The sequence below is a fragment of the Barbus barbus genome (genome assembly GCF_936440315.1).
Source record: "Barbus barbus genome assembly, chromosome: 37".
Classification (NCBI taxonomy): Eukaryota; Metazoa; Chordata; class Actinopteri; order Cypriniformes; family Cyprinidae; genus Barbus; species Barbus barbus.
This window is the reverse complement of record NC_136715.1, coordinates 13,351,261-13,472,954: the sequence shown is the minus strand read 5'-3', so window position 1 is coordinate 13,472,954 and position 121,694 is coordinate 13,351,261. Positions and strand designations below refer to the sequence as shown.

Below are 121,694 nucleotides of genomic sequence, written 5' to 3'. Positions count from 1 at the left end.
TTGGATAAATACCTCACAGATTTCAGATTATGACAAACTCTCACAAAAATATAGGATCAGAGACTTGTGGTAACCCTGATAGCACACGTACATCTCCGAGACGTCTATTTGATGTCTGCATTTACATCTGCAAGACGTATTATTTAGGGTGTTTGCTCATCTGCAATATGTCTATAGGACGTTTCCTTTTAGATGTCAAATAGACGTCTATTAGATATCTTTAAGATGTTTATGATTTAGAATGTATGTAAAACTGACATCTGAAAGACGTCTGCCAGACGTTTGTAGACAGCAGATGCTTTCCAGATCAAGAGATCTTTAACAGACATCTTGCAGACGTACGTGTGCTATCTAAAGAGCAGACACAAATTAGTAACCAGTAGATACTAGAAGATAACGGATTATGTGAACACTACACAATAAGTGAGGTTAGAGAGAACAAGAAAAAACAAATGTAATGTTTTCTTTGGCAAGCATGTAATGGTGTACTAGTTTTCTCAACTTAATCTGTGGCGCCATCTTTTAGTATCAGCCCTCTGCTAACACCAACCCTGCATCCCAATGTGCATACTATTCACCCTATCTGCCCCAAGTAGTATTGAAAATGACTAATATCACATAGAATTTAGGATGGATAGTGTGCACATTGGTACGCAGGCCAAGAGATCTTTGATCAGTTTTATCTAGTCTAGCAGTATTGTTATTGTTAACTAAAACTAGAAAAATCATTTTTGTTAATTGAAATAAAGCTGAACAGTTAAAGAAAATAAATACTTAAATAAATACTCAAATTACTCAGTCAAAAATTTAAATCAAATTAATTCAATCTTAATATAAATAATAATAAAAAACGTAATGAAACTTACAAAAAGCGCACAACATATTGATAACTACACTTACTAAAGTAAACTGACAGTCAAAGATATAATATATATTTTTTCCCCAAAGTGCTGTGGTGGGGGTGTCATATTAACATAGCCCTCTACTATAGATACTGAATAATTACAATATGTATGTTATGTATTTATTTATTTTCCCATATAGCACTGGTGCTATAGAGATTGAAAGGATTGTAGCACACGAATAAAACAAGCTACCATCTAAAAACAACCACAGGTAGTGCAGTTTATCACTTAAACAGGACATTACGACAAGGTTTTATGATAAAATATTAAATTATTATGATAGAAAAATCTGTTACAGTATGAAAACCCACTGAGAGAAAAAAAATAACTCTTGTACACTTCTCTACACTGGAGAAAATCGTATGTGGATGATTACTTCCAGTTTCTTTAGAGAAAAGCGTTATTGTTCTTATTACTACCCAAAATATGGCTGAGCATTAGTGAGTACACATTAATGTCTGTTTCATTCATACTTGTAGCCAGAGGGCACCCTCGCGCAGAAACTCCACAAGTGGGACTCAAAGAGCTTATGATGTTTCAGGAAATCCCTTATAAGGACAAAGGCAAGGCTTCCAGCTATTGCTGTAGCTGAATAAAATGCAAATATAGAGACATTTTACCTGATGAATCATCAACACAGTAAACAATTGCAACAATATATGGTTTACCTGTGTTCTTCAAGCCATCTCAGATATTTTTTATAAGAAAAAAAGTATATTTATAATGCAATGTTAATCGACTTACAACAGTGCATAGAATACTATAAATAGTTTGATTTCTCCCTTATTCTGTGATATGAAACCAGCATGTCAGATCACAAAAGGAAGATATTTCAAACACTTGACTGATGTTATTAAGTGAATTTTGACTAAAACATGTAATTAAATGTTCTCATTGTTGGACAGCATGGTGTTATCATGGTATCATGGTACATGTTCTAAAGACCATGTATAATAACATGATGCAAGGTACTATTAAGCAAATTAAGCATGATGTAGTCAGTTTTAGGCTTACTTTAATGCTCTTTGTGACCAGTAGAGGCAGCATATGTGTGCGTGCACACACACCAGTAACTGCAGGCAAGTTTGACCTGTACATTGGGTGACCTTGCTTAGCATAAACTGTTAAAACCTTGAAAGCGGGGCACTGAGCAGTTTGAATGAATGAATGAATGATGCATTTATATAGCGCTTTTATTGTGTATTGCCGTACACCCAAAGCGCTTTACAATTATGTGGGGGTCTCTCCTCAACCACCACCAGTGTGCAGCATGCACTTGGATGATGCGACGGCAGCCACAGTACAACGGCGCCAGTACACTCACCACACACCAGCTACAGGTGGAGAGGAGAGAGTGATAGAGCCAATCAAGTGGATTGGGATTACTAGGAGGCCATGACTGATAAGGGCCAGTGGAGGGAGTTTGGCCAGGACACCGGGGTTACACCCCTACTCTTTACGAGAAGTGCCATGGGATTTTTAGTGACCACAGAGAGTCAGGACCTCGGTTTAACGTCTCACCCGAAAGACGGTGCTTTTTACAGTACAGTGTCCCCGTCACTATACTGGGGTGTTAGGACCCACACAGACCACAGGGTGAGCACCCCCTGCTGGCCTCACTAACACCTCTTCCAACAGCAACCTAGTTTTCCCAGGAGGTCTCCCATCCAGGTACTGACCAGGCTCAACCCTGCTTAGCTTCAGTGGGCAACCAGTCTTGGGCTGCAGGGTGATATGGCCGTGGCAGCTTCACTTTGTATTCCAAACATCACAGTAAATTCTGTCAGTGCCTGGCAAATCTGTATATAATGTGGGAATAGCAGTGCAGGCCTTTATCTTCAAGGTTTAGTATGCAGGATTGACTTTTGCAAGCTGAGGAGAAAGGAACAAACTGCAGGCTGCATACAAGATTAGATTTTCCATCTGCTTTCGGTATATTATTCCATAGGTAAACTCCTCAGATACATTTTTCTGCATATTTGTTTTAAATAATATTGGTCTGTAAGCTGTGTGCATATTTTTTTTTTTCAGTTGTATGGCCTCTGGAATATAATTTAGAGCAAATGGTATTATTTTAAATAACCATATTCCTGCCACAGAGTTTCTTCTCATCTTATAGCTGCATCTTTACATTTAATACTGCCTGCAGTTTTAAAATTGAAAGTCGCTTTTTATAATCATTTCTGTAGCTACAAAGTGTTTATTTGTAAAACTCCATTAGCAGATAATGTCTATGAGTTGTCATACTGTGTCTGTTTGTTTATGTTTGTGCATTTCTGATGCTTAATACTCTTAAATGGATAAATGTGTTCAAGGGCATAGTCTGTATGGCTCTGTTCATGTAGGCTACGTGTGTGATGTTAAAATGGGCCAGTGTGTCACTATATTGTAATGGATGATGTAAAGTTCTCTATCAAAGAGCGCTGTATGTTTGGAACAGAAAGCCATTGATAAAGTAAGAGTATATCTCAGCCTATCATTATAAAGATATTGTTTTGCATAATCCAGTGCAGTCTGTTACCTTCATTAAATGACAACTTACGCTATATATAAGTTTGGGGTCAGCAATAATTAGTCTCTTATGCTCACCAAGGCTGCATTTATCTGATCAAAAAAATAATAATAATAAAATTATATATATATATGTGTGTGTGTGTGTGAGAGAGAGAGAGAGAGAGAGAGAGAGAGAGAAACTACCCTAATGACTGGTTTTGTGGTCCAGGGTCACAAATGTTCAGGAGCCATTTCTTATTAATCAGTGTTGAAAAAACCCCCAAAAAATGGCTGTGCAGTTCAGTATTTGTGTGGTAATTTCTTCAGAATTTTTATTAAATGAAGAAAAAAAAAAAAAAAAAAAAAAAAAAAAAACTATATATATATATATATATATATATATATATATATATAAAACAGCATTTATGTTCTTTTGTTTGTTTAGTTTTTTTTGTAACAATGTAAAGTATTTACAGTCACTTTTGAACAATTCAAAGGGGTTCTATAATGCTTTTTCACTTTTTGAATTTTAGTCAGTGTGTAGTGTGTATGTTTGGGCATAAAAAGATCTACAAAGTTACAAATCTTAAAGTCCACTCCAAAGGGAGTTATTTAGTTTAAAAAAAAAGAAATCCCTTTTCAAGAACTACAACAAACGGCTCGTTTGGACTACAAAGTTGTTTTCCTGTATTTGTGACATCACAAAAGTAAATCCCGCCTAGGAATGGTTGGTGGGTGGGGAGAAGGATTGGTCGAGTTCTGCACGTTTCAAAATCGAAACCCAGTGCGGGTGTTTTTATATCACTGTATTTCTGATCCGAAGGCGGACTTTCATCAAACCCGGAACTAATCGAGCTGTTTGTGCCAGGCTTGGGGAGAAAGTAGCTGAAGGTCTGGAATAGAAGGCCGTTTTCATTGGCCAAGGCCCACCCATGAGGCCATTTGACCGACATGTCAAACAACCAATCATAGTTCGTTTCGTTTAGCGTCATGTTTCGGGGAGTGGAAATGTCGCCACAATAACAGACCGGTGTGTGAAACCATAGACATAATATACGTTTAAAATCCAGCGTTTAGTTGACCTGATAAGTGTTCGTCGTCACATTTGTAAACACGACGGCTTTCTTCTTTCGTGAGGGGGTTTGGCGCCACAGCATCTTTGTTTTCCGGCGGACCGAAAATAAAGGGAAATAATCTTCCGGACATCCGGTTTAATTCGACCAATCAGATGACGACTTCGACATTCCTGAAGTGTTTCCAGAAAAGTGTGCTATATGCATCAGACGTTTAGCCAACGGTCCGTGGGCTTGACATCTGAGACTGAGACTAGGGAGAAAGTTTTAGTAATAATGTAAATTATGTGAAAAATAATGCGATTTTCGAACCACCAAGCATGAGAGCATGTTCTAGTACACCAAAACATAATCAAGACTTTGTACAAGAGCATAATAGGATCCCGTTAATGCAATTATTTACTGAATAAAAAGTCACTTTCTTTAAAAAAACAAAAACAAACTTTGAACGATAGTTTTATTTGTTTGTTTGTTTGTTTGTTTACAATTTTGTTTAAGTGCCAAATTAATAATTAATTTGTGTCATTTGTAATCACAAACCACGTTGCCTTTCAGAAGTAGCCTAATCTATAACCAACCTGGTGCATTTGTGTTTACATGAAATGCACATGTAAGATTTGAAGTCCTATTTGAATAATTCTGTCAAAATATTGTTGTAATATTAACAGCAGCCCATAGCCTAATCCTTTTTTATGGCTTTACGTTAAATTTGTTTTTAGCATTCAGTGTGTTTTAGCATAACGTTAAAGGCGATTTTCTCAATATTTGCACCCTCAGATTCCAGATTTTCAAATAGTTGCATCTCAGTCAAATATCATATCCTAACAAACCATACATCAATGGAAAGCTTATTTATTCAGCTTTCAGATGATGTACAACTCCCAATTTTTAAAAAAAAAAAATAAATAAAAATTACCCTTATGACTGTTTTTTTTTTTGGTCCAGGGTCACATTTATGTATTGTTAATATATGCATTAACCACGTGGTATAAAACTGACGCTTCGTGTGACGTTGCTGAAGTGCAGCTCGAATGCAGATGATGGGAACACCTGTCCTGCTGGACTCGGAGGCGCGCACACAGGAGCGAGCGTGGGAAGCGAGCGCGCGCGCTCTAAGGGGCGCACAGACGGAGCGAAGCAAGGGAGGATATTACCGCCTTTACCGCATTACAGAATCACACTGCATCATATGTGGCCAAACCAACAGCGACACAGGTAAGAGAGCGATGCTATCACAGCGCTGTCAGGGTTAACGCATTACAAGCAGTTGGCCTTGTTCCACAGGAGATAAAAGCAGGCTAGATTTGTGTTTCTTTAATACGGCCGCTGCTGCTTCAGTAATCCTCGCGCATCCCGCGTGCTTCAGCCTCTCTGCGCATCTCTGAGTGATGCGGTCTTCATTCTGCTGCTCTGCGCAAAGAATCACAGCCTAGAGATGCCGGCAATATCTCACGAAACGGTAGAGAAATATAAACGCAGCCTCATTGAAAATCACAAGCCATGTTTAGGGGAATAAACTCGGGCGTTTCGAGGCTGTCAAGTTAGTTGTTTTTGAGGCCGAATGTTGGCCAAGGATGCTGTAGGAAGTGAAAGTGTCATCGCCCCTATCCAGGGCGCTTCTTGTAGCTCAAGGATATATTGTGAGAACAGGACAAACATTTGCTGCTGCATTTTATTACACGAGGAACCGTCAGGCCACGTTTGAGGGTAAATATTGCGTTCTAATAAGAAGGTCAGTTTTGCCTGTGTGGATAAAATAAGTTTGACATGTAGGGGACAGATGGCAAATCATCTGAATATTGTCAATAAACTATTCGCTACATATTATTTAAAAATGTGATTTATACAGGGTTTAATGGCAGGATGAAAAATTGTAGGCCTTAAATTACAATATCTATCTATCGCTCTGACATTCTGTTCGATCTATCTATCTATCTATCTATCTATCTATCTATCTATCTATCTATCTATCTATCTATCTATCTATCTATCAAATGTTTTATCATCATCATACTTAAAATAAAACCTATCCAAAATAAGTATAAAGTATTATAATATATCTGGGTATCAATCTGGGACTCCTCTTGCATAGATTTGATTATGTACAATTCTGTTTGATCTTTGATTTATCTTTGTTTATGCATATCTGTGGATCTACAGGGACAAGGTTTCCATTTATAATCTTTGACTGCAGCTTTGGGAAACTCAGAGCAGCTGAATTAGTCCACTAACTGAACTCTTTTTTTTTTTTTTCCATCATGAATTAAAGATGCAAAACTGCCCACATCAGATGGTATCTGTGGCCATGTGACCTGGCCTGGGCCCATATTCCCACTGAGTTGGACCCATGCTCTGAATGATCCAGAGATGTACATGTCATCCCCCCATTCAGCAGTCTTTATCATATTGTGTTGCAATCATTCATGGAGGTATTTCATAGAGCTTAGCTGTTAGTGAAATTTGATAACCACTGGCAACCCAACAAAAGTTTTTCTATCCTGATTAGGAATGTCTAAAGAGTAATTTGAGAACAGTGACAGATTAAATCTTGGATTAATCAGAGCAAACAGCACAGCTTGCATTTTAACTGGTAACGTGATCTAGTAGCCTACATCTAAAAAAGTGAATAGAGGTTGACGTTACAAATATAATCAAGTCACCTTTATTTGTATAATGCTTTACACAATAGAGTTTCAAACCACATACAGTATAAAATATAAAATACAAATATAATAGAAGTGCATGTAATTTTAAGTTATAAATTTTGGAAAATATTATAAATGGTTGTATGTATAAAGCTCAACTGCATCAAACCCAGTTCTTCTCCTTATTCAGTGTCCATTCTCTGTAAATTGCAGTGATCTCTTTACACCACTAGATGCTGATATTCCACTCGTTTTCTATTGCTAGCTTTGATTGTTGCAATTTAATCTCCAGGAAACATTTATATATCATTTTTTTCTAAATTTAAAATATAACTTTTTAGTGTTTAATAGGCTGTTTTTTAAACAAAATGTATTCTATATTTTGTGTAAAAATTAAAATTATAAAAATATATTTGACCACAAATGACATGACCACATGATTTTACCTGCACACCCCCCTCACCACCTATAGAGGTATTTTCTGCCATATGGCAAATTTTGAGAAATCCTTTTACTTGGCAACATGTTAGTTGTGGATCAACCCTGTGGATACTCCTACTGAGCCTACAATTAAAACAGCATTAGAGAAACCTGCGATTCTCTCTTAGCTCCTTCTGCCACTTAACGGAAATTTAAATGAGGAGAAGCTCACAGTTTTGGTCAGATTTATGTAAATAACTCCACTTTGCTGTCAAATATTAATTAAAGATGCATACACAGAAGATTAATGAAGTTATTTAGGAAGATTGAGTGACTTGCTGCATAAATTACGATGCGTCTTTAATGACTGCAATGAAATAAGCTCAAGAGATGATATACAGCACGTAATTTCATTTCATCCACTAGCATTCCCATTTTTCCCCTTCTCCACAGGTCAGATTCCCCTACTCTCATGTTTCCTACTCCGCAATGCGATGCTCACCTTTTACTTCTCAGGGTTTTGTTTCCAGAGGTGCTATTTTTAGCTGTGCAACAGCAGCTTTCTCCACAGGGGGGTGAGAGGTGCGTCTGGAAGTTGAGTCTGGCCCGGTGCCGATTAGAACTGTTGCGCGCTGGAGGGAAAGGAGAGACTGAAAGAAGATGGAGTCAGGCTGGGGCCTCATTCTAGTTTTCAATCTCTGCCTGGCTCTGTTTCTTCCTCAGAGAGGACAAGAAAAATGAGAAAGACCGAAACAATGGGGTCAGCTGAAACATTTACTTGTATTTTAGAGCAATATGTTTTAGGAGACCTCTCCAGGGCCTTGGGTCTGTTTGCTTGAATGGACCGCTAATGGAAGATTGTTATAGCCCCTAATGTGCTCTTCGTCTGGATTCAGCTGAGTCAAGGCAGTTGATAGTTATGGATTTCAGACTGGCCTAAAACAAAGGACACATTACTAGCTGCATCTACATTGATTTTTTGTTTTGTTTTCAGAGACGCAACTTTATCCCAGCAATGAGTAAAGAGGCCTTGCTCAGCACATTTACACAAATTAAGGTTACTAATTGATTGTTGTAAATTATGAGTTATATATTAAGGTTAAAAATGACGTATATCAGTATTTGCTAGGCCCCCAAATTAAGATAATTTAAGACATAGCATTATTTTGCCAAGTGAAATCATTGCACTTTATATGGCAGTGGCTTTTGAAGTCAATATATTATTTCAGTGTCATTGAACTTACGGTCCACAACAATTAATTCTGTGGTCAATTGCACCAAGGTAGACTGAAATGGGGTTTTTGTATGATTGTTTGTCTATATGGAAAATTTAATGTATATTTTAATATATTATCTTACATATAATTTAAATTGGAGTATTTTTTACATATTTTATAAATAATTATTTTAATTGTTATACATGTCAAATCTTTAATGTTCAGTAGAATATTTAAAAATATTTTATATAATATGTGAGCCTGGACCACAAAACCAGTCATAAAGGTCATTTTTTAAAACTGAGATTTATATATGTAAATCTGTCCAAATGAAGTTCTTAGCAATGCATATTACTGATCAAATATATTTGCAGTAGGAAATTTACAAAATATCGTCATGGAACATGATCTTTACTTAATGTCCTAATGATTTTTGGCATAAAAGAAAAATAGATAATTTTGGCCCATACAATGTATTTTTGGCAATTGCTACAAATATACCCTTGCTACTTAAGACTATATATATATATATATATATATATATATATATATCTTTTAAAATCACTTTAAATTGAATATGTATTAAATGTAATAAATATTATAAGTATAAATATATTTGTATAAATAAAAAGTGCAGCTGGTAGACAGACTGATATATTGTTCCTAGCCTGCTCCCTACCACCATCACTCATAATTCGCATGCGACAGCAGAGATTCTCTGTTAATATCATTATAGAGAACATGAAGTTACCCATGCATCTCACTGCATGACTCACTCCTGTTTCCTTATTAAGCCCTTCCTGTCTGATGCACTCTGAATATTTTATCATGGCCCAGTAGCTAACTATCCAACAAAATCATTGAATAAGAGAGATTTTTCATAATTGTCACACCCTTAACTTTAAGTGCTGTTTCAGACGTTCTGTTTGATCTATAGTAGAGCTCACCTCTGCTTTTGCAATGATGACCTCTGTGACTTACGACACAGTTTTTGATGTGCAACATCAAAGCGTTTGCAGTGCATTGTATATTTACATCCTTATTCTTCTTGTTTAAAAGCATTCAAGCATTATAGGCACTATGGGAACTGTCTGTAACAGTCCTCGCTGGCCTTTTCTTCTTTTTGTGTCTGTGCTGTCTCTCTCGGTGACTTTTAGCAGGGCGCACATGGTGCCCTGCACCCACAGGGAGGCCACTGGCTCTGTGAAGCCAGCAGCCCTGCACCTGCACAGGCTTCTGAAGCAGTGGGTCATTCGTATTCATCAGGGACAGAGTTTTACCAAAGGAAATGCTACTAATAGATTAAGTACATAAATTAAGCATGGAAAGTACAGAAAATATTGTCCAAGGCAATTAGTGATGAGACTAATGATGGAGCGTGTGTGTGTGGCTCATATGATGTAATCAGAAGATTTGTTTCACATTTTTACACACACACACACACACACACACACACACACGTTTGTTTTTGTGAAAAGTGGGGACATCCCATAGGCGTAATGGTTTTCATGCTGTACAAACTGTATGTACTATTGCCCTACACCTAACCGTAGCCCTCACAGGAGACTGTGCATTTCTAGTTTCCCCCCAAAAAACTTACTCTGTATGATTTATAAGGGTTTTGAAAAGTGGGGACATGGGGCAATGTCCTCATAAGTCACCTTCACCTTGTAATACCCATGTCATTATCCTCATTTGTCACAAAAGTACACACACACACACACACACACATACATACACATACATACACTTTGGTTGACTTTAACTAAAGTGGTTAGACCAGCTCGGCAAAGTCTCCATTCATTACAAATATCGAAACTGGACAAAGAACCATAACCACTTACTATCAACGATACTATCAAAAGTCAAATGTAAACAATGCAATCAAACCTTTTATCAACATTAAATAGAAGCCGAGTTAAATATAGTTCAAATGAACAATTTGAATAATTTGAAAAGTTGTGAATGAATACAAAAAGAAAAAAGCCTTCCTTTGACTATCACTGTGAGTCATTTTAAAGAGTTGAATGCTTCTTTCTTTAGCTATCAAACAAAGCATAGACATCAGAGAAGCTCCTTCAATCACGTGTTGACACAGGTTTTACATTGTACATAATAAATATGATGTTGAAAAGGGTTAGAATATACCTTTAATGTGGCTTCTTGTTTGATTTACAGTATTGTTTATGGCTGAAAGGAGGAACTACAACAGAGGATGACTTTTCTTTAGTGCAGAACCATTGAACTCCTTGGGGATTTGTTTTGTTAAAACTCATTTAATGACAGATGTTTGAGGTACCAGAGTCACAGAACGATGGAGACTGGATGGTGCACATTAGCTAAAAAAGCTAACCATTAACTAGACAATGAGAGCATTAAGAGTATTTGCGAACCTTTGTTGAAGGCACACTTACATTGAAGTAAAGCTGTATTGTGCCTGATTGCTGGTAATTTTTGCGATAGGTTAGTTAATTTGACTGATTTCATTAGATCCGTGTATCCCTCGGGATCACAGAAGGCCAGCAAGCCCTGGAATTTCCCCATCAAAATCTGCTCAGGTGGAAACACCTGTCGCCATAAACAATGAGGAAAACATGACGCAAGTCTTGTCTTGTTCTCTTGTGTGAATGGAAATAAATGGACAATTATGAGCCATCTTTATGGACGGTGAATGGATTGGAGGTCAAGGTGTGAGGTTTTGTTGTTACTTCCAGGTGCACTCAATGTTATTAGAAATGGAAAACCACATTTAGCCTGCCATAGAACTGCCTGACAGGTTCAAATTGGGCTCTTTATTCTTATTAGTGTGGTTTCGCATGTGTTAAGACTGACGTTGAGTCACTTGGGACATATAGCTGAGGGATATTACAGAAGATTCTTTGTCAGCGGTCTTGTACTATGCAATTACTGAGATATTCTGCTTTCTGTACTTGTGTCATGCAGTCAGAACAGGATGATGTGAAAAAATAAAGACTCATTCCTGTTGGGAAACCTGAGCCTCGGGGCTTGAGGGGAGGGAGGTTTCGAGAAAGAGAAGAGACTGTTTGTGTTCTCATACTGTGTCGTTTCTGTAAGATTTCTAACAGACACATAATGTGTTTAAGTAATGCATTATGCCACCTCAAGCTACAGTAAATAAATACATTTTAATATATTTTGATATTGCTATTTTAATTATACACTACCATTCAATAGTTAGTAATAGTGTTATGCTCCCAAAGGCTTTTGTAAAATACTATTTAAATTAATAGTTTTCTATTGTAATGCATTTTAAAAGGTAATTAATTCTTGTGATGATTTGGTGCTCAAGAAACCTTTCTTATTATTATCAGTTGTTATTTTAAAAATGTAATTATAATATCATATAAAAAAAAAAAAACAGCTGAGCTGCTTAATATATTTTGTGGCAAGCAAATTGACAGTTTCATTCCAAAATCCAGGTGTTAATCCAGGTGCGAGAGAAAGTAGTACGAGTAATTTTCACTGTATTTTATGTATTGATTAACTAAAAAAGTTTTTTTTACTGAATACGCATTAAAGACTGAAATGGAAGAGAATAAAATTGTTGAATAAAGCAATTATTTTTTTCTTTGCACACAAAAAGTATGTTTGTAGCTTCATAAAACTAAGCTTAAACCTCTGGTGTCACATTAACCCTTTAAGATTGTCCTACCAACAAATGTAATGAAACATAAAATAATGTGGTAATAATGTCCATATTAACAAAATGTAAAATCGCACATTGGCTATTCTTCATTAAAGTAATTTTTTTCCACATATGAGGGACACATGATTTGACAGCTGACTGGGAGAATCACGACGGAGTTGTTCAAAACAATGAGAAAAAGGCGAGAAAGGAGTGAGAGATGAAAGTCTGTCACTGTGGCTCCTTTCTCTCTAGTTATCTTTCTTCCCTCATTTCTCCTGTTATAAGCAGATGGACAGTGGGGGCCAGGAAAAGGAGCTCCTTGGAGTCTAACATGGTGTCCATTGTGGGCTTTTGATATTTAAACTCGCCCTCATCTACCCTCAAGGGACGCCCGATTGTCTCCATTGTTCAATAAAAAGTGGGCCAAGAAAGAGAGAAATAAAGAGGGGGGATCAGATTGACATAAAAGGGGAGGGAATGATTGGTAAGATAAAAAAAACCCAGAAGAAAACAATCTTTGACTGACAGTTTTTACTGGTTCGACCAGATTTGTACCGAAGTGTGTTTTGTGGAGTGCACAAACTATGAGTGTGATGGACAGGAGCACAGAGAGACCGCAGCAAGGGAATTTTCCCCCATCGTGAGACGATTTTAATGCCAGCAAATAAAGATGAAAGAAAAAAAAGTGTGTGTGTGGTGAGGGGGCTGTCAGGTACTGAAAAGCCACTACAAAAGACAAGCTGCTAGACAATAAATAAATAAATATACTTTGAAAGAATCCTTTATTATATATGAAATAACATTCATTTCTCAGTACTCTCTTAATTTGTGTTTACAGTTCCGAGGTTATAAATGCTCATTTTGTGCAAATCATTTTGTGTCTCACCTCACCTCAGTGCTCCGTGACATGAACAGACAGCACCGATGCATGGGAGAGAGAACGATTTTCGGTGCCAGATGTATGCTGTGGGGTTTTTAGGGAAAGACCAGCCAAATTGCACACGCTCCCATCTGTACCTCTTGCTGCACACAAACTGAGAACACAGGCCACACAAAGGAGTGTCAAGTATGATATTAGCCTCTGAGACAAAAGGCCCTACTAAATTGGAGTCTAAATTGCCAATAAATATGCGGAACGTGTATTTGTTATTAAATTAATCAAATGAAACGGCCCATTTTTTGTTTGAAAGAGTCAAAATGAGATTATGATGAATGGAAAATCTTATCTGAAAATGAATCCGCGCTTTAGGAAATTATAATATATAGGCCTCTGGGTTTTATGAGATATTGAGGACTAGAATGGAGCAACCAAGAAATTTTTTTTTGCTTTTAATTTTTAATCAACCAGGGATTTGTTGCCATACACATTTAAACATGACACTTGATAATCCGTTAGCATGTAACATGAACTGAGCTAAATGAAAACAGTACGTCTTTAATTATTCATTTGTACATTTGCTGAATGAAATCATGGACCCGTTAGCTTACAATGAGTAGCTGATTGTCTTAGAATATGGCCTCAAAAAATACCTGACATCACCAGATGAATTTATTGTATTTAATATGAGTGTGTCTATAGCCTATAGATACAGTAAAATGTAGACTATATATGTTATTTGTTTCTCTACTACTATGTTTTTAATTTATATTATTTATAAAAAATAATTAGTTCTATGTTTCCAGCTCAAAATAATAATGGTTGTTTGAATGAATGAAGAAGTGCTCAAGAATTTACTACTTTAGGTTTTGGCAATGATTCAAATATTTCATCATTCATAGCTTGTTTTGTTGTTAGAATAGCGCTAACTGTTGTGCCCCACAAAATACAGGTCATTTTGACCTCAGGTCAAATGAGGGCTCTTTAATCCTGCCATTTAAGTTGTTTAGACTTCTAGTTACATGCTGCAGCTTCTCATTTATGATGTTTTAATTGGGTCACCATGGGCTAGTGGCTAATGTGTTGAGACAGTCCTATCCTGAGCGCAATGCTAAATGGCTAATCTCAGCAAAGGTCAGGAAATAATGGTTTGTTAATGTCGGGATCTCTATCAACCATCAGTCTCAGTTTCTTCTCCATTGTATCACTCTTGCTCATCTCATTGCGTCACTGTTAATTAGACTAGCATATCCTTTTAAGGCATTTGAATTGATCTGTTTGTCATTGTGATGGCTTTCAGAGGACACATTGCTCTTTATCTCGGTGAGGTTACGACATGGAGTTTACTTTTCCTTCTCCAGGGCCATAACCCAAAGGTCAGTCTCACCATGGCTGTTTTGAAGGTCATTATGTGTAGAAGTGTCACACTGCTTTGCCTCTTGGCTTTCATGTGGGTGAGTCACCCAGAAGGTGATTGTGTTTATAACCTAATTCACCGTCTCAGGTCAGCTTGAAATGTCAGGGTTTCATTTAGGTTTGAGAACATTAAATTAAGATTGGTTTCAATAACACAATTGCTTGCTGGGATATAACAACCAAAGATGAAGGTTGTGGGTGAGGGTGAACTAACATGGGGACGCCATAAAAATTTTGACATTTAATTTATGTGTGTCAAATGGAGAGTAATTTCTCATTGATGGTGTTTTTATAGGGTTCTATTTAATATCTCAGTTCTGCATGTCACTCTCCATCAACCTTATTATAATGTCATTGAGATATAGTTCCTAATAATATTTTAATTAGTATTTATTTTTAATTAGAATTTTTTTTTTTTTAATATGTTAACTTTTATTAATGAATGAATTAATTTATCTTTATATTGTTAATTATTTATAATAAATTAATTATTTTAGTACATAAGTTTAAATTAAATGTAAATGAGAAATATTGGCTTGACAACTTGTCAGTCCTCTGTCGTGTGTCTCGTGATCCCGCCTCTTGTGTCCATATTTGGTTTGCTTCCTGTCCTTGTTTAGTGTGATCATTAGTTAATTCTTGTCCAGCTGTGTTTGTCTCATTATCTATGATTATCCTATGTATTTATAGTCCTGCCTGTTCAGTTTCGTGTCGTCTGGTCTACTCGTTACTCCCCAGTGTTCCTGTCTGTGTCTACCTTGCCTTGCCTTGCCTTGCCTTGTCTTGCCCTGCCTTGTTTGGAGTCATTAAAGACTTAATTGAGTTTACATCCTCGTCTCCGTGTTCCTGTATCATCCTTGCTGTCTGCACCGTGACACAACTAGAATATAAAATGTACATTTTTAAATATTTTATTTCAGTTAACATTCATTTTATTTCAAATACCAAAAATGTTTGTAGTTTTAGTAAACTATAATAACTCTGACTGTATCTGATGCTGAATGTGACGCAGTAAGAGAAAAGAAAATTGCATGTTCTCTAGAGTTTAGACTTTTTGTTTCTTTGTTTTTTTTTGCAAACTATCCCTTTAAGCGCTGATTCTAGAAGGAATCCTCTCTGCCTGCTACATATACAGTAGGTCAGATTAAGGGCTTCACTTGATGTTCACAGAAACACACGACCTGCTTGTGTTACAACCCGAATTCCGGAAATATTGTGATGTTTTTTTAAATATGAATAAAATGAAAACTAAACTTTCAAATCACATGAGCCAATATTCTATTCACAATAGAACTTAGAGAACATAACAAATGTTTAAAAGGAGAAATTTGACACTTTTATCCACTAAATGAGCTCATTTCAAATTTGATGCCTACAGGTCTCAAAAAAGTTGGCACGGGGGCAACAAAGAGCTGAAAAAAGCAAGACATTTTTAAAAGATTTAGCTGGGAGAACATCTAGCAACTAAGTTAACTGACATAAGGTCTGTAACATGATTGGCTATAAAAGGGATTAGGGTTGGGCAGTGTCTACACAATTGGCATCGGACGATGTCTACAGTGAAACATCGCGATGGACGATGACATCGGGGGCTGGGGAGGGGCGCCCGAAGTGTGAATCCGTATTCAGAAAGGCACGGAAAACAAATAACGAATGCTAACGGCTGCCTGTTACATTACAGTACATAAAATTTCACTTACGACATAAACAGATTAAGGAGAGATGACTGAGGATGGTGACGAATGATTTGTAGATCCTGAGCACCACTGACAAACATCTAATCTTGTCAAATGTGTGGTAAGTACTGCCATATAGTATAAGCAGAGTATGTGCGATCATGAATCACAAAAGTGAAAGTTAAACTAAAAAGCGATCGTGCATTCAAAAGCAGTTTCAATGCCAGGCATGATAACAGCTCCCTGATGTCCACAATTTATATACAGCACCCAATTATATAACTAAGAGAGAAAGTAGGCTATTGATATATATGTTTTCCTCCCATCTCGTATTTATTCCCTTTGGGGGATCCGTAGTACACAAGGTACTGGGATGCAGCCGCTTTGCTTGGAGGAGGGGGGTCACGATGCGGCTCAACATCGTGATGTCTATCAGCCATCGGCGATGGACGATGGCATCGTCTATCGGCTCAACCCTAAAAGGGATGTCTCAGACAGGCAGAGTCTCTCACAAGTAAAGATGGGCAGAGGCTCTCCAATCTGTGAATGAATGTGTGAAACATTCCTCAACGTAAAATTGCAAAGGCTTTGCAAATCTCATCATCTACAGTGCATAACATTGCATACAGTGCATAACAAGATTCAGAGAAACTGGAGAAATCTCTGTGTGTAAGGGACAAGGTTGAAGACCTTTGTTGGATTCCCGTGGTCTTCGGGCCCTCAGGCGACACTGCATAACTCATCGGCATGATTCTGTCATTGACTTACTAAATGGGCCCAGGAATACTTCCAGAAACCACTGTCGGTAAACACAATCCGCTGTGCCATCTGCAGATGCCAACTAAAGCTCTATCATGTAAAAAGGATGCCATATATGAACATGGTTCAGAAGTGCTGTCGTGTCCTGTGGGCCAAGGTTCATTTAAAATGGAGTGTTTCAAAGTTGAAAAGTGTTCTATGGTCAGATGAGTCCAAATTTGACATTCTTGTTGGAAATTACAGACGCTGTGTCCTCCGGGCTAAAGAGGAGGGAGACCTTACAGCATGTCATCAGCGTTCAGTTCAAAAGCCAGCATCTCTGATGGTATGGGGGTGCATAAGTGCATACGTATGGACAGCTTGCATGTTTTGGAAGGCGCTATGAATGTTGAAAGGTATATAAAGGTTTTAGAGCAACATATGCTCCCCTCCAGATGACATCTATTTCAGGAAAGGCCTTGTGTATTTCAGCAGGACAGTGCAAAACCACATAGTGCAGCTATTACAACAGCATGGCTTCGTAGTAGAAGAGTCCAGGTGTTGAATTGGCCTGCCTGCAGTCCAGATCTTTCACCTATAGAGAACATTTGCCGCATCATTAAACACAAAATACGTCAAAGACGACCACGAACTCTTCAGCAGCTTGAAACCTATATCAGGCAAGAATAGGACCAAATTCCACCACCAAAACTCCAGAAACTCATAACCTCGATGCCCAGACGTCTTCAAACTGTTTTGAAAAGAAGAGGAGGTGCTACACCATGGTGAACATGCCCCCGTCCCAACTATTTTGAGACCTGTAGCAGGCATCAAATTTGAAATGAGCTCATTTTGTGCATAAAATTGTAAAATTTCTCAGTTTAAACATTTGTTATCTACAGTATGTTCTATTGTGAATAAAATATTGGCTCATGTGATTTTAAATTCTTTTAGTTTTCATTTCATTCACATCTAAAAAAAACATCCCAAAATGTCCGGAATTCGGGTTGTTGGTAACAACTCCCTTTATCACATTTCATCATTTTAATTTAATTCCTGCTTCTTTAAATTAACCTAAAATGTCTGCTTAAAAGTGTTATGCTGATATGTTTAAGATTCGTGGGTAATTTTGGCCATATTTGTTCCATTTAATTAGCTGAGATGTGATAACCTTGGTTTGGCACAAGCGTTTTGTCCCTAGAAATAATAACCATGCCTGCAGGTGTTTCTCAGAGGGGGGTGTCTGTAATTTGACACATCTAAAATAACCTTATGGTTAGCAGTGACACTTTTATCCTTGTCTTTTCCCACAGCTCTCAAGAGGATGAGACTGCAGTCGTGATGACACTCTTTCTGTCTTTTTTGTTGTCTGGGAATATTTTTTTAAAATATTTGTAGGCATTTAAAGCTAATAGACGCATGAAAATGAATGCTAAAAAAATTGTCTCTGTTTCATATTGTTTATGCTCAAAGTGCAAACTTTCATATCAAAAGTGACATTTATAACACAAAAGATTTATATTTCAAATAAATGCTGTGCATTTCAACTTTGTTCTTCACAGAATTCTGAAAAAGTATCAGTTTCTACAAAATTATTAAGCATCATTAATAATAAGAAATGTTTCTTAAGTACCATCATATGACACTGAAGACTAATAACGGTTTAATAATATTTCACAATATTACTGTATTCACTGTAGTTTTGATCAAATAAATGTAGCCTTTGTAAGCATGTATGGTTTTTAAAAATTATATTAGATCATTTGAACTGTTCTTTCTTTATCTTTGTCTGAAAGATAATGCTGTAAGTTAATTTCCTATAATTAGTGGCATGGGTCTGTATAATATCCAGAGACACACATGGCCTTGGAGTTGTATTATCCTTCCTTCATTCCTCATAGATACTGTCTTTGTTTTGCAAGTCTGAATAAACCCATGTACATTTATTTAGTCTTTTTGAAGGGCCCTTAGCAGCCCCTCTGAGACCTGTATAGGGTTACAAGTCGCTATCAGTGTTTTCATACAGAACAGGTGTCTGTTGAGTCCCAATGGGAGGTTACATCATTATCAAAGGCCCCTCATATTAGTTCCTAGGCTTAAACTGCACGCTATGTCATACTGTAAAAAGGAAGCTTTGAATTGATGATCTTTTGAATTAAAAAAAAATCCACTTTCTTTATTTGTGAATGTTATTGATCTGAAGCAGATGTTATTATGTCCATGGCACAGATGGCTTGTCTTAGTTTCATAATTACGTATGCAGGACTGTCTTGTGGTTCTGCAGTCCAGCTGCTTTCCTCATTGTATTCTTAGACGTTGGTGTGTGTGTACGTGTTTGGGGGGATGCACACGCGCCCTGGCGGGAGAACAAAGCTTTCCCTCCCTTGTCCAGACTTCTTGAGGGCAGATCGGGGCTCTGCCAGCAATTAACTGAAGAAATGACAACACCTCCTGTTGATAGAGGCTCCTGAAGAGCCGAGGGGGTAGGTTCAGTGGGCCTGCGCACAACAGCCGCCGCTTGACCAACGTGTAGGGAAGAGCTTTTTGTTAACACTTACTCTGATTTAGCCTTCTGTCAGTATAGATGTAAAGTAGGTCTGGAGACTAAACTGAACTGCGACCCCAGGGCTTAACACACTGGATGTCAGACCCACGGTTGACTCTTCAACTGACACAGTTAAATGCTCAGAGACCTGATCTGTGGCGCTTTTCATCCTAATCCATATGTTTCCGATGTCTGGCCCACAAAAGTTTGCTTTATAGGTCACAGGTGTGAGTGTGTGTGTGTGTGTGTGTGTGTGTGTGTGTGTGTGTGTGTGTGTGTATCTGTGTGTGCGCATGTGCTTTTTCTCAAAATGTTTTACTTTATTGACACAGATCAGGAATCTCACATCAGTTTACACCCTGGTTATCATCGAAGTCTTGTGTTTAAGAGGAGTCTATGTGGTAAATCTAGCATTTTATTTTCACCAACGGGAGAAATTTTGTGGAAATCGTTGATATTTGTGTGGTTCACTTGTATCATGTGAGAGAATTCCTATATTTATTCTAATGTCATTTATTGAGTTTGTGCTGATTATTGTGGTGTCATTTAGAGTTTTGTCTCATTGGGAAAAAAAACAAAAACGCATGATATTGTGTAGTGTGAGAGATATATTGCAAGCATTACAAATCATTTAAAAAAAATTATTTAATGTGAAGTGTTTCTGGCTGAACAAATGTAAAGTACTTTGAAATATTTAATTCATTAATTTAATATAATATAATATTGTCTTGGCGAGTATTCACATAAACACAGTCTGTTATAACTTCAGTTGATGTAAACAACTGAGAAAGAAAGCGCATGTGTACAGTATATTAGATCCGTGCAGTCAGTCTTAAAGAGACAGCAGTCTATTAAACTGGAAGGTATCTGTGTTGTTGATATTAATCAAACAACAAAAGACAACGAGAAAATCACTCACTGCTCTTATGAAAATCACCCATGCGAATGCTCCACTTGTGTAGCGCTCATGCTCACCGGCTTAGCAAAGTCTGTTCAAATAACACGTCAACAGGACATTTCTATGTAGTATACTTGTTCCTGTGTGCAATCGCAGTACTGTGCTGTAATGTGGTGTAGTGCAGGTGTACAGGGCAACACTGGTAAAATGACGCTGCCCTCTCGTGACGCTATGCTCTGCTTAAGTGCTCTGATAATAATAATAGCTTTGTAAAACTATCCATTATTTGGATAATTAATAAAAACATTCTGTTAAATTTACTTCTGTTGCATAGAACAGATTAAAAATAATATATTGATATTTAATATTAGTGCTGTCAAACAATTAATCGCAATTAATCGCATCCGAAATAAAAGTTTTTGTTTACATAATATATGTTTGTGTACTGTTTATATTTATGTATATATAAATGCACATACATGTATATATTTAAGGCGGTCTTTGTTGTTTATGACCCTGACAAGGATGGCACATTGGCTAATCAGCATTCAGGACCGTTTTCATAAATATGGATATAGATATAGCATCATTTATAGTGATTTCATTTCCTTTTTTGACCAGCTGCTTCCTTAGTTGTTTCCTCTCTCATTCTCTGTAATTCTTTGTCTCTGTCTTTATGCGATCTGTTAAGTAGTTCAGAGAAACCGTTTACATCACCTAGAACATTCTGATCCAAACACTCTGACATTTTACACTGCTAATACTGTTCAGGGTCTTCATTGAATTACAGAGTCTACCCATGTTCCTGCTTAAGCTAAACCGCAAGCCAGCGCCTTATTGAGGGGAAACTCAGACAGCCAGATACCCTGCTGTTAGAGTTATTGTGTTTGAGGCTGTGGCCTACCTGACATCTGCTCTGTGGTTGGACAAGGGACAGGAGCTTAACCTATGACCCTTCAACTATTTAATGGTTTACATAACTGATGATGTCATGACCCATGTTCATGAGACACTTTCTATTTATGAATCCACTGAATCCATTTGTATCGTAAGTGTTTTAATCTTTTTATTTTGTGTTAATGATATATGAATATGAGCTAAAGCAAGAAACGAGGAACTGAGGGAGTGATTTTCACTTTAAAGTGCCCAAAAGAAGAGCTTCAGGATATATATGAAAGTGAATCAATATCATTGATCCAGATAGAATTTATGTTGTTTCGGGTCATAAAAAAAAAAAAATTATTTCTTTGATCCCCCCCCCCCTTTTATGTGGCTGTTAAATATATGTAAGAAGAGAGTGAATTGGATCATGGAAGAAAGGAAAGACAGTCTCAAGAGTCGCATGACTAATGTGGATGTATCTGCTTGGCTTTCGGCAGCAGCTGTTCTGAATGGCCGCCAATACTTTGACTCTCTGATCGGCCCTGTAAACAGCAGGATAAGTGGAAAGGGGTCTTTGGATCAATGGAGGGTGGGACAGACCAGGACAGAATGTGTATGGAGAGGTATAGACCTGATAAACGAAAGGCCAGCTGTCCCCAAGAGCTGCCAGACCTCATCAGCAGGATCAGAGAGAACTTTTCAACGGTTTTTGTCCTCTTTACATGTCTTTTAGAATGCACCCCAGGTCTTTGGGACATGCACCCCAGAATAGTGAACATCTATTATAGGTTCAGTAGATATCGAAGGTGTCAAATTTGATTTCTGTGGTGTCCATGTAGGGAAAAGCAGCATATTTGTGATGTATAACGCCTCCTATTGACTAAGGAAGTGATATATCACATAAACAGATGGGAGCCTGGGAACTAGCATGTGCACCTAAATACTGCTTCATCTAGATGACTTTAACACTTTGTTGACCTGACCAACCATTGAGAATAGGATCGTTGCCAAGTGCTATTAGCTAACGTGCAGCATGCATCTTCCTTACGCGTGCTGTCTTTAAAGGAATAGTTCATCTAAAAATGAATAACTTCATTTTATTCACCAAGGATGTTGTAAATTGAAAATAAAGACATTTACAAAATATTTAGATTTCAAATGAATACTGTTCTTTTGACTGTTTTAAATGGTAATATTTAAACTTTTTTGCAGTATTTTTAAGCAAATAAATGCAGCCTTGTTGAGCTTTTTCTTTCTTTCTTACTGACCTCAAAGTGTAGCGTATGTCTAGCATAAACTATTTCTTTAACTGGTAATACCAGTAACCCTGCAATTATGTTGATCTGGCTATACACAATGTTTTATCTCTTGACCATTTATACACAAACAAATGTTCAAAAGCCGCTGGGTTACACGAACGAACATGTCAGAGTGGGATGCACTCCAGTGAGACTCTCATGGACCCGTTTCAACTCATTACTGACAGCTTTTGTACATGGCCTCTCTTCCCAAGTGTGCTCTTCAGACCTCTCGTTAGTCTCTAATGAGCTGCCCCGTTGATTGCAGAAAAAGAAGAAAAAAACAAACAAAAAAACAGGAACATCCAGTTTGTCTCATTCCATCATTCATTTCCCCCTGACACAGAAAAAGGAGGGCTTACTTTGTTCAAACAGCCATGATGCTCCACTGTTGCGTCTCTTTGTTTTACTCATGTTTTGTCCTGGAGTTCCACAAACAACAAGAGCCTTTCTATCTTTCTCATACATTCATATTCCTCTATTCTTTCTTCTCCTGTCATCTCTTTCTCTTCTTCCGCCCCTCTCCAGCTCTTGCTCTTTTTAGCCCATGCCCCTCCCTATCCCTCTGCCTTTGTGTCCCTCAAGCTGGTTTAAATATTTAAACAATGCAATTAGCGTTACACCTGATGCAATTGAAAGACGGGCCCTTTGTGACCTTATGCTATGGCATGGCAACACAGCAGGAATGTCTTTGCTCATAGCCTTTTAATGTCTGCATGACATGAATACATGTTTCATTACCTCAGAACTTATTGAATTAAAATCTCTGAATGTCACTATTGAAAATCTATTATGTAGCGAATGTTTTTTTTTTTTTTTTATCACCCAGTTTAATCTGTGATAGAATAGAATAGATCAATGATACAATGATGATTTAATGATGCACTGAAATACATTTTTATTTATTTTTTTACCAAACAAGAAACCGAAATAAAATGGATAGTTCACCCAAAATTGGAAATTACTCCATGATTTACTAACCCTCAAGCCATCCTAGGTGTATGTGACTTTCTTCTTTCAGACGAATACAATGGAAGTTACATGAAAAAATGTCCTGGCTCTTCCCAGTTTTATAATGGCAGTGAATGGGTTTTAAGATTTTGAAGGCCAAAAATCTGCATCCATACATCATAAAAAGTGCTCCGCACAGCTCTGGGGGGTTAATAAAGGCCCTCTGATGTGAATTATGTTTTTATGTATGAAAATATCATTATTTAAAATAAAAAAAACTGTAAATTTATTCAGTACTGGTTAAATATCATAACCAAATGATTTGCATTGTGTTAATGGTTCTCAAACATGCATTTATCACCAGCGGCACCACCATTTCTAAAGTATGTGAAAAGTTTATGAAAGAATTGTATTGATTTATTTTCCTGATCTATTGAAATCTGAAGTGATTTCTTCATTTGGCAACAGATTGCTAATGACATAAATTTAAATTAGGGGAGAAAATGGTACTAAAAGAATCATTAACAGAACCATTAAGGAACCAAATCATTAATAGTAGCTGGAAGTAGACCCAGAATCATTCAATTCTTTATTATTCCCATCTCTATCAGATGCATAAAGTTGTGTCAGGGAGTTTCAGTCCTGTTTCTAATGTCTTTTCTGTTTCTCACTGCTTCCCCAGAGTGATTTAGATCTTACAGCTCCTTGTAATTTCTGTGCCAATCATGAAGAACTGAAACAAACCTTTTATTTAGGCTTACTCCCTCTGTTTTGCATCTGCCAACACAGGAGCCCCCACAAAAGACGTCAGTGGAAAGGAAAAAATGTGAAACATTTCTCATAATAAGGGAAACCCATTCTGCCTTTCACTGTGCTTGGACTGTACATATTTGAGGTCACAAGCAAATACACTACAGCAACAAACACTGTTTAATCTCCAAATTCCTTGATCTGCATAGCAAACTGGGGAATAGACAAATTGCTGCAGTGTTTAATCTCACTTTGCATTGAAATTAGGTTTTGAGCTGTTATCTTTGTATTCAAGCTTGCTGTTAATCTCCTGAAGATAGATTATGCAGTCACAGAGGCCCCTTATCGTAATTTAATGTGCTTACCTTTGGAAACTAAATAACTTCAAATTGCAAAGCCACCTTGGAGACACAAGATCAAGGGTCCTGCTTAGAGTTAAGCTGTCAATCACCTGCAGTCCTTGGCTTTTAGATGGTTTAAGGTATGAAGCTATAGTAATTTGGCTTGACCTGTGCACTTCATTTAGACATTGAGATGTGAGTTTGTTGAAAACATTCTGATTTTAATTTGTTCCATACATATGTGTAAAATTATCATAAAAAATGTCATGGGAATGTTACCCCAGACACTGACAAGCTAAGCTTAATAAGGTTTTTATGCTTAATTTATGTCCCGGATACCGTAAATTTAAGCATTGGTCCTGTATGAGGGTACTAGATGGTACAAAGCTGGTACTTTGACACATATAAGATGGTACTGCACAATTACCATATTCATATACCATGGTTTATGAATTAATATTTCAGCAAGGTTGCATCAATTTGATTAAAAGTGACAGTAAAGATATCAATGTTGCAGAAATATTTCAATTAAATGCTGTTTTTTTTAACTTTGTATTCATGAAAGAATCCTGGAAAAATGTATCAAGGTTGTCACAGAAAATATTAAGCAGTACAACTATTTTCAACACTGACAATAATAAGAAATGTTTCTTGAGCACCAAATCTTCATATTAGAATGATTTCAGAAGGATCATGTGACCCTGAAGACTGTCACATGATCACACAAGATTGTTGATTGCAATATGATAAGCCACTACATCAGAATAACAATAACATGCAATTACTGCTGCATATTGTCAGACTGTCCAACAGCTCATTTTAATTAGAATAATCTCAGAAGGTGTTTACATTATTAGATTACTCCTAATGATGTTGCTATGAAAGTGTTTGATCTTGCTAGTATGTCACATTCTGCTATATATCAACATGCGCTGAGCAATTGCTGTCTTGAATGTGGAATTAAGTACTACTTTAATGAACTTTTTTTGTTTGTTTTGACTAGAAGCAAGAGGTTAAATATCTTTATCATTTAACTCTAACTCTCTGGCACTGGCATCTATCGGTCTCTATTAGCCTTCTCTAATCATATATAGTGAGCATTCGCATGTTGTTGACATCGTATTGATTTGTCAGTAGGTGACATGAGGCGAGCAGGGAGTGAAAAGGGGTCCAGACGTACACGAGATTGAGACGCGGGTCGAAATGGAGAGGTCAAGCTCAGAGGGAAAGCCTGGAGGAGGGGAGAGTCTTCCAGCCCAGCCTGAGAAACACTAAATCCCCCCCCAGCTGGGAGAGGGGGAGGACAGCACACCCGACCGCCTCGGTTTTATATATATGTCATGCGTTTGTGTTTTTCCTTGATGTGTGTATGTGTTTTTTGTTCTGTGTAGCACGTGTGTGTAGATCTTTTTCTAAGGGGGGAGGGGTCTGCCCACATGGTGATTAATTATTCATAAGGTGGGTGGGGAGAAGTCAAAGTAGGAGGTGGCAGACCGGGGAATCTGTGTTTGCTGTGTGTGAGGGAGGCAGAAAGAGAGAGGGAACATCAAAGACAGTTAGTAAGGGCTTGAGGTAAGGATGCACAGAGGCATAACAGTCCCCAGAAGACACGTCATTAAGGAACTACACACAATGCTTTGCTTCTTGATGGCACAGGCTGTAAGCCACAGTGACCTACTCCTCTAGTCAAAGGATTTTAAAGCAAGCAAACAGCCAGCACAAATGAATGAGGAATCTACTCTAATAGAGATGACAGGCCAGCTCGCTCTTACCAGTTACGGAGACCTTCTTGCCTAAGAGGTAAATTGGATTTGTTTTCTTATGTATTTCATTGGTGTGTCTCTGCCTGGATTCAAAAGCAGACTACAGAGGGCTGATAATTACCTTTTTTGTTTCTGGAAGGAGAGCGAGGGCTTGCCAGCATGTGTCTTTTTCCTTTCATTTATTCTTGTATGTTTCATCCCACATGCTGACCGCGTTACACCGGGCTTTGTTGGTCTGACACGTTTAGACTTGTGGATCTTATTCTGTTATTTTAGTTAGCCATGTTAAGCTTTTAATAAACATTAAAAATATTTAAATAAACATAAATATGAAATGTAAAGCCTTTATAAAGAAACTGAATACTTTTAAATTTGACATGAAAGGTTACAGGTTACATTCAATATTTGAGAGATTACATTGAATATTTGCAAGATTGGCAAATTGTATTTAGTGTTATTGTCTCTGACAATAATTGTTTGCCTTTGAGCTGTGATTTTGGTCGGTCACAGTGGCTGCTCACTATTCTAATAAAGGGCCTTTGAGACTTTGTTTTTTTTAATGGGCTTCCACTTGTAGTTGGTATGAGGAGTAATAGATTATTTGCCAAATAACATGAAAGGGGCATTTTGCATGTAAATTTATGAGTTAGTCATTTTCTAAATTAGTCGGACATTTATTGATGAGTGGTTGAGCTGTGGATGAGTACATATTGATGTCTGAGTTGGACGCTGGGATACATGTTGCGGCCGTGACCTTTTGTGAACTCTTGCACTCGTTCTAAAGTCTTCTGTCTGTTTGCATATCTCGTTGCTACCACATCACTGAATGTCATCTTCGGTCAGACTGAGGAGTAGTCTTTGTTTTACTGTAAAAAAAAAACCTAGAGCTGTCCGTCAGATGCATTAAGTGTCTAGCTAGCATGTGACTTACATTCAGAAGAAAACGGTCATTTACTGAAGAACATATACCAACACAAGCCAGCTGTGCTTGACAACCTCAAGCACAACCTATGAGCTGTCATAGTCTGATCTGTGTAGATTTATACTCTGCAGTGTTGTGTTTCTGTCTTTGTCTCAGTGTGGTAAAGGTCTAAATGAATGATTGTAACTGTTCAACCAGATCTGATTAGAATACTCGCTATTTATTTCAACACATAATTAAACCGCAGTTAGACTACACTAATGAAAGTGTTTATGGTGGTTTTTTTTTGTTCTCATTCTCAACATTTCTTTGTTAGTATTTTCCCCCTTTCTCTTCATCTCTGCTTACACAGTTATTTGTAAGTTTTGCATTTTAACACAGCTTAAAGTATAATGAACTATTACTGTATTTAGTGTTTACTATAAAGAGATCAGTTTATTGTGATAATATAATTTTAAAACAGATCCATACACATCCTTCATAACAGATAAGATTGAACAGTTCTTTCCATTTAGTGCAACAGTATAGCAATAGCAAAGAAAGAGAAATGAGTTCTGCATTGTTTGTATTGACAGGTCCCGCCTCCAAACTCTTAAGATTGGTTAAGCCAGAATTTGCCAGATGTTGGACCTTTCAGATACTGTATTTTTAATATTTTAAAAGGGTCACAGTGTTTATTCACTCTTAAAAATAAAGGTGCTTCACGATGTCATAGAGCAGTGCTTCTCAAAGTCCGGACATTTTCATTTTTTCTTTCCTGTAATGCCTGAGAAAGTAACGTTTGAGCGCTGCACTTATTTAATTCCAGCCGTTACCGTGGAAACCGATATATCTCCTGCTCCAGCAGCGCCTCCTGCTGGCAGATAATTAATTTGCATTTGCAAATCTGTGGGAAACGGTGTCTGTTGGCAAACACAAACAAAAAGCATGCTTCAGGGGGGTTGTTCATTAAACACGCTTGCCAAACAAGCCAGACTTATTTCAGTTAGTCTGACTTATTTTGAACCAAATCAATTGCCAATAAGTCAGACTAACTTAAATAAACCTGGCTTATTTGGTAAATCTGTGAAACAGGCCCCAGAACTGTTTTGAGAAGGTGCTTAAGTTTTGAGCCATGTATTATTACAATGAATTAGGCTACTACTACTACTATTATCATATTGTGCCCTGCAATTATCATTTACTCAAACTGTCTTTTTTGAGATAAAGGGGGAAAAAAAAGTAAATCGGTCAAACATAGGTTAACGGCCAAAAAATCAGCATCATATATTGACCATCGGCTGCCCTGATTTCTAAATCTCGGCATCAGCTAGAGAAAACCCTTCTCAGTCAATCTCTATTGCTGACACTTAAATTAATTGTTTTGCCACTTTTGCACTTGTTATTAATGTATTTTTAATGCAAAGGGCACTTTTTATTTATTTATTTATTTATTTTTCAAAAAAGTAGTGTTTATTTGTGATGCATGTTTGTATGTTTATTAAAAACAAGGTTTGTAATAACCTATTGTCCAGACCTTTGACTCTGATCAAAATTCAGATTTGGACCTTTGAATGTGCACTTTGAGAACCACTGCCATAGAGGAACCTTTTTGTCTAAATGGTTCCATAAAGAACCTTTAACATCTGAAGAACCTTTCTGTTTCACAAAAGGTTCTTTGTGGTGAAAGAAGGTTCTTCAGGTTTTAAAACAGTAAGAAAGAGATGGTTCTTTAAAGAACCTTTGACTGAATGGTTCTTTGTGGAACCAAAAAAGGTTCTTCTATGGCATCGCTTGAAGAACCTTTTGAAGCATCTTTATTTTTAAGAGTGTTTCTTTAGATAAGTCAAATGTCTTACTTATAGTTGTCTGTTCTCATTAATGCTGAAATAATTACACATTTTCCTTTGAAGAATTGAAATATTTGCAGTGGTGAAAGCAGCTGTTTCATATTTACAACATAGCAGTCATGCGTAGTCAGAAAAAGACGAAAAAAGCTGTCCAGACTTTGATGTTTTCTTGGAAACTCCTGGAACTGATATGCAACATTCTGATTCATGTGGCTGATGGCGTCATGTCAGGATTTGTTCTGCCATGTGTATCTCTGCAAAACACATGGGAATAAATGCTAGTGTCTTTTTGTTTTGCGCCTTAATGTAAATATTGTTAGTGGCCTAGACTGGAACCATGTAGAGTGAAGTTCTGGATGAATGCACCTGAAAAAATGCATCTTAGACTTGTGACAATGACATTATGAGTTTGCGTAATATCATGAGCGCTGTTGAATCAGCCATACAACCAGACATGCAATACAAGGGGCTGATTGTGTAGATCTATGCGTTTCTGTGTATGGGGGGCTGGAAAGCCCATCGCTTTGTGCGGGCTGAACAGGAGGAGGTTAATGTACGCACAGATAATGCACAGAGATGCTCTTTCACTGTAAAGTGCTGTCAAACGATTAATCGTGATTAATCGCATCCAAAATAAAAGTTTTTGTTTACATAATGTGTGTGTGTGTACTGTGCATATTTGCTATGCATATATAAAGAGACAAACATACAATATATATAAAAAATATATATATATATACCACAAAAATAGTAAGCTTATGCGATACCTGATGATTTACCAATGAAATGTGCACTGATTGCACAAAAAGGATGAATTACTCAGTAATATACTTTCATATAATTTACGTTGCCTTTCAGAGTGAATAAATGCCCTGTTATAGAATAAAAGTGGTCTGGTACAGCTCATTTACGTCCTGAGATCGGGCCAGACGTGGATGGATTGTTCCAGAACGTCTCCAATTAGTTCAGGTCTGTGTGGTTTAAAAAGCCTTCTGCTTTCCATAATGAGAGATTTAGCACTGGTGACACTGGCAATGCTCTTTTGGAGTATTAATCGTTCGTGTCAAGCCTAGCTAAGCTCTTCTTCCGCCCATGTGGTGCTGAGTGAATCTACATAGTCTGTTGTGGCAAAATTACCCTCATATGCAGAATAATTGCTCTCACAGCTGTTAGTCGGCACTTCCAGACCTATGCTTCTGTTTTATACTAGCGTAATAGTCTTACAGGTAGGCTACAGTAAGATCATACTGTAAGAACTGACATTTTGAAGAGAACACGGAGCCAGATGCTCAAATCCCAGATGGGGAACAGTTGTTGGACCCTTGAGCATTGCGCTTGAATTGCGTGATTTTTCCTGCTGATAGTGTGTGACTGAAAGATTAACGTGCAGTAATGTGATGTAATTTAATATTACACACATTCATTCAGAAACATATTGAGGATCACAAAAACGCTATAAACGTTCCTGAATTGCCAAGATCACCAGAAGACAGACTAATATAAGAAACTACAATATTAGCACCCAATCAAAAGCTTGAGTACATTTCTTCTTTCCTGCAATTTTCATCCATTTGTGGCTATTATTGTATCTCAAAGCTGTCAGAGCATATTTTATGGATGTTGCATGACGGCGATGACAGAAACGTGTTAGCATGCAGAAATAATCCACACACATTTCCTGTGACTAAAAGGGATAAGATGTATTACATGCCTAAAATCTACCAAAAAATGTGAGGTATGATTTGTGTCTCTAAAAAGCATTGACCTGAATTATGACCTTGTGTTGCCTCATGCGCACAATCACAGCGCCTGAGGGCAACAGTACGAGCTGAAGCAAACATGAAGTTCAACAGAGCCTGGCGTGATATACACAAGAGTCTGACTCATCAGATGTCAGTCCGCTGCTATTTGCTGGTGTCTTCAGATCTGAGAGAAGGGTGAATCTTGAGGCTTTAGGTTTTAGCATAAACTACAGAATTAAGAAAGCATTGTAAATAGCATGCGCATATATTATCTCCAATGCCTGAATCCACCAAATTCATTGACCCTGTGGCATTTGGAACAGGTTTAATCGGAATGGTTTAAGGACAGAGGTGGTCTCCCACAAAGCTGGTCCTCTCTCTGCTTCAGGGGCTTGAAAAACAGCTCATGAACCCTTTGGATCCTCTGAGGCGAAGCACAAAGTAATTAGCAGTATTTCTTAGGAATTTTAGGGATTCTCTTTGTTTGAATATGATCATGCTTGTGTGAAACGTGTTTCAAGTGTGTTTATGGGTTTCTTAGCAGCATGTTTGTCATGTTTCGAAGCGGTGTTGTCTTTTGAGGAGCTTTTGTTGAAGAGTTTGTATACCACAAATTTTCCAGTGACACTAAAACAGAAATGGGCTCATTTTTTATTATTTATCATATAGTTTAATTGAAATATTTGAGATTGTTTTACTCCTTTGACAGCCCCCATTATTTACAAATGTTAATATGTTAATTAACTAGCGTTAATACTTAAATGTATATTAAATATAGATACAGATGTTAAAATGAGTTAATTTATTAATAAAAACTTTTAAATTACTATTAAAATTGGTTAGAATTGTGTGAAAATTATATATATATATATATATATATATATATATATATATATATATACATATATATATATATATATATATATATATATATATATATATATATATTTATTTATACATATACAAAACATATTACAAAACATATGTGTGTGTGTGTATATATATATATATATATATATATATATATATATATATATATATATATATATATATAATATTATTATTATTATTATTATTATTATATATATATTTTTTTTTTAATTTACCACACACAGACTCAAACACACATGCAAATTCAATCAAACTCAGACATAAGCATGCACAAACATTCTAACGCACGTTTCTTGTCATTCGGCAGTATATATATATATATATTCACACCCTTCACACAATCCACCAATCCCTCCTTATGATAAGTGCGAATGAAGGAGGAGCAAAACACAGGGAGGAGCAGGGAAGCCGTGTCCCAGGAGGTGGGATGGCACAGCTACGACCATTAAGAGAGCCAGAATGTATTTAATCACCAAGGTAACCCCAGGCAGATGGACACATCCAGGAAATGAGTCCCAGCAGCTATTTTTGTGAACCATCACTCCTGCTAACCACATTGAAAAAAAAACAAGCAGACTTAAAATAAGGTTTCCTTGAGAAGCAAAATTACATTGTGTATTCCAGCTAATCTCACTCAAACTGCAGTTGGGTTATTTTGATTAGGTTAAAAAAATAACTAAAAAAACAGCTAACTAACACAAATAAACACATAACTTAAGTTATCTGTTTTTGCAAATAAACTTCATATATACATATTAGATTATATGTATGTATATATATATATATAACAGAGGAAGTTAGATTTTTTTTATACTTTATGATTTCTGATTTTTATGATACATCAGTCACTTCATCATCTGAAAAAAAATCTACATTTCTAAACCTGTCAGTAGGGTTTTTCATGAGCTTCACAGGAATCAGCATTCATTAAATATTCATAACTGGCCTATATGTGACCTCTCAATCTATATTTAGGCTATAAAACATACGGAAAACTGTTTATTTTGATTTCCTTAAAACTGTCTTAAAATGCTTAAGGGAAAAAAAGGAAATTTTTCAGAAATATAGTGTGTGGTATATTTTTTAGCAGAGTTTTTTTTGTTGTTGAATCCTGTTTTGTGCAGTAACACACAGCTGCTGCATCTCTAATGAACCCTTATTAGTATCCAAGCAACAGCACACATGTGCGGTTTACACCATTTTAATTTTATTTGCCATTTTTATGTCTTTGAAAGCCTGTCGTTTGAGTCTGATTTAACAATGTGGTGCATAACAGACCTGATAATGTAAATAAAAAGGTTGTACATTTTGTACCTTCTCTCTTGACTTTAAAAACAACACATTGCCACACCATAACGGATACGCACCCGCTGGCTTGGTAATGGGCGTTGCACACTTCTCCTCTGGGATGAGTGTTATTCTCAAAAACAAAACAAAAAACACACACCCCTCACCCGATGTTGTTGCTATGGAGCCCTAGTGACCAGGTCATCTACGGCGGCAACTCTGGCGAGAAGAGTTTGGATTATAAGCAGCTGGGTTGCATTTCTTTTCAGATGTGGTCAGGAAGAAAATTAGAAGATTAAAAAAACAATGAAGTGACTTAAAAGCATATATTAGTATGTATGAATTGGGCCATTAGCAGGAGAGCTAGGTTTAGGTGTGTGTGCTGTAGGATTGGTTCCTGTTGTCTGCCCACCTATCACTGTCTCTCCCGAGGCACAAACTCATCTCATCTTATTGAGTTACAGGATATCCACACGGCAAAACAGATTTTTATAATCCACTAAAATGGAATAAATAGGATTAAAAAAAAAATCAATACAAGAACACATCAAAGAAGGTTTTCCATTGGTCTGTTTACTCCAAAGTGTGACCTTTCTGTGATTGCATAAATAAATACTGAATTAAACAGTGCAGGAGGAAATGAGAGGAAACCGAATGTGCTGGCGGAGATTAGGCAGAATCCAATTTTACTTTAGAACGGAAGAGACTAAAGCTGTGCTGAAAGGATGTAGGAGGGTGGTCATCTTTAAGGGTATAGGAGAAGAAGGGGGTCTTAAATATTTCAGTTGTGGCACAGCATGCTTTAGACATGCAGTAGACCGATAAAACCCACTGCTAGGTTAGGATGTGATGAATAGTGAACAAAAACTCCCTTTAGATATCGGATTCAGAAATAAATATTATTGTCAGAGTTGAAAACTGTTTGTTTTTTTTGTTTTTTGAAACCATGATGCATTTTTTCAGAGGTCTTTCATTAACAAAGTTCAAAATCATTTGTTTGAAATTTTATTATATTATATTATATTAAAATATCAAACAAATGATTTTGAACTTTGTTATAATATAATATAGAACATTTATTATGATGTCTTTTCTGTCACTTTTGATCACACGTACGCATCCTTGTTTTCACCATATAATTGACACATTCAGGATTTCATCCTACGCTACTCTCAGCATGTTGTGTCTTTATAATTTATCCCCTTCAAAGCTTTCTAAAAAAAATTAAGTACATTCATTAATTTATTTTAAATGTCAACCTAAATAATCAACCATCATTTGAAGTCTTCACCATCAGGTAATTTAAAACCAATGATGTCAAAAATGTGTTATAAATTTGTTTATTTGTCACTACAAGACTATCAGAGCATCATGACCCAGATCTTGTCCTTGCCGCAAGGATCCACCTCATCCCACCTTCAGTAGAGTAGGTCAGCATCTGGCAGCTTCCGGTAAAACATCCAGACAGCTCTTGCCTCTTCTGGTTGCATATTACTAGATCTGCTTTGAATCCACACCAGAGAGAACTTCAGACTAACTTTTATGCTTAAATGTCTCAACGGTGTCATTTTCCAGGTTTTTGCAGGTGTGGTTATACATCAGGTAATATTTGGCAGCAGTGAGTGGGAGGAGGAGGAAGAGTTTTGGCTCTAATCAGGAAGAGGCGGGATTGATTTATCGTTCCCCTTAGGGCTGGAGATACGCCTCTTTGACTCCATTGCTTTTCCACCATCTTCCTCCCTCCCCCGTCTTCCTCTCACTTTCCACCAAACTACTTTTCATTCTGCTCCTCCAAGGTCCCCCTTTTCTGCGTCCCCTCCCTTTCTGCTCCCTGCCGCCCCCTCCCCACATCTATTCTCTCCATCCTCTCCTGGTATAACTAGGTCATTCTGCAACATTGAACCAGCTCTGCACACTCGTCTGTCTTACCTTCACTGAAGTCTTAGTTTATTTGTCCAGCACCTTTAGTGCAAGTTAAAGCATAAGTATGTCCACAACCAAGCTTTAGTTGGATGACACTGCATATTGGACCGTTTTGCCCATCTGTGTGGACCGTTATTACTGTGGTCACTTTCTGATCTGTAAAGGCTAATAAGATCCGGTAATGGACCGTGTCAGAGGTCACACAGGAAGTGTATTCTGTGAGGAGCAGATGTTACTGGACAATATGAGATATTTGGGTGACAAACAGACAATAGACGTAAAACTAAAGGAGCATGTAAACACATCCTTGATTTGTATTTTGTAGAGTAACTGGCAAAATACCGTAAGTGGCGCATTCCACGTAGAATCTACGGAACGCATTATTAGACAGTTTTCCAAGGCTGCATGTATATTAAACCCATTTAAAAATTATAATAAAGCATAATGCTGTTGGCGCCAAGTGTGTTGACATACAGTGCAACTGTGCTCACGGTGGCCCGAATTCAATTCCTGTCTCGAGGTTCTTTGTCAATCCCACTCCCCTCTCTCCACCCCATGCTTTCCTGTCATCTCTGTGCTGTTTTATCTCAATAAAAGGCATAAAAAGCCCATAAAAATATAAAAAAGGCACAATGCTATTGTAAATTCAGAAACGCTATAATTCAATTAAATAAATGTATGCAATGCAAGTTTAATATATGTGCTTTAAATATATACATGCCTGTAGGTTACGTACCTGCGTCTCAGAGCGGCTCCATTCACAGTAAATCCTGCTCCACACAAACAGTTATCATTTAAATGCGTGGAGCAACTTAACCTCCATCTCTACATCTTGCTGTGAGTTTGGTTTTATTACGTTCATCTGGGAATGCACAGTGCTCCATTTGATCAGATCTGAAAGGTAAATAATTTATAAACCTAGGCAAACACAGGATAATCAATATCTTTCTAAATATGCTAGCTGTTCATTGTGATTGCAAAATAAAAGCTCAAACCCTTACTCTGAGTTTACACATTTTGATGTCCACATATTCAAGAAATTACAGTGGCTGTAGCATTTATGTCGTAAAGAAGTGGCCAAATATTAAAGATTAAGTGGACATTTGAATTAAATGTTTAGTCAATATTAAACAAGGATTAGATCGTGCAGTAAAATTTAAAAACAGTCGTCAGGCCGTTGGCCCCCTCTGCAGGCATTTTTCAATGCGTAATGTACATTAGTTCTGTTTATAATAATTTATGTATTTTAAGAATTTTGTTATATTTTGTTTATAATAAAACTATATGATTACTTTTGATAGTTTATTTGAACTAAATATTATTGCCTCATTGCTATATGTATTTTAAGTCATTTTAAAGTCTATTGTTTGCTTAGGTCTATTTTTATTACTACAAAAAATGAACTATAATTTTCCGATTACTTGATTAATCATCAGAATAATTGACCAATTACTCAATTACTAAAATCGTTAGTGACAAACCTACACAAAGCTGCACATCTGTTATCTTCATTTCAGATCTAATTATCCTGAAATACCAGTTCAAGATTTTCCTTGCAATGCACAGTGTGATTGCTTTATCATGTATGGTGTTCTTAGTGGTTGCTAGGGTGTTCTGACTGTTTTCGGTTGTTATGCAGTTGCTAGGGAAATATGAGAGCTGTTTGGTTGTTGCTAGGGTGTTTTGATCATGTTGCAATATAGTTGAATGATGTTCTGCATGGTTGCTAAGGTATTCTGAGTGTTTTTGATTGTTATGCAGTTGCTAGGGTATTATGGGGGCTGCTTGGTGGTTGCTCGGTTGTTTTTTGTAGCCTCTATGTTAGGGCCCTATGAAATCGGCTTTATTTTTTTCCAAATTCTGTTTTAATTTTTCTAGATTCCATTTTTTTTCTGTTTTCATTCTTCTAGACTCTTTTAAAGGTTTAAAAAAAATTGTATTAATCAAAAAGCATGTCTAGCCTAATTAATTGAAATCATGAAACTTACAATATTAAACAGTTTATTAAAAGTTCAACATTAAATTTTTAAGGGCCTATGAAATGTTTTTTTCTCAAATTCGGTTTTATTTTTTTACCAAGTTCTGTTTTCCATTCATTTTCTAGATTTCATTTTAATAGTGTCATTTAAATATTAATAATCAAAAACATAGCTTTTAATAACATTTTATTTTTATTTTATTTTTTTCCAGAAATACCATGTTGTGTATTTACTTTTTTTTTTTCTTTTTTTTTGCGCAAAAAAACGTCTGGTAAATATTCCTTTTAAAATTGTTTTAATAATAATTTTATTAGTAACAGTAGTACAATCAGTAATATTTCGGTCACAGTTTCTTCAAGTTAAACCAAACTTTTAATTTGATGGGTTGCTGTGAAGACCTTTAGGTCTCTGGTTGTATGATAGTTTTACTCAAAAGAAACTGTAAAATGCTCTTGAAGTGACTCTGAGCAATTCTAGAAATTATGTTTATGTGTTCATGTACTAATATATTGAGGCAGCAGAGCCTGAAAACACCACAAGCATGGACTTGCAGGATTCATGTTTAAATTCTAAATGACAAAAGTAAAAAGTAAAGAGTGTAAAGACCATCAACTCTACCGTACGACTCCACCGGGCAGGGACACCGGCAAGGGATAGAAGTATCGCTTTTTATTTTAGTTTTTTCATTTATATGTTTAGTATTGAAATGTTGTTATATGCATGTGTCAATTTTATTTAATTTCTTTATTTTCTTAAATATGTGGGTATATAGTATTTATAGAGTTGAAACTTTTAGTTTTAGTTACTTTTTCTTATTTGTAAGTCGCTTTGGACAAAAGCGTCTGCTAAATGACATAAGTAAATGGTATTTTTGTGGCTTTATATCCACAGAAACTAGTCCATATCACATTTTGATCTAAGTGTACTGACCTAATTTTTATTTACTCATCCAAAATATGGCAAATTTAGTGATTCCGCGTTACAGTAAATTCAGTTTTTATGACTGGATTTCAAGATTCCGCTCAAGTTTTCCACATCGCTGAAATCATAGGGCCCCTCCACTGTGTGGTTGCTAGGGTGATCTGAGTTTTTTTTTTGAGTATTTTGCAATGCAGTTGGTAGAGTTTTCTGGGGGTTACTAAGTGGTTTCTATAGTGTTTTTTACTGTTTTTAAGCATGTTTAAATTCATTCAGTATCTATGGTGCACTGCAGTGTTGCTATTGTTTTACTTTGTAGTTGGAAGAGTGGTTGGTTGTGTGATCTGTGGGTTTACTAGGTGTTTGCTAGGATGTTCTGAGGGTTTTCAGTGTTTTAGTATACAGTTAGTAGTGTGTTACTAGGAGGTTGCAAGGATTTATGAGCAAGTTGCTACGCATGGATTGCTACAGTAGGTAGTTGATAATGTTCTAGGTGGTTTATAGTTGGTCACTGTTTCTGAGCATGTTGCTTTGTTACTATAGTGTTCTGGATGGATTGCTTGTTAGCTCAATATTTTGGCCATTTGGAATGGCTTGAGTCCTTCCGTCAGTATAAGGCTACTGTATGTTAACAGACTGTTAGTTTTTGGGACTGACGATCGCATTTACTTATAGGTGAAAGTCTCAATGTCCTGTTCACATAGTAATTTACAGTAGCATCTAAAATATTGTCTGTATGAATATGCAATAGGACTCAAGCCGGTATTCCTTACCAATAACCATAAATTACTCTACTGTGTTTGAACGTAACCATTTTAAAGATGCGTTTTCTAGCATGTCTTGAGCATGCTCTCATCCACACAGTGTATTGGCAGCAGGTATTTCCTGTATGTTCTCCTACTCTGCATCTTTCATGTCCATAGAGATCAGTCTGTGCTGTGTGCACAGGAGAACAAGACGTCAGCAGGATTCACTCTACCCTTCTATCAGCACTTCATCCATCTCTCTATATTAGTCACATCTCTCTCACTCCCTGATTTCTTTTTCACTGTTCTTTCTCCTTCACTTCCTTTTTCAATATAATGTCAAGTCAGGCAAGGCCTTGTAGTCCCTTCGTTTGACAGAAGTCAAGCTCCCATGTCTCAGAGGTCAAGATTACACCGCTCCTGTCCTAGCCTACATTTACATTTATGCATTTAGCAGACGCTTTTATCCAAAGCGATTTACATTCCATTCAAGTTACAGTTTTTACATTTTATCAGCTCTTGCTTTCCCTGGGAATTGAACCCATGACCTTGGCATTGCTAGCGCCATGCTCTACTATTTGAGCTACAGGAAGCCTACTCAGTAATCTCATCTGTCTTCAGGGCCACAGATGTTTATGTGAAGTGTAATGCCTCATCTTATCCACCCTTTTTTTCCATAAGCGTTGGCACGGCCATTTGCAATGTAAAATTTTATGTGTCTGGCTTCCAGTGTCCTTCGCTTGCAGCTATTTTTAGCTGTACAAAACAGCTTGTTTTGCTGTTTGATATTGCAAACTGGTGTCTTACCGTATTATCTTAATTATGAACACACTGGTTTGTAGTGCAGACAGTTTTACCATTTACTGCACTTTGTTATTCTTCTCGTTATTTCCCTACTGCGGCTAATGAACCGGAAGTCTCGCACATTCACAGACAATGGCTTTCTTTGAAAAATAGGGTGGATACTAAAGCCTCTCATGTCTGCAGGTAGAGGATGGAAAACTAAAAGAGAGAGTTAATAAGTTTTCTTTCTATGTGACATTCTCTATTAAAAACCATCCGTATGTAGGTGCAAGCTAAAATTAGAGCAATAATAATAAATGAATACTGGTGAATCAACACATGTCTGGAAATGATCATAAAACCCTGTTTTTTGTCTTTACAGGTGCTAGAAGTCTCTGCCATCATCAACCTTGAAATTGGCAAAATTTCCAACCATTTTGTGTAAGTACATATTATATACAAATCTTGATTGCACTGCAGCTGTTACCGGGCTGACGAGACGTGAGACGTGCGGATCCATTTGCGAAGCTTTATTATAAAACGTGGTCAGAAACAGGCAAGGTCAGACAGTGACAAACAGGTATGGCAAGGGCAAGACACAGCAATCCGTGGAGCAAGCGTGGGTCGACGATCAGCGAACAGTATCCAAAGGGGCAAGGCAGAGAGATAATCCAGAGACGAGAGCAATAATCCAAACGGGGAGCGAACAGAGTCCAAACGGCAGAGGCGAAGGGTAAATCCAGGAAACACAGGCAGGGTCAGACACGGCAGGAAAACAAGGCAAGACTAAGGCTAAGACTAATGGCTCTGTAAAGTGCTATCGCTAGGTGAGTGATAAATGCAAACAATACTCGTCCTCGATGCTGAGGAAGTCCATGGCTTATATAGTGTGTGTTTGGGTGATGGTGATTGCGAGATGGTTCTCAGGTGTGGGCGTGATCATTGTGAACAGCTGTGTATGAGTCCGTGTGGTGAACGAGTGACCTCTGGTGGCTAGTGAACGGAAGTGCATGGTCAGGATTCGTGACACAGCCCCCCCCAAGGAGCGGCTTCCAGATGCTCCTATATAGTCCAGGAGGGCGGTGGAGCGGAGGCGGAACAGGGGGAGGGACGGAGGGCCAGGTCCGTGAGGAAGTGGGAAGACCGGGGACTGAGGCAGAACCGGCAGAGCAGGACACCCAGGCGGAACCGGAGACCAGGACAGAGCAAGAGCCCACCAGGGCGGAGCAGACGGACCAGGAGCCCACCAGGGCGGAGTAGATGACCACCAGACCGGAGTAGAAGACCACCACGGCGGAGCAGACGACCACCAGACCCAAGCAGAAGACCACCATGGCGGGGCAGACAACCACCAGGCCCGAGCAGAAGACCAGCACGGCGGAGCAGACGACCACCAGTCCGGAGTAGAAGACCACCACGGCGGGGCAGACGACCACCAGACCAGAGCAGACAGACAATACAGGGAGAGCATTCATGATCACAGAGGGTGTGGCAGGGCAGGACGAGGATTCATAGACTGTGTTTTTAGCCGTGACAGGACAGGGCGAGAGCTCACAGACGGCCTCTTTAGCCATGACAGGACAGGGCGAGGGTTCACAGACGGCCTCTTTAGCCGTGACAGGACAGGGCGTGAGCTCACAGACGGCCTCTTTAGCCGTGACAGGACAAGGCGTGAGTACAGGAACGGCCTCCATGGCCGTGACAGGGCAGACAGGGAGTTCAGGAACAGCCTCCGTGGCCGTAACAGGGCAGACAGTGAGTTCAGGGACGGCCTCCGTGGCCGTGACAGGGCAGACCATGAGTTCAGGAACGACCTCCATGGCCGTGACTGGGCAGGACGAGGATTCGCAGACGGCCTCCTTGGCCGTGACTGGAGAACAGGATTCTCGGGGATCTGGATCGGTACTTCCGGCCGTGACTGGAGAACTGGATTCTCGGGATTTGGGATCGGCACTCCTGGCCGTAGTTTGAGAACTGGATTCGGGATCGGCACTCCTGGCCGTGACATGAGAACTGGATTCTCAGGATTCGGGATCGGCACTCCTGGCCGTGACATGAGAACTGGATTCTCGGGATGCGGGATCGGCACTCCTGGCCATGACTTGAGAACTGGATTCTCAGGGTTCGGGATCGGCACTCCTGGCCGTGACTTGAGAACTGGATTCTCGGGATACGGGAGTAGGTGCCACCACTTCGGGAGGTTCTGCAGCGGAAGCCGCCACCTCTGGAGGCACTGGAGCAGACTCGTGAACAGGAGAGACCTCAGGAACAGACTCGTGGACAGGAGAGGCCTCAGGAGCACAGTGTGCAGCCCACACACTCAAAATGGCAACCGCCATAACGGGAAGCACTGAGGTCAGGGGAACAGTCTCAGTAACAGCCAGGGTTGAGGCCCTGGGAATGCCAGCTACTCGCACCGATGTCAGTGGTGGGTCCATCACACTGGATATCAGAACTCGAAGGACTGACCTTGAATCTGTGGTAACAGCCTCTGGCAGTTCGGCGGAGGCGTGAAGAGACTCTGGCTGAAGCGCTGAGACGTGGCGTGGCTCTGGCTGGAGCGCTACGGCGTGCTGTGACTCTGGCTGGGGCACTGAGACGTGAGCAGACTCTGGCTTGGCAGGCATGACGTGAGCAGACTCTGGCTTGGCAGGCATGACGTGAGCAGACTCTGGCTTGGCAGGCATGACGTGAGCAGACTCTGGCTTGGCAGGCATGACGTGAGCAGACTCTGGCTTGGCAGGCATGACGTGAGCAGACTCTGGCTTGACGTGAGCAGACTCTGGCTTGACGTGAGCAGACTCTGGCTTGACGTGAGCAGACTCTGGCTTGACGTGAGCAGACTCTGGCTTGGCAGCAATGACCTGAAGGGGTGTTGTTGTTGCCGCCATTTTGCGAGTGAGTGCGGTGTTTGGTTCCTCCGCGACACCCACAATGAATGAAGAGTCCACACACCGCAAAGCATAGTCCATATACTGAGCGAGTGACGTACGGGGACCCTCACGGATTAAACGTGACTTGAGAGGCTGACTAATGCACTCACAGAAGAAGTCTATGAGTGCACAGTCCGGCAGATCAGAAAAATAGGCGAGGTCTAAGTACTCTTGTACATATACCTCGAGCGGTCGCGAGCCCTGCTCGAGGGTTAATAGCATCCGTGCAATGTCCTTACCTGGCCAATATCCACAAGTAAAGCTGCTGGATCCTTTGTTGGCCGAGTATTCTGTTACCGGGCTGACGAGACGTGAGACGTGCGGATCCATTTGCGAAGCTTTATTATAAAACGTGGTCAGAAACAGGCAAGGTCAGACAGTGGCAAACAGGTATGGCAAGGGCAAGACACAGCAATCCGTGGAGCAAGCGTGGGTCGACGATCAGCGAACAGTATCCAAAGGGGCAAGGCAGAGAGATAATCCAGAGACGAGAGCAATAATCCAAACGGGGAGCGAACAGAGTCCAAACAGCAGAGGCGAAGGGTAAATCCAGGAAACACAGGCAGGGTCAGACACGGCAGGAAAACAAGGCAAGACTAAGGCTAAGACTAATGGCTCTGTAAAGTGCTATCGCTAGGTGAGTGATAAATGCAAACAATACTCGGCCTCGATGCTGAGGAAGTCCATGGCTTATATAGTGTGTGTTTGGGTGATGGTGATTGCGAGATGGTTCTCAGGTGTGGGCGTGATCATTGTGAACCGCTGTGTATGAGTCCGTGTGGTGAACGAGTGACCTCTGGTGGCTAGTGAACAGAAGTGCATGGTCAGGATTCGTGACAGCAGCTGTCATATTTTAATTTTATTTTGACTGTAGAATTATCAATCAGGTATTCCAGAGAGTAATTTTATAAGCTAATTCATTACAACTTTTATTCAATTTTATTTTATTAGTCAAACACCTTTTGACATTCATTGGTCACTATACAGAAATATCTAACCACTGTTTGCTGTCATTGAGCATTCATAATTCTAGAAAGCCGTTTTATAATATATTATCCACTACATTTATTCATTTAAATATTGGATACATTTTTTTGGTATCAGATGGCCTTATGATGTCATTGTGAACGATGTATGTTATCATATATAAATACTCTCATGCCCTCAGGTAAAACGAGTGTAAAGTTTATCACGTCTATTGATAAAATAGAGTGTTAAAACGTGCATATGGTGTGTGTAAGTGACAGCTGTAGGGGGCATCTAGTCCAGCATCCTCAGAATCTGTCTCGGCGAAGAACAGTGATGAAGGGGGCCCGAGGAGGAGTGAGTTGGGCGTCTGGGGCAGAGACGCGTGGCTCCACTGAGGGTAATTGGCTGTGATGGCCATGTGAGTATTTATAGAGTGGGAGTATGGGTAATGTGTGTGCGTGTATTTGGATGAGAAGACTGCCCGGGGTTGTACTACCATCAGCACACTAGGGACATGGAGAGAGAGAGACAGAGAGATGAATCCCCAGACTGCTAGACCTTCACCCTACAGTGGCACCAAGGACATTTGACCTCCCAATGCCATTTAGTTCAATTTAGTTGTTTATTTTAGAGATATGCATCATTAAATTATTGTAATGGTCATTTAGGCGGCATTTACACTGAAAGGCTTGGATGTGGTGTAGATGTACACATAAAATTGCCATTTTTTGTTCTGGGAAAATTTGTGTGTATACAGTATACACACACACACACACACACACATATATATGTATATATTTCTGTACAATATATGGTATTACAATGTATTACAAATGCATTGATTCTCCAGAGTCCATTCTCTTTTTCAGAATACTAGATGTCTTTGTACAATTTTACTGCACCCATTAAGTGTCTCAAAATTATTTCAAAATGTGTCACAGTGGGTGCTGCTGTCATCATGCATTAATAAGCTGTGTTAGCAGTGACCGATTGCGATTGAAGAGTGCAAAACTATGCCCACTCACCTGCTCTGATGGCGCTCAAGTGGGTTTCAGGACTATTATGTTGTAAATGACTGTTTTAGTCGCACAGTGAAGCCCACCTCACTCCCTTTAGCCCAGATCTAACAAGCCATTTGGGTAAAAACAGAAGGTTTCTGTTTTTCTGCAGTAATTTTTTTCTGGTTGTTAATGAAAAAAAAAAAACATCCCACAATGGTCTGTGTATTAATGGAGAGGAGGTAGAGCGAGTCTCAAGTTTTAAGTTTCTGGGAGTGTATATTACTGAGGACCTGACCTGGAGCTTGAACACCACCTGCATCATTAAGAGAGCCCAGCAGAGACTGTTCTTCCTGAGGACCCTGAGACACAACAAGCTTCCCCGGAAGCTGCTGACCAGCTTCTACCGCTGCACAATAGAAAGTGTTCTAACATACTGCTGTACTGTATGGTAGTCTAGTTGCACTGCTGCGGACAAAAAGGACTTACAGCGGGTTACATGCAGCTGTCTTCAATCCTGAAGACAGCTGAAAGGATTGTCGGCTCCCCACTTCCAAACTTGTGTGAGATCCACTCAAATCGTCTACACACACAGGCCACAGCAACGAGGTGATAAAATCGCTGTTTTTGAAGTAATTGTTTGTAGAGAGAGACACGCAGACGCAGCAATTAGGTACACACAACTATCATCTCTCTCTCTCTCTCGGCAATTAATTGAAATACATGTTATAATTATTTCAAATAAATGTAGTCTTACCGCACTATTTAATCTCTGTGTCTGATTTGAAGCTGGCAGAATGCTAGCGCTAACAAGCCGTAACTGACGAAAATAACCGTAATTTTTACCCTTCCGGTCAAATATTAATATTTTAAAATCCTTTAATGCACGGCTAACCGTTGATTATCTCATACATATTATATATTGTATACACTAATGAAATGCTACTACTCAGTGAGTAACTAACCCACGGGGCTTGTCTGGCCTTTGGCAAGAAGCGAACCCTGTTCCACCCTGTCTAGGATGTGTGCCATGAATCCTGTCTTCACATTGCTAGGGTCAGAAGAAGGAGACTTTGACACATGCTATTAGCCCACATGCTTCTCTGTAATCTCAATATACTACAGTTCACCAAGCACAAAGCACTAATCAGATGTGTCTAAACTTCAGTTCGCTCGAACTGAAAAGCCTCAGAACCATGGGGGATGAGACTGGCAATGCTGTTGATTTCCTCAAGTCATTTTCAGTATTTGGGTTAGATCATTTCTGTACTGACATTCAACATATTGTGAGTTTCTCAGACAGCTGAGCCTGCCAGAGAACTCCTGCCGGAGGAGTTTCATCCTGGAGGCATGCCTGCTATATAAATGTGTGGATTTGCTTGTATGCATATGTATCAGACTTAATATGGCAAGTTTTTACCTTGACACAAAAGTGGTAAAATAATTTAACAGGATCCTGTAATTGTGCTTATGGGATTCCTGCCTAAAGAGATTCTGGCTCTTTGAAAGAGTTTGAATAAGAAATAAAAGGATGCCGGGGTTCCTGGGCTGACAGTGACCTCTCTGGCAGATTGTTTCTGGCTTAAGCCCATCTTCTCTCCAGGCCTCAGACTGTCTCTCTTTCTAACCACCTGGACTCTGTTATGACGAGTATGATGGTCAGGTTGAAGGGCGTTTTTATGTCTCTCTTGTTTTTTGTGTACTCTCCTCCTTTGTGTCTTTACATTCACATACAGTAAGTGTTGAATAACTATTTACCTAACTGCATTTTTAAATAATGCTCTAGTATTTCAGCGGTGTTCAATACAAAGTAGCTTTTCCTATAATAATCTGCTTTATCCGACGAGTAGCAGTGTAGCTACTTGTTAAATTTCTTTATGCCATATTCATATAGCAAGCATTATATAGCAAGTTGTTTTTATAATAAGTTCATTAAGTAATATATTCAGTGCATTGCTTTTTCACATCAGATATATCTTTTATTGGGTTTTCAAGCTTTATTGGTGGTATTTAGTGTACATTTATGTTCAAATGCTGTTGAAACGCTTTGAATTGTTGTTTTGTCAGAAAATACTATTCTGAATGGAGCTAAATACTGTTTATTGTTGTATATGTGACCCTGGACCATAAAACCAGTCATAAGGGTCACTTTTTCGAAAGCTGAATAAATAATTTTCCAACATTTTTATCAGAAAACAGTTGTCAAATATTCAATGTTTAGCTATGTCTTACCTTACTCTCTTTTACAGTTAAAACTGAAACTTTGTGTTGTAATTCATGGTTAGCTTTTGTGAACAGTAAAGCCTGCCTTCTTTGATTTGATTGGCTACCCCATTCATTTTGACATTGACAAGTAAAGCCTCGTTGTCCAGCATATTTCATGTTACAATCAGTTTTAGCCCTTATTGACTGAATGACATGAAGAGGTGGCATGTATTGTCTTCCCCTAGGGAAGATGAGGTACTTTAAACCCATGCAGCAGATGGTTTGTGTTCAGATAATGATCACATCAGTGTGATGGAAGAATTTCGCACTTGATCCAACTCTCATTTTTCCATCTGTTTAGTACATTTCACACTGACAGAGAACATACAGTTTGTAATATCTGATTAATCAAACAACAAACCATAAGAGTAGAATGCTGGAAAACCATTATTTCAGACTCATTGTGTTCAGTAGAGCGGAGAGAGCAAGGCTCCAACCAATGATTCTAAAATTGTAATTTTTCCATATAATAAAGGATCCTGCTACCCAGACCACCTGAGGCATATGAATTACAGTGCCATGGCTGCTCATTTACATAATGACTCTAAGATCAACTATTCCAACTTGATGGTATCTGAAGGGAAGAGTTTGTCACTGACCTCCAGTCAGTTTGGAGAGACTGTCAGTTTCATGAAAGCAGGATTTGATAGATGTACCGGAGGAGTTAACGTCTACTATAAGACCTCAGTGGTTTGTATAACAGCCCTGTCCTCCGTTTTGGGGTTCGGTGCCCCTTCGAGGGAGCAGATTGTCTTTTTCTTCCTGGTTTGGAGGTTTGCATGGTGTTGTGTAGGTGTGGTGATGCACTGATGCCGCATTCTTCTGTAAGAGGGCCATTGGCTCCAGGGAATGCTCATATCAACTGTAAATGTAGGCCAGCTGAAAACCTCCACGCATGCACAGCCCCCGCCTGCATTACTCGTGAACACAGCAGGCACATAGTACACACTCAAAAGTGCGTAATTTAGCAATAAAGAGTCTCCCTGCAAATTGTGGATGAGTGGGACTCTATGAGGAGTGCTTTTTGGAAGGCCAGTGCCGCCTCCTAAATGTCACAGTAATGTTGAATAAGTTCCTTAATAAGCTTTTTTTTTTGTCTTTTCACAGGTCATACAGCGCATCTAAAAGTGTGTAAGTAAATCAGTAGGGACCTGGGACAGGAGGGGTCAGCCAGTTGGAGGAGAGAGATGTGGACGCAGGAGCGGTGGGCGGCACTGGCAGTGTTGTCAATAATCTTGCTGCTGTCAAAGGTGGTGGCTCCAATCGAAGTCCCACTGGACCGTAAGTCATCATTGAAATTATAAATTGTAATATGTCATATTATATATATATATATATATATGAAATTTGAATATTTCAAATAAAATGTTATATATATATAAATAAAAAAATATTAAAATATTACATTTGTGTTGAAAGGAAAATCTTTTTATAATGTATACAAGGGGACAGAGAATTACAATCCCATCCCCCATCACACATATTCAGACCTCCATAGTGTGCCACTTCAACTCGCAACATAAATTATATACTCCGCACTAATGCGTGTTTTTGATGAGGTTTTTTCAAACACTCTTTGAGGCTTTAATGGGGTTATTGTTCTGCCTTTTTGCATTAAATCATAGGCTTGATATCAATATACAACTTTGACATATATTTTCATGTAAGTTTTTAAACAAGCTTTAATAAACAGGCATCAGATTGTCCAGCAGAATTGTACCAAAATAATTGATTGCACAGAATATAATCTCAGTGATCTCATGATCATTTAGCAGTCAATAATTCCAATTAGACCAATTAGTAAACTAAGCAAATTTAAAAATATCTAGTTTTGCTCATTCCTACTGTCCTGTTATAAGCTATGCTCACTATTACGGTCTTACTATTTATACAACATAATAAATGAGAAAAATCCATTCTATCTGAACTGCAATTTAAACAAAGAAACCAAAAAATCCACTCCGCCTTGTATGACTGTATTTGTTTTACTCCTCCATTTTTTCAATTTTCTTCTAATAATAGCCATCCAGGTTTGGCTTACACTCTTGTGAAAAATGATTTGAAAGCTCATACAGAGCGAGACACCCCAGCGGCGCTCAGTGCTCACCAGCTTCAACAATAGAAAGAGATTCAGCCTGACCAGGGGCTGTCAGCACCTCCCCAGCTCCCCTTCTCTGCCTGTATTCCCAAGACGCCATCATTCGCTTTTCCTTTCTCTTTTTCTTATTTTCCCTTATTCTGGCATTCCGTCTTTTGCTTCATCTCTCCCCCCTTTTTCTCCAGCTTTCACTATAGGCCCGTCTGTGTGAATCGCTATTGATCTGTGTAGATAGAGAAGATTGGAGCACTGATCCTGTCCCTGAGCACTTCATAATACCCCTCTGACCTCTTGACCTCTCTGAATGTATTCAGCAGCAGGGGCTACTGGGAAATGACAAGCATTTGATCACACTATTATTATTACTGTGTTGTGTCTTCTTTTGTACGCTTATACTCCATATTACACGCACCATCAAAAGACCAAGGACCCCTGTTTGGATAGAGAGAGACAGAGCAGTTACATACATTTATATACATATAGTATAAAATTTAATTTATTATAAAAGATTAATGATTTATTTACTTTATGATGTTTAGAATACAGTACATATATGCTACAGTTCAAATGTTTGGCGTCAGTAAAAGTATTTCATCTTTTTGAAAGTCACAAAGCCTGCATTTATTTAGTATTATAATTAAAAATGCAGTAAAACAGTAATATCTTTTCATTTTTTAAATGATTTATTCATATATATATATATATATATATATATATATATATATATATATATATATATATATATATATATATATATATATATATACAGAAAAAAAACCCTAATATTATGAAATATTATTTCAAATTACTATTGGTTGGTAAATGTTTTACTATTTTAATATACTTTAAATTATTGCTTTAATTTAATAATATATCTTGTAATATCTTGTAATAATATACACTACTGTTCAAATTTGTTTTGGAAAGAAATTTTTTCAGCAAGGATGTGTTATATTAATAAAAATTGATGGTAAAGACTTATATTATTATACTCATATTATATTATAATATAATTATATATTATAATTATACTTTTTATTCATCAAAGAATTCTGAAAAAAAGTATCACAGGTTCCAAAAAAATATTAAGCAGCAAAAATGTGAAGTGTTTCCAACACTGATAATAAATCTGCATATTATATATTTCTGAAGGATCATGTGATTCTGAGGACTGGAGTAATGGATGATGAAAATTCAGATTTGCATCACATTAAATAAATAATATTTTATAGTATATTAAAATAGAAAACCGTTACTTTACATTTTAATAATAGTTAGTTTTTTCCTGTATTTTTGATCAAATAAAAGCATGTGTGTGTGTGTGTGTGTGTGTGTGTGTTTTTAACAGTATTTTATGTGAGTAGGTGGGACAATTAAGCATTTACGGTAACTTAACTTTAGATTTGGTTTAAGCTAATATGAACAAATGTCATCATGTATGAACAATAATCGTCAGACCCCCTGCAGAGGACCCTTGATCTAAAAGATGAATTGAACTAGACATGTGAATCTTAGCATCTCTCCATTATCTCCCTAATGATCCTTTACTCCCAATATCACCCCATCCCCAAATGTGATTTCTATTGACGAGGGTTGTCATCGGCTACCAGCTGACCTAACACATGCGCTCACACACACTAACACATATGTTGCTCATGACATCCCGTCCCCATGTGACCTTGCTTATGTGCTATGATTGATGTCAGATGATGAATGGCACAAAGCCAGAGATGCAAAGCACAACAGACACATGGGTGTTTTCTACTATAACCTGAAGATGAAGGTCATATTCCTTTAATTAGCAAAGCACAATCACAAACGCTTTTTTTGACTCTTCTGAGAGCATGCATCACATTGATTGCGGTTATTATCGAATGTGAGAAACCCCCCGCAAGGCCTGTCACTTTAACAAACTGACAAAGACAGTCGAAGATTAAATATGCTGCCATATGGGGAAGATAAATGCACCGATTAGGATTTGCATGTGACAGTGATGTGTTTGTGATATGATGTTTTTTTCTATCTTAAAATTGATCTCCCCTTCCCCTGTTTTTGTCATTTTCTCTCTGCTTCATTCATCTGGTGTCCCATTAACAGGTAAGTGTATTTGTTTGATTGCTATATTTGGTGTTAATATGTTAAAGTAGACTTCGTGTTTATAACAACTGTAGCAATCATATTTCAGAGTTTAGCAGCCATTAACTAAAATATTTTTTTGTCTTGTCTCATAACAGTAGTATAGTAGCAATTTTAATATATGAATGTAAATGTTTTAATTATTGTCATCGTAGCCATGTTTCCTCACTCTCTGTTAACTATTCACACAATTGAACTCTTTTTCTCTTCATCCGTCCCTCTTGGAACTAACAGCAAAGATCCAGCAAGAGCGTAAGTGCTTCATTAACATGGATTAACTTGTTCATTAAATCAGCGGCTGGTTTTAATAGGGCTTACAACAAAACTTATCACATCTGAAATCTAAAGAACAGAGTTAGTTCTGCATTGATGTTACACTTCAGGCCAGAAAAAAACATTGAAAAGACCCTCAAATGCAGTCTCAAGAGAGCTCACAAAAGTTCACTGTGCTACTCTAGATACATTATAAAGTCTATAATTTATTAAAGCTGATTAATATTCTAATGTAAGCCCAAGAGCATGTATTTTTGGCAGGCCATGTCTTTGAAGGGAAGGATTACTTCAGGGGTTTGTTAGCCATGCCAGAATACAATTCTGAGCCAGCTAGAAGTAGAGTAGAGCAGTCAGGACTCTTGTGGCTAAAAAGCCATGAACCAAACCAAGCAGCTACAAGGTGAAGCACAGCACTGCAAACTTTGATTTAAAGTTAAAAAAAATTATATTAATAAAAATTACTTGGAAATCAGCAAAAAAAAGACAAAGTTCCCAGAATATGTAGTTAACTGCTTTGATTAGAGAAATACCTAGAATCCCACGAAGCACTATGAATTACATAATCGATTTAAAACATATTAATGAATGAATAAATAATAAAATTATCGATTGTGTATATAGAAAGGCTTTCAGTGTAAAACCTGTGGCTCTGCAGCGACCCCTAAAGGTCATTGCACACTGAGTCCGAAATGTTCGCATGCGTTTTTCCGTTTTTTCGTATTCCCCGTCCTTTCCTATCAAAGTGCTTGCTACGGATGCGAAAACGCAGAAAATCAAACCTGATCTGAATTTTTTTTGACGGACTCAGTTTGCAGTGACCTTAATAAGCAACCGAAAAAGAGAGAGACATTTTTTGTACAGAAACAATATATTTTATATTTATTGCAAAATATGCATATCATAAAAATGTAAGTTGTTTGAGAATTTAGGGAAACTGACATTCGCAGTGCTTCATGGGAGTGGGTGAGCACTAAAACTACTTTGTTGTGACACAATTTTCTGATTGGTGGACATTTCTCTACAGAACCATGGGTAATGTATTTTTCAACAGAAATTCCACTGTTTAACATGATTATTTAAAAAGTTGATATGATGCTTCAACAAAAGCATATACCAGCAATGTAGCTCACAGTATAAGTAAAAACTTTCAGTTGCACTTTATTTTACAGTGCGTGCACTTACATGTACTTAGTGTACCTACCTAAGAAAGTAATGGTATTATAAGGTAAGTACACGGGGTAGGGGTAGGTTCAGGGTTAGTACCTAGTTATTATTGTAATTACTACAATAAGTACATAGTATGTACATGAGGAACAGGACTGTAAAATTAAGTGATACCAAACTCTTTAAAGGTTCATAACTTATTCTGAAAAATCAATTCCCTATGAAAATTATTGGTATCTTTACTTCCAGAACTCAACTGTTACACTAAATTTATATTATATAATGGATAGTCCTAGATGCTATTTTAGCTTGCCTGCTGAAATATAAGCAATAATAGCTATATATAGCTTTTTTGTGAATGTTGAATGTTGTTTCAACATTCTGTACATCCTCCAATCTTAAAATAACTTTCTGCCTGGCCCAGACTGAATATGCACAAATCGTAGCACTTTTTGCATTTATTTTGGGGGAAAATTGGTTTAAACACAGCACCATTGAATGAATGACGCTACGGAGACAACAAACTTATTGCTAATTTATATTTAGTAAACAAACACACAAGGAGCAAATAAAATTTATCATGTACATATGCAAATAACAAAGAATAAGTGATTTGATGTCTGTCAGTCAAAACTTTGTCTGTCTGTGCTTATTGTGTGTGTATTTTTATGTTACCACGAAAGTGAATTGAACAGCCATTTTTCAAGAAATGCAGAGCTGGCATATGTATACATAGCATTGAGAACAGTGTTCCTTCTCAGTGCTGGTGAGATAAGACTGTCTCTTTGTCCCTCCCTCCACAGTCAAACAGCCCCCCACCATTGTGAAGCAGTCACTAAAGTACTACATTGTGGACCCCAGAGATAACATCATCATTGAATGCGAGGCCAAGGGGACTCCAGTGCCAACGTGAGAATGGATGAAACCTTTTTGTCTTTGTGCCATCTCGTCCTGCTCGTCCTTTTTGTCATCTCTCACCACCTTTACATTTCCAGTTTGTCAGCAACCTCCTACTGTATACGTCCACTTTCACGTCACTTCTCTGTCTCTCATTCTTCCTCTTCTGTCGCTGTCTAATTAAACCTGACATCCATTAGTCTCTGCATGACAAAGACCAGCACATTTTTGTGAGAGTGACACCCAATGCCCCAACCTGACAGTGGGACTGCCAGCTTTGTCCACCCTCCCTCCCTCTGTACCCTTCTCATGCCATCCGATATGCAGGGGCGCTCACTCTGGCTCCGGTCCCTTGTTCTTGTTTGTGAAAAGCAGGCCTGACCAGCTCAACACAGTGTGGCCATTCAGAGTGCCTGTTTTTGTTTGGTGGTCTTTTGGGCTTTACAAAACCTTCCACTCAGGCCGTTCCGCAAAAACCATTGTGGTGTAATAATACGCTTAGTTTAATGTTCACGCTCGCAGAATATTCAGTAGGTTAGTAGATGGCACCTGGTCATCTCCAAGCACGCAATCCTGCAAGTTTTTAGTCACAATCAGACAGACGTAGCAAAAGATCTTTTCTTTAAATTCTGACATCCAAATTAATCGGATTATTGAAAACAATCAGGATGAGGACTTTGTTTTTAAAGAGAAAGGACAGGCTTGTTAGCACAAAATGATTGGAGAAGTCAACCATACGTAATTTCGACGGAAGATCGAAAGTCAACACGCTTTTTAAAAAATGATTTGTATACACTGATAAATTGTTCAAAATCAGATCAGTAACATGCATTTAGAAAATAGCTGAATTTCCATCTCATGCCATCTTTGGTTTGGTATTCATGTCTTTGTTGTTATCAGTTTGATATGTGTGTAAATCCCCTTATTAAAAAGCTCCAACAATGGACCTATTACATAAACAGCATCAAGTTGGCTCAAGTCCTATTTGTAACTGGTCTGTGTAGGTTTCAGTGGCGGAGGAATGGGAAGTTCTTTAACGTGGGGAAGGACCCGCGGGTGACCATGCGGAGTCGTTCCGGAACACTGGAGATCAGAAGCAGCGGGAAACCGGAAGATTATGAAGGAGAGTACCAGTGCTTCGCCTCCAATGACTTTGGCACAGCGATTTCCAACAGAATCCTACTACGAGTGTCAAGTGAGGGCTGGTTTACTGTAATGTCAAAGCAAGACATACACACAACATGCTAATTGTCTGTAAAGAAATAGTTTACTCAATGTAAATTCTTTCATCGTTTACTCAACATCATGTTATGTTACTCATATGTTATGTATGACTATATAACTTTCGTTCTTCTGTGGAAATTTGATTTTATCATTAAAACAGACAAAAGTATCATAAAAGAAGTTCATGTGACTTACACTACAGAATATTTTAAGACTTCTGAAGTCATACGATATTACAAAGGTTTTTTAGTGCCACATAAAAAATAATAGTCACAATATTTTTGAAAGTAGAGTCAAAAGTATGAGAATAAAGTCATAGCATTGAGAGAATAAAGTTGTAATTTTTTACAAAGTTGTAGCAATACGAGAATAAAGTCATTGTGAAATGAGATTAAAGTTGTAATATTTTGAATATTATATTTTTTATGTGGTACTAAAACGCTGTCAGACTGAAAAGTAAAGCTATAGTTGACCCTAAAATAAAAATAATTTCATTTATTCATTGTTGTTGTTTTAAACCCATATGACTTTCATTCTTTCATGGTGCACAAAATAAATTGTTGTCCATAACTTTCACTATATTTCAAGTCTTCGGAACAGACCCATAATCTTCCTCTCAACCTTAGCTCTCATATTTCATCTGTTTCATCATTTTTTAATTTAAAAAAAAAGTTGGTTACCAAAACGTATGACAGTGTAATCTTCAGTCTGAAATTTAGGCTTGTTTTAGAAAACTTGTGAGATAGTGTCATATGGACCACTTTGATATATTTATGGAGTTTTATTATAGTTTTGGTTCCAAAAAAGAAAAGGAAGAAAGTCATCCAGGTTTGAAACAATAGCAAAGTGACATTTTTGAGTGACCCATCCCTTTAAAAGTAAAATGCATACGGAAAGCATTATAAAAACAACATTATCTCTCATAAATATGTTATATTCCCTAATCTGGTAAACTCGTCTCCATTGCTCAGAGTCTCCGCTGTGGCCGAAGGAGGTTCTGGAGCCGGTGTTTGTGCGTGAGGGGGAATCACTCGTCCTGCCCTGCAACCCTCCTCCTGGTCTCCCCCCTCCTGAAACCTTCTGGATGGACAGCTGTGAGTATTGCTCATCACTTCCTGTGATTGATTGCATCTCATAACCTTATAACCCTCCTCTCCATTGCTTTTTCATTTAGTCATCACCTACATGCTCTCTTTTACCTCTCCCCTCTCACTTCCCCTTACTTTCTGTCTCTCTCTCAGTCATGCAGTCTGTGTCCTCTTCACAGCAGTGTCCGTTACTGCATTAGTGCTGAGCTAGTGCATGCATGCAAATCTGCACTACCTGACAAAAAGCTGAGAGAGCAGAAACAAACACAGCACTGAGACATTTCAAAAGAGCCGGAATCACGCAGCATAGACACGCTACAAAGCACTGATCAAACATCTTGACTCTGTTTGTCATCAGCACAGTCACAAACGGCTCTTTTGTAATGTGTCAGTGATAGTGAGAAGGCTTAAACATACAGTGGATCTTAAAGGTGAAGTGATTTCTAGCTTGAATTCCCACTACTTTAATAATATGTACACATTTCGATGAAGAACACATTTGAACTTACTTGAACACTCCCTTCCATGTTCATTGGTCAGAAATGAACATTGTTGTAAAAAACATGTTTTATAAATCATAAAATAGACATAAAAAGCAATGATTATGACTTTTTATGTCATACTTTTGACTTTTTTATCATATTTTCAACATTTTGCTACATTTTGGACATCTAAGAATTTTGCCTTCCATTATTGTTAGGCAACAGACAATTTTATTTCATTTCATTTATTTTATTTATAAAGCACAATAAAACAACAATGGTTGACCATTGTGCTGAACAATATAGTTTAAAAGGAATCAAAATACATAAAATTGTGAAAAGACAAACAAATAATAATCTGAAATAATAAACTTCTGTTGGCTCATACACTAAAAGCCCTCTCAAAGAGGTAGGCTTTAAGCCTTGTTTTAAAAAGTGATTCTGTTGCAATTGTTCTAATAGAGACTGGAAGGCTGTTCCACAGTTTAGGGCCGGCTATGGCAAAAGCCCGGTCACCAAGGATAGAACCATGAGGAACTCCACAAGTCAACACTGATTTAGATGATGAGCACCCATCCACACAAACTGAGAAAGTTATATTATTCAAATAGGATTTGAACCATTTTAGGACAGAGCCACCAATACCCACACAGTGTTCAAGACGGGAAATAAGAATACTGTGGTCTACAGTGTCAAATGCTGCACTTAAGTCTAAAAGCAAAAGTACTACAGAGTTACCAGTATCAATTGATAGCAAGATATAATTTAACACTCTTAACAGGGCAGACTTAGTACTGTGATGTTTCCTAAAACCTGACTGAAAAGTTTCAAACACACTATTTGAATCTAAATAGCTTAACAGTTAATTAAAAACAACTTTCTCTAAAAAATTTTAAATAAAAGGTAAATTGGAAATGGGCCTAAAATTGGATAACACATTCACATCCAAATTTTGTCGTTTTAAGAGAGGTTTAACGGTTGCATGTTTGAAATATTTATACTGTAGTTATATTAACATAATAAGCCATATTATAGGAACACTCCACTTTTTTTTAAAATAGGCTCATGGGTACCATGGGTGCAGCAGGCGCAGTGATATTACGCAGCGCCTGAAAGTAGTCCCCAGCTATATCATAACTAGTTACCTAGCTGGGGACTATTTTCAGGCGCTGCGTAATATCATTGCGCCTGCTGCACCCATGGTAAGGCAGCAAAGTTCGTTGATTATTACGCCGGAATGAGTATAGTTCCTAGCCATATCAGCCAAGAAAATCACAACTTTTCATTTTCCATCAGTCTTGTTCAGTGTTGTGCAAGTTACTTTCAAACTGTAATACATTACAGATTACTTGTTACTGTTATTTAAAAGTAATTCCTTACCTTACAATATTACTGTCTCAGAATTGTAATGCGTTACATAACTCCTGTATTACTTTTGAGTTACTTTCACCAAAGTATCTACAGAAGTAGAACTTAACATTCTAAAATGACAAAATGTACTTGAGCCCTGCCCTAATGGCAAAGTGTTTATATTTCGTTCCGGCTTTTTATTAAGTTCATTTAGAAAAAAACGTTTGGAGCATTTTTTGTTCATTAAACAAGTTTTTTCTTTCTTAAAGTAGCGACCAAGCGGCCAGCGACAGACCGGCAGGCTGATCACAGCTTATGCTTGATCAATTTAGCCTTCTCAAATCATCATGACTTGCCTAAAATAAAATGTATAGATATACTAAAACAGTTCAAGCATATAACAATGTTTAAACGTTAAACCTAGATAAATGTGCGCTGCATCAGTAGTTTGTGCGGGGAGTGGAAGCTAAAGCTCAGGACATGGAGGCACCAGCGCAATCAATTGCAATTTTTTTTAAATGGAAACAACTTACGCCATAATTTTTGCTCATAAAAGTAAGAGTAATACATCATTTGTAACTGTAAAGGGACGGACTCATGTTATTTCCACCAGCTTGGCCATTTTTTTCATCAATAATTGACGGATGTCTAAAATATAAAGATTAGGAGAAGCCAAAAACAGGCCCGAGGACCGGCCCGCGTCTGAACTATGACATGAAGCCCGGCCCTAGGGACATGAAAAAGTCGGAGCCTGACTTAAAAAAAAAAAAAGGGGGCTCAAAGTGTGTTATAACGCAAGCGTTACTGTTCATGTACCGAGTTAAATATTACTGAAAATTGATTAGTAATGCCTTACACTACTGCGTTACAGCAAAACGTAATACGTTACTGTAATGCATTACTTTTGTAACACGTTACTCCCAACACTGGTCTTATTACACGATGTAACTACAGAAGAGTCAAGTTTTAAATAGGAAAAATATCAAAACTCTTTGGTCATGTTTGAGCGAGTTGCTAACGGTCTAATCAGATTCAATGATCTATGCTAAGCTAAGCTAAAAGTGCTACCCATAGATATACTAGATGCCTCATTAGCGACTGTTTCTATGGGCCGCTATACGTAAGCCGGCCGCCATATATTGTTGCAGTATATTTGACGTCATTCACCATAGTAATCACTGAATATTCGAAAGATGCCACAGTCATGCACAGAACGGCTCAACGGCTCTGTGTGAACCTACAGTATGGTGAATGACGTCAAAAATACCGTTCCAAGATGGCGGTCGCATCTACGTGCCTGGAGCGGTTGAATAGGGCATCTATCTATGTCTATGGTGCTACCGCCAAACCCGGAGATCGGCTGAATGGATTCGAAAATGGTAAAACTCAACTGTTTAACTCTTGGGGAGTTGGAAAGAGTTAAACCACAACCACAACGTTTACATTATGAACTTATGCACTACATTACTTATTTATACTATATAGTGTAGTTTGCATATTAAACTTGGTTAAGATAAATATTTTAATAATCCAAATAATAAGTTATTTTAAACCAATTCACTTTTAATAAGTTTTTGTAATAATGAACCAGTATAAATTAGTTGATAATTATTTGGCATATATTATAACCAATAACCTATAAAGGATGATTAAAATGATTAAAATTCTATACTATTTTGTCTAAATATATTAAAAATAAACCACTAAGAACTTAATTGCTTAACATGCTACAGCATTGTAAAAATGGATATTCATTCTTTGGATTTGCTTGTTTACATTTAACAATGCAATTAAATCATTAGTACCTTTTTCAAATATTGATAATTAGAGATATAATTAAAATATGGGAACTGAGCATGCACAGGTACTCTAAATATACATTTTCAACTGATACAATACATTTAAAAGTCTCAAATATTTCTAATCGCATCCCTATATTGCAAAGACAACTCGCTTCACCTTTCATACACTTCTTACTGCTTTGCACACGACGTAATATCCATAACTAGATTGTCATTTATTAAATCTCATTGATCTCATTGTGCAGAACATCTCGTCTTCATTTCACACTCCTCCTCACCGCTCCTTCCCTTGAGTGACACATTTACTGATCCTGTGATGTTTCAGGCCAGAAGACGATAATCATGCTTCTGTGATTCCCACACTCATCTTGAGCATCATTTCTTCTGCTGCCTGTTGGCTATTGCAAGTCAAATGAAGTTGAACAAATGAGTCTGGATTCTCTTTTTTTTTTTTTTCTTCACAGCCATTATGCCCATATTACAAGACAAGAGGGTGTCAATGGGCTTGAACGGTGACTTGTTCTTCTCCAATGTTCTGGCTAAAGATGCCAACACTGACTACAGCTGCAACGCTCGCTTCGAGTTCACACACACCATTCAACAAAAGAACCCATACACCCTTAAAGTGCAAACAAGTGAGTGGTGATTTCTTCAGGATCAAATCTTTAATTTGATGTAACTGATATGTTGCTGTGCTGCTGTCCAAGATATATGTGAATATTGTGGTCCATCTAGTGGTGAGGAGGTAGTATTGCTGGGGACATTTATCTGTGATAGTTGTCTTTTTGCACTTTAATTTGGAGATTCTTCATTGATTATTATCACAGTTTCAATAAGAGGCTTGAAGGACTGTCCATCTTCCATTTTCATCCAGAATTGTTCTGTTCTTCCCAGTTGTAATTGAGTGTATTTGATTTATTTTTTCTGTTTTGGGATGTTAATTAAACTGCCATTTATTCACAGAGGAACCGTATAATGACACATTTCTCAACTCCACTGATCTGTATGGTGGTGAGTTCCACACACAGCTAGCCTTTTATCTGTACGCTTCTGTAAAACCACTAACTGAATTAGCACTGCTGTTTCTAACCACATACAGCAGAGGAAATGTAGAGATAGTGTGTCTGTTATATAATATACATTGTAAAGAAAGATGTTCCACATAGTATTTATAGACTGTAGAACTTACCACTTAATGCTTTGGTTACTTACCTTGATTTTTAATACATCAGTCTAAGCAGTTTTGGGTCAGCAAAATTCTATCATGGTTTGAAGAAACAGTATTCAAATTTCAATTGTAATTGGTTTAATTATCCTAATCACATTGCTCATTATGGAGAAATGGAAATGGTAGTGAGGAGATTAGGCAAGAGGCAAGAGGTGCTCATTAATATTTCAACAACTTTAATCCAATGATAACCATGTGCAAATCCTCACATATGTATCCATGGATATGGGTGGAACTGAGGGTGGAACTGAGTACATGAAGAAAATAGGTCAAATTCAAGCCTTGTCACAAACAAGTTTGGGTCATATATTTAACTATAATTACTTAACTATTTAATATTTTTGTTATGTAAATTCATGGGGAAGTCGTGGCCTAATGGTTAGAGAGTCGGACTCGTAATCCAAAGGTTGCGGGTTCGAGTCTCGGGCCGGCAGGGATTGTAGGTGCGGGGAGTGAATGTCCAGCGCTCTCTCCACCCTCAATACCACGACTGAGGTGCCCTTGAGCAAGGCACCGAACCCCCAACTGCTCCCCGGGCGCCGCAGCATAAATGGCTGCCCACTGCTCCGGGTGTGTGTTCACGGTGTGTGTGTGTTCACTGCTGTGTGTGTGCACGTTGGATGGGTTAAATGCAGAGCACGAATTCCGAGTATGGGTCACAGTATATAAAAAAAATTATGAATTTGAATCCAGAAAACAGCAACAAATTAATTTAATGTAATTGTATTAATTAATTTAAAGAGATAGACAGAGTGATTTGGGGGTTTAATATGACCCAGGCATGTTCTTGATGGCTTCTTGAGATTCACCCAAATATCAATATGACAATATTGTCAGGATCTGGGTTCGCTGACAGTAATAAGCTTTTGTTTTAAAGTTATCTTGTCTCTTAAATCGTTCGTATAGTCTCCACCGGGGCATTGTGGGGTAGCACTGACAGGGAACTGGCACTGCTGTCACCAAAGACACACGTGACAGTGGCATGAAACATGTGTTCCTGGCAGCTTCATAGTCTAATCTCCCAGACATTGTCCTCCCACTTAATGTCTCCAACAAAGGCTGTTGTCACTCCCTCTCCTAGAGCACTGCTCGAGATGCTAATAGCTGAGAGCTAATCTTACTGCTAGATATACATTACAATAGGGACTAATACTGCCATGCTCATCAAGTCTTCCTCAGGGAGAAGATTGTTTGTGTCTTCACATAACCAGGATTTTTTTTGTCTAACCATCTGTCTCTCATTACTGTTATGATTCTTATGTTTTTTATGTGTTTATGTATCTATGCAAAGATTTCAAATTATACTACATAAACAACATAAACATAGCATATACATTTTAAAGAAATAACCATTCAAAAAGTTTGAGGTCACCAATATTTTTTTAAAGAACTAATGCTTTTATTCATTAGGGTGCATCAAATGTGAGAATATAGACATTTATTAAGTTAGGGTTTGGTGTTACAAAGTATTTATATTTCAAATAAATGCTATTCTTTAGAATTTTGTATTCATTAAGAATCCTGAAAAAAATTAATCTTGATCATGATTTTAGTCAAACAACTGTTTTAACATTGATAATAATAAGAAATGTTTCTTGAGCACCAAATCAGTATTTTAGAATTATTTCTGAAGAATCATGTGGCACTGAAGACTGGAGTAAATGAATCTTTGACATAAATGGAATAGATAAACATTTTTAATATATAAAAATAGAAACTGTTATTTGAAATTCTAATAATATTTCTAAACTGGTTATATGTAACATGTAACCAGTGCTTGTAAGTCTTAACACTGCTAATGTCCCTTATTTTGTTTGTTTGTTTGTTTGTTAAAATAAATAGAGATATTACAAATGAAGTATTTCCTTTGGAGATAAAATCAGCTAATTCTCTCTCTCTCTCTCTCTCTCTCTCTCTCTCTCTCTCTCTCTCTCTCTCTCTCTCTCTCTCTCTCTATATATATATATATATATATATATATATATATATATATATATATATATATATATATATATATATATATATATATATATATATATATATATATATATACATACATACATACATACATACATATATACACGCACACAGTGGGGGAAATAAGTATTCAACACTTTAACAAATTTTTTATTAAACACATTTCCAGTGCAGCAATTCACATGAAATGTTGACCAGATGTTGGTATTAACTCAAGAAATCTACACAGAGAAAAAATATTGAATATTACAATCCATAAAAACGTTATGTGTATTAAAGTGAAATGACACAGGAAAAAAGTATTGAACACACTAACTGAGATTATACTTAATACTTGGTGGAAATACTTGTTTGCAATAACAGCTTCAAGATGCTTCCTGTATGAACAAACTAATCGTTCACAGTGCGCAGGTGGGATTTTGGTCCATTCTTCTAAACAGACTGTCTTCAAATCTTGAATGTTCCGCGGGGCCTGTGAATCTTTATCTTCAGTTCCTTCCATAAATTCTCTATTGGGTTTAAGTCTGGTGATTGACTGGGCCATTCCAACAACTTTATTTTCTTCTTCTGGAACCAATTCCGAGTCTCCTTTGCAGTATGTTTTGGATCATTGTCCTGCTGGAATGTCCATCCATGTTTCATCCTGGCGGATGGTAACAGATTCACCTCAAGAATTTCACGGTGCATGGCTCTATTCATCTTCCCTTCAATAACATGGTTTCTGCCAGTACCATGAGAAGAAAAACAGCCCCATACCATGATGCTTCCACCTCCAAACTTCACTGTTGGTATGGTATTTTTAGGGTCATACGCAAAGCCATTTCGCCTCCAAACATGGCGTGTGGTATTATTGCCAAAAAGTGAAATTTTTGTCTCGTCTGACCAGACTACATTCTCCCAGTAATTCACAGGGTTGTCCAAATGTTTTGTAGCAAACATCAAACGAGCTTTAACATGCCTTTTCTTAAAAAATGGAGCCTTCCGAGGTGAGCGTGCATGGAGGCCATGGCGGTGGAGTGCATTGCCTATAGTTTTCTCTGTGACAACTGTACCTGCTGCTTCCAAGTCTCTCTGTAGCTCTTTCCGAGTGGTCCTTGGCGCTTGGATTACTCTACTCTTCTGATTAACCTTTTGACTCCCTGATCAGAAATCTTTCGAGGAGCTCCTTTGTGTGGCAGGTTGATGGTGGACTTTTTTTCTTTCCACTTGCGTATAATGGACCCAATGGTGCTTACAGGAACATTTAGGAGTTGTGAAATCCGTCTGTAACCACTACCATTCTTATGCAGCACAACAATCTTGTTGCGAAGGTCTTGGGACAGCTCTTTGCCTCTACCCATCATGAGATGTTTGTATACTTGCATTCAGAGGTGGGTAAGGCTTTTTCTAACTGATTAACCTGCAATAACCTGGCTGATTCTAATTTGCACAAATAGGAGGTTAAACTAATTAGTGAAATCAGCTGTTGTCTTGCTTTGTCTTGCCTTGGTGTACTGCTTTTTCTTTGTGTGTTCAATACTTGTTTCTTATCCTATTTCACTTCATTAAATATAACTTTTTTATGGATTGTAATTTTATGATTTCTTTATCTGTGTAGATTTCTTGAGTTAATACCAACATCTGGTCAAAATTTCATGTGAATTGCTGCACTGGAAATGTGTTTATTTCCCCCACTGTGTATATATATAGATATATAGTGTGTGTGTGTGTGTGTGTGTGTGTGTGTGTGTGTGTGTGTGTGTATATATATGTATATGTGACTTTGTCGTGTGTGTGACCCTGGACCACAAGGGTCTTAAGTCTCTGGGGTATATTTGTAGCAATAGCCAAAAATACATTGTATGGGTCAACATTATCGATTTTTCTTTTATGCCAAAAATCATTAGGATATTAAGTAAAGATTATGTTCCATGAAGAAATTTTGTAAATTTCCTACTGCAAATACATGAAAACTTCATTTTTGATTAGTAATGTGCATTGCTAAGAACTTCATTTGGACAATTTTAAGGCGATTTTCTCAATATTTAGATTTTTTTGCACCCTCAGATTCCAGATTTTCAAATAGTTGTATCTCAGGCAAATATTGTCCTATTGTCCTACATCAATGGGAAGCTAATTTATTCAGCTTTCAGATGATGCATATATCTCAATTTTGAAAGATCGACCCTTATGACTGGTTTTGTGGTCCAGCAGGGTCACATATAGCATTTGCAAGTTGAATATAACAATCCATGCAATTTTAAGTAGCTCCTCAAACCAGTGTCACTTTCTGTGCATTTTAACAATTTTCTCTCTTTTTTTTGTCCACAGTACGTAATATACCAGAAACCCAGCCCACCTTTCTGTCTCCAAAGGGCTTGTCCAGCTCCAAGATAGTGCTCCGAGGTGAACAGCTACTTCTGGAGTGTATAGCAGCTGGAGTGTAAGTGTTATTTAGTGCAATTTATATAATACTATAGTGCTTATTAGTATAGAATTAGCCTTTATTTCATTATTTCATTTTAACTTAGTTATACATTTTAGCACTTTAAATGTGTGCTTTTGTCATTTTATTAGGTTTTTTCATGTAATGGCTTGAATGTAACTTTCCACCCTTTCCTTATTTAGTATACACAGACCCATGAATATGCTAACTAGTCCTCCACTCAATCGCACAATCTCAGACCTGCTCCACTTTCACTCAGTTAACTGATAGTAATAATACAATAATAATATGATCATGCCCGGCACGTTGACCAGATTGGTTAAATGTTTATGACGCTAGGAAATTGGGCAGTTTCAAACCACATTTGCCTTTTAGTACACCACAGTTTTAAGGAGAAAATGCTCAGGATTGGTGTTAATTGATGAATTTGCACATGGTAATCCTAATTTTCACCACAGGAGGTCTTTAACAATAACAACACTGGGGAATACAGCATATTCAGTTACCAAAAGCTCAATATACATAAGTTGAAGTATTAGTTATTAGATTTCTCAATTACAATTAAGTGCTGTTCTGTTCTTTTTTGATGTTCTTTTTCACTTTTCATTTTTCCAGCCCATCTCCTAATATTAACTGGATTAAAAAAGGAGCAGAACTCCCGTCCAAAAAAGTCAAGATTGAGAACTTTGGTAAAACTTTACGCCTCTTTAATGTGTCTGAGGAGGACTCTGGTGACTATGTCTGCATGGCCAGCAACAAAATTGGCAGCATTCGCCATTCTGTTGAAGTCCAGGTCAAAGGTGAGCCATATAGTAAAGACATTTGCTGGATCTTGTTCATGAGATACATGCTGTTTCTTTTTAATTTTAAGATTTCTTTATTGCCCTGTACAGCTGCTCCCTATTGGCTAGATATGCCCACCAATCTGGTGCTTGCCCCTGATGAGAATGCACGATTGGTGTGTCGTGCTAGAGGGAACCCTAAACCCACTTTTCAATGGCTGGTGAATGGGGAACCTATTGAAAGTGAGTACTGAAAGCGAGAACTGTTGCTTTTCTGACTTTAAGGCCCGGTTTCACAGACAGAGTTTAGACTAAGCCAGGATTAGGCCATAGTTCAATTAGGACATTTAAGTACTTTTTATTAACATGTCTTAGAAAAAAACATTACTGGTGTGCATCTTGAGACAAAACAAAGGCACTGATATGTTTAAAGATCAATCAGTGCAAGTTTATTTCAGTTGAAACAACTCAGAATTACATTTTAGTCTGGGACTAATCTTAAACCTTGTCTGTGAAACCGGGGGGTACCAGTCTTAATCATAACACAAAGGAGTTATGCATCTGTTTTTTCTGCTCTTTGTGTTACTTCAGGTTCATTGCCAAACCCAAACCGGCAAGTTCTTGGTGATACAATCCTGTTCCATTCAGTCCAGATAGGCAGCAGTGCAGTTTACCAATGTAACGCATCCAATGAACATGGTTATCTATTGGCCAATGCGTTTGTCAACATCCTGGGTAAGAAGCAATGTCAATCATTTAAAAAAAAAAAGTTCAGAGAGGTCATAAGATTGTGATATATTAATGTTTTTTTCTTCTTAGACATGGCACCACGGATGCTAGGTCCAAAGAACCAGCTGATCAAAGTCATTGAAAACAACAGGACCTTCCTTGACTGCCCTTTCTTTGGCTCACCGTACCCTTTACTGCGCTGGTGAGTTTACGTTCCATTGTTTGAAAAGATAAACTAATGTTACTGACCAAAAACTTTTGTGTATTATTATAAAATTGACATGAGTATTGTACATGTGTGTTCAGGTTTAAGAATGGCCTAGGTAGTGGTCTGGATGGTGGTCAGTACAAGTTGTACAACAACGGTACTTTGGAGATTAAACAAGCCCGGCCAGAAGACCAAGGCACCTACACTTGTGTTGCCAGTAACATTCTAGGCAAGATGGAGAATCAGGTGCGCCTGGAGGTTAAAGGTGAGAACAGAAACATTAATCACTAAATCTCTCGTTTTGTTTTTTTCTTTGTATCTTTTGAAAAGAACACATTACATTATTGTTCATGAATGCATTCATTTAATCTGTGTGTGTTGTGCTTCATTTCAGAGCCCACAAGAATAGTGCGGGCACCTGAACATGTCACTCAGGCCAAAGGAACCACGGTTCGATTTGATTGTCGAGTTAAACATGATCCTTCCCTTCCTGCTACGGTCACGTGGCTAAAAGATGACAAGCCTCTAAGCTTTAGCTGGATGTAATGTCATATAACAATACCTACACAATATAATCATAATTAGATTGTGCACTATTTTTTACTGTTATATACCAAATTTACTTTCAGCATTACTTCTTCTGAGTTCAACTTCTGAATAAGTTCAAATTTATGCCCTACTGCTTTTTTTTTTAAAGAAGTGTCTTACAGTAAAACAGTAATATTTTGAAACATTTATCGTTAACATGAAAACAGATCTGATGCCTAATATTTTGGGGAAACTGTAAGATTATTATTATTTTTTTTTTTTCTTCACAATTCTTTGATGAATGCACCCTTGCTAAATAAAAGTATACATTTCTTTCGAAAAAGCTTTTTGAATGGTAGTGTACGTCCTGTACTTGACGTCTAATTCCTGTATGTTTTAGTGGTCGGTTCAGAAAGGATGATGAGACCTTGATTATTCACAATGTCAATCCAGAAGATGCAGGAACCTACACATGCACTGCCAAAACTGAGATAGATGAGAACTCTGCCTCAGCTCGCCTTACAGTTACAGGTACACACACATTCACATATATCCTTCAATACGTTGTCCTCCTTTATGCACCTTTCTCATGTTGCTAATGGCTAGTAACATTTCATAATAGAATTTAAGTAGATGTGGACATGTGGGACAGTCACATGTCATATCCAGAGGATAATAAATTGCCTTTTGCAATTTATAACTTAGAGATCTGTCGCTCTTAACAGCACTTCCCACAGCTTAATAGTTTGCTTGAATATTACTACTGTTGTGCTTCCTTTTTTTTAGCTATACTGCTTTTTTCTGATTATATTTATCTACTAATAGCCACACTAACCACTGACCTTTACCTCATAGAGGATGGCCTCTCGTCTGCCTCAAATCGTAGTGCCTCTGCAGGTAACACATCTAGAACAGCTATTTCTAATGTCCAATTAAAGCCTCTAACAATCAATCTCTGTTTTTAATTCTTTCTCTAACATTCTGAGAATAATAGTCTAAGTTAACATGGTTAATTAGTATATTGTTCTCTTCTAGGTCGACCCGACCCCCCTCAGGATCTTGAGCTCTCGGACCCTTCAGCACGTAGTGTTAGACTCACCTGGGTGCCTGGGAATGAAAACAACAGTCCTGTTACACGTAAGTTTAGAGTATAGAGTCTTATGTCTTTAAAGGCCAAAGTTCAGTGAATGAACTTTGTCTTCACTACTTTGTCGAAGCTCTTGTGTGTTTTTATGTTTTAAAGACACAAGTCAGATTGATCAGTCAAGTAAATATGACCTATAAAAAAGCATGCAGTTGTCACATCTGACATCAACCGGTGTAATAATGTTATCCTTAAAAGAAATGTCAGTAAGTCTTTTTGGTGAATAGAATCAAATGAATTGAGCAATTTGATTCTTTTTGAGAGTGACTCCCAGCGATTTTACCTGAAGATCATTTTATCTTCAATTTCATGCACCTTTGAGTTTCCTTCTCTGTGTAGGCTTATTGACCAACAGCAGGAAGTAATGCATTTAAACTCTTTATTTTCAAGATACTTTTTTCCCACTGTGTCTTCTTGCATTACTACAGAGTTCCTTATCCAGTTTGAAGAGGACAGATGGGAGCCGGGGAAGTGGCAGAACCTGTCTATATTTGATGGTAACCTAAACTCAGTTAACCTGCAACTGTCACCCTTTGTCAACTACCAGTTCAGAGTGATTGCAATCAATGCTGTGGGCCAGAGTCAACCCAGCCTTCCCTCTGCACGCTATCAGACCAGCGGAGCCTGTAAGAGATCAGCAATATATATATAAGCCCTGACAGAAATGTGTGTGTTCTTAAACAGTCATTTAGTAACATATAATGATTTGTTTCAGCTCCTGATGTTGTGCCGAGTGACCTTAAAGGCTGGGGAAGCAAGAAGAACAACATGGAGATAACATGGCAGGTAAAATGAACCATGTTTAGTGAAATACCTAAAAAAAAAAACAGACGAGTGTGACAGTGAGCTAATCTATCTGTACATTTCACAGGCACTTAAGAACACAGAGAGGAATGGGCCAAACATGCGATACATGGTCTCGTGGAGAAGGAAGGACACTGAGGAAGAGTGGAACAACATAACCACAACCAGAACGAAGCACATTATTCATAATACAGATACCTATGTCCCGTATGAGATCAAAATACAGGCCATTAATGACTTTGGACACAGCCCTGAGTCAAACATAGTCACTGGTTACTCTGGGGAAGACAGTGAGTACTAACATTGCATATTTAATGACACTTTTATAGTCTTTTCTGGTTTCTTTTGTACTTATACTGTTTTTTCCCCCCATCAGAACCATCCGCTGCACCAACAGAACTCAGGGTGTCGAAGATCAACAGCACCAAAGTAAATGTTCATTGGGTGCCTGTGGACCCCAGCACTGTGAACGGAGAGTTTAAAGAGTACAAGGTGAGTGACCAAACATCTGCCTGACACAAAATTTTTTACTTATCTGCTACCATTGCTAATTCAGTATTCATATCATATTCTCAGTTGTACTACTGGCGGGAAGCCAGCCTCATTAAGGGCCTGAAAGTGAACAAAACAAAGTTGTATAAAGGCTTCTTCACCACGGCAGAACAGCCCTCTGGCATCCTGACAGAGCTTTCTCCATATAGCAAATACAAGATGTACATGGTGGTGGCTAATAGAGAATATGAGGGACCACAAAGCAACACTGTGGAGTTCTACACCAAGGAGGGAGGTAGGATTCACCATACTGTGCTTAAGTGGTGTAGCATTAGCTACAATGAGACGTCAAATATGTGACGTTTGTATCCAAAATCAGAATATGAACAGCTTTCACAATCCTTTCATAGAGCCAGGGGCTCCAAAGTACTTTAAGATTCAGAGGCACACAGACGTGGTTCACCTGAAGTGGGACAAGCCCCTAGAGCCGAACGGTGTCCTTATAGGATATACACTTCAATACCACACAGGTGAGCTCACCGTACACAAAGAGAAACCTCCAAAATGAGTCTGTAAACATATAGAACTTTAATAAATGAAAAAAATAATAATTTCATAAATTTTGACACATTTACCATCAATACAGATCCTGCATCCAAATTTTCGGACTGAAACGGCCATGACTTTTCCACAAATATCGTAATTACGAGTTCCAAGCACATGAATGACTGAGAAAAGTTGTATTTACGAGTGGGAAAACTCATAATTCTAGATCATGCACATGCTGTTTATGCTCATTTGAAACACGGCAGAAACACAGATCTATAATATAGATTATATTATGTTATGTATGGATGTCTGTATCTCTATATACTGTCGCGGTCGTAGAGAGGAAAGCAAGTCTGTAGTGAATGCTGCAAAGTTAATCACTCAACTTTAATGTTTTATCTTATATACTGTAAAAATGCAATGTATAAATATCGATAGGAAGTGTTATGATTCCATTTTAAATGCTTGACACTTTATAATAGCATATTCCGGACTGCCAGATGCACTTGAAAACAACAAAAATCAAGTTTCCCACTCATAATTATGACTTTGTGGTGGCGTTCATGTGCAATCAACTCACAAATGCAATCTTTCTAACATGACTTGAAGTTTGCACAGTGCAAGTACTGCTGAAATGCCATATGTTCTTCATGAAGTGTAAAAATCTAGCACACTTATTCATTCGTTCTGCTTGTGCGATTCCAGTGAACGGGACACAGGCGGGAGAGAGGAAGGTCCAGAGTTTTCCATCCAACATGACAGAGTACATCATGAATCTGCCTAACCGCTTCACACGGTTCAAGTTCTACCTTGCAGCTCGCACACAGGTCGGAGCGGGAGAAGTGTACGCCATGGAGTCACCACATTTCACTAATGAAGGTCAGCAAGCGAGTCGTCTCACTCTGTGTTCTGTTGTCTGTTAGTGAATCTGAGAGCAGAATCATCGGATGTTCCTGTCTGTGCTCCACCTTGTCGTTCTCTTTCTTTCTAATAATACTTTTCTGTCTCCTTCACACTGTTGTTTCTCGATGCTTTGTGGTGTCTTTAACTCAGTCTGTTTCTCTCATAACTGCTTGATTTCTTCTTTGTCTTCTTTGACTTGCTGTCACCTGTCTCCCCTCTTCTCCTCCTGTCTTTCCTGTGGTGTTGACTGAAGGCACCCCAGATACTGACTCTACAGTTGTAGGTAATGGGGGAATGGACTGCCTGCCTGTCTAACTCTTGCCCTGCTCTGTCTCTGCTTCAACCTCTGTCTGTCTTTCTCTCAAATTCTGTCTATCTGCTTTTTAAATAGTAACAGTGCAGCTGAGTACTTAAAGTCAATGTCACTCGAGATTCCTACACTGGAAAAAAAAAAGGTGCAGAAACAATTTTGACTTAGAAAGTTCTAAAGTAAATTTCACAAATAAATTGCACAGAATCAGCAAGAAACATTTTAAATTAAACATAAAATTTTGAAGTACACTGACTGAAACTGATGCCTCTTGTATAATGACCTCAAATAATATTTTTGTTTACAATTTCGAACACTGTAGCCAAACACGCACACACAAAAACACATACTGCACTCATTTAAACTGTTTGTGTGTGTGTGTGTGTGTGGTTGACCAAAAGTTTATCAGAAGTTTGAGTTATATTTAATTGAAAACTATTTATTTATTTTATATTTATTATAATTGATTTCAATATTTTTTTTAAATAATTATTTTGTATCTGAAATAATTACGTAAATAATGCCCAAATTTTGGTCAAAAGTTGTCTTGCATACATTTCCTTCTCAAGTCAATTTATTATTTTTAAAAGTAATTTTTACTGGGCAAAATACTGAGGGGAGTATGTGAAAGTTGTTTAAATTTGAATTTTAAATTAGTTTGGTTCCCTTTAGGAATCGCACACTTCACCTTTAACTCTGTTTTCCATGATGAAAACACTGCACAGCTGCACTGTCAATAAATGCCTGTCCCTATCCATCTCTTTGTCGGCCTGCCGTCATCCATGTCACTGTGTGCTTTCAGGGATGGGCTCTTGCACTTTTGTGAAGTCACTGAATCTGCTCTCAGTGTAGATGATTAGAGTTTTACTTCTTTAAGATGCTGGTAAGATGCTATTGTGCCTGAAGCGCCACACAAATAAGATAGTCATGTGTGGCTCTGATGTAATTTGTGATTTATTGATTGACACCTAATCCCTGATGGCACCTTGCTACTTTAGCCCTGACATCCCTTCCTACCACATGCCTTGCTTGGCATATCCTAGCATGCTCCAATCATCATTTTAGTTTCAAATCTAGCCAGGAGCCTGACTGAACCATTTGTTGTTAGTTCAGAAAACAGAGACCTCTAGTGGTAATGCTTGACAGTTGTTTGTGTTAAGGGAAGGGAAGTTATGGAATGTTCAGATGACAGAAGAAAAAATAAAATACTGTATGGACATTTGTGAAGAGGAATGGCAAGCCAATTTATGTTGTTGATACCAATCTCTCAAAAATGGTTAAACTGTAGACTAGTTAAATGCTTTGGATGAAAATTGCATCCATTGACCATGTGCTGTGTTGATAGCACTGAAATTGCAATCTTCTTTTTCTCCGGTGGAAATAAAGGGCAAATTGTCAAGAATACTAAATAAATATAATTTTGTATTGGAGGATATCAGTTATATCATTAGCCCATTGATTAATGAATTGTACATTACCTGTTTTAGATTTAGAAGTTGCAAATAGTCAGAGAGTCTGTGTTATTTGTGTAAATTGCTACTTTTCCATCACCTCTTTCAAAGTAGATGCAAATGATGCAAAATTATGATTTATAGCCCCAAAATGTTAAATTTTGTTCAGTATTTTCAAAGTTAATTAATGCTGTTAACATGCAAGACTAAGCTTTACAAAAGTGACAGAAGTGTTTTGTTTTCAATCATGAAAATTATGCTGTGCAAATCTTACAAGAAAAACAGCATGTGTTGAGGGGAAATTCAGTTTTTCATGCTAATGTATGGATGAGCTGCTTATGGAACAGCACTAATGGAGTGAGGATGTTTGGCTGTGAATCCATCCATGACAAAAAATGGCATAATAGTAAGTTAGTATATTAGTAACGTAATTATGAGCTGTTTTGTAATGTGTCTCCAGTAACTCCTTCAAACTTTATGTGTAGCTTGTGCATATGCAGGTCAAATGCCAAGCATGAAAGTTGGTATTAGATAAGGCAAAGCTGCAGATAGTAAGTGTTGTGCTGCTTAATTATTAAAAAAGAGTGAATCAGCTCGCCATTGTTCACAAACTGTTGCTTTGGCAATGCACGCCTCCGCTTCTGCTTGTGCCACCTTCATTTCTCTTTTGTCAAAGGCTTTGTGTCAGATGGAGACATTCAGGTAAGAGTGCACTAAGTTACGGCTGATTGGCTGTGTTGATCTTAAACCACATCCCTGTGCAAAAGATTCACATCCATTAGCATGTCTTGGTCTAGCAAATCTTGATGTCACCAAGCGCTCCGGGTCTCTGACACTCTCTGTCTGACTTAACCTTTGCCAGCATATTAATGGATTGCTCTCACTTTTTAGTTTTGCCTGTCAAGTTGAGTTTGGAAACTGCTTATATAGTTTATGTTAAGGAGTCAGTTAATGGTACTCCAAGCATCATTGTTTCCAAGGTAAAAGCAAGCAAAGATGTACAATTATATATTTCATTATGAATCTCTATCTTGGGTAATGATTCTATCCACTGTGTTCTAATGGATTTCCACACATTTTCTCTTTTTGTATTGACAGCTCTGCAAAGTTTGTTTGTTAAATCCCATTAGATATGATTTTCTAGTTGTTTCAAAATGTCAGCATGATCTGAGAATATTAGCAGCATTTTGCACAGCTTTAGCACAGTGGTTTGTAGTGACCCTGTTTTTCCCCTTGGTGGTGCACAACAATCAATTTTTTAGAGAACCTCTATGCAGCCTTTTCAATGGGATGACATGTGCCGACATTCATGCTCATAAATATCACAAAGTTGTGAGCATTAATATTTCATGTATATTTCAAAAGATATTTGAGAAGTAATACAAGCTAAACAAACAATGCAAGCATTACAAAATATTGGCATCCTAAAAATGCAAATAATGTTCAAGGCATGACATACAACTGTGGTATTTAGATGTCTGTCATGACCCAGGAAATTAAATTCTTATAAATGCATATTCTATATACACTACCCATGAAAGGTCTTGGTATGATTTTTTTCTTTTTTAATTTTAAAAGTCTTTTATGCTTGCAAAAGCTACGATTATTTTAGCTAAATACAGTAAAAATAAAATAAAATAAAAAATAGTAAAATGTTATTACAATTTAAAATGTTTTCTTTTTAAATAAAATTAATTATTGTATTGAATTATCGAATCATACTAATATGCTGATTTTGTGCTTACTATTATAAATCTTAACTTACAAATGTTGTTACTGTCACTTTCATTGAATTTAATGCATCCATGCATAAAAGCTTTAAAAAAATCTTACTCTTTGAATCTTTGACTGGTAGTGTGTCTATATATGTATACATGCATACTGTACATATATCTAAACACATACAAATAAAATATTACAAAAGTGAAGAAAAGTTGGTTTCATATAGTTAATTCGCAGTGTGTAGATAACAGTAGTATGCCAGTATTCCATTCGGAACATAGCCGCTCTCTTTCACTGAATACATTTTGGAAAAAGGGAACTGTGGGAATTCTATTTAATTAACTCATTCTTTTTCTGTGTTTTCTCGCTTCTCTTTGTCTCTCTTGTGCTTAACCCTGGAACCTCTACCTAAACTTCTGTGTTCTTCCTCTCAGCCGTTAACTTTACGGATGCCTTGATGTTCGAAACTCCTCCTCCTCCCCCTCCCCTCTCCACTGATCCAATCCCAACAATACTTACCCCAGAACCGGCCACACCAGCCCCTACAACTGCTGCTCCGCCCAAACCTACTACCACTACCACTACTACTACTACAACTACCACAACTACTACAACTACCACAACTTCTACAACTACTACCACCACTACTACAACAGCTTCCACCACGGTTCTTCCTGTTCGGCCCATGTCTCCTAAAACAGTGGATTGGAAAATGCTGGGTATCTGATAGTGACGCAGTGTGCATTGGAAACGCCCACAGTATAGATTAATTCAATCAAATCAGCATGTCCTCTTGTTTAGATGACATTTATTATGTATGACTGACTCGGTTAGTGGACCATTTAGGACAGGGCATGATTGATGTTCTCCCTGTTCCCTCTCGGACACACAACACTCAGATTATGCAGAATTAGTATTGACATTTGCTTTACAAATAGTCTTGTTGCATTAGAAAATTAAATGCATGCTCTGTAAACTATGAGATATTTAGAAGAACAAGTTAGAAACTAAATCGGTAATATTGCTAACATTTTCTAGTTTTAAAGACCCCATGAAAGTTTTCTTTCTTGTGCTGACGTATTTAAAGTGACAGTATTTCCAGGTGGGACATACATTGCTGTGAAAAGGTGTTTGCCCCCTTCCTGTTTTTTTTGTTTTGTTTTGTTTGTTTTTGCATATTTGTCACACTTAAAAGATTACACAAAGATAACCTGAGTAAATACAAAAGGCAGTTTTGAAATTATGATTTCATTTATTAAGGGAAAAAAGCTGTCCAAACCTGCCTGGCACTACGTGAAAAGTAATTGCCCCCTAAATCTAATAACTGGTTGTGCCACCCTTTGCAGCAACAACTGCAATCAAGCATGTGCTATAACTGGCAATAAGTCTTTCCTATCGCTGTAGAGGAATTTTGGCCCACTCTTCTTTGCAGAATTGTTTTAATTCAGCCACATTGGAGGGTTTTCGAGCATGAATGGACTGTTTAAGGTTATGCCACAGCATCTCATTCGGATTTAATCCGGACTTTGATTTGGCCACTCCAAAACCTTCATTTTGTTATTCTTGAGCCATTCAGAAGTGGACCTGCTGGTGTGTTTGGGATCATTGTCCTGCTGCATAACCCAAGTGCCCTTGAGCTTGAGGTCACAAACTGATGGCCGGACATTCTCCTTAAGGATTTTCTGATAGAGTGCAGAATTCATGGTTCCATCAATTATGGCAAGTCGTCCAGGTCCTGAAGCTGCAAAGCAGCCCCAGACCATCACACTACCACCACCATGTTTGAGTGGTGGAATGATGTCCTTTTTATGAAATGCTGTGTTGGTTTTACGCCAGATGTAACGGGACACACCTTCCAAAAAGTTCAACTTTTGTCGCATCAGTCCACAGAATATTTGCCCAAGAGTCTCGGGGATAATCAAGATATTTTTTGGCAAATGTGAGACGAGCCTTTGTGTTCTTTTTGGTCAGCAATGGCTTTTGCCTCGGAACTCTCCCATGGATGCCGTTTTTGCCCAGTCTTTTTCTTATCAATCATGAATACTGACCTTAATTGAGGCAAGTGAGGCCTCCAGTTCTTTAGATGTTGTTCTGGGTTCTTTTATGACCTCCTGGATGAGTTGTCATTGTGCTTTTGGAGTAATTTTGGCAGGCCGGCCACTCCTGGGAAGGTTCACCACTGTTCCAAGTTTTCTCCATTTGTGGATAATGGCTCTGACCGTGGTTCGCTGGACTCCCAAAGGCTTAGAAATTGCTTTACAACCCTTGCCAGACTGATACATGTCAACTATTTTGTTTCTCATCTGTTTTTGTATATCTTTAGGTTGTGGCAAGATGTGTTGCTCTTTAAGCGTGCTTCACTTTGTCAGACAGGTTCTATTTAAGTGATTTTTTGATTCAACAGGTCTGGCAGTAATCAGGCCTGGGTGTGGCTAGTGAAATTTAACTCAGCTTTGTGGTTAATCGTAGTTCTTTCGTGATTTAACAGGAGGGGGGTAATTATTTTTTCACGTAGGGCCAGGTAGGTTTGGACAGCTTTTTTCCCTTAATAAATGAAATCATAATTTTGCATAAAAAAAAAGCATTTTGTATTTACTTGCTTTATCTTTGTGTAATATTAACATTTGTTTGATGATCTGAATCGTTTAAGTGTGACAAATACAGTCGGGGAAAAATAATTTGATACCCTGCTGATTTTGTACATTTGCCCACTGACAAAGAAATGATCAGTCTATGTGAGAGACAGAATAACAACAACAACAACAACAAAAATCAGACCTTAATCCCATAGAATGGGATTCTTATTTCACTCATTAAAATGCAAATCAATTTATATCTTTTTTTAAATGAGTTTTTCTGGATTTTGTTGTTGTTATTCACTTTAGTGAACTTTTTGAGTTTTGAACTACCAAAACACATTCCAAACAAACTTAATTTTGACCAGATTTAGTTTGAATAGACATCACACCAGTTCATTCTTCGATTTTGCTTGAGCTATATTGAAGGGGTGCTTTATGCTTCATATTATTGATAATAGACAGGAAGTTTCGTTAATGTGACCATTTAAGGGAATATTTTCATTCTAGAGAGCATTTTATTTGACAAAAATTTTGATGTGCCCTGAAGCTCAGGATTATATATTTTTGGTCCATTTTTTCCAGAGGATCATATATTATTTTGTCAACTATACTAGCATATAGATGACCTCAAAGCCAAGTAATCTATATTATCTAAAAGATACAAAAGTCAAATTTAGGTTTCATGGGGTCTTTACGTTTAAGCATATGTACCAGTGTTTGTATCAGAAAATATTTAAGTGTGCTTCTCCCACCTGTTCTGCATAGCCCCGAATGTAAAGATCTGGAATCTGACCGTGGATGCTAACAATGACTATGCTAACGTCAGCTGGAAGCACAACTTCTCCGTTGACAGCAGCGAGTTTGTGCTAGAGTTCACACTGGACAGTAAGAGCCAGATGCACCTATTGAGAGCTTATAAAGGGAACGCTAGATTTTACTGTGCGTGCTGGAGACCCAAATCTTCCTCTCGTAATGTTTAATTGGGCCTCACTTATATGGCAAATTTGAAGAACATCATCATAAACATTACAGGGAGCTCAGGTTTATTTGAAAGGGAGGTATTGTAAATGTTGTTTGGATTGTCCAGCATTTATGATATCTCCCTGTTGTGATTCTCTGTAATGTTTTTTGTCTTGCTAGTATTTGTTTAGCTTGTTAACTTGTGTTTTAACACCAAACTGAGGCATTGCTCCAGTATGTTACTCAATAATATCATATCTAACTGCAATACTGCGTTGTGCTTTGTGTCATCAGCAGTCATGCATGTCCCCTTTAGAAAGCTCTAGTTCTCACTGGTGGCTAAGAACAGGGAGAGATTTGACTAAATCTATGAGGGGGAGAGACGCCTTGAGACTGAAAAAAAAAAAGAAATGACCGAGACCTGCTCTAATTGGTCCACAGAGAATTTTGGTCCGTAAAGCAGTGACTTTGAGGCACCCAGCAGTCCACTCTTGTTATTTAAAGTATTGCAATCACTTCGGTTTTTTGTCTTCTTCTTTTTTAACCAGTAAAAATATGTAAACATTTTTGTTCTCAGTTGTTCTCAGAAGACATGTTGCAAAAATATATATAATTTGTTTAGCTTTTTAAATATACTGTATATATACAGTGCCCTCCATAAGTATTGGAACAGAAAAGACAAAATTGCTCTGTTGGCTGTGGAGTCAAGACATTTGCAAATATGATTGAACGATGAATGAATATGAGACAAAACTACAGAATGTCACATTTTATTATTAGCCGTTTCAACACATACATGTTTTACCAAATAAAAAGAACAGCACTTTTAGAGTTCATCCCACTCATTGATGTGAGCATAAGTATTGGGACAGTTGAACATAAGGCAGATATAAAAGATTAAAAGCTATTATTTAGTTGCAGATCCCTTGCGCACAATCACAGCAGTGAGTCTGTGACCCATAGACATCACCAGACTCTTGGTCTCATCCTTTGAAATGCTTTTCCCAGCCTTTTGTTTTGGGGAGTTTCTGCCTTTACTCTCCTCTCCAGCTGGTGAAATTCATGTTCAATTGGATTTAAATCCGGAGATTGACTTGGGCAAACTAAGACTTTACATTTCTTTGCCCTTATAAATTGCTTGACTGAACTGGCAGGGTGTTTTGGGTCATTATCCTGATGCAATATGAAGCACTTCCCAATGAATCTGGTGGCATTTTCTTGAATATTGGTAGGTAAGATGGTTTTGTACCCTTCCAAATTCATTCTGCTACTGTCATCATACATTAAGTCATCAGTAAGGCTGAGAGGGCCTGTTCCAGAGACAGCCATGCATGCCCATGCCATGACACCACCTCCACCATGCTTTACGGATGAGGCTGTATGCTTGGGATCATTTGCAGTTCCCTTTTTTTCTCCACATTTATGCTTTCCCATCACTTAGATAAAGGTTCATCTTTGTGTCATCGGTCCATAAACACAGTTCCAAAACTCTTCTGGCTCACCTTTGTGCTTTTTTGCAAACTCTAATCTTGCCTTTCTATTTTTGGTGCTGGTCAGAGGTTTGCATCTTGCTGTGTAGCATCTGTAATTCTGTGTCAAAGTCTCCTGAGGACAGTAGATTGTCAGAGCATCACCCCAGCTTTCTGGAAGTTGTTGGTGATTTTACAGACACGTCTTTTAGGGTTCATTTTCACAGCTTTTATAATTTGTCTGTCATCAGCTACTGTTGTTTTCTCAGCCGATCAGGTCGTTGTTGGTTGCTGGTATTGCTGGTGGTTTCCAAACTCTTGATTTCTCCATGCCCTTTGTTTTTGCTATAGCTCTAATTGACTTCCTCTTTTCTTTTAGCATCCAAATTGCTTGCTTTTCTTTCAAAGTCAGCTCCCTCGTCTTCATCCTGGTTTGTGTGTGTCATCATCGATTGCAGAATTCAGAATGCAGAAGTAATGGATATAACTAATAATTCATTACATTTATATAGCGCTTTTCTGCTTTTTCTAAGCACTCAAAGCGTTGATACGACACAGTCCCTGCTTTTAATATCTGAAGAATTAATGCAACAGGACACAGCTGATCACTTAGAAAGACCTGTGAGGCAACTGTTCCAATACTTATGCTCACGTCAGATAGAGGGATGAAACTCTAAAAGTGCTGAACTTCTTAGCTGGTAAAACATGTATGTGTTGAATCACCCAATAATAAAATGTGACAATTTGTAGTTTTGTCTCATATTCATCTTTTAATCATATGTACAGATTTCTTGACTCCACAGCAAACAGAGCAATTTTGTCTTACTGTACCAATACTTTTGGAGGGCACTGTGTATATACACATATATGTACATATATACATATATATGTGTGTGTGTGTGTGTATATATATATATATATATATATATATATATATATATATATATATATATATATATATATATATATATATATATATATATATATATATATATATTATGTATATTATGTATATTATGTATATATTTTAAATATTATGTATTTAATATAATATTAAATAATATTAAATAATATAAATATTTGTTCTTGTTTTAAGCTTGAACCTTACTAAATATTGTTAGATTTATGCTTAAAAAAAAGGAACATTATATTATTAAGCTCATATAATATAATATTGATTTCTTGGAGAATTTATCTCCAAGAAACCAAGATAAAATACCGATTTTATTTATTTATTTATTTTTCCAGTGCCCTTATTTCTTTTTGATTACACAGATGAATGTAAATCAAAAAACATTCTTCATCCTCCGTCGGTGTTCTGGTGTTCCTGTGCATGTTTAAGACGGTCACAGCATGGAAAAGATACATGCAATATGTAACTAGTGTTTGACTAGTGTATATTTCTCTACTGAAGTCTCTCTCTCTCATTCACTTTCTTGCTCTCTCTCGCTTGCTCCTTCGCCCTTGAGCTATCTGTCCAGCTCATCAGATGTGATTGCTAACTCCCCCCTTACCTCAGCCATTGGCTTCCCAGCTGCACTCGTTGTCTGGCTGCCCACAGCTGCTTGGCTTATTGTTCATATTGGCCACCATTGTCCCATCCCATGATTAGATTATGCCAGCAAGCCTGCCACATCTGATTGATGCCTCTTGGGCTTTATTTTTCGTTTTTTACCTTTGGTGGAAACATTTCAGAGAAAGATAATGATGAGGTGAATGTTTCCTACCAAAGGACTCACCATAGAGGAGAGTCAGAGTAACATATTTAACCTTGAAACATGTTGTACAGTACATCCTGATGCAATAGCCCACCAAGCCGGTGAAAATGTACTGTAGCTGTAGGTGCATCAATGTGGACTCATTTGTTTTTCACTAAGGAGTACTGCATTATTATAGGCTCAAATTACATCAGGGATACGCACACATTCTCCAAAAGTACTTCCCATGTAGACTCACTATTTCATCCTGTCACCATGTCCTGTCAAGAGTGTGGCAGCTGCATGCATTGTGTGAGGCATGGTGTGTGACAATGTCTTACTATGTGCAGAAGCTCCTCAGCCCATATGAGATGTTTTGTTGATCTTAAAGCAGGACATTGTGATATTTAAAAAGTTATCAGCCCATTTTGTGCTTGTAATATGGGAATAAACATAATTTAAATGCACATGCACATTGCTTCTGGTGCAGAGGTAGGGAATAACTTTGCTTTAATAAGGCATTAAAGCAGTAGTTCACCTAACAATTTTGTCATCATTTACTCACCCTCATGTCATTCCGAACCTGTATGAGTTTCTTTCTTATGTTGAACAAAAAAGAAGATACTTTGAAGAATGCTGGTAATCAAAAAGTTGATGGTCCCATTGACTACGTATATACAGGTTTAGAACAACAGGAGTGTGAGTAAATGATGACAACTATTCCCATATGGTGACCAATTCCTTAAAATACTTACATAAATGTTCCTGAAGGAAAATATCAGTGCTTGCAGGGTTGCAAACAATAGTTTTAAAAGACATGCAAGATATAATGGTTCAATATCAACTATCATCTGATACTGGGTATTTAATTGTTCATATTTAATTCCCTATTTTTACATTCCATATGTCAGCATCTAACAATCACTTAGTTAATTTTTAAAAACACTAATAATTTAATACCCGTTGATGTCATCTTTAGCAAATATCAGAATAATTTTTTGTTTTTTACTGAAATTATAAAGTTGTAATGCCTAAAATGTTTTAGTTTAATTTTTATGTAGACAAAATAGTATATTTTTACAATAACGCTCATTTATTGGTTATTGGCCATAACAAAAATAATACTTTTTGTAAGTCTTCTTGTTATCAGTCAGAATTGTTTAGGTCTTTGTTTAGAGTAATTAAATGCTCTATCAGAGCTGTTTTGCTGTTGTAAAGACGACTATAGAGAGTTAAATGGATGCAAGAAGACCTGTCACAATTGTGTAAATGGTTTATACGAAATAACATTTATCAGTTCCAGAAGTGTAATACTCAGAACAAACCCTAGCCAGAATGTTTGTGGAATATCTGTGCCTTGTAAGCACTGAAATTAAAGTTTCTTGAAAGCATTAATAAATGGGAATTGTCTAAAAGGGATAAGTACTTAGTTTCCCGCTCGTAGCTTCAGCTTGTAGATCTTGTAGCACTTTAAGGCGCTGTAATTGAATTTTGATAAGCATATTATATAATCCAATAGCTGCTTTGCTTCAAAGGCTGTTGTATATTATCACATTTGATATGCAGGGATCTGCATCAAACTCATGCCAACCCATGAGTTACACAGTGCATGTTGATTTCATTTAGGTTTCTTATGAACATCATAGAACCTCACTGAGTCATCATGCCCACCTTTTGACTATGCCATTGGGATTTGACTCTCCACTTCTTGGCTTCCTCAGAGATGAGATGCAGTCTATAGATAATTGAGACAAGGTGCACCTCCCTCCACTCTAGAGCAGAGTTCATTATAGCAAATCCAGTGTGAGATATTAAGCGGCAACTTCACTTCAAAGCTTTTAAGAGGCATCACTGAAGCAAATGATGCCCCTAATACACCAATGCAAGACTTTGATGTGTGCTGAGTAAAGATATTCCAGTATTTTCGCTCCCAGCCTGCTTTTTATATACAATCTCCCTTAAGAAATATCACACCGAACAGAGAAGAATCTTGAATTTAGAGTGGATAAGGATGCAGCACGTTTCCTCAATTGACAAACATGACCTGCTATCTTCATTTTGGTCAGTTTAGTTTGGGCTCGGTTTGATGGGCACCTCTCTTGTGTCTCCTCCTGAAGGTAATGGGTCGATGAAAAGCATACAAGTAAACCACCAGCCTCCCATTAAGCTGGCTGGGCTGGTGGCCGGGGCCAAGTATCGGTTGCGGGTGTATTCCCATGAGCACAACTCCATCAGCAGCGACTATGTCACGTTCGAGACAGGCCGAGGTGAGGGGTGGCCAAGACACAAGGGAGAAAGAAAGGGCAAACTGTATTTTGCCATATTTACTGATGGGTAACTGTAACTGGTACTGTAACTGATAAAGCATGGTGCTAGCAATGGCAAGGGCATGGGTTAATTTCCCAGAGAACAAAAAGTATTTTGTGAATTTGTCATTGAAGATGATTTGTTCAAAGCTTCTGATGCATTAGCAAACTTCTTTTTCCAGCAGGATGCATATATGCCTCAGGTGGTGCGAGCAAGATGAAATCTCTCAGCATTTTGTGTAAGAGCACGCTCAATAAGATATTGATCCCTTTGATGATAAGGATCCCTGAGCTGTGTAAATGCCATTTTAGGTGGGATGTTCGCTCTGTTTTTCGGTATAGAAGATTGAGCTCATAATATAATCCAAACCATCAGCTTTATTGTTTGTTCCTCTTGCTGATAGATCCCTCTGTGAATTTCCACATAAAAATGCCACTATTATTAGGCCTTATATTATATTATATCAGAGTAGACTCTAATGCCTGTGGTTTTGAAATGAATGAATATAAGATGCAATGTTCAAAAATTTGGGTTCAGTAAAAAAAAAAGTTGAAAGAAATTGGTAACACTTTAGAATAGGGAACACATAATTTGCTGCTTATTAATAGTTAGTAAGGTAGATGTTAAGCTTAGGTACGGGGTATGATTAAGGGATCTAAAATATGGCCATACACATTATATGTGCTTTATGAATACTAATAAACAGCCAGTATGCTAGTAATATGCATGCTAATAAGCAGCTATAGTTAATTGTGAGAACCAATTAATGGTTAGTTTTATTTACCAAGGATGCAATGAATTGTTCAATTGTGGCAGTAAAGACATTTAAATACATATTTATATCTTAAATTAAATTAAATTTACTTTTATAATTTTCAAAAGACTTCTATTCTAAATAAATTTCTATTTATCAAAAAATCATGAAAAATATGTATCATGGTTTCCACAAAAATATTAAGCAGCACAACTGTTTACAACAGTTAACTGATGATAATTATAGAATTTCTTGAACACCAAATCAGCATATGATCCTGATGTCTGAAAGATCATGTGACACTGAAGACTGTAGTAATGGCTTCTGAAAATTTAGCGTTGCCATCACGGAAATAAATGACATTTTACAATATATTAAAACATGTTTAAATCATTTTTAAATATATTTTTTAATAATTGTTTAAAAATACTGAGCCCAAACTTTTGTAATGTAGTATATATCCAAACACTTTTCAATAGAGAACTGGAAAAAAAAAAAAACTGCTTGTCCATTCTCTAGAATCACTTTATATTATTAGGAGAGACTAAAATGTTTTGTAAGATGCATCTATTAAAAAGAGTGTTTTTGTTTTTTCTTTTTTAAAAAGGGAGTATTTGATGAAGCGGTTAAACCGAGCTTTACTCAGGTTCCGTTTTCATCAGATTACTCTTCATGGAGAGAATGCCCTGTTCTCTGATGTTATTGTCAGGATGGGTAATTCAAATCCAGATCCGCAGTTCTCACCACTAATGGGTTTTTGATAAAGGATGGCTGTCAAATGACTCCTACCATGTTGCTGAAAGTCAGTGAGATTTATTAGGGTCTTCATTTGGTGTTAGTGTGTTCAGCTGTTCACCAGACTTGATAAATCATGCAGGAAGAGAACAAGCTTCTTAATGTGTAAAATGATCTGTGGGAGTTGATTTCTGCCATTCTTGCTTATGGGTATATCGTTACAAAACTTAAACATTTTATTCTGTACCTCTCCCCCCCCTCTCTCTCTCTCTGTGTGTGTGTGTGTGTTTGGTTGTCAACAGCCTACAAGGAGCAGGAAGACATTGCTACTCAGGGCTGGTTCATTGGGCTGATGTGTGCCGTCGCTCTATTGGTTCTCATCTTGCTCATTGTTTGTTTCATCAAGAGGAGTCGTGGAGGAAAATATCCAGGTAAAATGCAGCAAATGCACAGCCACATTAACCCAGGGTTATACAGTGTTAAAAGTGTTAAAAGTGTTGGCCCCCTTCCTGATTTTTTATTTTATTGCATGTTTGTCACACTTTAATGTTTCAGATCATCAAACAAATTTAAATAATTTAACAAATCATTTAAATATTAATCAAAGATAACACAAGTAAACACAACATGCCGTTTTTAAATGAAGGGTGTTTTTTTATGAAGGGAAAACTAAATCCAAACCCACATGGCCCTGTGTGAAAAAGTGTTTGCCCCCCACCCCGTTAAAACATAACTGTGGTTTATCACACCTGAGTTCAGTTTCTTTAGCTACACCCAGGCCTGATTACTCCCACACCTGTTCGCAATCAAGAAATCACTTAAATAGGACCTGCCTGACAAAGTGAAGTAGACCAAAAGATCCTCAAAAGCTACTCATCATGTTGAGATCCAAAGAAATTCAGGAACAAATGAGAAAGAAAGTAATTGAGATCTATCAGTCTGGAAAAGGTTATAAAGCCATTTCTAAAGCTTTGGGACTCCAGCGAACCACAGTGAGAGCCATTATCCACAAATGGCGAAAACATGGAACAGTGGTGAACCTTCCCAGGAGTATCCAGAATAAAATGTTTAAAATTACCCCAAGAGCGCAGCGACGACGCTTCCATGAGGTCACAAAAGACCCCACAACAACATCTAATGGAGCTTTTCCACTGCGTGGTACGACTCGGCTTGGTTCTGAACGGCACGACAAGCGAGTTTAGTACTGCTTTAGAGTGGGCGGGATTATTCACGTGCCGTTATAGCTGCGCCGCCTCTACTGCCGTGACTCCTGAAAAACTTTTTAATTTCACATCGCTCCATTAAGCTCTCGCTGGATTTGTTCCTCGGCTATCACGAGAGGATCGTCTGTACTTCCTCAACAGACAACTAAATGGCCATTTATGGTTGTTAAAAAAGGCGCACCCATTCAAAACAGTTGCGTTCAATCCTTCGCTGGCTGTAATGATTTAAATCTAGCAGGTCTGTTATGTCTCGTGCTGCAAGTTCAATGATGCAGGCAGAGACTATTCTCTCCGGCCAATCAGTGATCAGCAGAGTTTACACGTCATGTTTCGGTAACGGTACAGCTCGCTTGGAACCTTGGCCGAGGTGGTACTAAAAAAAGTACCAGGTACTGTACCCAGTGGAAAAACCCCCAAAAGTGTGCCGTACTATGCAGTGGAAAAGCGCCATAAAGAACTGCAGGCCTTACTTGCCTCAGTTAAGATCAGTGTTCATGACTCCACCGTAAGAAAGAGACTGGGCAAAAATGGCCTGCATGGCTGAATTCCAAGACGAAAACCGCTGCTGAGCAAAAAGAACATAAAGGCTCGTCTCAGTTTTGCCAGAAAACATCTTGATGATCCCCAAGACTTTTGGGAAAATACTCTGTGGACTGACGAGACAAAAGTTGAACTTTTTGGAAGGTGTGTATCCCATTACATCTGGCGTAAAAGTAACACAGCATTTCAGAAAAAGAACATCATACCAGCAGTAAAATATGGTGGTGGTAGTGTGATGATCTGGGGCTGTTTTGCTGCTTCAGGACCTGGAAGACTTGCTGTGATAAATGGAACCATGAATTCAGCTGTCTACCAGAAAATCCTGAAGGACAATGTCCGGCCATCTGTTCGTGACCTCAAGCTGAAGCAAACTTAGGTTCTGCAGCAGGACAATGATCCAAAACCACAAAGCAAATCAAATCCAAAGCAAATCCACCTCTGAATGGCTGAAGAAAAACAAAATGAAGACTTTGGAGTGGCCTAGAGTCAAAGTCCTGACCTGAATCCTATTGAGATGCTGTGGCATGACCTTAAAAAGGCGGTTCATGCTCGAAAACCCTCCAATGTGGCTGAATTACAACAATTCTGCTAAGATGAGTGGGCCAAAATTCCTCCACAGCGCTGTAACAGACTCATTGCAAGTTATCGCAAATGCTTGATTGCAGTTGTTGCTGCTAAGGGTGGCCCTTATTAAGTGCCCCCTTATTAGGTTTTAAGCACTTTTTCACACAGGGCCATGTGGGTTTGGATTTTGTTTTCCCTTCATAATAAAAAAACTTAATTAAAAAACTGCATGTTGTGTTTACTTGTGTTATCCTTTTTATCCTTTTTTATCAACTGTTTTACGTATGACATTTGTTTGTTTTTTTTTACCAGTGAGAGACAAGAAAGACCTCCCCTTAGATGCTGTTGACCATAAAGACCAAGATGGTTCATTTGACTATCCGTAAGTTTGCACTTTTGACCACTTCTACCATAAAAGTAAGCTGTTTTTTCCACAAACAGCTATTTGGGTTCATATGAAGGGAAAAGGTTTTCAATAATCTTACTTTAGAACTGTTTATATGCACTCTCTGCTATTTATGATATTGAACCTGTTGATGAATAATTTTGTTTTACCTGTTACAGGTCCTGAACTTAGGTCTCACCCTGCAGAGGGGAATATGTCTTTCTCATTTTAATCAAAAATAACAACTAACCATGTAAACCAAACAAAGTTTAATTAACAAATTATATTAACACCCCCAAAAATATTTGTTGTTGAGGCTTTTATATCACTTAAACACATATTAACCCTGCTGCGGTTTATAGATCTCAGTTCAGCTGGAAAACAATGTACCAATTTCTCAGGAAACTGTGGTTGCCATGGAGTTAAAAACTCTCCAGTGGGCATCCTGATCACCATCCTCACCAACATCAGCTTCTGTAAATGAGTCGTCCCTGAACAGTTCTACCTCTGCTCTCTAAACCAGACAGATCTCATAACTTCACACCCTGAAGTCCTATAGTGGCAGGAAGAAATTAGTGTGCAACTCTGAAGAGGAGTTCACACTGCCCCAACAAACACCAACTTCCAGCGCTTGATAATCTCAAGTATTATTAGTACACTATTATAGTCTTTATTCATATTTTGAATAATAATATGAACTTAAATTTTTATACTTTAAGTGTTCCTTTTAATTGATCAGTTATTTCATATGCTTTTATTTAAGGTTTAATAATATTAGTACTCAAACTTATTTCAGTTAGTTATCATTGCAACATTTCTGTTTTAATGATTTATTTTTGGTGTTTTGTTATGATACAACACTGGAGAGCAGGCAGGAAGTGAAGTGGGAGAAAAACAACATTTCTAATTTTCAAAGTTTTTACTCTAATATTTATTTATTATATTTCAGCTGTTTTGCAATTAAAGAAAACTATTTTGAATAATTTCAGCTTTAGTTAACTAGCACTGGCCCTTGATGGCTTTTGTTCGGAACAGTATGTTAACCTGTTGGCATTTGTTAGGGCAGTGTGAACCTTAACAAACAAACATTTTTCTACCTGTCATCCTTAATTTATTTTTAAGGTTTTGTTGTATAAGCCCACATCATTCAAGATGGTGTGGATATTACAACCTGGGTACAAAGAGTAAAGGGAAGTGTCAGTGAGGGCAGACATACATCTGAACCAATATCTCTAGCTTGATAAGCTAATAATTATCATGTTACTTATGCAATGTTGAGAATAAACTATAGCAACACTTCAAACTTAACATTTTTCAGTTGGATGACAATATAAATAGTTTAATAATTTTGTAGTTAGCTAGTAAATTTTTACATTTGTTAACTTTTCAGAAAGGTAGCTTGATTAGCATAGCAAGCTAAACACAAGCTGTCTGAAATTGCTCACTAGCGTATGGCAGTTGAGTGCACGATATTAGCAAGGAGTGGCAAAATTGAGTGAATCCATGGTGGATTTTGTGAAATAGTGCTCTAGCCAGTGTATCTGAGCTCAAAGAGTGCATTGTAGTTATAAATGACTGAAGTTGTTCACACAAAAGTGCACTATATATGCTACAGGGAGCGGTTTCAGATACAGTAATAGCTTCTCCAACAGCTAAGCTACATTTGACATTTCAGTAGAAATGTAACTGATTTGTAGTTTGATTTGGTGTAATCCTCTTAACCACTAATTGAAAAACATGCTCTAACCATTTGGACTACAGCATTTTTAATATAACCACTCATGTGCCACATTATTAACAGTTATCTAATATTAAATGGTTCGCCTTTTGTCAAAGCTAATTCACTTTAAGGAGATCAAGATCACCGATCTTCAGTATCTGATTAGCTTAGTCATGCTAAGATGTAAGTTATGCTAAGCCCTCCCTTTCTACTTTCTAATGTCTCTCTCCATCTAACATGTGAATGTTGTGGTCAACTCCATCTTCATGAACCCCTTTCTTCCCCCTCCTCTTTCAAATTGGCGGCTGGGTTGTTAAGGAACGAGAACAGGTATTTGGTTTCAGCACATCATCTCAGCCTGAGCATGTCATTGGTTAGCCTATATGTGGATAACAGAACTGGGACTAAAGCTGCTGTCTAATCAGTGTTTGAGCTCTTCAAAGGTGTTAAACTCCTTGGTCCCTTTATTTTGGATGCAATCCAGCAATTTTATGAAAGTAAACACACCGTGTCCTAATCAAACACGATGCAATAAAGCAGCTATGGTGAAAAGCTAGCTACTAGCATCTCAGGTGTGGATAGTGAGAGGATGTTTTCAGGGTTTTACGTAAAACGTGACCCTATGTCCTCTTTTTCCCCCAACTATGTCCTGGCTGGGATCTCTAAATTACCTAAAATGTCCAGGTTTATGCTTTGTTTTCCTATTGATGTGCTCTCTACAGTTCTCATACATTAAATGTAGGCTAATTTGCATTGGTTTTATTGTTCTGTGTAGATCCCACCTTCTCACACGCCACCATTGGTTGATTATGTACGATACTTGCACGCTATTGGCCAAAATGCTTTTTGGTCATTACCTTCGCCAAGTATGATAACAATAAGAAAACACAGACAAAACCCAGACATTTTATGCAATTTAGAAATCCCAGCTAATACATGTCCGGAAAAAAACAGAACATATGGTCACCCTAAACATAATTTAACATAAAACATGGATGTGCTTTTTAAGAAGAGCAAACTGCTCGTCACTTGAAACTTTGCCAGTTTAGGACACGGTGCTGTAAACACTTACAGCACCACTTAAAACACTTATCGCATGGTTCATAAAAAGATTTTCATCTCTGAGAGTGAATTGGAATAGGTATTAAAAGCTTTAGCCTGAAATAAAATGCCAAGTACTGAAGCATTTTATTCCCTCTTAAAATATTTTTTACTCTCTTATAAAAATTAGTTTTCGTTGTAAGGTTAATATTTTAAAAGCTGGTACTATAATGTCAAGGTTGATTTATCAAAAAGGAACCAAGGATCTTCCTCCCGTGTTCAACACCCTTGAAATGTTGTTCAATGGAAAGTACAATACACAAAATTCAATGACAGCATGAAACGTGAAAATGATTCTGCTTTGTTCAGAGGAAACTCAGTTGAACGTATATTTGCATGCAAGGAGTTAGGAAACTGAGTGAGGAGGTAGGAGCTAGGAAAATGTATGGTTTCTCAGTTCACTGAGTCTATGACACCCTTTGGCTTTCAGAATTTATAATGCATTTCCTACAATCTGAGAGGAGAGTCTGCTGGAAATCAGAGCCCTTGGGTTTTGTCAGTGATCTGTATTCAATAGAATGCCACATCTAGAAAAAAACAAAAAGCTAACGACAGATTATTTGCTGAGGGCTGTTTATAATTATGATATTCACTGCATCACTTTCTTTTACCTCTTATTTTTCTTTTAAGTGCCTCTTTGATGACACAAATGTTTTGTTTTATTCATTTTTTCTCGCTCTTTCTCCCCTAATCATTTTTTATTCTTGGGTGTTTTCCATTCCTGTTGGTCCAATGAAGGTCTCTTGAAAGGGAAAGGTATGAAAAGAGCGGCATTAATTTCCCCTGCCTTTGGACTATTAATCGAGAACTAAAGCATTTTTTGCCTTGCATTTTTGATTTTAATCGATTCTCCTTTAGGACTGATAAATGACTGAAAGCACACGATACATAACAATCGTAACTAACCTATTTTTGCATGACATATTTTTTTCCTGTCATTCTAACATGACTCATAATTCATGCTTCAGAACTGATGTTGCTACAATATAGCAATTTACCAAATCTGTCAATTTAATAACTATATTTATAGGGCTGTCAATTTAAAGGAATAGTTTACCCAAAAATAAATATTTGCTCAAAATGTACTCACCCACACATCATCCAAGATGTAGAAGAGTTTGTTTCTTCATCAGAACAGATTTGTAGGAATTTAGCGTTCCAGCACACCAACGGATCCTCTGCAGTGAATAGGTGCCGTCAGAGCGATGAGAGTCCAAACAGGTAGATAAACATCACAATAATCCACACTGGCTGTCAATTAATATCTAGTAAAATGGAAAGCTGGTTGAAGAACTGCAATCGTATGAATTACTTGTGGATTATTGGGATGCTTATCAGTTGTTTTGGCTCGCATTCTGACGGCACCCATTCACTGCAGAGGATTCATTAATTTGACTTTATCGGCACTTCATCATGTAATTAAATTTTTCATTTTTATTTGACAGCCCTATTCATTCATTCATTAATTTGCTTTTAAAATATTATTTTTTTAAATTAGGCTACCTGATCACATGATTAAAACGTACCTGTGGGAATTTTTTTTCGCAAGGCACGAAATACGTACCAATACATATCACAGCAGTTTCCAACCGAAATGAACACTAAACTGGGTTAAACAGCGAGCACTTGTAATCGTTTTCATACACAGTTATGATTACAGCTTCTTTTACATATGTTTTGTTTTCCAGATGTAACAAGCTTGCTCGGTAGCTCAGCCAGCATGGAACTGGACATAGAATGCGGAATCATTGGGTTCGAATGCCGTGAAAAACATGACTCGCGATGAAAGAGCTAAAAGATGAGGGATCGAAAAACAAGCTAAAACGGCATGCTTGCGATTTGCGTTTTTACGTCACTTTTGTTTTGTTCATACTATCCAGGTAAGTTTAGGTGTAGTGCAGATGGTTCTATATTTTAAAACATCACAAAGCATTAAAGTTATAGCGCCACTCAATGGACATTTTACATCTAATATGTCACAAAACCTACATGGCGGTACGTATTTGGCGTCTTGCAAAAACGTTCCTACAGGTACGTTTTCATCATAAGAACAGGTTGCAAACAGGTGTATACAACAAGCTGTAATTCATGCTAAATTTTGTATCACGTCATCACAGTTTTCATATATCCTGTCAAAAATGATCTACAATACGAAATACAGATTGCTTTCACTCATTGAAAATCAGTTTTTCCACAGTTTGAAGTGAAAAGCAGGTGATACTGTGAGTGTGAGGACTGATCGATTAAATCAAAAACCCATTCTCTTTATTCCCTGAACTCTTGCTGGTGCAGAGAGTGTGTTTGGTGGGGGAAAAGCATTTCCTGAATGTTCCTTATTGAATCTAAAGATAAATATTAAACGGTCATGATTTTCCAGGTTTCATGGTGCATGCACAGAACCATGTCATCTGGTAATAACCTACTATTTATATTTAATGTACACATTTGATGCAGAATTGCTCCTTGTTTATAGAGAGGATATATGCAGTTGGTAAAAGCAATTTTATGATCTGTATTAATGGATAATACCATGGAGCCTGGTTGTAAACCTTGTTTTGTAAGGGGACAAAGTAGTCTATTTACAACATTTCAATTTAACAGCCCATCCGTAATACAATTTACAACAAGGTCCATGGATATTACATGAAATTTAAAATGGACCTCTGTGCTAAGTAAACAATTTTTAGCATCTGATAGGTGTTGCTTTGTGGGTTTCTGTTTTCTTGGTGCTTCTCAGTTGATGTAATGTAGGTCCCAGTTCCTCATGCATGACACTCTTACCCCCCAGCAGAGGTCCGTTTTAATGCGACCCGCATGTATGGGCACGGACAGGACAGGGGATGAATGATCTACCTGTGATAATATAGTGCAATGAATAATTTATAGCCATGACATCATTTATAGAATATAGAGAGCAAAGAGATTGTCTTTGTCTTTAGTAATACATTTGTTGTTCTTTCACCTTGGGAGTTTTCTTTTCTCCTTGGCGTTTCTCAAAAGTGAGATTTTAAATGTTTTTCTCAGCTTTGTGATAACTGAAAACTGTCAACAATTATTAAAATCTCATTAAATTCAGACGCCACATATCTGGGAAATAGGATTTTGGTGTTTTAATATTCTTTGCCAGGGTTCATCTTTATTCAGATGGCCAAAAGCATTGAATACCTTGAGGGAGTTTTAAAACTTTTTCTTGATTCACAGCCCCCCTTATCCTAGCTTGTTATTTTCCAAGGGTTAAGAATTACAGTAATTTAATTACTGTAAAATGATTTGTTAACTTTCCCATTAATCTCTATTTTTATTGGAATCAGTCCCGCAAACATTAAGCCAATCATCTTAGCAGTAAATGCCATGTGACTGATAACTTTGGAGTCACGAAAAAAGTCAACTTGGCAAGGCTGAATGGATGAATATTATATAAATATGATTAAAAAAAAAACATTGACAGACATGGGTAGATATACTACTGTTTAAAAGTTTGGTGTCAGTAAAATAAATAAAATATTTATACTTCTAAGTATTATTAAGTATTTATAATGTTAGAATAGATTAAAAAAGTAATCTTTTAAACTTTATAACATCTTTAACATGATAATAATAAGAAATTATGATTTCTTAAGTGGCAAATCAGTATATTAGAATGATTTCTGAAGGATCACGTGACACTGAAGACTAGAGCAATGGCTGCTGAAAATGAATTTAAAAAATCTTCATTAATGAAGTAATTTGTAAGTTGCTTGTGTTGTATGTAATCAGAATACATGCCTACTTTTGAATGGTTGTCTAACATGCTTCTGGAGCCTGATGTTGGTGTCACAACATCCCCCAAATTAAGGGTGCTACTGTAACAGGTCCATGCTATCCGGTCGAACCATGTTCTAACTCTTTTTCTCTTTCTCCCAACAGCAGTGACGAAGACAACAAGCCATTGCAAGGCAGCCAAACATCCCTGGACGGGAACGTAAAAGAGAGCGACGACAGTCTGGTGGATTATGGTGAAGGAGGAGACGGCCAGTTCAACGAGGACGGCTCTTTCATAGGCCAGTACACAGTTAAGAAGGACAAAGAGGAGACAGAGGGAAATGAGAGCTCAGAAGCCACGTCACCCGTTAATGCCATCTACTCTTTGGCATAGCACCCTGACCTGAGCACGGCACCCCCAGCAGGCCGGAGGGTGCCACTACACGCGTAAAAATACACACATATATATATATATAGAGAGAGAGAGAGAGAGAATTACAAGTATTCACATACAACGCACTGGAGTGCATGATCCTTCTAAACAAGGGATGGGGAAAGGCAGGTGAGCCAAAAACGGTGTTCAGAAACCTTTCTTTAAGGTATCCCCATGCCCCACACAGGGTGACGGGGCGGACTTTCGAGCTTTTCATGTGGCTTATGCTCTTCTTTTTTTATTTTGTAAATCTTTAATCTGCCCCTTCCTCCTCCTCCTAACTGTAGCTAGCATCAAAGAAACGGAGAGACAAGCACCAGACCTGTGACGTATCAACTGTGGGTCGACTCAACTGCAGAACGTCGGCAAATACGTTTATCATATTGATATTTCCGCAGTGAATGATCTTTGTTTTTCCTCCACCGCAAATAGATGCATCCAAAAACATGAATTCTCTAGACAGTGCTGGCACGGTTTGATGTGCTTTCTAAAACTATGCACTATGTATTATTATTATCGTGCTTTTGGGTTAAAATTGGACGTTAGAATTTCGTGTTTTCTTTTTTATGTTGACTTTCGCAACAAAAAAAGTAACATCCAGTCCTGACTGTATACAGTATGCGACAGAACGGATACCATTCTTTCATTTGCCATTGCTCTGTTAATATATTTTTACTGGCTGCAACTATAAAAACGCCACCAATATTTATCAGCCGAGGTTAAATGGCATCACTTGTAAATGAAAAAAAAAAAAGACAATATTTTGAAGCATGGTAGTATTTTAGCGCAAAGGACAATGGAGAGGTTGTAATATGAAGAGTTAAATATGCAATGATATATTCCTTTTTTTATAAGACTTGATTTATATAGTCCTCAAAAGTGAATGATGATGATGAAATGATCATGTTTTTTTTAATCAGCTTGGTGAAGATTTCGGTGTCAGAATAAGTTTCTTCAAGGAGTCTAAAAAGGTTTGGGGTGCATCAATACATAAGTGGGTTGTCATATGAGGATTTCTAGACATGAATAACTCAACGTAGACATACAGAGTCAGTAAAGAGAAGTGTACATATTGTTTGGGGTTGATCCAGTGTTGATTCTCTTTGTCGGGAGAGTAGCTGAGACACTGCCCTGAAGACATGCCACTGTAACTGTAGTGCCGCTCTCTACCTGTGTTCTCATACTATTACAATTACTTCATCTTCTGCACTACTATGGTTCAAAAGTCTGAGGATCTGGGATATTTAAATTTGCACCTGGAAATAAACAACATTTTATGATTTTGAAAAATTGAAAAGTAAAAGTTTAGATATTTAAAGATATCAAAGTTGACATTGTTATGGATATATATAAATGATTTATTCACACTCGTCATTATTATTATTATTATTAAATCATATGTCATTTTGTGATTAGCTCTCAATGGACAAAATCACTTCTTTTGTTCGACAAGCTGAACACATTGGGGGAAAACACGATTGCAGATTCTATTTCATGCCAACTTTAGGATATAATTAAATAAGGAACTGAATCATCTGAAACACTGAGTCTGTTGTGACTCCTTACACATGGTCAGATGTTTTTCTTCCACATTCTAAGAACATCTATCTTTGTATGCTTTAAAATCATCCTGGTTTTACAGAAACTTGAGTTTATGCAGCTTCGTTTCTGCTGTCATTAAAGCCACATATATTCATTTTTAGTAGTGATCTCAAACTTTTGGACCCCTCTACATATTTATCTTGATTTTATTTATAAAAATAATTGGGACTAATATATTAATAATTTATTGACGACTGCACAACAGCTATTTAGAGTCTGAGCTGTGATGTTGAAATCTTCTCTGTGTAATCTAGATGGAAACATACTTCAGAGGTCAAGGACCATGTTTGTGGCCATGTAAAATAGTGAATAGTGTCTTATTTGTTAATTGTGCTGCTCTTTTTAGTATTAATGTCGTATCACTGCTATTGTGTTAATATTTTATTTAATGCAATTTCTACATAACATGAAATGGAGATATTGTGTATTTATTTTTTTCAAATAAGGCCTCGTTCATGATGTAAATATACTTTTGTTTTTCCTTTTTTTTTGAGTAGGTTTACTGTGTGACAATAATGAAAAAATACAAATTCTTTTGGTGCATCCCAAAATGCAAGACTCCATGCACAGGTTTGGATTCGGGTTCAGTCAGTGATCTTGGGTAATTTGTTTTAGTGTCCTGTCATTCTAATCGTGACCTATTCCTTCACTCACGTCCCAATTTCACCCGGCTGACACCATTACCGATGATGTAAATAGCAAATGCTGTAGAGCTGTACCATTGTAGCATTCTGCACTGAGGATGATAACTTTTTTGTAAACATTTGAATTGTGTTATGCAAGAGAAAATGGTTTATCTGTTCATGCGTTACTTCACCACTGGCTTCCATAATGCCTTTCACCCGTGACACAGCCCAGCTGATCTTGCTCTTTGAAAAGGCTGAATATCAGGTCATAACTCTAACATGGATGCGTTGTCATATACGATGCCTTCACAGTAAAGAAATACATGTTAATTAAATTCCTTGGATCCATCAGATCTGCTTTCTCTCCAGTACCTCAAAGCAATACTGTCCTCGTTTGCCTTTCGCTCATCTGTTTTCTGCACAGTAGGCCTAGTCTACCAGTTCTTGTAGGGACTTACATGCACAGACAACTCTTTAGGTCACACATGATGTTGTTGTTGCTTTGTGAGTCACACGGTTTAACATCAAGGCAATGCAGAGTCGGCTTAAAACTATTTTGTCCAACCTGTAGCCACTTTTATTGTTCCCCTGTCCATGAGTTGTTGTGGACTGGCGATGTTCAAAAATATATACAACTATATATTTGTTGGTATATTGCTTATTCTGTCTTTCTCCCAATGTCGGATCATCTGTGTACTTATTAACTGGTAACATGCATAAATTAGTTACCATAAAACAGTACAATAATTTCCACAGCTATTTTCATGACACGTTTGATTTTTTTCAAAACCATACATGTTGATTATTATTATCATCCTTATTGCATTTTTAGCCATTTGTGCAGCTTTTTAAATTGCTCATCATACTGTGTTGCTCATCAACAGTGATTTTTTTTCTGTAAATTTGGCCAAGGAAATGGTCAATCGTTATTGTTCAACATGTATGCGTGTATGACGAGATGCTGCAACTTAATCTGCTCGAGACGCCTTTCTTTATAGTAAAGCTGTCATTTTCTCAACCTTCTAATTTGTCCTTGCCTCTGATTACAAAACGGTTTCACTTTTTAAACACTTACTGGTTTGGCTGGTAAACTTTACACATTTTCACTGAGACGTACGTACGTACGTGTGTGTGTGTGCGCGTGCGTGTGTGTGTGCGTGCGTGTGTGTGTGAGGGAAAACGGGCAGATTCATTCATTTTTATATATAAAAGGGTATATGTAGAATTTATTTATTTTATATTAAATCGTTTATTTTATATTGTATGAAAGAAAGTCACATTTTTATATGCGAGTTATGTTATAAATTATTATTTATATTATAAATAATATTTTAGTATTTAATGTTAATTATAAAATACTATTAAATATATGTAGTCTATTTTAATTTGAATGTATAAATTTTCAATATGTATACATTCTAATTAGTGTCATTCGAGGTGGGTTAACATTAGTTTAAAACCCACATGATTCAGATCTCTATTCATCATTCTCTTCAGCTGCACAGGCCAACTCATCATCCACTCTACATTTGAGTGAGCCACAGCTCTCCCCATTGATTTTGTTCATATCCAGGTGACTACAATGACTTCCACAGCATAATGTAGCCGATATGACTTTCTTTTACTCAGATGGCAAGAGGCACAAAAAAACAAGTGGTGAAATAAATAGCAAGCCTGTGACGATAAATCTGTTGTGGACCCTGAAAGAGTGTACCATAGACATATTTTATTTAGGAGAGATGAATAAATTTTGCCTTGACCCCCCTGAGACTGGTAAATATTAATGCCCTCTGCCTTCCTCCATCTGAGAGAAAAGCCAGACCTTTTAAACACCTGTCACATATATCTCTCACAAACACCATTAACTAAAATATCCATGGCCAGTGCTTCAAGCCCCTTTCAGTAGCAGATAGGATTCTGTAATTACTTCTTTAAATAAATGGGGTTAAGTTACTCTCTTAATGCAGGTGCATTGACAAAGTGCAGTCGAATGATTCATGTGAAAGTGTGGTGCAACATTAACACGAGATTGGTTTTAATTAAATGGGTTGTTTGCTAATGAAAACAGAGTTTTGTTCAAGTTTATGCAGTTTACAAAATTGTCAAATTAAATAATTAGTTGCAAATTCACCCTCAGGCCATCCAAGATGTAGATAAATTTGTTTCTTGATCAGAACAAATTTGGAGAAATTTAGCAGTACATCACATGCATGCATACATTGGATCCTCTGCAGTGAAAGTGTGGTTATGAATAGTGCACTAGAGGTATTTTTGCTGGAAGCAATAGTTAAAACATCCTAATAAAGGATTTGTTTATAAACATCAAGCTTTTTTTTTTTGACATTATTGGATTTCTTTGATGGACTGGAGTCGTACACTGTAAAAAAACAAAAACGGCATCTGTGGTTGCCAGAATTTTACCGTAAATCTGTTCTGAAGGTAAGAAAATGTTCAGAAAATTTTCATTTTAGGGTGAACTATTCCTTTAAGCTGACAACATTTTAAGCAATGTACAATGTAGCCCTTTCATAATTTCAGGAAACCTTAAATGATGAACTAAAGATGCTAAAAATCTTTAGTCCTAGAGCTCTGAGAGAGATAGCGAAGGTCTCTGAGATAATTAGGATAAACGCAGGCACATGCTCCTGTAATACAAACTCGTGCCAGTCGTCACATTTTAACTTGGATTAATCATTCAGAGTGCTCACACACTTCAACTGCATTTCAACTCACTTCTTCCACTGGTTTTCCCTCCATCAAGGGGCTAGACATCACACAGCATGGCCAAAAACCTGACTGATTAATTTCTCCAATGCAAAGTCTTGTCGTTGCATCGTGTGTAGTATTTTAGAAAGTTTACCACAGACAAGCACAAGAAGCTCATTAACACAAAGTGATAATGACAAACAATGAACTATTTAAATACTGAAATAAAAGTAATGAAAATAATGGCATATACATATATAAGGAATATACATATTCATTTATATTCTGTGTTGACTTCTGTACATTACCGCAAGCAGGGTGAATACTGTTAACATGGCATCAAAATAAAAATATGTGCATCTTAAAACCTGCTTACATGTGCGGTATGAAACAGACCTGAGCTCATCCATGTTCATGATGCTTTAGTGAATCCATTTGTGTTTATTGATTATTCTGTTAGAGAACCATATTTCACATGACATCAGGCTAACTGTTCGCTTTGTAAACTCTTTGCTTCTTTATATGGGCAATAAAACTACCAATAACTGTTCTGCAAAGTCGACCCCTTTATAGATGACAGTTGTTAAATCTACTTGTAATTATGTTACCAAAGAATGAACATCATGTTCTATAGGTTTGGCTGGAGCTGCTTTGTAATTTGTGTGGGCTGACTTTAGTCAGTGTCCAGCCATGTTTCACAGCCACCTGCGACTTCAAAGCTAAAGACAAAAAGACTGTCCGTTCTTATCTGAGACTGACGTTTTTTTACCCAGCTCTTTGCTCTCTGGCCAAGAGTCAGTGGGGCACTGAGACCACCTGCAAAGCTTTACTGACAGCTGAGCCGCATGATGTCCTTCATCAAAGTCGCACATCATGATTTGGCAATTGTGCTTTTAGCTTATCATTCTGGGGTTTTAATAAAAGTTGAGTTTTGACATGTCAGATGCAGGCAAAAAGAGTGGTACTGCTTGGTTTATCTTCATAATTTGCATTTGAAAAATTGAAATAAAGCAATAATAATAAAAAAATGATGTTCAAACATTTGGGGTCAGAAGGTTTATTTTATTTGTTTTTTTGTTTATTATAAGACTTTATATTTATTTAGTAAGGATGAATTAAATTTATCAAAAGGGACAGTAAAGACATTTATAATGTTACAAATAATTAGTATTTCAAATAAATGCTGGTCTTTTAAACTTTCTTTTCATAAAGGATATGGAAAAAATATTATCACAGTTTTCATAAAAATGTTAAGCAGAACAACTGTTTTTAACATTAATAATAACAATAATAATAATGTTTCTTGATCACCAAATCAGCATATAGTATTATTTCTGAAGGATCACGTGACACTAAAGACTGGAGTAAAGCAGCTGAAAATTCAGCTTTGCCTCCACAGGCATATATTTTCAAATATATTCAAATATTTTTACAATATAACTTCTGAAATACAAACATAAGTCAGTATTTTAAAATGTATTAATATTTCACAATATTACTGTTTTACTGTATTTTTGATCAAATGTGAAGTATGTAAAGAATTCCACTATTTTGAGCAATGTTTTATCATTTTATGTTGTAAATTTTATGTAAATGTAATATATATTACATATATTATTTTTAAATGAATAGGGTGAATTTGAGCTACATTTTACTGTCACAAAGTAGTCCAATTGTCTGAATTCACCCATATGTTGTATAAAAATAATGAACCATTTATTAACACAATTTGCCATTTGAACGTTTTTTTTTTTTTTTATTATGTTTTATTATTTGAAATTTCATGTTTTATCTAAATGTTTCAATCCTTCAGTAGCCTACAGATTCATCCCATCACTACAACATTCACTAGCTGCTTGCCATGTTATCAGAATCTGAAACGGTTGATGACACACACTGTACACTCCAAACAACACATCCTGAGTGCGGGTCATCATTCAACACCCCTCCTACTCTGATGACATCACAGCAGTTCAGCTTAACTGTCCAAGTGACTGACTACTTTAATGCATATGGAAAAGTAGTGCCATCTCTTCTAATAAGGGTGACAGATCACAGAAATGAGGTAAGAGCCACTCTGTGGCGTATAGCTTTTTTCAGTATCGCACAAAAACAATTAGTCCTGTCGGTGGAAGTCGCTGTGTCTAGTTTGTGTTATCTATACTAGAACATGTCTTGTTCTCCAGCCGTTTCCTTCTGTCCCTCTCAAATACATGCCCAGTATTGATCCTGGCTGATGGACGTACAGTTGTCTGTCAGGTGACATCTGTTCCAGACTCAATCTCTCTGAGTGCACCATATGCAATCAGTCATTCTCTGTCTACTACATGAAAAGCCTGCTTTTGTGTGTGTGTTTATTGTGTTTGTATGGCACACATCAAACACAGTGTCACTTTAGATATATCCAATACATATATGGGTCAATGACATCACAATTTTTTTTTCTTTCTAAAAATAAATTCTAAAAAATGCAGTTTACACAGACTTGAATATACAGTATTTATATATTTTTGTTATTCAGACATCTTCAAAATATCTCACATTATCTTAGCAATTAGCAATTAAAGAAAAATAATAATTAAAGAAAAAACACTTAATCAAAACATGGTCAGGTCAAAGTGTCTGAATAATTTTTGGTCCCAAATTTTTATGAATTTTACTGGTAGTCCACTGTATGTTTGCTATCCTCGCTTACATAAATGAACTATAGTATCCTGCACCCACTAAAAAATAAAAAGATCAAACGTTATATCTGGTGTCTGAATAATTTAATCAATATATATATATATATATATATACACATAATTTATATGCTTACCCTTCTTTGAAAAAGCACGCTAGTTCAGGTAAAATATAGTAGCTCTAATTTATCATAATCGTTAAAATGCATGATTCAAACAAACAAATATTTACATCTTGAAAGACATAATTGAAAACTTTTATGTACATTCAAGTGTATTAAATGTGTAAAGGAAATACTTTCAATTTGATGGTGTTTTTCAATATTTACAAAAATATAACGTGAACAAAGATTGCATTTCTAATCCTTTTCTACTTTCTACTTCTTTCCAGTACACCACTGAATCATACTTTCCACCTTCATGTATACAAACAAAGAAGAGTAAATAAAGAAATTAAGAAACTGCCAGAGATTCCAGTGGTGTGACAAATGCATCTTTCTACCTTTCAACATTAATCAGGGACATGTAACATTTGTCACCCACTGATCATTAATCAAGGAGGAAAAACAAAAAGCAGCTGTGAGTAATCTTATTACCATTCATTTGTCAAACAGGCCTGGTCTGAACGTCAGACGGCACTCTGTGCTTAAAAGCTACAGCTTCCATCACTCATCAAGCTCTCAATAATTAATGTCACTTATGGCATCTGACCGGAGCAGCAGACCAATATAAAGCTAATGCTATGCCCGGTGGAAAGGTGCAACGGAAAGATGTTTTCCATCCTTCTGTCAGTCCGTCCAAAGGAGGATGGGGTGGAGAGGGGGGTTCTGCTCCCTGAGGCCAAATGAAAGCAGATCAGACTGAACAGCCCCAGCTGGCACAATGAGTGGATGCCACTGGAAGTCAATTAGCTGACATGTCACCGAGACACACCTCCCTCCCCTGTTCTTCACTCTTTCCATTCTTGACAGTGTGGTGCCATGGGTGCCATCGCCACTGAGCATGAAAAAATCAAGAGTAACTAATCACCCCACTGAAGGGTAGGGGGTCTAAAATAAATACATATGTTATTAATAATTAATTTAAGGTCCTCAAAGTCAGAGATATTAATCTTTCAAATACGCATTTCATTACTTCTGCTGTCATCTGATGTTTTCTAAGTCAGCAGATAATTGGGTTCATTTATTCTACTTATTTCACATTTAATTATTTTAATTCTTATCAGTAAATTATTTTTATAGACAGTAAAAAAAATGTAGGCGATACAAATTGGGTAATCGTTCACTGAAAGATTTTAAAATAGCAATGATGCACAACAGTGGGTCTGAAACAATAAAGTACTGCTTTATCAGGAAGTATCTGAAGATAGTAAGACTTGAAGGCAAGTTATATATGTACACACACACACACACACACACACACACACACACACACACACACATATATATATCATTTTTGTTGATACTCCAGTCTTCAGTGTCCTTCAGAAATCATTCTGATATACTGATTTTGGTGCTCAAGTAATATTTATCATTATGATCAATTTTGGTAATTTTTGTCAAGATACTTTGATAAACACAAAGTTGAAAAGAACAGCATTTATTTGAAATAGAAATCTTTTGTAACATTATAAATGTCTTTACTGACACTTTTGATCAATTTAAAGCATTCTTGCTGAATAAAGTATTCATTTCTTACCTTTATTATCATACCAAAGTACAATAATAAAGTACAAAAACTGCAGGCTAACTCGTTCTCCAGCTTTACTCTTTCTAACATGTAGCTGTCAAGACAAGTGTTTTGAAGAATTGTGCATGGAAAGCAAGCGCATTCTGTCAATCTCGCTAATCGTCACGCAGAGGGATTCTTTTATCTCGGCATCTGAGCCACGTCTCTCCTCCGGATACACAGTTCATAGAGCTTGCGAATCACTTTCAGCTTCTCGCATGGCATCAAGCTGAAAGGAACAATTAAAAGTCTTTTCTTTAGTGGTTGAGATCAGAAAAAGGGCATCTGGCCCAGTTAAGGTCAATGTTCATTTGGGAAATGGTTGATGCGCCGAGGTTTTGGCCAAGCCTGACGTCAGATGGACACAAAGCACTGTCTCATGACAAAGCGGTGTCACCTCCAGACTTCTGAGGACCTCCAAAAATGTCAGCCTCCCCATGAAGATCAGCCAGCAGATGATAGCCATCTCTCCTCCCCCCTCCTTTGACGGATCAATGGTCCTGCTCTCTCATATTCTCTCTATCTAGATAATGGGGTTTAATGGGTCGTGTCCCATGGGATTCATCCACTGTGATAAGAGCCGAGGGGTGTGGTCCGGGTGTCCGGGTGGCTCATCTGTTGTGGGTCCGCTCCTCTTGTGGCCGTCACTGAACTGTCGTCCTTTTCATGTCAGAATTTTATTACATTTTCAATCCGCACATCAGGACTGAAGAATTAATCAGACTCAAATTACATATGCAACCATCTGCACATGCTGCTTCAAATGACAATTCTGTTTGCATGGCTAATTTTGTAATCCATCTAGAGCTCAGTATGAACACATATTTCTGTACAAAAGATTTTGATTATAGCCCAATTAGCCCATATTTTGATTATGGCTTCCTGGAGCCAGTGTTAAAATGAAGTGTTGGAGTTTAATATTTTTCAAAATCGAATATGTTGTAGCATTTGGACCAATCAGACACACGATTTTGCATTTGATTTAACAAATCAATTAGTTATTAGATTAACAAATAATCACAGACCCCTCACCCAATACACATACTGGGTGCCCGTATGTCTGTGATGACTCCAGGCCCCCGGTTCCATGGCAACCAATCTGATAACACCAGTTTTATTACTCAAAGGAATGCGGGTAGAGCAACACTCACTTCATTTCCCTTTAGGAAAATGGACTCTTCTCTAATTAATTAATAGAAAAACCTTTCTGTGACTGAACACACAATTCCTTCAGGTCACTGTGTATATTATTACTGTTCTTGTATATGTTCTTGTGTATTGTATCCTGTTTTATGCATGCTTATGATAGATCACTAGTTAATATCACTTTAACTGTATCATGTTTGGTCTATATCGATTCGTCTTCGGATGATCTAATTGAGATTGTATATTATATGTCGATAACTATGCAACATACAAGTGTTCTAGGAATCTTTAATAGTTTGTATATCAACTTCCAATCCAGTTCATATGCAAATTACCATGCATGGAGACAAAGAGTCATAAACTTTCCCTCCAAAAGTTCAAGTCACCATAGGCTCTTTGACTCCCCAGAGGTGTGACCTCTATAGCAGATAAACCTCTCACATTCAGTGATGCCCTGGCAGTCTGCAGATCTTTCAGATTCTGAGAAGATGAGGATGTGAGCTCAAACTCTTCTTGACCCTTAAGTGTTTGTGCCAGGCCTTTGCGGCCTTGACTTTCCATTCAACCAAAGCTCCTCGGACCTCAGCAGATCTTTCTTAGCTCTTTTTCCACTCTCTACCTTGAAAACGTTTCTACCTTTGGAATTCATCACTCTTCAACCCGGAAGAACTTGATCGGGAGTCCAAAACCTTAAAACCATTAAGACTTTCATCTGAGACTGCATTCCGGACACTCATCACGACCAAATGCATTGCAAGTATTGTGCATTTAACTAAACGAAACAGAGGTTATTAATACAAGGTATAGACCCCGTTATAAACGGTGCTGATGGTTTTACTCAGGTGGTTAAATTACTTTTTCCAAAACTGCAATCTCTGGTTTTCCTGATGGTTTCATCCATCAACTCTCATTAGTCCTTTCCCCATGTATGAGTGATTGAATGTATGTTTGTTTGTTTGTTTGTTAGACTAGTCTGTGTTAGTGTTGTATGAGTTTCTAATTCTGCCTTGCAAATTAATGTCCCTTTACGATCCTTTCTTAGAGTTGATATGAACTTGCGCTGAATGTTCGCTGGACGGACAGATCAGTTGATGGCAGTTTAATTCTGCTGCAGCTATTACTGTCAGCCAATATAAATAATTGTAATTAATCATAATTAATTGTAATTATTTATATACAATTCCCTTTTAAGCTAAAGATTATTACAATGTTCATTTATATATAATTGTTCGCATTTTGTGTACATGTGTGTATATTAATATATACGTGCATATATATATGTGAATATATAATGTATGTATGTTAAATCATTTTAAATCTCAGGTTAGATCTTAGCATTAGTAGAAAATTTACAGCCATGTCAATAAAATGAATGAGCATGTTAAATAATTTTTTCATCTAACTTTGATTTCGTAAAACAGTTTATTTGATTTAAATTCAATTATTATGATTTTTAAAATTTGTCCAAAAAAAATTTTTTTTTGATGAATTCCACTCCAGGAATATTCACCTTAAAGGGATAGTTCACCCACAAATCTTTTTTTTTACTGGGACATATTAAATCTTCTTTACTGTTCTACTGAGGAAAAAAGTCACCTACATCTTTGATGGTCTGAGGGTGAGTAAATTACCAGCAAATTTTCATTTCTGAGTGAACTATCCTTTTACTTGCCCTAAACACAAAATCCTACAACTTGTCTCCTTGCAAGACACTCTCTAGAGTAATGAGCACTTGTCAAGATTAGTGCATTAGAGTAGCACATGTGCGTCTGTTGTGCGAAGTGGAGGCCAAAAACCCAAACTCCTTGGTCTGGTCTTAATTTTGCTGCATGTCCCAGCTGTTTTAACACAGGTGTGTGCTGAGTCCACGTCACATCACGTGCTCCTCACTGGCAGCGCCCCAGCGAGCCGTCACAATATGCCCCGTGGGCAGATGGCATTACGACTGCCGCCGCACATCCTCAATTCCCAGTCCAGGGATTTGCTGCTCTATAGCAGGCAGCCTGGCCTGACACTTTCTAAAGATAAAGATGCTGAAACTGCTCTGAGCTTTATGTTTTTCGTTTTCCTGTTGTCCCTCGGTGGCAGGGATAAACAAGCTTGCCCACTCCCCTCAGATGTGTGCTGTGACTGTGAGAAAAATTATGTTGTGTTGAAGAAATAGAGCGTGGTGTACAATTCAAGAACAAGAGGTACCAAACAAAACCCAACTGGTGATCACTGGTGGATTCATGTCAGATATATTTATGTCTTATTCTGAAGCCTAAATATCTCAACAACACGCTTAAACTCAGTGTTTGGAATACAAACAGTTGTGCCACTTTTGCGTGCCGTAGCCTATTCCAACACAGAAACCTATTTACTTGGTTATGCTATAAACCTTTAAAGACAGACCTGTCATGGTCTACGAAGTTATTATGAATCAATGGTGTACGGTTCTGTTGAAGCCATCAGTCATCGTAATTTAAAATAAAAATCGTATTTAATAGTCAAATTCCAGGTGAACACATGAATTCTGAAGACAAAGATCCACTAATCAGTGGATTGAATTGCATATGAATAACAAATTTGTTATAAATATATAACATATTTTAATTAAATATATAAATATATTTCATTAAAATAAAAAAAATCATAAATAAAAAAAAATCTGCCTCTCTCCAGTGATACTCTAAGTATGACTAATGAACCATATTTTTTTGGTGTACATGTCTAGTTGCTCTGGGAATGTGTTGCAGGCTGACAGGCAGAGCACAGCAGGACCTCTGATCACCTCAGTCTGTCTCTGCTCAAGTCATACACACACACACACATATGTACATACAGTATACACCTGGGGGCCATGAAGCCCATTTAAGAGATATGACAGACAGCCCCTAGAGGATTGTGTCCAGGTGCCATCCTTCAGGTAAGAGTGGCAGTGATGCTTTAGGCCTTTGCCACTGTTTCTGTGTCCCCAGGGTATGAAGAGTTTTCGAGAAAATGCCATCCAGTGTCTGGGTTATATGAGAGTACTTCCTATCTAAATGCTAATTGTCCCTTTTGCCTGGAGATGAGGAGAGGGAAACAAAATGAAAAGGGATCCATTGATTGGGCACAGGAATAACAGAGGATGGAACACTTTGTTATCAAGTTTTTTTGTTAGTTTTTTTTGCATGCAGGTATGTGTATGTCTGGCAATACATGCTTAGTATAGGCAATGTGATGTGATCTTTTTATTGTTTCAGTACCTATCGTATTCATGAATTTGAACTGACAAAGGAAAAGGCAGATTTGGAAATTTCTATTCTGCTTGTTGAATTATGGTTTTTCATGGCTATAGATCTGAGCCATTCAAACATTCAGGCTCTCAATGCTATGCGGAACATTTTGAACTCTGCAACTTGTACAAATTGAGCATTCAATGTAATTTGAGGATTATTTAATATTTAAAATGTTATTTTAGATATGTTTTAATTTTGTATATATTTTAAATCCTCAATTTGTAATACTTGGGAAAATTATTTAAAAATAAAATGATTTAAAATTGACAACCATATTGTGATACTGAAATAATATTTAAAAAATGCATTTAATAACTTAAGTTATTAAATGCTCATGTATTGTATATATAAAATACATGATGTGGATGTGAAAATGTACTATTAGGAATGACTCTCTAATCTCCCATATTAGCAATACACAATCCTGAGCTGAGCATTTAATCAGTCTATATTGGGTGACCTCTGCATTGGCACAAGAGTTGTTCTTCAGTGGCAGGTGAAGGCAAGCAGTGGGACCTTGGGCAGAATGCTCAAGTTACCAAGAGCTTTTAGACATCATTAGAAATCACAACTATTGATCCTTCTGAAAGCAACAGATGGAGCTCAGCTCGCCTACCGAGGGTTTGGAGCCAGCTGATACAGTAAGCCTGGAATGACCAGACAGAAACACTATGAGCGTAATATTCAATTCATGTAGTTGACATGCTTTGTAAGTCAGTTTTTGTTTATGATGCAGACGGATACAGCTCTTGGCATGGATGAAGCATCATGGAACAGCAGAAATTTGGGTAATTGCGACATTTTATCTCACAATTCTAACTTTTTTCCTCGCAATTGCAAGTTTATATCTCGTAATTCTGAATTATTTGTCGTAATTGTGAGTTTCTTGCAATTCTGATTTTTTTCTCAGAATTTAAATTCTTTTTTCTCAGATTTAAACTCACAATTGTGAGTTATAAACTCCAGTTCTGAGGAGAAAAAAAAAGACTGATATGTTCTCATAATTGTGCGTTTATATCTCACAATTCTGACTTAACACACAATTGCAAGTTTATATCACACAATTCTGAGGGGAAAAAGTCAGAATTGTCCATTTGTATCACAATTCTGACGTAATTTCTCACAATTGCGAATTTATATCTCACAATTCTGAGAAAAAAGTCAGAATTGTGAGATGTAAAGTCACAATTGTGTGAAAAAAGTCAGAATTGTGAGATACAATTTTATTTTATTTTTTTTAATTCAGTGGTGGAAACGGGCTTCTTAGTTATGCACCAAAGGTAGCCAAAAATAATTTATGATAATTTATGAGTTCCATTTGGCCAATCATGTGATATCAATAAAAAAATCTATATAATTTTCATGATTTAATAATAAAATGCAGTTTTAACCATGTTGGTCAAAAGCATACTTTTTATAAGTATTTATTTATTTAGTGTGCATCTTTAAGACAAGATTTTATTTTAGCAAAGGGACATAAAGGTCTCCTTTTCTGTTCTTTCAGCAACACGTAAACATTCACTGAGTGACAGGTTTTATTCTGACATCAATAGCTATTCATTACATGGCCTGAACAAAGAGAATCAGAATACGTATCACATCAGGCAGGCGGACACACACACGGGCTGAGTGCCTGAATCACATGCGCGCCGCCACAGTCCGTGACAGTATTGATGAGATTTGTAGAGGCTCCAGCAGTCAAAATGAAAATTAATACGACAGCAGGGACTGGCGCGCACGGTCAATCAGGGTCCAGGCTCTTAGTATTGGCCTGGTGAGGTCCGGCTTAGACGGGCAGTGTCAGTCTCTGGGGACAAGGGCACTGAAAAATGATCACATCCTCTTGTCTGTGTTCAAGAGAGCCAGGGGAGAATGAGGAGTCTGGAACTTCCTGGAATCTAGTAAAATAAATTCATTTAAACCATCGTGTTCCAGCATCATTTGCCATGGGCTGACAGCTATTTAATCTCTCCTTTCATGACTGCATGCTGAGACAACACAATCAATTAACAAATCTCTTTGTCTTCATCTGTGCCAAGCATCTCACATTGTATTTTGTGTTTTCCCTCTCTTCGCATGGACATACAAGCTTCAATTTCAAGATGAGTTTATTACTGGATTAGACCCTTGGGCAACTTTTGCCTGAAACTAGTGTTCTTAATCATATTATGTCTGTATATTTGTGTTCCAGTGTCCAATTTTTCAAAACCAATTATTAAAAAAAGAAGAAATTAGATGGCATATCTTTATGCTGTGTTTCATTTCTCTATTCTAAAGAAAACATCCTTCGGCATTTAATAAAATGAGTGATGGTCGAAGTTTGGCTTTTCAGTCATAGGTTTTGAGCAGATTTATTAGCCAAAACAAAGTTCTTCAAAAAACGTTGCTTACTTTTCCAACCTATTATATATGTTTTCCTATAGATCTCCCTTGACTACAAGTATTACCAATAAAAAGGTTAAGTAAAACCCAAAATAAAATTGTATTGCTTGCTCTTTTATTGCTTATGATGCTTAATTGAGTTGTGTTTCATCAAAGTATCAAATTAATTTCAAATGTTTCTCCTTTAACTCCTAGATGAATAAAAACAGACACATATGTGGTAAATTTTCACACACGGTGAAAGTTTAGAGCTATAATATTAATAGATCATTTGGTCATAATTTTGAGATATCTTGTTTTTTATTGCAAAGCTACTGTTGAGATTGTTTCTGACTTTAGAAGAGACATTTCTCAGAGGAAAGCATGTGCCCATTAGTTGTGACCAACTATTTTTATTTTCTTTTTTTGGTAAATTGTTGGATTCCACGCAATTTACCATTTGATAGGGCGAAAGATTTCCCCACAGATTTCGCAACGGGTTCAGTCAGTCACTTGAATTTGTCATGTTGACCAACAGAGAATGGATAATGAACCTCTTTTGTCTGCAAAACTTTGGGAATATTTCGCTAACGTGACTGTACCTTAATTCATATAAATAGTTATTCACACTCTTTGTTCTGCTTCTTTTTCTCAGTCTTTGTATTGTTTTCTAAAAATCCTACTGGAAGAAACAAATTTAATGTCAGTCCTTTAGAATGTATGAGAAATGAGGCCTGCCTTTTCTGTGGTTTACTATTCATTCTACTTTCAGAGAGAAACATATTTGTATGCAGCAGCGTTGTGTAATATTATTCTGACATTATTCCTAGTCTTTATGAATCAGTGGTGGCGGGAATAACAATCTGAACACAGACGGTGTGGTTTCCTTGAGATGTGAGGGTGCGCATATTGTGCCATTGGGGTTTCATTAGAGAGGTGTGAAGGGGTGTGTTAGTGTATTTTTGTGGGGGAAGGGTACACACTTTACCTCCTTCTACCTTCTTTGTGTACAATCACTGTGTATCAAAGAAAAAAGGAGGTTCATTTACTTGTGTTGCATTAATCGTATTCCCTCATTTGAATCAAATGTAGAGTGAGAGGGAGGGGAGGAAGGTAGAGAGAGAGAGGGAGTGGGAGGAGGGGAATGATTTAGGCTATTATGAAAGGAAGATAGAGACAGAGTGAGGAAGAGAGCTCTTGTCGTGCACACGACAACATCCTTATTGCGACGGGGGCTGCAGCTGCCTAAAGAGAGAGAAAAAATCTCGTAACATTAGAAAAGGCCAGTGGTCCTTATTGACGCAGCGCGCGCCACTGGAGGAGGCTGAGAGACGCGAGCACGTCCTCATTCAAAGCTTTTTACAAAGGTAAGAAATCGCTTTCAAACCTTTATCATCCAAAACGTAACGATTCACTTAACAATCCCATTCATATTGCCTTTAATTCGCTATCTGGCTGTTTTGGGGAAGTATTTAGGACGACACCCGCTGTGTTTATATTCTGCTTTGAAAACTGAAGCGTCCCATAATAATCTGTTAGAAAGGGATTGCGCAATACAGTCTAGCGGAATAATAATTTGGGAATATTTCGGTTAACTGTGGCACAGTGTAGTTAGGAGGACTATATGAAATAAACACGTCTATTAGGCTATGAAATAACGGGGCAGACTGCTGTGAACGGGGAGTAACGGGAGTGACGACCCTCATTGAAATCATAGCGGCTGATAGATAAGCATGAGTCTAACCTTAAACACCTGTGCCCACTACTGGCCAAAGACAAACATAAATGACTCTTTTAGAAGTCTGTTATATGCCAGAAGGGCTGTTATAGGAGAGACTCGGGGCAGTTAACAGTGCATAACATTGTAACGTTTTATATTGCATTAAAGAGTATGACCTACTACTCATATGTAAAGGAGACCGGGGCTAGTTGTCACACTAGGAAGTTTAGAGTCAAAGGTCAAATTAGACAAATGCGTATTTTCTCAAGTAGTTGATTTGTTTGTTGGTTTCAAAGACCTCATGCAAGCTGTCACATGTAGTTTAATCTATGTCATAAAGTGTGCCATTTATTTATTACGAAATTTGTTGGTTAAAATATTTTTGTAGCATATTATTTTTATGAATTGTTAATTTGGATAAAAATCCTGTTTAATGGCAGGTCCCAAAGTGCCAATTTACCCCATATAAATCATTTTTCTTGCTTAAAAATGTTGTAACCAAAAGTTTAAAAGAAAGTGTCTATTTACTTTAAAAATAACCCTTTAAATAATACGTGTTTAAATAAAAATATTCTCCATAGAGACGTACATGTAGAATGCAGACCCGCATTTATGAACTGCACCAGTTCATAAATTCCGATCATACACAAAAAGCTCACCAAGGTCATTATGCCCCATACTAACCGCCTTGTTCTGTGACTCAGCCCTGTGGCATGAAATTCTTGCCTCATTTGATGGATTTTATTCTGTTCTTATCAGTTGAATCTGTATGATTTAAGAAAAGCTGTCTTGTTACTGACAACCGACTGAAGCATTTTAGGCATTTCTCCATTAATAATGTGACTGTATGTTTGCACCATGCATTTCAGTGTTTCCCTTTGAATTTTGTGATCAGTCTCCAGTGAGTTTTCCTTGCGTTCTTTGTAGGTGCATAGAGATCTTTAATCACTTATTGCCTCTGAATCTGAATTATCAGAAGTAGCCTATTGTTTAGAAGTTAGATCTAATGATCCACAAACTGAACCTGACCATTTTTAATAATCAAAAATGATTATTGAATTTAATCGCATTTTGAAAACTTGAAAGGTAATTTGTGCAAAGTAATAAAGGTAGTAAATGGTCAGTGACTCAGGTTTATTGGTGACAGCTGTAGTGAGAGAGAGCATTTCAGAGGCATTTTGGAGGCTGGGGACAGCCATGGCCAAGGGTTAAACCTGATAGTGACAGACCAAGCAGCGGCAGCAAATTAAAGCTCAGTGAAGCACTGTGGAAAAGTACACCACGGACTGCTAATGCTGGCCTGCAGCAGCCCCATCAGTGTGCTCAGGTGTGCGGCTAGAACCAAAAATGTGAAACGGTGAGAGACTGAGAAAGAAAAAAACAGTAGTATGCTAGCAGCTCTTGGACATGATGCTGCGGATTCTGGCAAACTCTGATTATGGCAAACGTATGACCTAGAATTTTTTATAAAACAATTCATGTAAATATAGCTTCATGATCTGCTGGAATGAGGGCATGTGCTATATCCACCAGCCTCATAAAACATTCACGAGATCCCCGTGCTTTCAGAAGCAGATGAGGGTGAGCGATTGGGTAGGACTAGCGGTTCAGATCTTTTTTGATGGGTGTTGTCCATGTGGGGCATATATTCATTCCATATTGAAACAAAAATAGCCCAACTTCTCAAATTATTATGTGCTTTTCTTATACCAAACATGTAGTTACCAAACAGTTAACCATGATAAGCAATATATTCACTTTCCTATTTTTATTTTTTTTTATTTTAAAGAAGTCTCTTATGCTCAGCAAAGCTGCATTTATGTGATCAAAGATTTCAAAGATAAAATATTATTGCAATAATTCTTATTTTAATATATTTTAATACAACTTAAAATATAATTTATTCTTATGACAAAAACGAATTTTTAGCAGCCATTTTTCCAGTCTTTAGTTTGACGTGGTCCTTCAGAAATCATTCTAACATGCTGATTTGATGCTAAAGAAACATTTTTTATTATTATCATTTTTGAAAACAGTTGTGTTGCTTAATAGTCCTTAATATTTTTGTGTAAATGACACACTTTTTTCAAGATTCTCCAGCATTTATTTGAAATAAAAATCTGTTTTAACTATGTTTTTGCTGTCACCTTTGATCAATGTGTTTTATCATTGCTAAATAAAAGTATTAATTTCTTTGAAAAAAAAGAAGAATCTTATTGCCCCAAACATTTGACTTTTAATTGAAAGTTAAATATAAAAAAATATTAAACCATATGGCACTGTTTGTGTATTTTGTCTACTCAAATAGGCAAGGTACTCTTTATAATAATAATAATAATAATAATAATATTATTATTATTTTCTATACAAATTAATCAGTTACAATTAAGGCAGGACATGGTTAAAATAAACACTTCAAATTTTAAATGGGCATAAAAATCCTAGCTATTATATAAACGCGGAACACTCGCCAACTGAATTTCTGGTGGTTTGGGCATTTGGACACACTCCTTTATCGACCACTGACTGTTTACACTTTAATAGTCAGACTTAATATATCTGCTGTTATACGGCATGTTGTTTACTCCCAAGAGCTTGAAGGAAATGATGTAGATTCTGTGCCTCAAAACGTTATGGTTTCGCTGCTTTGTTACTGGAATGTCAAGGTTAGGACCTGTGATTCAGCTCCGATCAATAAACCTATTTCTGCATCTGGGCAGTGGATAAACTTATAGGTAGTCCACATGGTTAATTTGTTCACATTGTGAAGTGAGTATACGATTGTTTGAATGACTCATATGACAGAATTAATATATAAATATATTAGTTACACCAGTGAAAGTAATTTTAAACTGGCAAAATTAGAAGAAAATTGCTCAGTAAGGTAACATACAGTTTTCAAACAGGCTTTAGGGACACTCCTCCATTTTAACATTTAATTAATTACACACTTTTACTTTAAATATCATTTTACAATATCATTATTTAATGCCTCTTTCCATATTCACATTTCATATAAATGGTATCTGAAAAACATTTCTAGAAAGCTAAAATTACCCAGTAATCCTCTCACAGATCATGGACAAAGTGAGAATGAGATGCATCCACAGTGCTGTGTGAATCTATGTAAATGTGAGATGAAATTAGATTAGTATGGGAGCTGGAAGTACATTCCTGTCCAGCTGCTGAAAAATGATCTTGTAGAGAGCATTGAAGCCATGAACTCAGGCAGTCAGGATGATGTGCCACATATTTTTGAAAGACTCGTTCATCCATGAGAGCATGTACTTAACCCTGATCTGCACACATCCAGGTCATGAGTGCCTTTAGCAGTTCAACCATTCATTGGGAGTGCTAATAAAAATGTCTGATCAAACAGAGAGGGGTAGTTCACTGGAAAGGTTGGAGACCACAAGGTCAGATGTCTTTGTCAGAGAGTGATAAAGGTCAAGGACCTCCACATCTGTTGGGTTACGGGGGTCTCGTTGAGATATGGCCATTAGAGAGAATGGATGGGCCTGTGTTTGAGGGAGGAGGTGGTAAATGAGGAAGAGTGGGGACTTTCTTAGTTCTCTGATCTCTGCAATGAGCACTTCTGGGACATAGAGCGGTTATTGTTCTCCTCAGGCGTTGCTGCTGCAGATCCTGTATCTGTCAGTGAGAACATGCCATGCTACAATTGAAGTCACTGGGCATCGTAATTACAGTCTCTCCCTCGGTACGGCCATCCACGGCCCCCTGTTATGTTTTAATGGGCCTTATCACAGCAAATGTGTAACAGAGAGAGTTCTGTATGCAGTCTCTTCACTATGTGATCAGTTTCGGTCAAAAGAATTGTAGAGCAGTCAGCTAGATTATTAAAATTATATTATGGTTCAAATTAAGGGCTGTGAATTTATTGAAAATGTATAACAAGATTATATGCCATTTAAAAAAAAAAAAAAATTAATACTCCAGCAAGGGCGCAGGGAGGACAAAACTGATCTAAAGTGACAGTGAAGGCATTTATAATGTTACAAATAAAAACATCTGTTAAAATAATTGTTTTAACTTTCTATTCATACAAGAAAAATGTACCAAGGTTTTCACAAAAATAGGCAATTTTTATCAACATTGATAATAAGAAATGTTTGTTATAGGATCATGTGACTCTTCGTGCAAATTTGTTGGAGTAATTGATCTTAAAAATTCAGCTTTGTATAAAAAAAATAAACTAAATAAATTGCATTTGAAAATATATCAAAATAAAAATGTTTAGGAAATGTAAAATAGGAAACATTAAAATATTAAAGTTTTTTAAATGATAATATTTCAAACTAATAATTTTTTTTAAAACATCTTACCAAACCCAAACTTTTGAAGTATAATAATTTCCATATGATCAAATAAGATGATCATTTATTTACCTGTGATAACCAGTAAAATATTATATTCTGTCTAAATAAACTAATCAAATCTAAAATCTGCCATTTTAAATGCTACAATGAATTTAGGCATCACAAAATTATAATGTACAGTATTAAAACTATTTTAATATTTAGTCAAGGCTACTGTTACAGTGTGTCAAGGCAGGAAGGCGCTGGAGACAACAGGAGGTTTTGTGAGAAGCAACATTTAATAGAAAACTCAGGATATCTGAGAATACACACATAAACTAACTAAGATCGGACAAAGACTGCAACGAAACTGAGTGCTTATAAAGATCAGGAAACAAAGGAGTAAACGAGATGATTAATACAAAACAGGTGAATGGAATAAACGATGATTAACAAATGACAGGAACCGGAACAAAACCAAATAAGTGTAAACAGGAAACTAGACGGGCACACACGTAACAGTTACATTTAGATGAATTTTAATTGAGTGTTAGACAAGGCAAAGGGAAGGCAAACATAAGTGTTCACAATTAAATGTAATGTCTGTAATTAATCTGTAATGTCAGCCGATAATTAATATGGTACCAATATACTGTGCATATCAAATTCGGGATTGATATATCAGTGTTTAGAATTCTATTCCCTGTATTAAAATGTTCAAAGAATGCTCCTTTTTTCAGCCTTTTGAAGGTCACTAAATTTCAGTCTCTTTCCTCTTCAAAAAGGACAAGTATATCATCGTCCTCTGTGAAGTGAGCCAAGCTATTACAGGACATTTCATCTTGGGGGGCTGTCAACATTCACAGACTATCATGTTGATATTTCAGTTACAGGAGGGCTAGTGGGTCCACATGAGGCTGTTTGTCTTCTCAGGTCTCTCGCCCTCACACACTTTCTCTTGTGAGTTTGATACATGGCTGTGGCCTGCAGGGCCCAGACTGGCACAGGGAGGCAGTGAGGTGTCGTTTAATGTGTGGATGCATATAAGGACAATTGAAACAGGTGGTGCACAAGCTGGTGCTTTAGTTTTATGTACTGAATGTGTGCATGCTGCATATTTAATGTTTATGGGTGATTCATCATTTAGGGCCACATTTACTTAAATTCTTGACTTAATTAAAAAGATATGATCAAATTCTGACCACTTTGGGTACGACGCTAAATAAAGCTACTTTCAGATCATCCGTGTGATTCCAACCATCAGTGTGAACAAGTTTTTCTTCTAATTATATGTATATGTCTTAAAAATGCAATGGTTCTCAAAGTATATAGTATTAATTGACAGAAATATTATTAATTATAATATATCTCTAAAAAACAGAATTAAATATTTAAAGCTAATATGAAATATCCTTTAGAATGTTTAAAATATTTTTTTTTCTTACCCAGTCTTGAATATGTGTCTTGTCTTTTAGCATTGCAAATTTGCAGTAAACATTAGAATGACTTTTCACAATGCATTGAAATTGAGAGCCACCACAGTGGAGCTTAAACCCAATTTGGAGGACTCAAGCATTGCTTGACCCAAATGAAAATATCATTGTTTAGACTAAGCAATTTTAGCACAGGTCTTTGAATCTGTGAAATCTGAGCCATTCCAGTTTGAACAGAGATCTGGTTTCAGATATCCACACAAGCCACGGCAAAGACAGCATTTTAAGCTGACGATTTTTATCACCACCGGCTGCCGCGCTGCTGTCTAAGGCCATGCTGTACCCAGCCTCAGCACTTTTCCCAGCGCCTGTGCTTTCCTGTCTGTTGCAGTGGCACCAATTAGAGCTACTGTGACAGTTGTCCTCAGGTATATTATACTAGCATGTATTTGACCGCTCAATATATGAGCCATGGACAACCACACAATGATCTTTACAAGCAAAATTAAATTGCTGATATAGTTTTCTGAATAAAAGCTACCACACTCATATTAGTCAAATCTTTCACTTATTAATTAACATCATTCATTGCTTGGTTTTAGTGTATAATAAGGCCCCATGCTTTTTTTCTTTTTGGATAGCAGCCTTCAACCTCATTCAACATTTCATTTGATTATTGCTGCTTCAGTGAATGACAGCGATGTGAAATATCGAGAAAGACAAGACTTCAATAATGCATGGCACAGCCTAAGAGGCAGTACGTCAGCGCCAATGAGAGACTCCGAGTCAATGAGCCCTTATGTGGATTTGACCCCTGAGTCGCAAAGTTATCTCCGTTGGGAACTGCTGTGAAAAGAAAAAAAAAATAAAAGCTGAAAATACTTAAGTGCTTGTTATGGTAAAAAAATTGTGAATTATACATTTGAATGTTTAAAGATGATAGTAAAGACAAAATTAGCTTTTGTGTATCCCATTGAGGAGGTTCAACATGACCCAATAAACAACCTGCTGCCCTTGTGTTTCATTTCAGTACATGGCTGGATAGAAAGATAATAATGCCACTTTAAGCTCGGGAAAGCTTTCAGTAGTATCTGTTAATTACATATTGGCGTTTACACTTTAATCATGCTCCCTGCTCTGCTTTATTGTCACGGTTCATAGATTCTAGGCTTAATGGCATAGTCATTATAATGATTGGGTTTAATGTACCCAAGACTTTCGGTCTGAAAACAGTAAGTTCCAGCTTTGTGTCACTGTTCAGACACTGGGGTGATGACTCACTGCTCTGAGCAAACATGTCGAACAGCAAACAATCACAACAAACAGCTAATCATGGCTTGAATAATCATGAACGGATGCACTTGGTGTTGAATCCAGATCTGTGATTTGCTGTGTAGTCACTCTGGCATCTGCAAATGTGAAGTAGCAAACCAGAAACTTATTTGTAGTTTTTAAAGTGTCTTTGAGATCTGTTTTTTTTACTTTAGGAATTTAATTTACTTTAGGAATATTTAGACCGGTAAGATGTTTCTTGCTGTATCAGCTGGTACGTATAGGAGTTTGGCTGTTTGTAGACCAAAGCATTTTTGGAGGATGGAGTGGGTGTCCAACAGAACCTGAAGTTATATAGATTTACATTTAGATAGATGAAGGTAGACTGATAAAAAAATCCTTAGATATGTTTTTTTTGTTGTTGTTCTTGAGTCTCTACACAGACACCTGACTTCAACAGGCCACCAGCTGGGAAAGATCCATTTTGGGGGCTTAGTCCCATTAGAAGATGTCAGGGCGGCAGTAAAAGCGTCATTGCCCTAGGCAGTCCTTTAGTCCTACAAGAAACTTGACTTTTGAGAAAAGGAAATACTCAGATGAATGTATGATGGTAGGCACTAGGCAGGGATGAAATGGCCATAGTGTCAGAGCTGTTGTGTGTCTTGTGTTCCTGCCTCTTGTGTCCATATTTGGTTTGTTTCCTGTCCTTGTTATGTGATTAGTAGTTTATTCTGTTCCAGGTGTGTGTGTTTGAGTTAATTATCCCTGGTATTTAAGTCCTGTCTGTGCAGTGTTAGTTTGTTCTGGTCTACACGTTACTCCCTGGTGTTTGATGTCCTGCCCTGTCCTGATGTCTTCATTAAACACATATTTGAGTTTACGTCCTCGTCTCCGTGTTCCTGTGTCCTCCCTGCTGTGTGCACCGTGACACAAAAAATTTACATATACAAAGCAAATAGGGAGGAAAAAGCTCACAGACTGGCCCATATAGGCACATTTAAGCTACAATGATGGCAGCATCTCCCTGCACAAATGAATAGAATGTTAAGTGGAGGTGATGTAGTATACATTTTCAGGCTCACTCTGTTTCTATGTGTAGAGAATGTCAGGAAGCACTCGGCCGTGTGCCCTCATACCAGCTGGAAGAGCTGTTATGATTGTCCTTAGCTCTGAAGTTTGAAATGGACTCAGGAAAAGTGTTGGAACAAGAGGCATGATTCACTGTAGGAAGGTGTGAACCTGAGAAATACATAAAGATCTTGTCAAAATGAAAATGTTGTGTAATTTTGTTAATTAAAGGGTTGCTTTTGCAACATTAAAACAGTTAAAAAACATTTTATTTTAAATGTGCTGCATGCATATTTTATTTAAGATACAGTTAAAATCAATAGGCCTATTTTAAAGTGTTGCTTTTGCAATATTAAACAATATATAAAAAATGTATAAGTAATTAAAATAACTTTTTGTTTCAACAATATTTTTTAAATGTTAAATATACTTTTATATAATCATATTTCATATAATTATATTTACAATCATATTAATAATCATATTTATATCAAATAATATTGGTAACATTTATATATTTAGCAAGTCTGAATTGTGTGACATGGGATCACGGGGAATTATTGTCTCAGACTATCCCTGATGATAGAGAATGGAATGAAAAGAAATATGTTTTAAATGGTAAATCAAAGCTTAACAGACAACTCGCTGTAAATTTGTGCATTGATAATTTGTGTGTTCCTTGACAAACAGCCTTCCCATATTCATGCATACAGTACATCTACTGCAGCATGAGGAAAATCCTGTCAGCTACGTCCTGGCAGCCAGCACATTATACCGTGCTAAGTACTAAGTAGAGTGTGGTTGAAAAGACTGTGACAACACACCGAAGCAGTGCTGATAAAACAAGCATTTGAGTGCAGTCAGGTGGCAATCAGAGTCTTGTTTGGTGTAATTAAGAAATTTCTCTGATGAAAGCCCCTTTCTCTCTTTTTTAAACCTCTACAAACGGCTGCTGGGATGCTTCCAGGGGGCCATTCTCATCACAAACAGCACATCTGTGCTGATGCTTGACGCCTGCAGACGTACCGGGAACCGCAGAGCAGTGGCCCTTGCTGAGATTTCCATTACTTGGGCCA

At 37.3% G+C, this 121,694-nt stretch overlaps 1 protein-coding gene across 3 annotated transcripts; it reads left to right on the top strand.

Moving 5' to 3' along the window:
* Positions 1-26,302: 26,302 nt before the first annotated feature.
* LOC306857053 (neurofascin-like) lies at positions 26,303-97,939 on the top strand. Of its 3 annotated transcripts, none has more exons than XM_079396713.1 (28): positions 26,303-26,574; positions 39,940-39,998; positions 47,830-48,003; positions 51,191-51,208; positions 53,197-53,302; positions 54,295-54,485; positions 55,486-55,608; positions 59,701-59,871; positions 64,752-64,863; positions 65,482-65,666; positions 65,760-65,891; positions 66,240-66,383; positions 66,468-66,579; positions 66,684-66,850; positions 66,980-67,127; positions 67,514-67,644; positions 67,969-68,010; positions 68,149-68,250; positions 68,686-68,883; positions 68,973-69,043; positions 69,129-69,351; positions 69,438-69,553; positions 69,638-69,848; positions 69,964-70,083; positions 70,808-70,981; positions 85,292-85,420; positions 87,629-87,698; positions 94,432-97,939. In XM_079396713.1, exons 3-28 carry the CDS (start codon positions 47,910-47,912, stop codon positions 94,655-94,657), a joined length of 3,516 nt encoding a protein of 1,171 aa, XP_079252839.1. In that variant the 5' UTR covers positions 26,303-26,574; positions 39,940-39,998; positions 47,830-47,909; the 3' UTR covers positions 94,658-97,939. The 3 variants fall into 3 exon arrangements, with proteins under 3 accessions (XP_079252839.1, XP_079252838.1, XP_079252840.1); XM_079396712.1 differs by having other exon boundaries at positions 94,429-97,939; XM_079396714.1 differs by lacking the exon at positions 67,969-68,010 and having other exon boundaries at positions 94,429-97,939.
* Positions 97,940-121,694: the final 23,755 nt, after the last annotated feature.

Coding starts and splice junctions, on each gene's coding strand:
- LOC306857053 (XM_079396712.1), top strand. CDS start 47,910: ATGTGGACGCAGGAGCGGTGGGCGGCACTGGCAGTGTTGTCAATAATC. Junction 64,864..65,481: donor GAGTGTATAGCAGCTGGAGT/GTAAGTGTTATT, acceptor TCATTTTTCCAG/CCCATCTCCTAATATTAACT. Junction 66,851..66,979: donor GGTGCGCCTGGAGGTTAAAG/GTGAGAACAGAA, acceptor GCTTCATTTCAG/AGCCCACAAGAATAGTGCGG.